The sequence below is a fragment of the Sorghum bicolor genome, chromosome 3, assembly GCF_000003195.3.
Source record: "Sorghum bicolor cultivar BTx623 chromosome 3, Sorghum_bicolor_NCBIv3, whole genome shotgun sequence".
Lineage (NCBI taxonomy): Eukaryota > Viridiplantae > Streptophyta > Magnoliopsida > Poales > Poaceae > Sorghum > Sorghum bicolor.
In genome coordinates, this window is record NC_012872.2 from 2,529,802 (window position 1) to 2,671,281 (window position 141,480).

The window sequence follows — 141,480 nt, forward strand, 5'->3', positions numbered from 1 at the left end:
CAGTCATTCAGCAGTATTTTTATTTTAGAATAAATCAGCCAACAGTACCGTCATAGTTTATCAACCAAACGAACAAGACGTCACAAGTCCATGGCTAGTTCAAATGCTATACGTATTTACAGCCCAAAACCACGATGGGTTTTTAGCACCTGAATATATATGTCCACACGCAAAACTTTTTTGGATCACTAATTCGATCATCATCGTGTGTTTATCATCCGGATTGAAGTGTTGTACATCGAAACTCAAATAAAAAAACGGGCAACCCTGACACGGCCAAAAGGTTTATCTAGAGATAAAAATAGGGCTGGTTTATTTTCTAAACTATGGTTTAGAAAATTCTATGAAGAAAAAATTGTAGTATCACATTACCACAATTTTTTGCACAAAGAAAAACAAGGGGGAAAAAAACTGGACCTGGACTTAATTAGTTCCACCGTTTTTGGCAGGTCACTGAGGGTCCTCGTTTTTAATTTTCTGTCAACATCGAAATGGCTGTTTTGGGCTAGAAGTACCTATGGGCCTAGTAACTCCACAGCGCAGAGCCTGGTGAGCCCGGATCTTCACAATTCATAGCCTCATAGGGAAATGTGCGACAGGCCGAACGAGACGTGCAGGTTTTTGGTGGAGCTTGGGCCGTTGGCCCATTTTTAAATGCTAATAATCCACCCACTTTTATTTGCAAGAGATTGTTCACAATTCTTGCTGTCCGTCGTCCCTCGTTCGTCCCAATGCAAAAACTTTTTGGATTTTGACACTATAGTATTTTTGTTTTTATTTGACAAACATTGTCTAATCATAGAGTAACTAGGCTTAAAAGATTCGTCTCGTGATTTACATGTAAATTGTACAATTAGTTATCTTTTTTATTTATATTCAATGTTCCATGCATGTGTCGCAAGATTTGATGTGACGAGGTTTTCGCTCCATGCATACATTGTACGGCTGTACAGTACTACAGTAGCTAAATGATATATCCATCCGTCCGTGCCGATTATTGGGACGGACTGCTGCGTGCACATGCGCGGCGGCGCTGGTATCAACGTGCTCCATCGGCCGTGTGCAGATGGCACCAACACGTGTGGTCCCTAATCGCCTCACGGCATGGATCACCTCGGATGATAGACTTTTTTCTATTCTATTCTATTCTCAAATCTCAATCAGCATCGATATCCCACCGTCGTGACCGACCATGATCTTCATATAATCCTGCAACAAACGAGACCACAGTGATCTGAGTACGTCGTAATAATCACATCAGATCACTTGACCTTATCGATCAGCCGCGCCGACGTCGTCGCCAGGCTCCCGTTAACCACGCAATCACGTCGCTTTTGGCGTTTGGCGCCGGTGGTACACGTAACACGCCGCCAATTACTCGCGCGCCTCGCACATGCCTTGCCTTCCCTAGCCCTTGTTTCCAACTTTTTTTTTTGTTTTGCAAAATAGATATTGTATCGATTTCGTTTTTATTTGATAAATATTATCTAATTATAGACTAACTAAGTTTAAAAAATTCGTCTCACAAATTACAAATAAACTATATAATTAGTAATTTTTTATCTATATTTAATGTTTTATGCATGTGACAAGATTTGATGTGAAAATTTTTAGAAACCTCTGTCTGTCATCTCAAATTCTCAATCATTTCATTAGCTGTCTACGTGCTGCTGCATGTTTCGCCCATCATCTCCCACAGACACAGGACCAGGACGGCGGCCCGGCCCTCCATACGACTCGAGTGGCCGGCCTGTGCCGTGCGGCCGCCGTCGCGCGCCGTACCTGCAGCGGCTCCCCTGCTGCCGTCCTAGTCCGATCGACGTAACAGTCGCACAGGTGGTCCCTTGCTTCCGCCTTCCGGTTCCAGGTCCTGCCATCTACCGGCCGGCCGGCCGGCCATCGCCCGACGCTGACGTGCATGCGGCGCCAGCAGACCTCATAAATTCGCCCGCGGGCCGCCCCGTCGTGGTCATGCCATCGTCGATCGGCGCCGAGCCGGACGGCTCTGGAGGTGCAGGCTTCGGGCGGTGGTCGACTCGCTTTCGCCGCCGTCGGTGATCACCGCGCCGTCTCGTCTGCTGCTATGCCTGTGTGCAGTGTCTGTGTCTGGTGGTTGGGCGTCAGACGCGCACGTCGCCTGCGCATCTGGGAACGAACCCGACGGCCGGCGCGCGGCGGACACACAGCAGAGCAGATCGACCGAAACGCATTGCATGCAGTTGCAGATCAGCAGGTTCATGCATGCATCACAGGCGTCGGCATCGTCGGCGTCGGCGTCGCGTTCCGCTGTGCTGTGCTGTGCATCCACCGGTGCGGCCGGCCTGCGGCGAGGCGTTGTGCCCATCAATAACTACCGGCAGGGCAGACGCGCGAGCGTACACACACCGCCAGGAAACGACCTCTCGATCGCTTGGATGTTTCTTCCTCTGTTTAAATTTCTCTCCTTTCCTCAGTGGACACTAGCTAGCTAGCTACCTGCAGGAGCACACGCCACACACATCCATCGTCGTCGCGGAAAAAAATTACTAATTACATACGTCACAAGAGCAGAGATCAAGACTGAAAGAGTCACCACATGCATGCACTTAATTAAGTTTTGATGTTGATGAAAATTATCACCTCTACATACTACAATGAATAAATCTCTTCCATAAAAAAAACAATGAATAAATCTCTCTCCTGATTGACCATTTACTAACAAGCTAGATACATCAAATCTAGGGTTTGCTTGATTCCTCGGGCCGGGTAGGACACTGAAGGGGACCCTTCTGACCACTTCCACTAGCTATACTTGGTTCACACGTTAAACTTAACAACATATGACTTTCTATCCCTTTTTTTTTGTCTTTTGATTGTATTGAATGAAACCTCACCTTTACATTTGTAAACTGTCATATTCTATTGCATGGACTCATGCTCTACATGAATCTCAATAGAGTACACCAAAATTAACCATGCCACAATTTTAAATAAATCAGAAAAAAAATTACGTGCACTTCTTCTCTCTTAACTAATTATTTTCATGCTTGTGTTCTGGCCTTTGCAGCGCTGTCCATTCATAGTTTTCTTTCTGTATGTCCCTCCTTTTGTCCATGCTAGAGGCGTGGTGGTTGGCTTCTGCTTATTAATTTGATCATCTGATTGCCATTGTTGTGACCACACGGGGGCATGGGGCATGGGGCATGCGGTTTAAAACTTTAAACTATCATTCCCTGTACGTGCAAGTGGCCTCAAATTTAAAACAAATCTACAAGCCCATGTTGTAACTAAAATAAGGTTGGACATGCCTAATTAAATTTAATAAAAAATATAGAGAATAGTAAGTTGTATGCATGCGTTACATATGCTTGTTACACTAGAAGTGTGGTTCATCGTGTTATTTTCAGTTAGTGCGGCATCGGCTTTACATGTTTTGCTTGATGGTGGATAAAATAGCATTTCTTAGTAAATAGTATATAGTTGTCTCAGGATTTGAACAGGTTAGTCACGACATTAATTAAATAGTTGCATGGCGTTTGTGTCATATAATGTGGCATATGAACAATAACTTAGGTAACTTGTAAGATTAGTTAAATTAAGTGTGCTAGCATATACAAGAAAATGTTAAACAAAATATATGTATATAATATAGAGTGGCATGCGTAAAACAAATCATATATAACACGTGACATAGGAATCACACAACGGACAGCGAGGATGCAAAAAAGCCACACGAGATGTGCCATAAACAAATGAGGATGAAAAATGTCAGCTTTGAATGTAGATTTTGTTGGAGTTCACACACTGATATCAACAAGGTTTCATGGGATGAAATTCATCTTCTCTTTTCTCTTAATTTCTTTGCTATGTTGTTGTCACTAATACAACGCTACAATAAATAAACATGAATGAACAAATAAAAAAAATATTATCCTTATTTTTATAAGGCACAACCTGACTTGACACGATCTGCAGATTACACTCTGACCATTTTTTAGTTTATATTACAATATTACTGTTTATAAATTTGTGACAATCAGATAATAGATTTGATTACAAATCTGACCAAATCATATTTGTATATTACATAAGAGTTAAATAAAGTGTTATTATCCAAAGATTTTATAGCGTTTATTAAAATTTTGATACGGCTGTGGCGTGACAAGGGACATGCATGGGTCATGTCTCCATGTGTCATGACATGAATGAATGATGAGCAGGACTGCAGGAGCACCCCCCAGCCCTGGTGGCGTGTGGGGCCCACCGGCCAGCGGAAGCCTTCCACCCCAATTTTTTACAATTTGGTCCTTTTTTTAAAAAAAATTCACAATTGGACCCCTAGAAAACTTAAATGCAGAAATGGACCAGGGGGTCGGCGCCATGCATCATGGCGCCGAGGTTTCACGTCTCGGCGCCATGGATCACGGCGCCGAGGTCCTGGCACTGCCTTTTCACGTGGATCTGACGTGGCAGGGAGCTCGGCGCCATAGATCACGGCGCCGAGCTCGGCGCCACAGATCACGGCGCCGAGCTCCCTGCTACAAATCGGCCGACGCCCTTCGCTACCCTTGGACACAGTTCATATTTTCATCTCCCCTCTCGGCTCTTTCTCTCCAAAAACCGAGCACGAATTTGGATTCAATATTTGGACCATCAAAAGTTTGATTTGTTCCATAGATCTTGAAGAGCCAGGTATACTCTTTGACATATTAGTTTTTGACTCATTGATTTGACCTATATTACACGTATGTTGTAGACTTAGATAAACCATTTATAGTTTTTTGAATGGATGATTAATATTTTTCTTATGCAATCGTAGAATGCCACGTCGTGGAAAAAGTAGCAAACCAAGGTAACCTTTCGACATGTTTCGATAAATTTAATTCCTTATTATTTATCATTTGGTAAATTGTAGTTTTCGGTTCAATCGTTATTTGCTATGACTTCTTAGAATTGAATTATTTGAACTGTAGCTATGGCCGGACGACCGGTAGTCCGTACATCCACAAGCCGCTTCCTAGCGGTGTTCCAGTACCTATGTGCTTTTGTGGTGATCCTTGCAAGGTAGAAATTTCGGAAGACGAGGAAACCTATCGGCAGAGGTATTGGATGTGTTCGAATTTTGCCTGGGAGCCTACGCCAAAACAACGCCGCAGTAACTTTATTGTAAGTTATTTTTTCTATTGTGCACTTATTAATTTGTGTCCTACGAAGCATGATTTTAATTTTTGAACAAATATATTTGTTGCAGACCCCTCCACCATTGTGTGATTTTGAGCAGTGGATCGACACTGAGGTTAAGGAGTCCGACAAGCGGCTTCTACAAGGCCTAAAGGAGTGGGATGCAGAGCGTGCAGAGATATTAGAGAAGAGACGTAGAGAGGAGGCTCAAAAGAGGGAGCACAAGGAAGAGGAGGAAAGAAGACGTGTTGCTGCGGCTCGGGAGGAGAGGGAAAAGAAGCTTGAGCGTGTGCGCCGAGCGAAGGCAGCGATTGATGAGAATCCAGATGCCCAGAGGAAGGGAAAGTGGCCTCGTTGCACTCAGTAGTTACATTACCTTCTTGTTCTTTGTTTGGTTCATGGACAATATTGTTTTGTGTTGGACTTTTCAATTTGTTGTTATGTAATGCACTTTAGCACTTTTAATTTGGTTTCATTATTAGTAGACAATATTTTTATTTGAGTATTGCATAGGCAATGAAATGAGGATAATTAGTTGAAATAGAAGTTAACGAACTAGTATATTGCATAACTAGTAGCACACATCACATTGAATGGCATGTCAAAACATGCACCAAACAAGGGTGCAGAGGTCCGAGACTAAACCTAACATGCCTTAGGTAATTCAAGCTATTAACAAGCACAGGGAATGGCATGTGAGAACATATACCACACAAAGGTACATAGTTCTTTCGACTAACCCTAACATGCCTTAGGTGATTAAACCAAACAACAAACATATGGATGTGGCCTGTGAATTAGTTCAGTTCTACCTAGTAGTGTGGCCACATAGCAAACTGTGTTGCCCCTTCTCCATAGTATCCTCCCGTTGTTGTTGGTGGTGGTGGGGGTGGTGGTGAAGGAGGGCCCTTGTTCTTGTGATTAGGGCATGTGCAGTATGGATCATTGCATATTGTGTTTTGGGAGCCAGTAGCATTGCTGTTGTCGTCCTCTTCGTCGTCCTTGTAACCACAGCTAACTTCCGTTTCTAAATCAAAGATACGGTCCTGCAGGTAGTAGATGTACTCTGCATGGGGATGAATAGGTCTAGGATCGATCCATCTGGTGAAGCCACAGTTCTCTTTTGACAAGGATGACTGCAATAAGTATTTAGCTTTAGCACAAGAGAGTATCTTATTGAAGGTTGAATTAGTAATATGACTTACCCATGCTCGTGGACATTTGAAGAAACGACGCCCTCCATCTATCCCCTCTGTGTACATCTGCACCAAACAATCCTCACCATGCATACATTTTGGCCACTCTTCTTTTCGGTCATCATATGCCCTCAGTGGTGCCTCTTTAGTAAAATCATGTTTGCTCTCAAGGGGGAACCTATCATAAATTGCTTCCTCAAAGTCTTTAGGACCAAGAGGACCCTCCCAAAGAAAGGGATTACCCTTCATCGCCGCCTTTCCCTTTCCCTTCCCTCTAGACGACCCTCCAGACATTTTTACTTGAACTGAACAATCTCAAGTGAGTAGCAACGCTCTCACCACTGCGTATATATATAGGAACCCAATAGTTGGTAGCCGTTGTAGTATATAATAAATGCACCTGAAAAGCCTAGATTCTATTACTGAAAAGCCTAGTTGAAAACTGAAAAGTCTATTTGGATTGTCATCTGAAAAGGCTAGATTCGTTCACTGTTTCGGATGTGATGATTCAATGAAAAGCCATATTGGTTCACTGTTTCTGAAAAGCCTACACTGCGAAAACCAATAGGAATGGACCACAGAATATGTGCACTACATTGAATAATTCATGGAAAAAATTTGCAAGAGTTTCCCCTATTTTTGGTACATCCACAGTTATAAATAGACATCACAGTACAATACAAACATTGATTCATCCTAATATCACACACAAGCACATACGCCATCAGGAATGATAGTTCAGATAGTCCACAGAGACCATACAGTCCCATATAGTACAAATAGTCCACAAAGTTCACAGTGTCGATACATGCAAAATAACAGAAGTTATGCCATCAATTCTAAGCTGCTACCATGGTGTTAGCACAGAAGTCATCCTCACTGCCTCCTAGTCTTACCCTTACCCTTGTGGCCAAGAGCATCGGTGCCTGGAGTGTACCTACAAGGCGAACGACGTCGCCTTCTTGCAACCTGCGTAGGCTGAGTAGAAGGAGCATCAGGAAGCTGAGATAACCCAAGCTCGTCATAGTCACGCTCCTCGGCCACCCCCTCTTCGTCCTCATCATCATCGCTTTGAAAAGTGTCCATAGTTGGCCGAGACGAGCTCTGTCCTCCAGATCCTATAAACATTGTTCAAATTATGTGTGCACTTAATTCATTATCTCATACCATGAAAATTGCTCAGTTCAAATAAACAACAAATTTAATAAAATTATACCTCCCAAAGAAGATGTACCATGCACAACAGGTGTGTTGCATTGTCGTTCCTGTGGCACATGCACATTCATCGCAGCACTAGTACCGCAACCGCACCGAGCTGCAGCACGCCTAAGCCTACGTGCTAGTCTCTATTATGCAAAGATTAAAATTCATATTGTTAGATATATGATAAATGAGGGTCGTAATACTTGTTCTTAGATAAATTGGATGTCAAGTACTTACTCCAAGAAAGTTGTTTAGTGTGTGCTCGTCCACACCTATTCTTGGAAACCGTTCGATGTCAAGTACAGATTGCTTTATTGCGTTGCCCTATAAGATAAGACATGTAATAGTTTATATAGGTGCAATTTATAAAGTGGAAAGGACAACAATCGTACAATTGTATAGTGGAAAGGACATGTACCACTCGGTCCAAGACAGGTGCTGCCTCGATAAGTGTCCCTTGTCGTGCTGCTAGGTCATAGGAAGTGTCCTCATCCTCAGATGATTCAAGGTACGCATAATCTGCTTGGGTCCACTGAATTTTCAACCTTGTTCGTGTAACACCTAGGTACCAAGTAAGGTATGCACGAAAATTGTAGTTGGTATGTGGTTGCTCATTTTCGTAGAGCTTGTCATGAAACTGGTCCCACACCTCTATGTACTGACGATGCAACGTTTCAAACTCAACTGTCTTCTTAAGCTGGGCAAGTCATTAAAGATCATGCCCTTCTGTATTTGCACACTGTCACTAGGCTCAGGAGCCTCCAGCAGCTCATCATCTCTTCCCTCTGCATAAGCATTTTGAGAATGACTGAGGTCACTAAACTCGTGAACTAGTGGATCACGATCAGGACAAAAACGTCTGATAAGCTCCATTTCTTGTTCACTTAAAGGTGCAACTGGGCGGTCATCATCAGAATCAACAGCTCTAGCTGTGCCATAGGGCTCCTCATCATCCTCAATATTAACATCCAAACTATTAGATGCTATAAAAACTGCGTCAACATTCAATGTTGGAGGCACAGGATGACAACAATCATTACTTGGATTGTCACCTACAACAAAACCACAAATATGGATACAATTGAGACAAATAAATCGAACGAAGGAGGGCTAACAAAATAAATAATGCAACTACGCCACTTACATGGAATTGTCTGGGTCATAGGGGTCTGTAGGCAGCCAACCTCATTGGGACCGGATTGAGCATCAGGAACGACAACCACATCTTCCACACCCACATCCTGAATGGGTATCACAGAAGCTGAGGGTGCCGGATTGTCCACTAGAGGGCCAATGGGTGGTTGCCAATTAAGAGGAGAATCCACTAGAGGACCTGGCTCCTTGGACAAGTTGCGCACAACCAAATCCAAACATTTAAACTCACTCTTCATGACAGTTTTGACATATTTGTCCCATTGAACCTCGGATACAATTGGAACCAACCGCCTAAAAATTGTCCCTGACCCGCCATGGTGAATGACCCCCTCAACTAAGATTTCTTCTTCATTCGAATTACATTTAAGCTGATCACGAGCACTACCCATCAATTCAGAAAACAAGGGCCGCTCATCGAACATCAAAGGGACCGTTTCCATTCCAACAAAATCAACATTGCCAAACTGATCTTTCTCCACACTTCCTCCATGATATAAGGTTACTAAATTGTCCATCTAATTGATATACAAAACAACCATATTACTAGGCATATAACTAATACAACTACAACTATAGTACACATACGAATTATTATGTATATGTATATCTATTTTAATAATAATCTACCTACCCAACTATATAACTATATTATCTAATTTAATAATAACTACCTACCCAACTATATAACTATATTACCGAACTACATTTATTACATATAGTACCTAGCTAAATTAACTAAATTAACACCAAAACTATAATTAAGTACAAAAATGCTAGATGAATCACCGAACTAAACTTGTTCCCGGATAAAACTAATAACTAACTAAATTAGAATTTAATAATACCTAACTAAAATTAAATTCACAAACAACCTAAATTACAAAACGAATAACAACTACAAACTACAAATTTAAAAATTACCTAGCAGCAAATGTCCCAGGGAGGCAACGCTGCCTGCCCACCCCCGCGGCAGGGGAACCGCGCCGCCCCGACCCACCACCCAGGCCCAGGCCGGCCACGGGCCACCACACCGGGAAGGGTGCCCGGCCGGCGGCGCGCCCTGAGGCGCGGACAGCGCGTGGGCCCGGGACGAGAGCGCGGACAGCAGCGCGTCGGGCGTGGGCAGCGCGTGGGCGCGGACAGCAGCGCGTCGGGGGAGCAGCGCGTCGGAGCCGAGGGAGCAGCGGAGCAGCGCGTGGGCCCGGCCGGGAATCGCGCGGCGCGACGGCAAGCAGGGGAAGGAGAGGCACGGGCGGCGCGACGGCGAGCAGGGCGAGGCAGCGTCGGGGAGCAGGGAGGAAGAAGGGAAAGGAGGAAGAGAGAAAGGAAATCGCGAGCCACGGCTGGTTTTGGATTCAAAAGGTCGGCGCCGTGATCTGTGGCGCCGAGCTCGGCGCCGTGATCTGTGGCGCCGAGCTCGGCGCCGAGATCTGCGGCGCCGAGGTATTTTTTTTTTTGCCACGTTTTGCCACGCGAGCGGCCACGCAGACGCTACGCTGGGCACGGCCAGGGACCTCGGCGCCGTGATCCATGGCGCCGAGACGTCAAACCTCGGCGCCATGATGCATGGCGCCGACCCCTGGGTCCATTTCTGCATTTAAGTTTTCCAGAGGTCCAATTGTGAATTTTTTTCAAAAAAAGACCAAATTGTAAAAAATTGGGGCCTTCCACGACTGCTGCCTCCCACCGTCCCACGAAAGAAGAGGAGACGACGACGAATGGAATGGAATGGGCAGAGAGAGGCCAGAGATCGCAAGCAACCGACTCCGGCCCTCCAGTCCAGAGGTCAGGTCCAGGGGCGGGGGCGCGGGCAGGGCACCAGCAAGGCCGAATCCCAGGAAGAAACCAACCAGCCCAGCCGCGCGCCACCGTCTCCTTCCTCAGTCTTCCCTCCCCCTCCTATAAATACGCGCCACCGCGTAAACAGCCAAGAAAAAGTAAAAGGGAGGAGGAAAAAAAAGAGAAGGAAGCAGAGCCAACAGGGAAGGGAAGGGGTCCAGGGCCGGCGGGGCGACGATGGAGAGGACCGGCGGTGGCGGTGGCGGCCGCGGGGACGAGATGATGATGACCTCGGGCGCGACGGGCCGGATCGTGCCGGTGTTCCGCTCCGTGCTGTCGCGGCGCGCGCTGCTCCGCGTCGCCGTCGCGCTGCACTCGCTCTTCCTCTGGCTGCTTCTCCTCGCCCGAGGCCTCCGCCTGCGCCGGGCGGGGTCCGAGACCTCCGCGTCGGCGTTGGAGGCGGGAGCGGGGGGCGGGTCCTGGAACGCAAGGCGGCGGCGGCGGCTGCAGGCCGCGGAGGAGGAGGACGTGCGCCGCCGCAGGGCGCTCGCGGAGGAGGTGCCGATGGAAGAGGTGGACCGGGGCACCAGGTGGGCAACGTTCCTCGTCACCGGGGCCAGGAGGAACGCGCTCTTCTGCCGCCTCTGGGCGCCGGCCGCCGACGAGATGAGGTGAGCGCGCCGCTGGCGTTTGCGATTAATTGTGGCTTGGCTTCCTTGGAGGTTCCGGCGGTGCGAAGTGTCCGCTACTTTTTTTTTTAAAAAAAAAGGGTAAAAACCGTTTGTTTGTTTGTGGACATTTCGTTTTCATTGTAGGCATTTCTGAATTGTCACTGCTACTTTGTGGCTGTGATTTCACCATAACTGGCCACATTCGCGTAAATCATTTTTTGCATTATTTAAGTCGTGTGTTTTTATTAGATTTTTTTTAAAAAAAAATCCTCTTGTCGAAAACTTGTTTGGAATTCTGCTTTGTGGACGATGATCTCCGAGAAACTCGAAACTTTCAATGATTCTTCTTGAAAAAAAACAACTACTTTTGTTCAACACAGCCCTTGTTTTTCGGCCTTTGATGGCGATTGGTTATTGCAGGCCTCGATTTTTTGTTTTCGATCTGTCCATATATTCATAAATACTAGTAGCAATGATCCATGAACACCTGTCTAGGGTTTTGATCACTCGAGAAGAGTGTTTTTAATTACACGACACCAGATGCCATTAGCCAACCCAACCCTGTAAACCCTGTAGGCTGTAGCCTCGCAAAGTCAGAACAAAAGACGTGCCGTGCAATTCACGTCGAGCACTGAGTACATCCGCTTTGCACAACCTCAGTGCTCTTGCATTCATCGCACCGCCTGGGGGATTGCATTGAAGATCATCACCACGCGATCTTTGTCTTCAAATCATTGGTTCTTCTGTTTCGGTCGGTTGCCATTGGTTTGCTGGATACGAGGTCAAATGGATTGGCTGTCACCCTTCTGCACATGGGTTGTCATTTTAGAAACCGAGCTGTTTGACTATTCCTGTCACGGATTGTTATTCCCAGCAGAGCATATGGGCTAAACTTAACTATGTTGGATGCAGATGATTATTTCTGTGTGAATATTGAAAACAAAATTGTATAAATTTAGATAGATGGCCAACTAAAGTGCAATGGATTAGCATAAAGCAGTACCCTGTCTGCAACTTTTGTTCCGTTCATATCTCTCGAGTGTCCATGAGGGGGAAAAATAATTTTTAAGTGCTAGTGGCTCAGAACGACCTTTTAAGATAAGGGGTAGAATTCTTCTCTGTTCTTAATACCCAGAAATCTGGGTGATGCAATCCTTTATCCGCATCATCTGCTGGACTTGTTCTTGTGATGGTTCCATGACTAGTTATCCGCGTATCATGGTAGTCAAAAGTCCACCAAACGAAAATTGAAAAAAGAGAGAGCAGGAAACCTGTTTAGGTAATCCACCACTCCTACTGCTTCTGATTAAATGTAAGTTAGGCAGTGGTGTACACCTTCTCAAAATGTGGTTCTGTACAAGTCTTTATCCTCTTTATTGTACAATGGAAATACTGTGTACAATTTGGACCTTTGAATATGCATTTGTGCTCTAATTCAAATCTCTGCTTTGACACTGTTATGCAATTGCTTCCCTGTGAAAAACTCACTGATTATTTTGCTCTTACTCCAGGGGCATTTTGGTCATTATACATGGGCTGAATGAGCACAGGTTTGGAAATTCTGTTATGCTCTCCTCCCAGTCATTATTTTTTTGAGGAATGCGCAACAACTTGTTGATGTATTTCTATGCACTTGATCCTGCGTTTCCAGTGGAAGGTACTTGCACTTTGCTGAGCAGCTGACAGCATGTGGTTTTGGAGTGTACGCAATGGATTGGATAGGTAAGGGCACCGTTTCTGGTTTTCTGAACTTGCATATGTTTTCTGAAATATGTATATATAGTTTGGTGCAAGAATTGTGCTGCATTTAGAAAGGAAAAATGGAATGTTGATCTTACCTAATTATTTGCCCGTCCTGTTTCCCTAAACGAGGATTCACAGAACAATTTGTGAACTTTTAGTTTTTCATTTTATCCCGTGAAAGTGTAAATTATCTTGTGGATCATGTAATCAAACTAACAGTATACTTAATGTCTGTTAGCTAAAGTCTTTGATGCTTTTTTTTTCCAAGAGGCTAACTCTTGTTTCTATGCATGACAGGGCATGGTGGAAGTGATGGCCTGCACGGCTATGTGCCTTCACTAGATTACGTTATCGAAGACATTGTGAGTTTCTACTTCTGACGACTAGTTCTTCTTACCGTTCCCGATGTAATGCTTGATCGACATTTGTCATCTGGAAACAGGAAGTGCTTCTTGACAAAATTATGATGGAGAATCCAGGGGTCCCTTGTTTCCTCCTCGGTCACTCCACTGGAGGGGCCGTAGTCCTGAAGGTATGCAGTGTGAAGCTAGATACTTTTTTACCTATTGAGGCCAGATTTAGACACTGACCCTACTTCTCTGGGCCTGTGAACAACGGATACCCTGACGGGGCAGAGAAATGGTGCAAAACGTTAACAAAGTAGCCTGGTTGAAACTTGAAAAATGGTTTGGCTGCATAAGCTCATTTTACATGCCTGATGGCTATTCTCTTCATTGTGCTCATCGCTGGCTTACAACTTTGCATTGCAGGCATCTCTGTACCCTCATATCAGAGAGAAACTGGAAGGCATCGTTCTGACATCACCCGCGCTGCGTGTGAAGCCTGCTCATCCTATTGTTGGGGTAACGCAACTACTCCTGTTTCCTGCTTACCATGAACTGACGATGATTAAGTCCGTATGACATGGGCTTCTGTTGAACAAGTTGGCCATTGCCCCAAAAGGAAAAAAATGAGCATACATCATTGAAGAATTAAAAAAGTTGATTTAAAAAACGCGAGCCGCGGGGGAATGACGTCCCCACCGGTTTTTCATTAAGAAGATGAACTTCTCACGCAGTTCGCGAAAAACCCCCGAACCCCGGCCTCACCCATATACAGCGGCACCTGCATCCCCGTGAGACGGGACGGCCACAGACCTGCACTTTGGTGTGAGACAGGCAAGGGGATTTTATTACCCTCAGGCCTGAAATTCGTTCGCCCCCATGGGGGATCGAACTCAGGACCTGAGGGGTGCCGCCGGAACCCTCTAACCAGTTCGGCTAGAGGACCTTTGGGCTCATTCTCATTTCATTTCCATGAAGCCTTTTGCGAAACAGCCACCGCTGCAGTTTATTGATTGATGAGGCCGAACCTAATAACTGATAGCTGCAGTTTATTTGATTGAGGCCGAACATAATAACTGGTGAGGCTTTTCTCTGATCATGTTCACAATGCAGGCTGTGGCGCCCATCTTCTCTCTGGTGGCACCCAAGTTCCAGTTCAAAGGCGCCAACAAGAGGGGCATCCCTGTCTCCCGCGACCCTGCGGCGCTGCTGGCCAAGTACTCGGACCCACTGGTGTACACGGGGCCGATCAGGGTGCGGACGGGGCACGAGATCCTTCGCATGTCCTCGTACCTGCTGCACAGCCTGAAGAAGGTGACCGTCCCGTTCATGGTGCTGCACGGCACCGCTGACCGGGTGACGGACCCGCTGGCGTCGCGGGAGCTCTACGGCGCGGCGGCGTCCATGCACAAGGAGCTGCGGCTGTACGACGGATTCTTGCACGACTTGCTCTTCGAGCCCGAGCGCGACGAGGTCGGCGCCGAGATCATCGGCTGGATGGACGGGATGCTCCGGCTCCGGCGGCAGACCGGATGAATGGCCGGCCGCAAGGGAGCAAGGGCAAAGGTGGGGTTGTGTTGTGTCTCGGTTCTTGATGGTGTCTCTTCAAGGTAGTATCTATAGATTTGTGTACGGAGATGGATACATTTGTGTTCTGTAACTACAGTACGTGTCTATCTATCTAAATAACAGCGCGAAGAGGAGTATGGATTGTTTGTTTTGGTGTCATTTCTTGTCCGATTTTGTGGTCACATTGGGTTTATCATTATGGGCAGATATGAACTCTGGCTTACAGGTAGTTGAGGGACTGAGACAGGATACCATCCCATTCAGAGCCTGAATCGCAGACAGTTAGAATTCCCGTTCCAAATTGATTGGAACAGCCAACGCTGCACGATCCGAAGTGGTATGGTTGGGTGGCCGTTGCACGATCCAGACTTCCAGAGGTACACATCGTCCATTCCCAGGGCGAACATTTCGCTTCGCCGTACCACCTCTACCTCACCAAGCCCGATATCATCGTCCGCCTGACCAGGAGACACAGACGGTGACCAGATAACTCCTTCAGTCCCTACATAATTGCGCTTTTGGTTTCCTGTCGTAAATTTAATTGAATTTACAGAAAAGATGTATAATATTTTTATCTCCAATGAATTTATTATAAAAACAGATTTAAAGATCTATCTAATGATATTAATTTTGTCCCCCTAATGTTCATATTTTTTATATATATTTAGTTTAGTCAAAGTAGTTTCTTGGAAATAAAAAACGGCAGTTATTTAGGGATAGAACGACAATTATTTAGGGATGAAGGGAGTATATGGTATGATTAGAAAAATAGTATCATTTTCGCATTTTTTTTAAAAAGTATCATTTTCACTTTTTCCAAAAAAAATAGTATCATTTTTGCTTTTTCCAGGGGTCAAGAAGCTTACTGTCCCTGTCATAGAAAGAACACAATTCTCACACATCAAGAAAAATCAGGAAAAGAATAGTATGTAACAAAAGAAAACATATAAACCTACTCATTTTATTCTTCGACAAATGCTTACACTTATAAACTATGTGCTTTATTACATACCACTTCCTCTGTCCATTTTTATACGTCGTTCTCGCTTCTCGAAAAATCAAACATATTGAACTTTTACTAAATATATAAAATAAAATATTAATATTTATAGTACATAATTATTATCATTAGATAGATCATTAAATTTACTTTCATAATAAATTTATTTGAAAATATAAATGTTTTATTTTTTAAAAAATATAGTTAAACTTGAGAAAGTTTGATTCACACGAACTAATGGTGACACTTAAAATAGGAACGGAAGGAGTATATGTTATCTATATAACATGTCCTTTTAGAATACCAATTATATCTACTCATAAACTAGAGTTGTATTCGGGCCTTATTTAGCTTACCTAAAAACCAAAAACTTTTCAAGATTTCCCGTCACATCGAATCAAATCACGAGACGAATCTTTTAAGCCTAGTTACTCCATAATTGGACAATATTATCAAATAAAAATGAAAATATTACAGTGTCAAAATTCAAAAACTTTTTCGATCTAAAACAAGGCCTAGTTTTAGCTAGAATTGCATTCTTTTTAGCACGAACGGAGCATACAACACGGTACTAATTCTTAGAAAGTTTGGTTTACTCCAGATCTAAAGTGCCATTCTCTTCTCGGACGGAAGCAGTACTTACAAATCGATTTTTACTGTCAAACAGGGTGACACAGTGACACACTTAATCACACAGGAGTACTCCAAAAAATCTCATCGACGATACGTTTCAAAGCCGCAGCATCTGAGACGACGCCGGCGTGAGAGGTGCCAGCAAGCTTGATAGACTTGTAGTACTCCTGCCTCGTGTCACCGCCGATCACCGTGTCGAGCGCCACTATGCTCGCCAAGGGTAACAATCCGTCGCCGTCGCCGTACACCACCTGCGGCGTCTCACTGAAGTTGCCGTCCCAGTAAACCAGCTGCTTCGTCGTGGGCACGCCGACGCCGTTGATGCAGGTCGTCGGCACCACCGGCGCCCGGAAGCCGAGCTGAACGGGCAGCGCCCGCGTCTCGTACAGCGTCACCCCGAGCGGGGGCACCCCGATCGCCGCCAGGAACTCCGACATGTCGCTCGCCGTGTAGTTCCTGTCCCGCGTGACGACCAGCGGCGGCGTGCCGGGGCCGAACACCACCGGCGACGGCAGCGCCGTGAACGCGCTGGCGGCGCTCAGCGCGACGCCTGGCGTGGAGGCGAGCTGGCTCATGACCGACAGGAACCCGCCGGCGCCCGTGGACGCCATGACATAGCGCCTGACGTACCTCCGGCGCCACGGCAGCGGGCTCCGTTTCAGGAACTCCAGCGCCAAGTAGCCGCCCTGGCTGTGCGACACGACGACGACCGGCCTGCCGCCGTTCACCCTGCTCGCGCGCTCCACGAGCGCCCTGAACCGCCGGGTGAACCGTGAGAAGGCTCGGCAAGGCTGCCCCGGCGCGGCGGGAGCTTGCCGGAAGTCGTACGGCGCGCCGAACAGCGTCTCGCCGTCGCGGTACCCGGCCTGCTGCAGCGCCTCGACGAGCCTTCCCATGCAAAAGGTCTCTACATATTATATGGCCATCAACATACGCGTCTCCATGACTGCAGGTAGGTACTAGGTAGGTAGGTAGGACGTCGGAGGAGATCGACGACGGTGACCGAGCTTAGCTTACGGCTTTACTTGTTGGCTTCAGTGTCGGCGAGGAAGCTGGTGGTGGAGCCGAAGCGCCCGAGAACACGGGTCTGCACGCCCGGCACGTCGCGGAAGTCGCGGGCGGCGGGGTCGTAGACGAGGCGGAGCTGGTCGGCGAGGCACGGCGCGACGCCGGGGTCGTCCATCGCCGTGGCGTTCCTCCACAGCCGGAACCACCGGCCGCGCTCGTTGCTGCCAGCGCCGCATTGAGGCGACTCCGGCGGCGGTCGGTACTCGCCCGTGAGGCGCGCCTCGAGCTGGCTGCAGGGGTTGCCCGGCAGCAGCACGACAGGGTACACGCCAGGGCGGTGGTCCAAGGTGGTGACGCCGGCGTTGGGGAGCGGCGACGTGGCGCAGCGCAAGAGGAGGACGGAAGCGAGGAAGAGCAGCAGCAGCAGCAGCAGCCGGTGGAGGTGTGTAGGTGTAGCCATGGCGATGGGCAGCGCGCGGCGCGGCTGCCTTGCCTGCTACTGCTACTGCTACTGCTAGCGCCTAGCAAAAAGCAAACTTGTACTATGCTGCAGTAGGAAAGATACGACTATACTGCATTTGGAAGACTATTTGCGTGGACAGGATTAGTGGCGTGTATGATTCGTTAGGGCAGTATTAATAGTTTCTATCTCTATTAAATATACTGTTAACTCAGCAAAAAGGTGATGTGGCAAGGCCTTGTTTAATTCCGAAAAGTGAAAAGTTTTCGGTACCGTAGCACTTTCGTTTGTTTGTGACAAATATTATCCAATCATGGACTAACTAGGATCAAAAGATTTATCTCGTGATTTACAGCTAAACTGTGTAATTAGTTTTTTATTTTCGTCTATATTTAATGTTTCATGCATGTGCCAAAAGATTCGATGTGACGGAAAATCTTGAAAACTTTTTGTTTTCAGGGTAAACTAAACAAGGCCTTGATGAGAAAAGAGAAAGAGAAGAAAATATGATAAAACCGTTTCTTATAAAAGAAACCACGTCTACTCTTGAAACGAGGCACGGAGAAATCACATTTTCTGTTGGAAGAAACTACGACACAATAACCACACTCGTCGTCCATCCAGGCCGCGCCGCCGTACTCCGTGCCGTCGCTCTAGCCGCGCCGCCGTGCAGGTTGTGCCTGGTCCGCGCAAGCCACGCTCCCGCGCCGTCGCTCCAGGAACACTCGCTATGTTTTGGAAGAAGCATTTTGCCCGCAAAGGCTCCTCCATGGAGAGCACTGAGCTCAGGCGGTGCTCAGGATGAAGACGATGGAGTTGGGATAGAGAAAGAATAAAAAAAAACGGTCATATTTATTATGCCAAGAAACTTGCACTAGGTGAGATGATTTGTACGTATAGTTTGTTGCTGTTGCTGATGTGGCCGCTATAGAAACCGTGCGTAGTTTCTAAATTTGGGACTGCACTTAATCTGCCATTTATCAACAATAGTTGTTGCTACCATGTACTATCACGTCCGCTTCACTTTCAGTATTTCAGAGCGAGCAGTGACAAAGCTATAGGAAGTTGAAGGATGGTGCACTTGTACCATATAGATCCATAGGCTTGTGTCATAGAAGATGCATGCATGGCGAAATTCAAATCAAAATAACTAATTTTCATGAACACCACAAGACGGCGAATGAAGTACGTAGGGATATCCATCGATAGCTAAATATTAGGAGTGATTTATGTCATGTCATTAGGGCATAAAATTAACAGATTTCACAACAGCCACTCAGAAACACACATATTGAGTGGTCCAACTATTTCCAGCTAGGCAAACTAGCAGAGTAACTGATGATACGACTACAACAGTGGGCAGCAGGTTAAGCTAGATAGTTAGGAACGAGCACCTGCACCTGGCTGTCTCCCATTAGTGGATATACGGGACCTGGTACTGAACTGGGTAGCCATTACCGTAATAAGGTCCGTGGGCAGGTTGCATGGTGTAAGACGCTGAGCTCACCATTGGTGGAAGATGAGCCTCAGCACCATACACAAACTGCCTCTCGTAAGGATTGGAGGGATGCCTCTCTGGGGTTGCTGCTGCTGGGTAGAAGCTCTTGTCAGCAAAGCCTGTAGCACGGTGTGCAAAGGCCGATCCATTGGCACGAGGCCGCTTGGACTGTGGCTTTGCTGCTTCAACAGCCCTCCTCTTGTCTGCCTTTGCTTTCTCTAGCTGCAAAACCCTTTTCTGAAGTGGATCCACAGGGTACTGCTCCTCAAGCTTGTGCTCTTCAATGCACTTAATGACAGATTTCAGTGCAGACAACTCGCGTTCATTCATCTCATTCTGAAAACACAAGTGGCCATTAACAGTTAAATATATGTCACACACTTAAACAGAGGCAAACGCTCACAACCACACATAAAAGATAATAAAAAAGTAACACGAACTGCCACAGCTAATTATGGTACTCCCTCCCAAGATAAGTGCACATTTCACATCTCGATCATCGAGGAGTCAAACTCTTCTAAAGTTTGACCAAGTATAGAAAATATTTGTATCTCCAAATAAGTTTATTATAGAGGTACATTCCACAATCAATTTAATGACACTTTTACACATCATGGATATTAGTACTTTTTTATATATATTTGGTCAAAGTTAGAAAAGTTTGACTCCTCGATAGATGTGCACTTATTTTGGGACAGAGTACCAGATTAAAACTGCAAGAGCAGCTAGCAATTATTAATCTATTGAAAGCAATAAGCACTTAGCAATCTTGGATATTACTTCTCTACAACCTAACTGAAGCTCTGTCACAGCAAGGTTCAATACCAAATCATTTCAGAGTTAATTAATCAACTTATAACTAAAGTAAGACGTAGAATTGGAGAAAACAGTTGAAATGGTCAAATGCGTGAATCAAAATATGCAGCAGTGGTCCATGCCTACAACAGGGCGACCCTCTGTCGCCACTCCTATTTTTTTGGCCATTGATCCACTTGTAACCATTTTTGGAACATGCCAGCTAGCAAGAGGTACTAACAAAACTCAGGGGGGCACAGGCAAGGCTGTGAACCTCCCTTTACGCTGATCATGCAGCTGTCATCTTATCACCAACAGCAGGTGATGTTGCTGCGCTCAAGGAAATCCTTCACCACTTTGACCAGGTGACCGGCCTAGTGACCAACCTTAACAAGAGTTTGGTCACGCCGCCAACACTCACGGTGCAACTAGTCAGCACAACACGACAATGAAGCGATTGGCTGAGCCAGACCGGGTTGGAGTCACGGCACCATCTTCTTAAGACAAAAATCAGGGGGGTGAGTCTTTGATAACAGTTTGGTCACGCCGATCAGATGTAGTAACATCGACATTTGGGCAGCTCATGTAGACTGCAAATGTTATGACGGCATCATGTACAGGCGCCGGAAACGCGTCTGTGGCTGAGTGCATGCCGGCATTAGAGGGCCATGGGCCTAGGGATTTATCTCATTTAAGTTATTTCCTATTTCCCCCCATAGAAATAGGATCTAGATTAGTTTGTTAAGAGGGGATAAATATCCCAAACTATGGTGGAGTTAATTAAGCAAGACAACTACTGTTGCAGGGCTTTCCCTACGCCATCTCTCTCTCTTGCCCAGCCCTAAGCCCTCACGGCACCCCCACACCACCGGGGGTTTAAGCCCGGCCGCAGATCAACCACCGCTACTCCCTCTGCAATTGTCAACACGCCCACACTGGCAAGGGAGACTCCTCAACCATGCTGGACATAATACTCTTGTGAAATCTATCCTCTCCTCTCAGCCTATCTACTTTCTAACTAAGTGCTCTCAAGTCTCAACCCTCCCAAGTCGCTCAAGGAACTGTACTGTAAAATACGGGGCTTCCTATGGATTGGGGCTCATCACATTTCAGGTGGCAAATGCAGGTAAATTGGAATCATTGTAACCGTCCTACCAAGCTCAGAGGGTGCGAGTATCCTCGACCTCTACAGGTTTGCAAGACCACTTTGCCTACACTAGTTGTGGCATGCTTGTCGCTCTAAAAGCAAACTCTGGGTAGGATGGATGTACCCTTTTGATGAAACTGATCAGCAACTCTAAAATGCAGCAACAAAGAACAGACTTGGGGATGGCGCCAAGGCTCTTTTTTGGCATTCCAGCAGGTGCGCATCACCAAAAGGGAGCTCCGGCCATTTTTTTTTTCAGCACGCAAAAGGAACAAAACGATACAACAGGCACTGCAGGACAATTTATGGGTGCAGTACATAAACATTCTAGCAAGCAAAATGCCTCAACAGTTGTCACAATTCGTCGCCCTTTGGGATTGTCTTCAGCATGTACACCTCAATGTGAGCGCAGCTGATCATATCTAGAGGGCGCTCAACACCAATGGTGAATATTCGACAAAATCAGCTTACATGGTGTAACTTCATGGATCGATACACTGAGTTAGAGATGAATCAGTGGTACGCTTGCTTGCACATTGTCAATACAGGCAACAAGTTTGGTCTGCATTGAGGACTTGGACCAAGGGACAGTTCCCTCACCCTTTGGGCTGGGCTTGTTAAAGTCATTTGGTTGTTGGCAATCCCGGTGGCATGGGAGAACTGGAAGGAACGCAGTGCTAGAACTTTTCAGCAACACCATTCCACTCAGGAAAGCTTGATTGCGAAAAACGAGGGGGAAGCAAGGACATTGTGCCGCCAATAGGCTCAAGGAGATTATCTGGAGCAGTCCTGTAGTGGGACTTTAACCCCCCTCCCCCTCCTTTTTGAACCTCTATTCCATGTTTAAACTAACTCTTCTTTACTTATATATGCCAGGCAGAACTCCTGCTGATCGTTTCACCCCAAAAAAAATGCAGCAGAGACTTCTTACGACTAACCAAAACATAAAAAGTACTAGTATTCAGGAGTGATATCAAGTTGTGGTCGCAACATCAGAGCCCTCCACTGGTCCGCGGTCACTTTGGCATAATAAGACTATAAAAGGTATGTAAGATGAGAAACAAACTGAGATAACCTTAACATGCTTTCATCATTTTATGCTGGTGTTTCAAGATTTAAATGATTCCAAAATTGTGTGGAGCTAGTTTCAACTTACAACATTTAAAGGAGGAAATAAACACATCATTCCCTTTAAAAAATATTGAAAAACATTCCCAAAAGCAAGCAACTATTCTAGCCTGTTTCTTGATAAAATAATTAACCGCAGCATCATAAATTACTCAAAAAGAAGGCTGAGCAGGGGGGAAATTATAGTATGATAGTCCACTATGCCAATGGGCAAAATACCTTATTAGACTCCTCAGATAGGAAGGAACCTTCCTAACAAAATTCACAGGTTTTGAAGCTGATGGTTTGGTTATGTACAGGGGCACTTTTTTAAATTCTACTACAGAAAAAACATTAGAAATTTAAAACTACAATGACTAAAATGTACCTGTGCCCCAGGAGAACCTTTGACATTCCTGGCATGTGACACTTTCTTAACATCCCTCAGATATGCTTTAAGCAGTTGCACTGGCTCAAACTGTTCAGTAAGCTCAAACACATAAGCCAAATTAATTGCATCAATAGGTCTTCCACTTTCCACCAGAACTTCAATGACACCTGGATTTCAAGAAACTGAATTAGTAAAACCACTTATGTTGAAAGAGAAAACCTTGTAATATGTGAAAACTAAATAGAAGGGTAAAATTACAGAGGAAAATGGAAAAAATAAAAAAGCAGCAGAGCAGGGAAAAGGCTAACATGAAAAAACAATGGTGGAAACATTGTTAGGTTTGCAACTGAAAAAGATACAAGACGACAACATACTCTGCAATACAAACTTTTCTTGTCATACTAGAAAGGAATATTTCACATTTGTAGAGAACTATGATGCACCCGCACTTCACTTTGCCACCATATCGGTGTCCAATGCTGCATTGGACACAGATACGCTGCCCACACATATCTACGGACTTCGAATAATTAAAGCCCAGAAATAAATAATTTTATTAACAGACACTTCAGCAACATGGCCAGCTTGATAAGCAACCCCTCCTTCCTGGACAACCCTGATCCCTACACCTCATTACACTCGGCCCCACACTCAACCGCACCTGCAGGTAGACACCACGGCATCTCTGGTCTCTAGCTCGATTCAAGAACTCCCCCTCCTTGTATCGACACAAGACTGCTGCTCCTCCACAATTTGGCTTGGCCCCTTGATTCCTTGCAGATTCCTATTTATAGGACTGGTGAGGTCCTTTTCCTCCTCCCAAATCCCAATGTGTTTCTATCCCCCATTCTTCTCATTTGTCTTCTAGATCTTGAGTGCTTAATTATTTCTTTTCTTAATTGTTCGTTTTTTTTTTGCTAAGATAATCCAATATACAAAGTGATTGAATAGAGGGGCAGAATAATGGAAGGCTCAGCTCAGGGCTATTTTGTGGTGCCATGTTGAGGTTCAAGATAGGGTGATGAGGCAGGAGGAAATGTGAAGCAGTGTTATCAGATCGGATGACTAATCAAGAATCAAGATTAGTCATCCTTATCAAAACATAGGGCTCAATAAGGGTCTTCGATATGATTACCTCGACTAGAAAATTAGTGGTCCGACTAATTAGTCATCCGACTAGTTAGGCCAGCCCAAGAAAGTTGTACAGTGGAAATAAGTTGGCCCACCCTTAGCTGGCCCATTAGGTTTATAGTATATATATATGTATGCTGTGAAGAGGGGAGGACCAGCTGGCGCTGTTTTTCTTTACATTGTATCGGTTCTTTCTTTATCTATACAATTTTACAGAAAACAAAGTAGAAGGTTCTTCCTTTGATTAGTATGATACATACTGATTAGTAGTGCCTCTTAGCTGTACTAGTATGTGCTGGGCTCAAGAATCAGGAACGAACATGTATGTGCTGCACTAGTATCTAAACTATAGGTTACACAATGCCTTCATGGGGCCTAGAGTGCACATAAAGCGTCGCCTAGGTGTTGTGAGGACTGAGGAGGGTAGGACACGGTGCCTCGCCACAGCGCCTCAAAAACCATGTATTTAGTTATTTGCAGGCTTGTCTTTCAATGTTGTCAAGATTCATATACCTTTGTCCCCAGCATTAGCATTTCTGAATATATTCCTCCTGGATATAACAGGTTGAGGACTACCTTTCTTCAAAGGCAAAGGGCTCACATCAAAACCTTACTGGATATGACTAGCGCCTTGTTTAGTTCCGAAAAGATTTCGGATTTTGGTACTGTAGCACTTTCGTTTGTTTGTGACAAATATTATCCAATCATGTACTAACAAAGATCAAAAGATTCATCTCGCGATTTACAGCTAAACTGTGTAATTAGTTTTTGTTTTCGTCTATATTTAATACTTCATGCATGTGCCGCAAGATTCAATGTGACAGGGAATCTTGAAAACTTTTTGGTTTTCGGGGTGAACTAAACAAGGCCTAGGAGCACATGTTCCGAAAAGGGTATGACCATTTGTTCAAATGGATGGACTGACGCACAGATCAGCCACCCATCAATTTTCTTGAAACCAAGGTTCTTAAGGTGTCGCCTAGGCGTCCAGGCGACCCCCCAGCGCCTTGCAAAATGGTCGCCTAGGCGGGCGCCTAGGCGTCCAGGCGGTGGCGCATTGTCATGCCTCGCCTTTACACCTTGTAAGAACTATGCTTGAAACTTCTCAGGATGTAACTATGTTTTTGCAAGCTCTCAATTGTGAAGATGTAAGTCAAAGGACTACAAAGCTGAGAAGTTGATCACTATTCAAGTAGGTCCAAGAAATGAGGTCCAAGCCATCACCGACAATGCTGCCAATTCATAAATGTCACTGAAGTATCTCAACTCCTTGTGTTGTGCATACACTTAATCTTGCTCTGAAGAGTATTTGTGCTGCTAAAATGACATGGGCTAACGAAGAACAAATTTTCTTTGAAGAGTGTTGTCATGGACGTTGGGGTCGTGGATAACTGTACCGTGGCTACATAGGTCGTAGCCTTGATCACTAGGAATGGGGCCCTATTGTATTGGGGCAGGGTTTTACCCCTCAGCGCCCGATTGTTGAAGGGGGTGAGATAAGAAGAACAAGGTAGATTGCATATTGTCATTGTTTGCTTGATCATCCTTATTACAGGGAAACAAATAGGCTCTCGGCCTTTAAACTTAGGAGATGTGGTTTCCCTTATTTTTAGGCTTAGTTCAGCATGCAGCAGCACCTCAGCCACGCCCTTCAATCAGACGGGGTCCTTGGACTGTCCATGCAGCCATCCTCAGCTGATCCTCTGGATCAGCATGCACGGTGATTGCTTGGTCTTCAGGTGCCCATGCATGCAGCCCTCCAGGCACCCATAACACTGGCCCCACATGACAAGTGTTAATACATGGCATGATGCTAGCAATGTTTACTGAGTTTATCAGGCAAGTGACTTTCTATTTCCTATATTGGATAGGCGTGTTGGCACAAGAACCCTGCACCGAGGTGAGCAGCACCTGCTCTCCTCCCCTCTCCCTCTCCCCTGCTCCAAGGTAGAAGAAGAGCCCTGAGCTCCCACAGCACACACACAGCACACACACAGTTTCAGACTTGAACTGAAACTGGAACTGAATGAGTGGCAAATGAACTGCCTTCTTCCATTGCATTGGACTGGTTTATATACACCAATACATGTACCTTCTAAGGTACAAAGCTACCTACTACATACTGAAAACGGATCGGATACGGACGGATATTACTGATATCATATTTGTTTTCATATTTCTGGTCGGATTCGGATTCGAATACGGATAATATCAACCATGTCGGATAAGATATGATTAGATGTCGACATCATAAATATACAATTTAAATATTCGGATACGGATACGGTACCGGATGTTGAATAGTCGGACACGAATACGGACAGATCTAAACCCCTCTAAACGAATACGGTCTCGAATACGATCGGACAATATCCGTACCGTTTTCATCCCCTACTCCTAAGGTACATGGCTGAAATCAGCCCACAACTACTCTAGTACCAGCCATGCTGCTGGTGTACCTCTACTAGTACATAGTATGGCCTATTGCCTTATACTCTACAGGACCAAGGACTTGGACAGCCATGACATGAGCTGATCCAACTACTGCCCTCTGTCCTGGACAGGAAGAAGAGAGAAAGGGGGCAGCAGATTATGTCTTACAAATCTTCCCCTAATCTTTGCTGCCCTCATTTGACCTCAGCCATGCCAATCATGCCTCGAAGCTCCATGAACCTGAGGCGCCCGAGAGACTTGGTGAGAATGTCAGCAAGCTGTCGCCCGGTGTCGACGAACTCGATGACAAGCTGTCCTCCATCGACGCAGTCACGAAGGAAGTGAAACTTCACGTCGATGTGCTTGCTCCTGTCGTGGAGGACTGGGTTCTTGGCCAGCGCAATGGCTGGCTGGTTGTCCACCTTGAGTGCCGGCGGCTGCGCTTGAACCCCGGTGAGCTCTGTTAGCAGCCGTCGCATCCAAACCACCTGGCACGCCGCCGTGGCTGCCGCCACGTACTCCGCCTCACATGTGGACAAGGCCACCATCTTCTGCTTCAACGATTGCCAGGCAATTGGCGCACCGCCGAGGAAGATGAGCACGCCGGAAGTGCTCCGCCGCCCGTCAATGTCTCCTGCCATATCCGCATCGCTGAACACCGTGAGTCCCGGCGTTCCTTCCTTGGTCTCGGGTGGTGCTTCACTGAACACCTTCAGCTGAAGCCCACCGCGTTTGGGGAAGACAAGTCCCCACTCCGCCGTGCCTTGAACATAGCGCAGTAGTCGCTTGACTGCCGCCCAATGATCCTCCCGCGGATCCTCCATGAAACAGCTCACATAGCCCACCGCAAAAGCGATGTCTGGCCGTGTGTGAGTCAGCCAGCGCAAACCGCCGACGATACTCCGGTAGAGCGTGGCATCCACCTTCGCCGCAGTGCTCTGCTTTGAGAGCTTGATGCGCTCTTCCATGGGCGTGGCCACTGCCTTGCTGCCTGCCATCCCCGCCCGCTCGATCAGCTTCAGTGCATAAGCACGCTGTCCAAGCTTGATGGTGTCCTCTCCTTGCTTCACCTCGATGCCGAGGTAGTAGGACAGAGGACCCAGGTCACTCATCCGAAACCGAGCCGCCATCTGTTCCTTGAACTTGGCGATGTCTGTTGTGCGCGCTCCGGTGACAATGAGATCATCCACGTACACCCCGACGACGAGATGCTCCTTCCCCCGTCGGCGGGTGTACAGGGCGTGCTCCGTGGCGCACCGCTGAAACCCGAGCTCCGCCATGGTGGCGTCGAGCTTGGCGTTCCAGGCTCGCGGCGCCTGACGCAACCCGTAGAGGGCCTTCCGCAGGCGCAGAACCTTCTTCTCCGCCCCTTTGACGATGAACCCCGGCGCTTGCTTGACGTAGACGGTCTCAGCCAGGTCCCCGTTGAGGAACGCCGACTTCACGTCCAGATGGTGGACTTGCCAGTCCTTGGCCCCTGCGAGCGCGAGCAACAGCCGCACGGACTCCATGCGCGCGACGAGGGCGAACACTTCTTCGAAGTCGATGCCCTCGCGTTGCACGAATCCACGGGCCACGAGTCGCGCCTTGTGCTTCACCACTGCACCGCGCTCGTCCCGCTTCACCTTGAAGACCCACTTGAGCCCGATCGGCCGACAACCCGCTGGCGGATCGACCAAGTAAGGGGGCATGAGCTGATCCAACTACTGCCCTCTGTCCTGGACAGGAAGAAGAGAGAAAGGGGGCAGCAGATTATGTCTTACAAGGCGTGAACTGTAATGTACTTTTTTTGGAGGGGGGGAATGTGGGGAGGGGGGAGCTCTTGCCCCTCTCCCTTCCTAATACTCAATATAATTATATGCAGCTCTCATGTGTGTTCAAGGGGGAGTTACATGCTATTGCTAATACCAGATTTGCCTCAGCCGTGTTAACCATCTCCAAGAGTACCCAAATTTGTTTTCCCAAAACCATTGAGTTTTCCAAGTCGCCAAAAAGTATTGGGAGCACCAAAGAAACGTTTCTCCAACAGTTTCCAAAAAATCACTCCTCAAAGATAGAAGGTAATTTTACATTAGGAATTCGAACTATTTCTAAATCACCCCAACCACAACCACTTTTATACTTTCTTTCTCGCTTATACATTTGTATCAGGAATCCTGTCCTACTTATTCTTTCCCACATCCTTCCACCTTAGATAGGCGCGACAGATATGCGCGTGTATTTATCCATGTGACGGGTCAATTTTTCCAAGTGCCAAAAGATTGGGAGGTGGGATTGGGAGTTGTTGGAGATGTATTTTTTTCAATCTTGCCAAAAATCATGGATTGGGAGATTGTTTTGGGGACTCTTGGAGATGTATTATGCTGAAGTGGTTTTGTATGGTCACTAGGCTCTTTGCCAAATGGTGATTAGAGAAATGTGGGAGAGCTGCAATGATGATCAAGATGGGCCGACTAAATTTATGAGTATTTAGTATGGACTTTTGGCACAATGTGAATTACATTGTTAAATTCACTGTGCCAATATATGAAATGCTACAAGCAGCAGCAGACACTGACACACCGTGGCACGTGCCATCACTGATTTGTAAGATGTAGATACAATGATTGAGAATGTGAAAAAAGCTATCTACAATCATGACAGGACGGCAGTGAAGGGTCCCATTTTTACAATGTTGTTACAGCATATTGGTTGACCGATGGGCTGAAGGTAACACTCCACTCCACTGCTTGGCACATACTTTATGCTTCATCTCATAATGAAAACACCTTACCTCCGCCAGTTCACATGTCCCCTCATATGGGCTCTGCTGTGGGCTCATGGCCACACCAGGAATTGGAGGCTGGCGACTGCCTCCCACTCCCTACGGGTCTGTTTGGTTTGTGTTCTATTCCAAGCCTGGCTAGCTTTTTGAGCCAGGTCACACTTAACCAGGTTGACATAAGCCAATACCCACTTGTTTGGTTGGAGTGATTGCTGAAGCCTGGCTAAGTTTTGGTTTGTTTGGTTGCTGGCTTTGACTTGTATAGAATCACCCTATCCTAGCACTGGTAAGTTTACCCCATTGAGACATTTTGTCAAACACATTACCTTCGCCACTGCAACACTCCAGTATGGATCGAGGCACCACCGTTGAGGGCGGCGGCGCGACACGGTCGAGGGAGGCGGCACGGGTGACGGGTTGCCCTCAAGTCAGGCAAGTCCCAATCAGGCGCGGTCTAGGTCTCGAGGACGAGGATGCGAGGCGCTGGCGGCCTCATCCCTCCCGCGCGGGCACCGGCGGCGAGCGGAGGAGTGGCGCTGGTCGAGCGGGCCGGAGAGCTGGGCGCCGCGGTCAATGGGCCCGGAGAGGAAGAGCGGCCCCGAGGAACGCGGAGGAGTACTGCGGCAGCGGCATGCCGCCGGCGCCCGAGGAGTGGTAGATCGGCACGGGCATGGAGGAGTTGGCGGAGAGCGCGGCGCCGGAGATCGAGTGGCGGAAGGAGGACGAGTGGCCCGCGGCGGCGGCGGAGCTAGTGGCATAGCAGAAGGAGTGGCCGAGCGCGTCGTCCAGGCACGGCCCGTCGTCCGCGGGCGCCGGCGCCGGCCACGAGCACGCGGTGAGCAGCCGCAACGCGCCGCTGCCCAGGCACGGCCCGTCGTCCACGGCTTCGTCTCCGCCTCGCCTCTTCCCGCCCCACCCTCCTCTTCCGAGCACGCGGTGGCCGGCGTCGGTGTTGGTTGCGGGGTGACGAGAGAGGAGGTGAGTGGACGCGGCAGCGAGGGCTGGCTAAGCCTGGCTCCGTGAGAACGCCCGATTCGGGCGTTTCCAGGAAGCCACCGAATGCGTAGCTGGCGGGCTTGTGGAAGCCTGGCTACCAGGCCAAACAGGGAACCAAACAGACCTAAGTTGTATTATGGAAGCCTGGCTAGGGCCTAGTGCAGGCAACCAAACACACTCTACGTGGCTACGGCGCTACGCCGATGAAAAGGCGTCGCGTGTTTCCAGCACGGTTTGGCACACAGTCTATCATAGTTATTTGAATCAGCTACTAGTGTCTAAATTTTATAATTTGCTACTTTCTCTTGATTAACCCGAGAGATGGAGACGATATCTTTTGAAGAGGCAGAGAACACTCTTGGAAGACAGCTGAAAATATCTAGGAGATTACACTCTCCCACTGTCTAAATGTCTTCTATTTAAATTAAAATATGGGTTCGTACTGTAACTCAAGTTGAACCCCCATTCCTTACTGTTTGGCTGTTTGCTATTTGCTTGTTAATGGTTGTTTGAAGTTAAATTGCCTATTTAAACCCTAAGCTATCTCTGTTTGAACTTCAATAATGTGTAAATGTGTTAATGGTTACTACCCTGTATTGTTAGTTTGTTAAAAAAAATGTGCTGACTGCTCATCATGCTATTTCTTTGTCTAGGTGAATGGAGAAACTGCAAGGAGGTGAGGATTACAGGTACATTTACTTACTTAGCTTAGCTTTACAATATGCACGCACACATTAGTAATTATAAAATGCATTGCCTTGTGTCAGCAATTTTGGGAAAAATAGTGAATCGCCTTGTAATCAGTGCATCATGGATAAAGAACATCATCAAAAGCAACTGTACACCAATATGTGAAACAATAAACTAGAAATATTTAATTTTTGTGTATGAAATCTCAAATGTATAAAAGAATAGAAAGGACAAAGGACAAGTTGGCAGTAAAATCAGTGGAAGACTATTTGAATAAAGCATGGCTTCGTTTACCTAAGTACATATGATAGAGAAAGAACTGTGATTTAAGAAATTGAGATTCTTCGGTGTGGAATTCAGCAAAACAAAAGCTGTATAGCATAATGAAGTGACCTCAAACAAGACAAGCAAAACAATGGAACACCTTAAGCTCAACTAAAATTCTGAGTATAAATTATAAAGAGATCTGCTCTCAAAGAACAAGTAATCACAATTGTTTAAAATGTTGTAGATTAAGACAATATCTTGGCACACTTTATAAACAATAGGCACTTATAGCAAGAAAACGAAAAGCTAGTTTGGAAGTATGCAGTTTATGTGAAGTTTTTTACAGCAAAAGTTCTATTTGGATTTTAATCTTTTTTTTTATCCTTGACCGGTATTCAAAACATCCACTAACCAGAAAACAAGAAAGTCAAAACTACACAGAAATTAACACCCAAAGTAACATAAGTGTGAAACAATGTCCTATGAATATTTGTCAAGCATTTCAATACACTGAAAGAATACAGATCTTTCACAGATGTTCAATGTTGTTTGAGACAGATAAATCATTAGTCCACCAGAGCACTGACCTGGCATTTTCTGCGACAACCCAAGCAATCGACAAAGTTCAGGTGTCTGACGACGACGACTGACATATGGAAGCAATTTGCACAGGTCATCTTCGTTATATTCAGCAGAAATACCAAAGGTTGCCAGGAGTTGAAGAAATGCATGAGCTTCAAGACAGTTCCCATTACTAGCATCAATGTCAAGATTATCTAACTTGGACTTCCACTCAAATGCAATCTTCTTTGCTCGCTCTACGATATTAGTTGTAAGCATGTGCCCCTCCAAAGAGAAACAAGTTATATTATTAGTTTGCAGCTGTCCAAGTGACTCCATCAACATCAGGCAGGTCCTTCTAACACCCAGAAGGTCTCCATCCTTTTTGCCATCTAATACAAGATTATCTCCAGAATAGAAGTCTTCCAGGGAATCCAACACCAAGCCATAAGGATCAGATGTTTTCTTCAGTGCACTGGGAATTTCCTCGCGGATGGCTGCCAAGTTCTTCCTGTTGTCGGATATGAACTTATGAAGCCCCTTAACATTCATTTCCTCACAGAGTGAGGCAAGCTCAGAACGAGGCCTCACTGCAGCATTACCATCTTGCAAGTGCACACTCTCTTCAGAAGCCGGTTTAGGCCACTTGACACCAAGATTATCCAGTGCCTTGTTCATTGGATTGATGGCAGGAACAGGTAAGGAAAGCCTAGACTTGCTAAAGATCATAGCTAATGCAGCATCCCTCTTCTCCTGCAACCTCTCCAGAGAGGTCAGTTCCTTGGCCACAACAGCTGCCTCCCGCTGCTCCAGCATCAGATCTGATTTTGCGACAATCTCCTGGAACTCCTCCTCCTGCTCTTTTAGCTCGTCAAACTTTTTCTTGAGGGACTGTTCAAGGCCACGAAAGTGGTCTTCAAGCTGCTTCCACTTAAGGTTCATGGAGACAGCACTCTGGCTCTCAAGCTCAGCAAATGCCTCCTGAAGCTGCTGTATCTTGGAGCTTGTCGAGTCCATAAGGGCTGCGACGGACTCCATGTCAGGCATAGCAAATGCTCCTGCAACAAAGAATACAGCACATCCGAAAGAGGGTATAAATCCTAACAGAAGAAACACCCAAAACCTTACAAATCATATCAATTTCTTGATTAGGGTTCCAAAAAGCGGCACTGAGCGCACGCTTCAACGCTAAGCGGACAGGCAACGCCTCGCTTTGGGGCATAAGCGCTCCCAAAGCGGCGCGACCGCCTTGACAAGGGCGCGAGGCGCCGAGGCTGGAGGGGGAGCCGCTGACGACGCCGCCGAGCCTGGGACTGCCCCGCCGCCGTCGTTTGCGTCCGAGCGCGTGTGTGTGTGCCAAGGGGAGGGGGGGGGATGACGGAAGATGGAGCGCCGGCGCTGTGAGGAAGATCGGCCCCGTTGGGTTCAGAGCAACTAGCTCCACCGACGAATCTCCGCAAAACGCGCTGAGAGAGAGCTGCGAGAGATGGAGGAGCTGAAAAAAGTAGATCTCACCGGCTCCTTCTCCCTTCTCACGCGGGATGGACGCCGCTGCCCCTGGATCCACGCGCTGCGACTCTTCCTCCCTCCTCCTCACGCGCGTAGCCGTCGACGGAGAAGAAGCCCGGCGACCAGGAACGACGGAGAGAGGCGGGGCGGCGATGAGAGGCGGAACGGCGACGGAGGCAGGGCGGGAGAGGCGGAGCTAGGGAGGCGGATGCGCGCCGTCGCTCGGCGGCGCGACGGCTCCGAGCGGGAGCGGTGGGACGGCGGAGAAGAAAGTTCGTGGTGCTCGTGCCCGAGCCGCGGGATCCCGGTGTCCTCTCCCGAGAGCGATGGGTGGTGGGCTAAGGGAAAGAAGGGGTATTATAGACATTTCAGCTTTCTTATCTGCCCGAAGAAGTCGTTCCAAGGAACGTTTTACCCAAAAAAACAGTTCTCTCCTGCGAACGAACTAGAACCATACCGTAACTGTTTTTATTTTATTTTATTGATGAAGTCTAACATGAAGAAACGGCAGCGGATTATAGGTGTCTTTGGTTCCTTGCTAAATTTTAGCTACCTAAAATTATTTTAACTACTCTTAGATGACTAATGGAACTAAACTATTTTAGCTCCTTTTAGTCAATGTGTTTGGAACTTTAGCTACTAAAGTGACTAAAGTTTAGCTAGCTAAAATTTAGCAAGAGAAACCAAACAGGACCTATGTGTCTTCACTGGAGTAGTGAAAAGTGTAAAAGAACAATAAGAATGGAAAATAAGAGAAGGTGGATAGCATAACCCTTATTAGAATATCTGGGACAAAGAAACGAGTGTGCAGTAAGGATAAGATGAGCTCATATCCCACCAGTCTGTACCTAGTGGGAGAGGCAGGTTATGGCCCGGAAACAATCAATGGAGAGCCACACATGTGAGCTCCATTAGCGGGGAGAGTTGGTTCTACGACGAGACCAACCACGCATGTGTCATTGCTAGACCATGGTCCATGGGTGTAGAGTCGGTGGTCCACTCGCAGGGTCTAGAATCATTAGTCCTCACGTTAATAGGATCCAAATGGCTAGAAGAGGTGAATAACCTATGGAAGTTTTCTTCAAACAATTAGAACCATCTTTGTTAGCCAATAACATGGCGAGTTAGCAAATTGCTCTAGCTCTACTTCACCACAAGCAAGCCTTCTAACCAATGCTAGTCACTATAATCTCTAAGGTCAATTTCGCTCAAACAAAAAATCTAGCAACTACTACAGTAGAGAGCTAGCTAAAAAGCTAACTACAACTAGTTACAACTCAAAATGACAATAGAGCCCGATCCTCGGTGGGGATTTCAACTATTAGGGAACTAGAAGGACGATTTTGATTCCTCTGGGGGTCTCATGGGCAAAAAGGCTCCCTCGTAACGAAAAGCGGGGATGCAAACATTCCGAACTTTGTCTCCAATTCTCGCCAGGCTAAGACATTGTACCTAGAAAAATAATCAATCCTATTGATTCATCATCTTTTTTTCTTTGCTAAAAATTATACTAAAAACATCCCTTGCTGAGAGGCTCCCTATCCATCCACCCACAAAACTGTATCAAAAAAACAACATCCTTTAAAACAGACTGATCAGATTTATTCTAAATCTTCTCTCTCATTACTCACTGCAATCCAACGGGCAAGATCGCGTGTGTCAACCTCCTTCCCCCTATCATCTTCTACCCTGCTAATTCATCATCTCTTTCTTTGCTAAATCTACACCAAAAAATATCCCCCGCTGAGAAGCCCGGTCCATCCACCCACAAAACTATACCTAGAAAAATAACATCTTCAAAATGGATTGTCAAAAATTATTCTAAACCTCCTCTCTCATTACTCAATCAAATACAACTACTAAAATCGTGTGTCTCAACCTCCTCCACCCCTACTATCACCCACGCCCACGCCAAGGCAAGATCTACTCACACATTAATCAATTCCACGCTAGGCTAGGTCTCCCTTTCATTGACCTCGTGTTTCCTCCGTTGATCGGTCATGCTCTGTTTTCGATCGTCAACTCTGCTCGTATTGCCTGCTTTTGTCTCAAAAATCAGATCAGATAAATCGGGTCAAGCATTTTAGCATGGTACTTTTAGGGGGAGAAAGATGCAGCAAACGTTGATTTTGGTTTTAGAAGCATTAAAATTTGTCAAATAAATTGTAAATTTGCAATCATCCTACATTCTCTGCCTCTAATAGGTATAGGGATGCCCATGATTGTTTGGGGATGCATTTGCACCCCTCTAATGACACTTGAGTTTCGCTCCTGTTTCATAGTCCAATACAAGGGGAGCGGGGATACCAGTTCTAATAATAATACTGGATAATTAGATTAACCCAAAAACATATTCCCCCGAGCTAAATTATAGAACATTTTGATATTTTCTATATCCAAACCTTGCTAACTCTTGTTTCCTCCTCTTGTTGTGCTGCATATTAGGAGTAGCCCAAGAACAGCTCCAACTCTAATCAATCAAGCATGGGCTGATTGGGATGAGATTTAGACCCATTTCACGTTTGTAGATCGTGGTTCGTGTGAAAGCCCAAGTTTGGTTTTGGTAATTAATGACACCAAGTTGCTAATGCTATGTGTTTAAGTAATTTGAGTTAGGCATAGCAACACATGTGATGAAGGTGCATGATGGCATGGAAAGGTGGCCACATGATCACAAAGGGATGAAGCATGAAGTGGAGATCATGGTGATAGACGAGGAGCAAAGTTATCAAGGCAAAGGTATAAACATAGGGTTTTACTTTTGCCGGTCTAAGATGAGTAGAGAAGTGATTGACCGGGTTTAGGATAGATAGCCGACTATCAAGAGGGGAAATCACGGTCATCTCTCGAATCAAGTGCTACTAGGTCCATATCTTGAGCATATGCATTAGGATCTAGTAAAGTGCTAAGTTAACTCCTTTGGTGAAATTGTTTGTGAAAAGCTAACACACATGCACTTTGGTGGTGGACACTTGTTGGTGTTAGCACATTTACAAAGGAGGTGGAGTTCCTAGGGTGGCGGGATTCGGTGCTTTTGAGAAAAATAAGTGTATATTTTCTATTGCGCCGGTGGGAATTTTGGAGAAGTCGCGGGAGTGTTTCTCAGTGAGAGAACACTCACCGGACGTTGAGTGCGAAGGCACCGGACGCTGGCCTCAGAGTCCGGTGTGCTTGACCCTGCTAGGGTTGAGCACTGGACGCACTCTGAGAGCGTCCGGTGGTTAGCGTCCGGTGTGCGGGTGTTTTGCGACCCTCTCTGCGCATGGGTCCGGTGAGCACCGGACGCTACCGGTGCTTAGCGTCCGGTGACCCGCAGGTTTGCGGATCTCTCTGCGCATGAGTCCAGTGTGCACCGGACGCGTCCGGTGTGGACCTGCAGAGCGTCTGGTGATCCGCAGGTGACCGTTAGGATCTGACACGCAAGATTCAAGAAGGACACGTGGCTAACCCCAGTGCACCGAACGTTGGGGGTCGAGTGTCCGGTGATCACTTGGTAGCGTCCGGTGCCCCCGATTTCAGCCCAGTGAAAACAGCCAACGACTAGTTTCTTTGAGGGGCTTATAAATAGTTGGTGGCCGGCTTTAGGAGGTTCTCTCTTGCACATTTGATTACTTGAGACATACTTTGAGCTAGAGAACACTCCCTCCACTCATCTCCTTGCTTGATTGCCAATCCTAGTGAGATTGAGTGAGATTCAAGTGCATTGCTTTGAGAGTTGCATTTAGTGGCACTTGATTCTTGAGTTTGCTGCGGATTTCTTGTTACTCTTGGGTGTTTCCCGACGCCCTAGACGGCTTGGAGCAACGGTGGTGTTGAGCTCGTGATTGGAGATTGTTTCGAGCCCCACCAAGTGATTTGTGAGGGGTTCTTGAGCATTCCCCGCGGGAGATCGCAATTGGCTACTCTACTGGATTGCTCGTGGCTTGGAGGATCCCCATCTTGTGAGTGGATATGCGGCACCCGCTGAGGGTTTGGCTTTGGATTGCCAATTAGCTCGTGATCCATCAAGTGGGTGTATCGCCACAACGAGGACTAGCTTGCCGGGAAGCAAGTGAACCTCGGTAAAAAATCTTGTGTCATCTATTGCTGAGGATTCTCTTATAGTTGTGATTGATTGATTGCCTATATTTCTACTCTACAACGTTGGTATAACAATCACTCACCTCTCCTTTACTTTTGTGCATACCTTGCTAGTTGTGTAGCTTGTTTAGCTTAGTTCTCTTGTTGTTGTGCTTTAGTGTTTAGCCTTGTACTAGGTTGTATAGGTGGCTTGCGTAGCTTAGTTGAGCTAGTGCTAGAATTGCTTCGCCATTTGTTTTACTAACTCACTTGCTTAGTGAAGTTTGTAGAAATTTTGAATAGGCTATTCACACCCCTCTAGCCATTTGGACCTTTCATCGTGAAAGATCCGCCTAGTTGTAACAGGAATTGCAGGCTCGTGAAAGAATGACAAAATGGCCATCACGGTAGGATACATGGCAAAGCTAGCTAGACTGGATTGATGGACAGCCAGACAGGTATAAAAAATTCGTGCAATGGGTTGCATGGATATATGACCAATACAATCAAAGAAAGAAAAAACTGATTACGTCAAAGGTACAAAAATCCAACTATATACGAGATACAACTAGCTATACACACTTTTTTCTATGGTCTATCTTTCTAGTACATTATAATACAGTAGTGCTAAAAGGAGCTACCAAAATGGTTAAGAGGGTGTAGAAATTATAAGATTGATAAAAAGGGAAAAATATGTATATTTGATTTTTAACGATCATCTAACCATATTCGACTATCCGCACTCTTTGTGCGGACTGTCTTTCTAGATTATAATACAATACTAGTGCTAAAAGGAGGTACCATACTACCATATTGGCCGAGAAGGTGTAGAAATTACAAGATTAATAAAAAGAGGAAAAACATGTACTGTTTATTTTAATGATCAGCTAACCATATTCAAGTGTAGAAAGAGACGATAGTGTAAAATTCAAATAGCATTATAATTTGATTTTTTTGTAGTAATATAAAAGATAAGAAAACTATAGGCAACGCCATGGATTCATGGCAGTGCATTGATATGTCCATAAAAAATATTGGAGCACTTTGAATTGCCCCGCCATCTTCCCATCGTGCACTAAGCCTCGCTATCTCAAATTGGCATTTTGTTGTAGCCTAACATCGTTGATTCTCTCTTTCACTATGCTTCTGGTCAAAATGTTTTAGCATCACCACCAATATTGTCGAAAGGGAAAACTAGATAGAATGTATCGGTCACAATGATCACGGATCAAATTTGACATCTTTCACATGAATGACCAAGGACACTGAAACATGCTCAGATGGCCGAGACAAAATCTCAAAAACAATTCCTATTTTGATATTTTATAGCTAGGCTATTCAATAATCAATTCCTTCGTGGATATATGTAAGAACCTGAAAAGCAATGAAAAGGACATAGTTTGGATTTTTCTAGACACAAGTGCAAACAAATATGATCATCATAGCATAGTTCACAACTATGCAGAGTAACATAAGTAATAGTTTAAAAATCAACGTCTAACTGGTGTCGGCAATGGTTCCACAATTTTGTTTGGGAATGCTTACCTCAATGGATGTTGGGGGTGGTGATGGGCCGACTAGCAGCTCCTTGAGGCGATAGTGGCTCTATCAGACATTAGGAGTATTGTGATGAATATAAAGATATGTTAGGCAAAAGGCACGGATCTATGAGTAAGGTGCATGTTAGCATCACCATCGATGTGTCATCAAGAGGGAACAACTAAACATAGTGTGTCAATTAGAATGATCATGGAACAAATTTCACATCTTCCTAGATGACCAATGAAGGAAACACGTGTTTAGTTAGAAGATATTATATAAAATCATGAAAAACAAATTCTATTTTAATATCTTATACGCTATCTTTTCTAGAAAAATATATTATACGCTATTGATCGATCAACTCCTTGGTAGACATGTGTGAGAAACTCGAAAGCAACCAAAAAGGGTATAGTTTGGATTAATTTTTTATTTGCAAAAAAAACTATACACAATGGGAAACAAATATGGTCATGGCAGGGTTCACAACAATGCGATAGAGTAGCATAAGTAGGAGGCAAGAGGTCAACAATTTAGTGGTGGCAGTGATAGTTCCACAATTTTGTTTTGGAATGCTTAAGTCAATGGATATTGATAAGATGACGGCCGACTAACGACTGATTGAGCCAAGCGCAAGTAGACCTTAGCAATACCATGATGAATAAGTTATTTTAGAGAAGAAGACAAATGTAGATTTTGAATAAGGTAGTATGTAACTATTTAAAATTTAAATTTAAAAAGGCTTAGCCAACAGTTTTATTAAGCTCACCAAAGAACCGTAGTCACTTAGGTTTCGCTTCAACTAAAATTGCACGACCACTAATAGACCCGAGCATTTTGCAAGCCGGACCAACAAAAGTCTAGTTATCTCGGGCCAAAATAGTCCCACTTATGACCGTCTCACTAGGCGAGTTAGACCAAACCTAGGCTTGGTGGGCCGCTTGCAGAGTTTATAGTGTATAACAACTAAAATAAATATTTCAGACCGAGCTTGGGCCAAGGCAGCGTGATCTGTGCCTAGGCCTTATCCACTAAGGTCTATGGGCGTGCCAAAACTTAGCATGCTTGGGCTGGGCCAAAATTTGCTTAGGTCTAGCCACTAGAAAGGAGTGGAATAAAAAGGAGGGATCTTTGAACCAAGGATTAAGTTGATGGTGTATGGAATTTATATGAATATAGGGCCTTGTTTAGTTCGTGAATTTTTTTGTGTCCGGCTACTGTAACACTTTCGTTTGTATTTGACAATTATTATTCAATTATAGACTAACTAGGCTCAAAAAATTTGTCTCGCAAATTACTGACAAATTATACAATTAGTTATTTTTATCTACATGTAATGCTCTATGAATGCATCTAAAGATTCGATGCGATGAAAAGTATTGAAAATTTTTGAAAACTAAACAAGGGCTAGATGTATTTGGAGAGCATATAGAGAGAACAGTTACACTCAAACAAACAAACTTTAAAAAAAATCTTGTAATAGGCCAAAAAGCTATAGTGAAAATAAACTAGCTATGCGTGGTATTTGCCCGGATCACCTTGCTAGTTACCTGTGCTATTGGCGCATGTCACCTTGCTAGTTAGAACATATGACGATAGTTGTATAAAACTATATACAACCTCTAAAGTGTACGTATATCGTCAAAGTGACCGTGCAACAAGCTATATGTTTTTGTTGCAACACATGATTATGATCACGTTTGGTTTCCCTTTTTAGTCAATATAAATCTCAAGTTTCATCCAATCCAATAGATAAAAAAAAACAAACAGGGTGGAGGTATGATTTAGTACTATCTAAAGCGAAGTTCTTACGAGTCAATTGACTGTCAAACGGGTGACAGAGTTGATCTCTGATACACTTTCTCACATCGGATTGCTCCAAAGAATCTCATCGACGACACGCTTCAAGGCCGCAGCATCTGAGACAACGCCGGCGTGAGACGCGGCAAGCTTGATAGACTTGTAGTACTCCTGCCTCGGGTCACCGCCGATCACCGTGTCGAGGGCCAGTATGCTCGCCGACGGTAACAAGCCGTCGCCGTCGCCGTACACCACCTCCGGCGTCTCGCTGAAGTTGCCGTCCCAGTACACCAGTTGCCTCATCGTGGACACGCCGATGCCGTTGATGCAAGTCGTCGGCACCACCGGCGCTCGGAAGCCGAGCTGCACCGGGAGCGCCCGCGTCTCGTACAGCGTCACCCCGAGCGGGGGCACCCCGATCGCCGTCAAAAACTCCGACATGTCGCCCGCCGTGTAGTTCCTCTCCCGCGTGACGACCAGCGGCGGCGTGCCGGCGCCGAACACCGTCGGCGACGGCAGCGCCACGAGCGCGTCGGGGGCTTCCACCGCTTGGTCGGGCGCGGACACGAGGTTCCGCATGCCGAGCAGGAACCCGCCGGCGCCCGTGGACGCCATGACGTAGTGCTTGACGAACTTGCGGCGCCACGACGGCGGGCTCCGGTTCAGGAACTCCAGCGCGAAGTAGCCGCCCTGGCTGTGCGACACGAGGACGACGGGCCTGCCACCGTTCTCCCTGCTCGCGCGCTCCACGAGCTTCCTCAGCCGCCGGGTGAACCGCGCGAAGGCGCGGCACGGCTGCCCCGGCGCGGCCGGAGCTTGCCGGAAGTCGTACGGCGCGCCGAAGAGCGTCTCGCCGTCGCGGTACCCGGCCTGCTGCAGCGCCTCGACGAGCGTCCCCAAGCAGAGGTCTCTGTATATGGCCATGTACATACACGTTCATGACTGGAGGGAGGGAGGACGTCGGCGGGAGATCGACGGCGGTGGCCGGGCGCAGCGTACTACTTACTTGTTGGCTTGGGTGTCGGCGAGGAAGTCAGCGGTGGAGCCGAAGCCAATGACGCGGGTCTCCACGCCCGGCACGTTGCGGAAGTCGCGGGCGGCGGGGTCGTAGACGACGCGGAACTGGTCGACGATGCACGGCTTGACGGCGGGGTCGTCCATGGCCGTGGCGTTCCTCCACAGCCGGAACCACCGGCCGCGCTCCCGCGCGCCGCACTGCGGCGACTCCGGCGGTGGTTCGTACGCGTCCGTGAGGCGCGCCTCCAGCTGGCTGCAGGTGTTCCCCGGCACCAGCACGACAGGGTACACGGCGGCGCTGGGACTGGGCGTAGTCGGCGGCGGCGGGGGCGGGCCGCGGCGGAAGAGGAGGAGCGAAGGGAGGAAGAGCAGCAGCAGGCGGTGGAGGTGTGAGGCCATGGCAGGCAGCGAACGAACGCCACAGATATGCTGCGGGGGTAGCTATGGATGGTTGGGCGTCTTGACACGATGCGGGTTGGGTTCGTGGAAAATCGGAGTGCCGGCTTACCGCGACATGAAAGAGATGATTCTTGTGCATCCGTCGCATTTGCGTGGACAGGAGTAACGACACGTATGATTCCGCAACCTTGTCATTTGTCGGGTTCAGAGTCTGACGCTATTCGATGCCACCGTGCGAAGTCATGAAAATAATACAATTAAAATCCTAAAACCTTGTTTAATCTTAGAAATTCATAAAAAATTAAAGTAGCTAGGAAAATTATGAAACTAGTTTTATATATGATCAATGATCAAACTAGACTTAGGATTTTTAGTTGCATTATTTTCATGTAAAAATATATTTAAATAATTTGTATGTTCTATTAGTTTTTAGATATTTCTTATAAAAATATTTCTAGTCTGATTTACCTCAACTTTGAACTTACTCCCACCGTCCCAAAACGACTGTCTTTCTCGCTTCCTCAAAAACAACTTTAATTAAATATATATTTAAAATATTAATATTTATGATACATAATTAGTATCATCGGAAAGATATTTGAATCTAATTTTTTAACAAAGTTATTTAGAGATATAAATGTTGCGCGTATTTTCTATAAATCTAGTCAAACTTACGACACAAAAACCTAAAACGATAATTATTTTGGGACAAAGGGAGTAGTTCGATTTATCTCTTCTCATTTGGTGTCACATCAGCAAAACCGCTCGGGTGTAAAAGTGATCAGTTTTCAAAAGTTGAAGAAGGTTAAAAAAGTGGTTTTATAGATTAAAGAGGAAAATCAAACGACCACGTTAGTTGGTGGAGATAAATTTGATTTGTTCAATCGTTTTGTGTGTGTGTGTGTGTGACTTTCTTCACTCGTGTTTTGCCCAGCGACAGGATCAGGCCGGGCCCTCCGTAAAGGCCGAAAGCACTAGGAGCAGACAGCCCAATAACAGCTCCGTTCATCCAGCATGGGCCAATTAGGCTAGATATAGGACAGGCGGAACAATGTGCCCGTCCGGCCCGTCGAAGATCCGCCCAGTCCTGACATACAGAAAATTCAGGCCCGAGAAAGAACGACCACCTGTGGCCTGTGCTGTGGCCTGTGGGTGCCCATTTTTTTTGCTCCAAAAAAGAAAAGGAAAAAAAAACAAACAAACTGTGGCTGCCCAACCCATGGTACGGTGATGGTGGTGGCCAAGCCGACGAACTCCTCGTAGATCGGTGGTGGCCGGCATAAACTCTATCCGCAGCACGACGAGACGGACTGAGACGTGCGTGCGGCGCGCGCACCATGGAACAAAGCTGAAGGCGCCGGCGGCGGTGGGCAGCTGGACTGGACGTACCGGCTGGATGCATGTGTGATCTGCTGCTACCACCAGGCAGCACGCGCGCATGTGGTTTTTTGGCAGGACGGGACGGGGGAACGGGTCCGACGGCGACGGCGACGGCCGACGGGGACACTCCACTTGCTGTTGCCGTCGCGTCGGTTGATCTGGCCGGCCCGGGCCGCCAGCACCAGCAGCGGCACGATGCAGGAACGAGTGCCGGCAGGGCAGCAAACTGACCAAGATTCCCGGTGAGAAAGACCTCGCTATATTCGTGATGCAATTTTGATCTCACAAGTCAGAGTGTCAGACAGGGAGACACGGTCGCTTTCATTTGCTTGCTATGCTCCGGTGAATGAACGGTGAAAAAAGGCCATGCATTCAGTTCCATGTCTGACTGTCTGTTATCCATACGAGGAGTCACCAGCAGTCATTTTTCTCCCGTTAAAAGCATGTTTGGATCCCGTGAAAAGGCATGATTGAAAAATACCATTCGTTGATTTGTTGTGAGAAAAAAAAACACTGCTGAATGACTTACAAATTCAACTGATAACCTCAAGTGAACATTGTCTAAGTTTTAGCCACTAAAATTTTAAACACTTTAGTTGTTGAGGCTTATCTGGAGTGATATCTAAAATTTAGCTAACCTCGTGAGAATACAATTATTTCATTGGATCACACAAGTAAATACTAAATTAAAAGGGTGTAAAGTTTAGCGGTTAATCTTTTACTATATCCATCCAAACTTTAAACTATATGGAATCTAAGCAGGATCTAATAAGTACACCGGTGATTATTAACCCACTCGTTACATTTATTCCAGGCAAGGTACAACAATACGTACTACCACAGCACACGTACAGTACTTACCTAGACACAGTAGATAGGAGTATATACGGTAATAAAAGGCAGAAGAGGGTGAGAAGAAAGCAGTAGCGATCGGTCGTACTCGTACGCGGTTATACTACATGCATACAATAATCTATGCAGGGATTATCGCGGCGGCACACACAACCAGCTAAAAAATCACGGCGACGAGATCAAAGTAAACACGATGGGCAGCGCGCGACAGGTCGGGTGAGAGAGCTAGCGTGAGCAGCAGACAGCACCAACAAGCCGTCTGATGGATCGTCGAATCAGACGGCGGCGATGGAGCTGTCGAGCTTGACGACGACGAGCTCACCGGCGGCCTCCAGCCCCGCGGCGACCACAGCAGGGGCGGCGGCGCCGGCACCGGCGCGCGCAGCCAGGACGTGGTCACGCACGCGCGCCGCCATGCCGTCGAGTCCGGCCTGCAGGCGCGCGACGAGCGCCTCCCTGGGCGTGCCGCGCACGGGCTCGCACTCGAACTCCCACCGCAGCTCGCACCCGACGCCCGCGGCGGCCGGGACGACGCGGAGCGTGGCGAAGAAGAGGCCGAAGCCCATGTTGTTGTCGTTCATCTCGTACCGGAAGAACCGGCGCTCGTCGTCGTGCTCCAGCAGCGTCTCGTGCGCCCAGTCGGCGGGGTCGCTGCCGGCGCCGGCGGTGGTGGTGCCCTCGCAGTAGCGGACGCAGCCGGGCGCGCGCGGGGTGCCGGACGCCAGCCGGCACACGGCCACGCGCGGGTGCCACCGGTGGAACGCCAGGAAGTCCGACAGCAGCGCCCACGCCTCGTCCGCCGTCGCCTCGGCCACCGCCGACGCCACCTTGCCTTCCCACTCCCACACCCTACTAGCGACCGGCGGTGCCGCTCCGCCGGCTGAGGGCTCAGGTGCCATTGTCATGGGTTGGGGGGCTGCTGGCCCTGGCCGGCTGTGGGTGGTGGTGTGCGGTGAGGCGTGCAAGTACGATCGAGCCAGCACGGACGTGTCGGGCCGTGTGGGGTGGGGGGTGAGTACGTACGTGATGGAAGCGGTGTTGGGGGCTACGCAATATATAGACGACGACGGACGCGCGGGCCTCAAGATTATACAAAAATGCCTATAAAATGATGATGTGGATTATACTTATTTGTCTTGCTGATATGAACATTATAGTTACCGTATATGTTATTAGATTTTAATTGTATATGTGGTAGTGCATTGCATGTTAAGATAAATAGTTATTGAAGTTTTACTTAGTGGATTTTACTTGAATATGATAGTACATCGCTTAGGTGGATAGCTTGCATACTTAAAGAAATAGTTAGTGGGATTTAGAATTATAAGACTTATATAGATATTGAGTAGTTATGACTCTAAATAGATATGGTGTGAGCAATATTTTTTTATAGGTCTGATTTTTAAAACTATTTAAATTATCAAAAATAAAAAAATTATATTCTTTTTAGATCGAGATAGTGTGATATTTGTCGTGCTCGATCCTCAAGGCATGCATGCATGGGACCGATCCCGACTTTTGTATGTGGGTCGTGACAGTCGAATATATATAGGACGTTGTACGGTGCATGCGCACGTACTAGGATTTGCATTTGTACGTCTGGCGCCATGGTATGGTCGTGGTATGGATGAAGCTAGCAGAGCTGGCGAATGAAGCGAGGGAGGCCGGAGGACGGGCGCCGGCAGCACACAGCTAGCCGACCGGCCGACCGAGCCCACGCGGCGCGGTGAGCTCATCGGCGCAGCGCAGCAGAGGCAGGCACAGTAGCCAGTAGGCACCAGCCACCACGGCCGGTGTGGGTGGGGCGCGTCGGATCCGAAATCCGATCGATCAGCTAGCGCGCTAGCGGCACCCAGCATTCCAGCAGAGCGGGGAGCCTGCCCGAGCCGGCCAGCGCGACAGGTCGATCGGGCCTGGCATGGCGGCGTGGCGACGCGCGACGCCCGGCCCCTGGCTTTTGGCCGGTTCCGGGTGCCAAGTTGGGCAACCGCGCGGCCAGGCCGGCCGGCAGCGCGTCCGTCCGTCCGTCCACCGGTCGTCGTCGTCGTCGTACGCGCCGCGCTGCCGCTGCGAGAAACTCGCTCGATCGGGGGGGGTCCCCGGCCCGGCACGCACCCGGCCGCGCGCGCGTCTCTGTCACTGCTGGCTCGCCGCACGTCGCGGAGCCTGGCATCATCCGAGCATCAGTCACGACGGGGCGGCACTGGCTGGATGATTAACGGCGGGCGGGGACCTCCTGAACCGCAGGGACGACGTGGTGGTGCCATTGCGATCGATAATAATGCGTCGCCATGAATGGAGCATGGTCCAGGAAGCAAGCCTATCTCTTCGCGGTTGGTCCGATCCGTGACCTTGGAGTGGAGGATCGGAGGCCCCCCCTCTCTCGATCTCTCTCGCTCGGGATCTCGCTCGCGACACGTCCAGGCCGGGCTTTCGTCGCTGCCTGCCGGTGCCGACTGCCGCCGCCGCGCTGCGCTGGTGGCCCGGCTGGCATGCGTAGGCAGGTCGGTACGGGGGAACGCGGCCGGCCGTGGCCCACTCTAGCTCGATCCGCCGCCGTTCGTCGTCGCGCCCGGCCGGCGCCTCTGGAGCCTCGGCCGGTATGCTGCTGTTGTCAAGTGCACCACGTACGTACTGCGTGCTGCTGGCAATGGCGTCCGTCCATCATACCAGGAATCGATCCGCCTTGGTTCAACGGTTCTAGCGCTACTACGGCCACAGGTACGAACAGGAGTCATATATACGCGTTCCGTGCCCCTGGCAATGCCCCGGCCCGCCGGCCCCCCTGCCCGTTGCTGACATGCATCCTCACAGCGTGCTCATGCATGACCTCATCGCCGCCGTACAAGTCCTGGTGCCACTGCCCACTGCCCACTGGAGGTAAAAACAGCGTCGCAGCAGTCACTGCATGCGCTGCCACTTGCCATACTACTGACGGCCGCGGCCCCTCTTTAATTTTGGATTTTTCAACACTGGAAATCTGGAATATCTACATGAAATGAATTTTACCACGAGGTTTGAGCTACGTATATATGCATATATAGTTTTCCTCTAAATAAAATGACGAGCAAAAAAAAAAGGAAATTTGATGGCGTGTGCAGCGAGCGAGATCCGATCCAATAATCCAAGCAGCAGCGGTAGCAGCTTTCGTTCTCAGACGGGGTAACGTCGCAACTGAAAACCTTCAATTCCGCGACGCTTACAGGCGGCGTTTTCGCGGCCACTGCAGAGACGGTGGCGACGCTCATCGGTTTGTGCTTCCCTTTCGGCACGGATGAGACGAAGACGATGGCCAACAATGCTCACAGCCAGCCCATTCGGCCGGCCGGGCGGGGGGCTTTAATTAATTTACTGAAACTAATTAAAGCCTTTGTTTGCCACTTCACTAAGGCCTTGTTTAGTTCCCAAAAAATTTTGCAAAATTTTTCAGATTTTCCGTCACATCGAATCTTTAGACGCATGCATGGAGTATTAAATATAGACGAAAATAAAAACTAATTGCATAGTTTGGTCGGAATTGATGAGATGAATCTTTTAAGCCTAGTTAGTACATAATTGGATAATATTTGTCACAAACAAACGAAAGTACTACAGTATCTATTTTGCAAAAATTTTTGGAACTAAACAAGGCCTAACTTGTTATTGGATGCGTGACAGCGAGTGGACAGTCCTCTCGTTGCAACGTCCCTCTCTCTGCTGAAAATAACAGCCACCATGTATATGATGTATACGTTAATACGTACACGCACGTGATGGCTAAACTGAAAAACAGAAGATCGAAAGTCTATTTTATTTATACAGAGTTATCCACGAGTCGTCAGAGCCGTTTCGATGGTACGGCGGCGTACGAAGGCAAAGCCGGCCATATTTGGATGCTCCTAGTACGTGTTTGCTACTCCGCGGCGTGCGTGGGAGTCGGAGCGGGAGCAGCGCCAAATACGGCAGGGTACGGCAAGGAACATATTCTGCACGTGTGTCTATTTCCGTGAAATCCATGGGTTTTAGACATCGGTTTCCGATCCAACAAGTGGCAAGGTTAAAAGCAAATTAGAGGAGAGTAGTATATATATATATATATATGCGTCATGTTACAGGCGTGATCACTAGGGAGTGTACATTTTGCGTCCCCTAGTTTCAACATAACTTTGCCCCTGCTACATGTAAAAACAAGTTATACGTCGTGTCGTGGATCGGCAACTAACTCAGGCTGTGTGCGTGCTTGTCAACGCATGGGTAGATCGATGCAAAGCCTATGGTTCGGCCGGGCCGGCTTCCCGTTCCCATTTCATTTCCCTCTCCTTTTCGGTTTCGGTCGATGATGTGTGCGATGCGTGATGTGGCGCATTGAAGCCTTGATGGGCGCCCCCGGTACTGGCTGTCTGCAGTTGCCGATTACGCGCAATAAATCACGCAACGCTTCCACCGTCCCGTCCGCCAGTAGCCAGTACTCCCTCTCTTAGAAAGCTTTAATATAACTCATAAACTTCTTTTAAGTTTAATAACCAAGGCCTTGTTTACGCCTTGTTTAGATATGAAATTTTTTGGATTTCGCTACTGTAGCATTTTCGTTTGTTTTTAGTAAATATTGTCCAATCATAAACTAACTAGGGTCAAAAGATTCATCTCGTGATTTACAGGCAAACTGTGTGATTAGTTGTTGTTTTCGTCTATATTTAATGCTTTATGCATTTGCCACAAGATTCGATGCGATAGAGAATCTTAAAAACCTTTTGGTTTTCAGGGTGAACTAAACAAGGCCTTAGATCCCCACCCAAAAACTTTTCATCTATCACATCGAATCTTTGGACACATGTATGAAGCATTAAATATAGACGAAAATAAAAACTAACTGCACAGTTTGGTTGTAAATCGCGAGACGAATCTTTTAAGCCTAGTTAGCCCATGATTAGCCATAACTGCTACAGTAACCCACAGTTTCTAGGCGATTTATGTAATTTGTTTTTTTATTAGTCTATGTTTAGTACTTTAAATATGTGGCAACATATTTGATGTGACACCCAAAAAGTTTCGTCTTAGGCCTTGTTTAGTTGGCAAAAATTTTGGATTTTGGGTGCTGTAACACTTTCATTTTTATTTGACAAATATTGTCCAATCATAGACTAACTAGGCTTAAAAGATTCATCTTGTAAATTACAAGTAAATTGTATAATTAGTTTTTGTTTTCGTCTAAATTTAATACTCTATGCATGTGCTGCAAGCTTCGATATTACTAAAAATCTTAAAAAATTTTGATAACTAAACAAGGCCCCCAACTCTAAAATTTCCGTCAAAGGCCTTGTTTAGATGTGAAAAGTTTTTGGATTTCGCTACTGTAGCATTTTTGTTTGTTTATGGTAAATATTATCCAATCATGCACTAATTATGATCAAAAGATTCATCTCGCGATTTACAGGTAAACTGTGCAATTAGTTTTTATTTTCATCTATATTTAATGCTCCATATATGTGCCAAAGTTTTAAAAGGCTACTAGCCTACCGCATAGACAGTGGGCAACAATGTCTGCTGCTTCTCGATCTAGCTAGACCTTGTTTAGTTCTCAAAAATAAATTTTTAAGTATCATATTGGATATGTTGACATATATTTGAAATATTAAATATAGACTAATTTAAAAATAAATTACATATCTCGTCTAAAAACTACGAGATAAATTTATTAAGCTCAATCAATCCATCATTGACACATGTTGGTTACTGTAGCAATTATGTATAATCACAGACTAATTATGCCTAAAGGATTTGTCTCAAGATTTACAACCAAACCGTGCAATTAGTTTTTATTTTTAGTTATATTTAATGCTCTATGTATACGTCGAAATATTTGATGGGATTGGTGAAAAGTTTTTGGTGGGAAACTAAACAAGGCCCTTGTGAGAATTGAGGCTTTGTTTAGATCAAAAAGTTTTTTGATTTTGACACTGGAGCATTGTCGTTTGTATTAGGTAATTATTGTCCTATCATAAAGTAACTAGACTTAAAAAATTCGTCTCGTAAATTATAGACAAAGTATGCAATTAGTTATTTTTTATCTATATTTCTCAGGCCAGGAGAAAACAAGGGTGTCATAGGCTTAAGCCGGCTACTCCCCATGGTGGAATAAACGGGCCAGCAACGGTCCAAGAGGAGGCGTCGGGCGCCTCTGACCGCAACCCTAATGGGTGGCCGTGTCGCCTATGTTGTCAATCATTATCTAGTTATATCTTAGTTGAGTTTTAGTAGATTTGAAAAGAGTTGGTTAGTTAGAGAATTATAATTTTGTTAGGAAAGTAGAATTCAAATCCTATAAAGATCTCTTTTATGTAACCGTTTAGATCAAGAATAAAATAGTCGAAAAGACTTTTATATCTTTGTAGCCGCCGCTCCGCGTCATGCTTGTTACAAGGGGCCTCGCTGCTTGCTGGTCATGGCATTTGTGGAGGACACAAACAGGATGATCCTGCCTATGATAGTTTGTCTGTAATTTGTAAGACGAATTTTTTGAGTCTAGTTAGTTTATCATTAAATAATAATTATCAAATACAAACAAAAGTAATAATAAAATAGCCAGAGCTAAATTTTTTCACCAGAACTAGGACCCAACACACATCCGGCTGAGGTCTGGAGTGTCCTCATCAGTCGGTAGTATGTGCCTGCCTGCCTGCCAGTCACCACACAGTGGATGGATGGATGTCACAGTGCGAGTGTTGGGTGTGACTCACGCAGGCACTGCTGAGGACTGGTCACAGAAAACCGAGTGGCGGAGGACACTGTAGACAGGATGAGGATCAGACCGGGGCCGAGGAGGCACGCACTGTGCTGGATTCAAGTGCTTGCTGCCTTGCCTTGCTCCAGGGACAACAAGACCTCCTGTCAGGATTCACGCGGCGGGGCCTGCAGCTGCAGTGCTTGCAACTGGCAGAGTTGGTTGGGCCGTCGGCAGCCCATCGACGCCTACACCCCAAGCCCATGACAGCATTCCTCAAGGCCCTGGCTGGTCAGCCTAGTGCGGAAGGAACATTGGGCCAGGCCTAGGCCCATGTATCACAATCCTGCCATTTTCTACGCCAAAATGTGCCCATCTAGTTTCTCAAAAAAAAAAAAAAAACTAGGAGTGCTCATCCTTTCCTTTAGAAAAAAAAAGATAGAGAAAAAAAAATGCCAATGCGATACCGCAGCCGCGGTGCACGTACGAACGGCGCGCCGCTTTCCGCCGGCCTGGCCCTGCGCTGCGCTTTCTCTCCCTGCCGGCCCCGGGGCGCCCCCCCCCCCTTTTTTTTTTTCCGGAGCTCCAACTCGGAAACACACACGTGAAGATGGACCGGGGAGCCGCGTCCGCGAGATCTGAAACCGCCTTCCTCCATTAATTATTCATGGTAGCCGCGGTCCACGAGAGGGGGACCTTTCCAGCCATGGCGATCGGCATGGCATGGCGACCTTTGCACGTCGACGTCGTCGTCTCTCCCTCTCTCTCCATAGCTTTAGCTCTTCTTGTTGGTGTGGTGTGCCGTCGTCGCCTAGCCTAGCTAGCCTGCTCTCCTTTCTAGTCCAGTCCCCGGCGAGGCGAGGACCACCGGCGGCTGATTTGACTCGGCGAGATTTCGCTGCGGCTGCAGGACGCCACGCACGTTTCCTTCGCATCTTTATGGGCCTTGTTTAGTTCCAAATTTTTTTTGCAAAATCGACACTGTAGCACTTTCGTTTGTATTTGACAAAAATTGTCAAATTATGGACTAATTAGGCTCAAAAGATTTGTCTCGTCAATTTCGACCAAACTGTGCAATTAGTTTTTATTTTCATCTATATTTAATACTCCATGCATGCGTCTAAAGATTCAATGTGACGGAGAATCTGAAAAATTTTGCAAAATTTTTTGGAACTAAACAAGGCCATGATATCCTTGCTCTTTTTTCCCTATCTCTCTGCTCTACAGCTGCGCGCGCGCGCGCGCACCAACAGAGTCAGAGTGGCGCCGCCGTTGCAGGCTCGCCGGCCGGCCCTCCGGCCCCTCCGTATGTGCTCGGTGCGGGGGTGACGTTGCCGGCCGCCAGCGCCACGGCGGTGGGGCTCCCTCCCTCCAGGCTGCCCGCCGTACGGTCGCCGGCCGCAGTGTGCCTACCCTACCACCAGGCTTCTGTTCCGTAACTCCAACCGTACTTTGTTCAGCCTCCCACCGTATTCTCACCAGGATCCATCTTTTTTCAATAATGCTACGTTTTTTATGGGACTCAAAAGATCAACGATTTCGTGTCCAACCCTATTTCCCCAGTCTTTTATTCTCTTTTCGGCCAGCCAAACAGAATGCAGGACTGTGATAGTGTGATCTGAGCTAAATGACAGATCAATCAAAAAAAGAACACTCAGGACATGAGTTAGGACTCTGGAGATGGTTCCCTCTGCATCATATCATATGAATTGCAAATTAATGGTTCTCTCGAAAGCGAGATAGGGACCAAAGTGCGTGCAATGCACTACGGGCAGAGCACTATGATATTACTCACACTTGGGCCTTGTTTAGTTCCGAAAAGTGAAAAGTTTTCGGTACTGTGTCACTTTCGTTTGTTTGTGACAAATATTATCCAATCATAGACTAACTAGGATCAAAAGATTCGTCTCGTGATTTACAGCTAAACTGTGTAATTAGTTTTTGTTTTCGTCTATATTTAATGTTTCATGCATGTGCTACAAGATTCGATGTGACGGAGAATCTTGAAAACTTTTTGGTTTTCAGGATGAACTAAACAAGGCCTTGCACATACAAAAAACAAAGTGTAGCTTGCAAAGACGGCTAGCCAGCATGCTGGTTACAGATACATATATAGATAGGTAAATATATCTTTATTTACCAAAGAGGAACCTAAAGCTCGCAAGTGTATTGGATAGGGTGATTGCACAGGCACGCTAGCGTATCACCCTCCTTTGTCTGTCACCTTGATCTGCTAGTTAGTTTATTCCGAGACGCAGTGCCGACTGATCTGACGAACGATCACTTTGATTGATTACTCCATCGGCCATGCAATTGCTAGCTACTAGCTTAACTGCTCGTTGATGTCTCCGCGTGTGGAAACAAAACAGAGATCAGTTGCTGATCCGGCCGCCTAACCAGCTGCACTGCATGCATGCTCCAGCAGAGCATGCTTAGCAGTGAAGCTACCAGCTGTTTATTTCAGCATGCTCTCTCTCTCCTCCTCTTCCTCTGTGATGAGAGAGATCAGAACAGAAAAAAGTTTGACAAAATCATGGAGAGCTGGCTCTGTTTGGAGTTTTCCATGGAATAGCAAGCGTGGACGGTTGACAGTCCAAGGGAAAATGGCGGGCGGCTCCATCGCTGTTTCATGGCGCGCCTTTTGGAAAGGGGCGCAGATGATAGTGGCTTACAGTTTGACAATTCAGGCCTCTTTCAATAATTGCATGCAGCAGGACTCCTTTCAGTCTAGTACGCCGGCCGGCGTCGCAGTTTCTTCTTCTTAATTACTAGTAGTACCACCAAGCAAAGCATGTGTAAACGTGGCTTAGCACCTGGTAAACTCTGAAACGTGTGATCTCATAAAAAAAGGGTTGGAAAAAAAAGATCTGAGCTGCTGAAGTCTGAAGAACTATCCTACTCCTGTAAAAGGAACTTCTGAAGAATACAAGTCTTAGCTACCCGTCCCTGATGCATGCCTGATATTGGGTTCAGATCAGGAGGATGCATGACCATCGTTTGTTTGACTAATAATGTTTTCCTTTTTGTTTGAAAATAATAATAATGTTTTCCTTTTGTCCCTCTTTTTTTTTCCTGTCCCTAATTTCAGTTAATCATTAGACTAGATTTTCGGGAGCATGCAAGGTCTGCTTATTCAAATGCTTTAATTATTTCAGTCTTTCAAAAAATGGAAGAAGTTGGTGTATACATAATAAAATGTTTGTAGCAATCTGTATATATTGTGTACCAGCAAGCAGTACAAGTACAAGTTGTACAACACACCCCAGCAGCCAGCAGGTAGCGAGATATCGATATAAAAAAAAAGAATTTAAAAGAGCACATCGAGCAGCAAGGAAAAGCTAGCAAATGAGCCCGGTTTGGCGAGATCAGGGCCCAAAGTGCCCTAAAGTCCTACTAATTCCTAAACTAGGATTGCTTTTGTTTGTCTTGATGGATATGGATGGAATGGAACTGCTTTTTTCCCCTCTCTACAGTTGCACCATGAGAGCTGAGAGGGGACACATGTTGGGGAGCACCAGCGCCCACTTGCCCACCCAGGCCTGCTAGACAGTTAGCCCCACATCTCATCTAGTTTTGATTCTCATCACTAATATCCTCTAAATCTTTCTGCGTGACACACAAAACTGGCGCTTGTATGGACAAAACTCAATGGGTTTGGTAGATAAATTTATGGTGTCTTTATTTGAGTTGGACTCAAGGCAGAGTTTTGCTTCTTTTTTTTAAGTAGATTTTAGTTAGCTAGTTTGATTAAGCTGAAGATGAATTTTGTTCGCTCCACCAGGTGTGTGTAGTACTCCCTCTATCCCACTCTGTTCAAAATTATAAATTATTTTAGCTGTTTAGCTACATATGTTTCCTTATATATCTTTTTTTTCGCGAACGGGTTGAACCCGTATTTCATTAAGAGGTAAAGAAATAAGGTACAAGGACTCAAAGTAGGTGGCGAGGGGCTATCAAACCAAGGTCGACGAACCCCTAAACTATTGTCAAAACCTGAAAAGACAATTACATGGAGTCCAAATGGCGCGACCAAAGTTCCTTATATATCTAAAGATAATGTATATAGGTGCATAACAAAAGCAATGCTACATTGTACTTATTTAAATATATTTTCAGTAGGGTTCCCCTTTTGTTTCATAACAAAATAAAAGTTATGTATTTTAAAGAGTTCAAATAACTTATAATTTAGAACGAAGAGAGTACTAACTAGTAATAAGTAACTAGTAGTAAGAGAGGCTTGTTTTAGTTTGGGACCTGTTATGATGAATACATGATGAGTAGGCTCCAAAAGGGCACTCACGAGGCATGCATGCATTCCTTAGCATCCACTCCAAACAGTGGGCTCCGGGCTCCGGCCCTAAATCAGCCAGAAAAGTCGGTGATGAATCCCCTAAACCCGCAGCTGGGGAACAAAAAAGATTAGGGAAAGAAAGGAAGAAACAACACAAGAAGCACAGTACTAGTCCCCTTCTTGTTCTTGTATCTTCGAGCTCCGAGCTCATGAGTGCCGGGCCACAGCTGCTTTACCCAAAGCCACCATTGTTGCCCATAGCTGTATGCAACTATTACAAGCAAAAAAGGGATGGAAAAAGAACACGACGACCAAAGGGGAAGTAGCACTGAACAGAACAGAACGTACATAGCAAACCAATTCCTCACTTGCATGCCAAGGCATTTCTGGGCCAATCTCTTTTCTTCCTTTCGACAGGAAATGAAATGAGAAACGGAAAAAGGCTTGAGATGATGATGTTGTGTTGTGTTTTCATTGTTCCTCTCTGAATTTTTTTCAAGGCAGGCAATGCAGAAAACCGAAGGTTACATATGGGTGTTGCAGGGAAGCAACGTGAAACCGGGTTCTTGAAACAGGGACGGACGCGCGGCCGGCAACGGCAAGAGGTTTCTCTATTGCTCACACAGAAATCAGAGCCAAAAGGCTTCAGAACAGCCGCAGCCGGCTGCCGCTGCCGCTGTACCAGCTAGCACAAATAATATGCAGCTGCCAGGTACATTGCTCATACATGTGTTCTTTTTTTCTCCTCATCCCAACAATTCTTCTCCTTTCCAGTTTCCTACTGAATTTCCTAATGCTAACACCTGTGTTCAAAATAAAGTATTATGAACACATGCATGGAAACTTCCGTATAGCAGGTGCGTACGACGAACTTTTTCTACGATCCAAACAAAGCCTGCAGGTCTTATCGGCTTGTACAGTTGTACATGCTACAGGCTTGCTTCTTTATTTCTTTATTTATATATAATGTAATCAGTTTGCAGGTACTTTTGTCCATGCCGCAGCATCCGTAGCAGGCTTGCTTCTTTATTTCTTTATTTATATATAAGGTATTTCTCTGACGATGTCAAAAAGAAGAGGAAAACAAATATAATTCGCTGATCTGATAGATGATGCCCGTATCCCGGTGGTAATTTCGCAGCGTATTAAAGCACGCAGGCGCCTTTTTGCTTGGTGCTGTTTCGAGCTGGCCACGCGATGCAGGTGTGTGCCTGCTGTGCTAAGGTTTTGTTCAGCCAATTTCACAAAAAAAAGAGGTTTCGTTCAGCCAGCCGCTTTATTTTACTCGCTGGGTTAACTTTTAATTTGTAGTGCCAGTTCGACCATAGTTAATTAACTCATTCACCAATTGTTCAGTTCTTTTCTCTTCAATACTATAGGAGGCAATGCAGCCTTTCCTCTTCAATCTTCAGGCGCCACACAGTTTTTTTTCCCCAGAGCAGATGATCAGCTATCTGCTTCCTTCCTTCAGCATTTGACCTGTGTGTGTTGCTGAGTGCCTGATCGTGGGTTTGCACGACTTCGTTAGTACTAATTTGCAGCCGCAGCATTAAACTTGACATGCATTGCACTGTCATTAATAATCCAGCATGATTGTGTGACGTGATCCACTCACACTCACCTGCTACTGACTCTTGTTAAATCTGCATGCAGTAGGGATATATACATCTATTCAGCACGGTATGTAGCTGATGACACTCTGAAACTAAGACGTGTACTTCTTTGAAGAATCGTCAAACGCACGAATATAGCTAGGGAGCAAATATATACAGCTCTATATATCAAGTGATGTAAGGAAAATGATCTGAGATTCAGTTCATTAATCTCAACTACACACACTAGCTCATTACTAAATAGTACTCCCTCCATCCCAAATTGTAAGTCATTCCAAGAATCTTGTAGAGTCAAAGCATTTGCACGTTTGACCAAATTTATAGAGAGAAATACTAAGATTTGTAACGTAAAATGACTATACTATGAAAATATAATTGAGGAAGAATCTAATGATACTTAGTTGGTATCATAATAATTATTATTTTATCATATAAATTTGGTCAAATTTAGAAAAATTTGACTCTCCAAGATTTTTAAAATGACTTACAATTTGGAATGGAGGGGGTAACATGCTTGCCAATTTGTTTTATAGAATGACGTCGCGCGATGATGATCTAGCATGCATTTGGGGCGAAGAACTTGGCAGCAAACTCGATGATGTACATCGTAGTAGTAATAATATCGGAGTAATTTTGACGCAGGCTCTTCCGACAGACGAAGAAGCTCAGCAGTTTGGTGAAGCCCTATTGTTTTTTTAGAATTACACAGTACAAAATAGTCACTCACAACACACGCGCACACTCACCCCTATGAGCACACTTACGCAAATCTTACCTCTATAAGAGCAACTCCAACTCACCTCCTAAACAAGTCCCTATTCTAAATCTAGGGACTTGATAAAAAAATCAACTCCAACCCACCTTCTAATTGGGCTCCCATTTTCCATGCCCTCCTAAATTATAGTTTCAGCCTCTCACATCTAGAACCCCCTATCCTACTTGTTTAGGAGGTGGGTTGGAGTTGGGTCTTAATTTGAACACATACTTTTTTTTTATCATAGCATGTAAATAAAAATTTAAGGGCTTAATTTAGGGACTTGGGCTGGAGTTGCTCTACGCATTTTTATCTAGCTATATACTCTCTCCATTCAAAATTATAAGTTATTCTAACTTTTTTTTAGAAAATCAAAGTATCTCAAGTTTTTGACCATATTTATATAATAAAATAAAAATATTTATGATACTCAATAAGTATGATTAGTATTTTTAAGTAGTAATAAAATACTATCACTAGTGATAGCACATGAGAATCTCACTAGAAGGCATTAAAAAGTATGACACATTTGTACTATTTTTGTAATGTTAAAATACTAAAAGAAGCCTATATATCTCACTAGGAGAAGTCCAAAATTTTAGTTGTGTGTATCATCTTATTAAACTGTGGGTTATACAGTATTATACAAGGAAATGGAAGTCATATAGCATGCCGGACTGCCGGTACGGTGCATAAACGATATTTATTTATTACCAGAGAATGATTCTAGCTAGGGACTAGATATTCTGATTGAACCATGCATATGCTTCCTGCTTGAGCATGCCTGTGCCTCTGCCTGCAAAGATGGATATATAGGTCGAACTCGCAACTTGCAAAAGGGGTGGATGAGGCACCACGATACTAGTATATACCTACCGTCTTTCTTTGGAAGCTTCCTGGAAGGCGACTTAATCACTTGTTAATAGCCGTACCACCACACATTACCTGGTATCGATCATCAGCTACCTAGCGTAGTGAAATTAATGATTAACCATCTACTATACCACTTTAATAAACGCTTTATAAACGCTTTAGTTTCCCTTGTGGCACGCGTAACAAATAAATCTATATACTACTCGATCGAAATGCTGCTCCTAGTATTAGCCACAACTTTTAACTTCTCGAAATGCTGCAAAAGCTAGCTAGCGCCTTTTGTTCGGGGCCGGCCGGCCCAGCCGGGAAAATACTATAGAGGATTAGAGAGAGAGAGAGAGAGTGCTGCTTTTGCACGTACGATCGAGCGCGTGCAAATCGACAAACACGTCTCAATTAACCCGTGGAGGGATGGAGATCATCATCACCATCGTCGATAGGTAGCAACACGACGCCTCCTCCTCCTCCACTTCCCTACTTTCTTAGCCACGAAGAAGGAAGGAAGAAAAAACAAAAAGCGTCCGTTACAATTCCCGCCCGCCCGGCTAATGGCGGTTCAACAAGCAGCGAGCAAAACGGCGTCACCGCCCGACTTGCTTTGGTCACTTTATTTTTGCACCGGTAGGTTCCTCCTGAATCCATTTTTTTTTTTGTGTGCACGGACACGTACGTATATATCGTGTCGTCAATCAATTTACGACAGGAACTTACGAATCACGGCTCCATCATAGGGCACTCGTATATCGTTTGTATTATTATACTCTCTTTTTTAATTATAATAATATATAATTTTTTTGTGTATTCGAGAAAAAAAAAAAACTAGTCGAGTCACCGCTCCCATCTTTCCTGTACCGAACTTTTATCTCGCGCGCAGACAGACGCAACGGCAGTTGCCCACGCACACACACCACCATGGTCCCGCCCGCTCACGTACGCCCGCCCTGCCAAACCGGCCGGCGCACCACCAACGCCCTCCCCCTCTCTCTCTCTCTTTGCTTAATTCTTAAGTCCCCTCTGCCAGTGGGCTCCACCCCCGGCCCGGAACGCACCCGCGTCCGCCTTTAAATACCACCACAGCCTCCTCATCCCATTCGTTCCATTCCATGATTTCCATCTCATCCCACCCCACCCCACCACCCACACCAAAGCAAAGCAAAGCAGAGCAGAGCAGAGCCCTCCCATCTCTTTCCCTCTTTCTTCCTCTGATCTCCAAAGCGATCGAAGGGTAGGTCACGTGAGAAGATCGATCCATCATCCATTGCTAGCTGACTGACTCGATCCATCCATCGCTCCTCAGTGATCGATCGACGACACAACGACCCCAGACAGACACAACCAGATCATGGCGGTGGAGCCCGACAGCGGCAGCCGGGCGGTCGTCCAGCCCGCCGCTGCGGCCCGCGGCGGCGGCGGTAGCATGGAGCCCGGGCTCGGGAAGCGCCTCATGACGGTGCTCCGCGCCGTCTACCACATGCTGCGCCGGGGCCTCTGCCGCAAGCGCCTCATGATGGACCTCCACCTCCTGCTCGGCAGGGGCAAGCTCGCCGGCAAGGCGCTCCGCGACCTCCTCGCCGCCGCGCACCACTCCCACTCCCACCACCACAACCACATGGTCGTCCCGTCCTCCTCCACGTCCCGCGCCGGCCGCCGGGCTCCATCATCAGCCTCCGCGCTCCCCGCCACCGCCACCGCCACCCCGGGCGGCCTCTCGTTCGTCGGCCCGTACGACCCCCGGGACGTCGAGTTCAGCTGCACCACCACGCCGTCCTACTCCTTCGGCCACGGCGCCGCCGGTCACCTGGCCCCGGCACGTGCGCTGTTCCCCTTCAAGATCCGCGGCCGCGGCAGCAGCGCCGCCCGGGCCGGGTGCGACGGGCTCGACTTCGCGCAGGTGGCGCGCGCGCTCGAGAAGATGCACGCCGACGACGAGGCCTCCGCCGGATCCGGCGCTGACGACCAGGCGGCGTCGCCGTCGCCGTCGGTCGCGGGGGCCACGCCGTCGCCTATGCTGGCGCTCAGCCTCGGCCGCAGCCCCGCCGGGGCCCGCCGCCTGCGCGTCACCGACTCGCCCTTCCCCGTCGACCCACCGGAGGGCCTCGACGCCCGCGCCGACTCCACCTTCGACGCCTTCATCAGCAAGTTCTACGAGACCCTCCGCCTGCAGCAGGCCGACGCCACCCCCGACAACCGCGCGCGCCGCCGCGGCTAGCTGGCTGGCTGGCCAGCACGTACCGACGACGAACGCCTGGCTGCCGCGCCGTGCATGGGCGCGGATTCCCAAGCACGGGGGGACCTATATAAATAATATATACTCCTGCTACTGTCAATCACTGTCATGCGGGCCCGGGAGTTTTACTGCTGGCCTGCATGTGTAATTTCTTCTTCTTTTTTTTTTTTACTTTCCTCGTCCGTGATAATCGATCTCGAATATATAGGGTCGGTCGGTGAGGAGACGAGATCATCAGTTGAGATAAAAACAAGGGAGGGCTACCTATATGGCTGATGCTGCAGCAGCATAGCTAGCCCAAACCTGTGTGTATCTGTCAATGTCATATACTATCTGTCTTGATATGCATATGATCAGATGAAATGGTATAAAAGTTTTGAACATTTCAGTCAACATATATATGTTACTATATATGGGTGAACAATGGTCACGAGCTATTTTTATTCTAAATTTTTTTATTAGTAGGGGGGAGTGTGCCGGCTGGATAATTAATTTGTTTTAAAAACTCACAGTGATTGTTTATGTTCTCTATATTTTCTATGACGTACGTATGTCTTACTTGCCCCATCTATCCGACCACTATGAGTCTATGACATGGAATCAGATCGATGCATCAGCGTCATACGTCTACTGCGAAATGTATGTAGAGAGACATATATATACACATGCACTTTTGTTGCAGGAAGATGCCATCTCCATGTTAACTCAGCTGATCATGTTTGTTGTGGTGAAACATGTCTATGTTTTAAGTGTGGGTGCTTGTGTAAATTTATAATAACTTAACTATGTTATTCTCTCAAGAGCAAGTGAAATGCTTGTCAATAATGAGATGTCGTTCGTAGTGATTTCGTCAATTTTAAGATCTATCGGTAATTTTTTAGAGGTGTTTAGAGTAGGATCCAATAGTGTATGTACGTTTATAGAGATGAATATGTGTTTAGCTCAACTCCGATCAATCATGTCACATCCTAGCTACATAATCTCGTTACATCAAGGATCGCTGAATATCTGAATGCATGAGCGAGCATTACATTTTTTTTTCTCTTTTCCTTTTTGATTTCCTGTCCACTCGAAAGGGACTGTGCCAATCTCCTTGGTGCTAGACGTGACAACATTTCCACGGACATTATTATATTCTACTCTTTTTTATAGATATAAAAAGGGAGAATATGTTGATTCAGGAAAAAAAAAGGAGAATATATCTGCGTAGATCGATGCATCATCAATTCATCATATATATCCACAAGAACGTACGTAAGAGGACACATGGTGTACGACCAAGAGAATATCTATGTTATCCTATCTGGAATAATTTCTTTTGGGCCCCGCGTGAGGTGTGTAATGTAACTGCAACATACAGTATATTCAGCTACGGATGGGGTCGTTATTGTTCGTTGTTAGTTCCAGTTCCCTGGCCCAGCTTTAGGTACGTCCACGTATGTAAATTAGTACAGTACTGTACGTAGTGAGTAAACGATAGAGCTGAATATATGTATTTAATTTATATTATCTTATATATATACACGTAGACTGCCAATTGCCATGGTGGAAGTGGAAATATTATGTTAGGGTGGACACGTAAGCCAAGGCGAAATTGAGACTTGAGAGCGTCATCTGCAACTAACTCGTGCCAGTTGCCGACACGTCATGGCCCAAAGCCGGATAGAGTATGATACATATATTAGGACTAGGAGATGTCATCCAATGCAAATATATACAAGAAAAATGTATTGTACTCCTTCCATAAAAAAATGTATATCTCGTTTCGAATAATTGTATATCTAGTTTTGCATTGAGTCATACTTTAGATTTGACCAAATATACAATAAAAATTTCACTACCTTTTCCAAAAAAAAATCGACTTCTAAAGTCTTTTAACTTAAAATTTTGTAAGTTTTAAATAAATTTATAAAAAAGAATAGCAACATATATAGCATAAAATTAGTATCATTAGATAAAATATATCTTTTCATGTAGTATACTCATTACAAAAGTTTAACTTAGAACAACTCTAGTAATTGATTTATTTTTGGTAATAAATATCAATCAAAGTAATTGTGTCATACAACTTTTTTTTATAATGTAAACTTAATTGGAAATGTGAACGCTGAATTATTTTGTATTTGTTGTTTTTCAAAAACACGACTCTACGTGTATTTTATTAAGCAGAAGAAGCAAGTTTACATTCCTAGGTCATGCACGTACGCGAGATGCCAAAGATGAGAAGGAACTTATTAACCGACAAACCGAAAAGAAAGAAACTAAAACAAGCCCCTGGGGCGCTCGTTAACGGCTACATTGCAAAGGATTTGGTGACTAAGCTGAAGCAACACTTGTATAAAATTAATTAGTTTGTAACTCTTTTTGCGCACAAAAATTATTAGTTTATAACTTAGAAAAGTTTTGAATTTTCTCAGAAGCAAGATGTGCGATTATTTTGGAACCGAGGCATCACTAGTCTGATTATTTTGGGGTTTTCGAAACTATATCACTTTCGTTTTTATTTGATAAATACTGTCTAATTATGGAGTAATTAAAAAAATTTATCTCCTAATTTACAGATAAATTGTGGAATTAGTTTTTATTTTTATCTATATTTTATGCTCCATACATGTATCGTAAGATTCGATGTGACGAGAAATCTAGAAAAGTTTTTGATTTTTTGGCTGAACTAAACAAGGCCTTGGAACCGATCGAGGATTCGAGGCATCACTAGTCTGACTCTGACCACAGTTTGGCCCCGTGACAGGTTAGCGGTCCATAGGTATGGCATCACTACTCTGTTTAGTTCTTAAAAAATTTTAATATTTTTTGTCACATTAAATCTTTAGATATATATATAGAGTATTAAATATAAATAAAAAATAATTAATTGTATAATTTGATTATATTTTATGAGATATTTTTTTTAAAACCTAGTTAATCAATCAATAATTGGATAATGATTGTTAAATACAAACAAAAATACTATACTAGTCGGGCCTTGTTTAGTTCGCAAAATTTTTCAAGATTCCTCGTCACATCGAATCTTGCGGCAAATGCATGAAGCATTAAATATAGACGAAAATAAAAATTAATTACACAGTTTGCCTGTAAATCGTAAGACAAATCTTTTGATCCTAGTTAGTCTATGATTGAACAATATTTGTCATAAACAAACGAAAATGCTACAGTAGCGAAATAAAAAAATTTTACGAACTGAACCGGGCCTCAAAGCCAAAAAAAAAAATTCGCGAACCAAGGAAGTTTTTGCTTACTGCACGTGCACGGGCGGTCTGGTGGAGCACTGGGCTGCCTGCCAGGTTACTTGAACTGCCAGGGAGGCGACGAAGGCAAAGCACGATTGGTGCATGGTGCAGAAGCGAACAAACACACGGGGGCTCTAGGGACTAGGGAGAGGGCCCTGACGTGGATGGCCCACCAGCCGCACTCGCTGTCCGTCCTGACCCCACCACCATCAGCAGCGGCATGCCGATTACCTCCCATGCTAAGCAAACGCGCGCCACGGATGCCTTTTTTCGCGGTGGCCCGCCCGCGCGGGACTGGAACGCCGCGCCCGCGCGCACTGCGGCTTGGCTGCTCTCGTCCTCGGTCCTCCTCGTCCAGTCGACCGTGGCCGTCGTTCCATCACGCAACGCAACGCAAGCGAGCGCGGCAGGCAAAGGGGGCGGCGACGCCTTTTTTTTTTTTTTTTTTTTTTGCTTTCCTCGCGTGTCCTCACCTGCCGTGTAGCGTAGCCCCCACCTCCAGAGAAACGACAGACAGACAGACAGACCACACAACGAGATCCTACTCCGTACTACTTCCCGTGGTGGTGTTTTGTGAAATTAAGCCCAAACTCTTCCGTTGCGTCTAATAAATCCATTCAGATGGCCATGAGGACCCTTTATTTTTCTCTTTGTTAAGCGAAATGGGCATGGTTAGGTCCACCTAGGCCTTATTTAGTTACACCCAAAATTCAAAAAATAAAAAATAAAAAACTAATTGTATAGTTTATTTGTAATTTGTGAGACGAATATTTAGAGTCTAATTAGTTCATGGTTGGACAATAATTACCAAATACAAACGAAACTGGTATAGTACCCATAAACTTTTCACCTCAGAGACTAAACAAGGCTCTAGCATCTAAAGAAATACGGAGTACTCTCTCCGTCTCTAAATAACCATCGTTTACGTTTTTTGAGAAACAGCTTTAATTATACATATATATATATATATTAAAAAATATTAATATTTATGGTATATAATTAGTATCACTAAAAAATATTTAAATCTAGTTTTTAATAAATTTATTTAAAAATATAAATATTACATCTGTTTTATATAAATCGAGTCAAATTTGTAGAACGTATACAACAGTAACAATTAAATAGTCGTCTCAAACTACAGTTAGGGATCACAACAGACGGAAACGGGTGGACAATCACCTTCTCCATTTATGCTTGCGCATTTTGTTGCGGGACAGTGGGAGCGGGAGCGCAAAAGGCAAAAATAGGGAAAGGAACAGAGTAAACAGAGGTATACGGAGAGGAACAAACTATGGTATTCAATGAAAACGGGCCAAAAAAGAAGAAGAAGAAAACGGGCCGGATCCAGGAATTCAAGGTCAGGGCTGAATTACATGTTCAAATGTTCAGCCGACAGTCCATTTCTGAATGCATACAGCAATCAAGTGGTGGTGTTTTTTATTTTTCTTTTTATGTTTTTGAAAAAAAAAAAGTCATACCATGTGGTCTGGCCTTTGGCTGGCCGCCGACGGCTGCAGAACAGAGCTGCTGCAGCCAGCGCCCCGAGGCATCCACAGCTCGCAGGCCGCGGCGACACCAAAGCAAATCAGCAATAGGTAGTCTACAGCCCTCTGACCAGATCACCACAATAATCACACAAGTGTCTAATAATTACCAACCACAAATAAGTTACAAGTATCATAGACGAGTCCGAGTGTGCTACTGCTAGAACTACTTCTGTATATGCGACTGCAGCTAAATGAATAGAATTGCTATTGTCGTACTAGGAACCGCCACTGGCTCTGGCTAGGCTTGCAATAATGCTTCAACACAGAGCGGTTCAAGCAGCAATTGCCACGGAGAGACTTTTGTTCTGGCCTACATTACACGAGTACGAGTATCCGATATAATACGTATCAGATATCTGGCCTACATTACACGAGTACGAGTATCCGATATAATACGTATCAGATACGCAGATACACACTTTCTCAAAAAAAAAACCACTTAAATGGTGTATTCGAGTATCCGTATCCACATCTCCGACGAGTATCGGATACGGATAAGTCAGAGTATCCGTGTAACATAGCTTCTGGCCTAGGGCCATTGCGATACCTTGTATATTTGTCATTTTTTGAAGAAAAAAAAACATAGATTACGCTTTTAGTGTATTCTACTCCTAAGGAATTGAAGAAATGTATCTCTTCGTTAATATGTAGCCCTTATTACAAAACCCTATCTTAATTCTTTTCTTTCTAATTGGCACTCTGTTGTAGCATCATGAGGATGGTTTCCTCTCTTTCCATCATTCTTCATCTCACGTTGAGCTCTTCACAATGTCTGATTCCATCAATACTTTATCTCACATTTACTGTACACTGAGCTATTCGCAATGTCTGTTCCCATCAGTCCTTTTTCTCGTTTACTGTACATTAAACTATTCACAATGTATACATGGGGTTGGAGCCAACAATTATGATGCCTTGTAGTAAACCTGGTGAAATATGAAAGTATGCCAGAAAAAAGTAATGTCAATTTAGTAGACTATTCTTGCATCACAAATCACAAAAGAAAAAAAAAAGGCACAGGACTACTGGCAAGTCAAAACATGAATTTTGAGGGGGCAGAATTGTTAAGAATATATTACTGAACATACAATCTACAAACCAAACTCTGGATGAGGACCATACAAAAGGAGCCACACTAAAACTAGGAAATGAAGTGAAAAGAAAAATGCTATAATTAACAGATAGATGTTCAGATGTCAACAAGCTTGCTAATGTGAAAATGCTATAATTAACAGATAGATGTTCAGAGAACGATTGTTTTACCTTGATATCCCTGCTGGATAATCCAACTATCAGCCTTTCATCCCAGGGCAGTATCGAAGTTATAATTGAGTCACAAGTAATGGAAGCCACGTCTCGGAGTTCTACCTCTGACTCATCATCCAGTAACTCCTATGGAGTTAACCAAAGGGAAAGAAACGGAAATACCAATTACATGTAAGCAAGACCTTTTCATGGAAGATTATATATCCACAAAGCAAACATACCTGAATATTTATGACTTTATCCCATCCACCAGTATAAAGCCATTTGTCACTCAATTTAACAGCATAAACAGCACCATTTTGAAGCTTTTCTGATTTGACAAGCATGTCGTTCTTCCAGATCTGATTTTGGAAAGAGGGAAACAAAACACTTGAGACTTAGAAAAGAACGCCATCAGGATTTAGGGGAAAAGAGTATGCCACAATTTTTGGGATAGCAAAGTCTAAGGTTCATGAAGAAGCAAAGTTTAAGCTTCAAATTTAGGTCAACCTTAAAATAGCCATTCTCATATGATGAAGCGACAAAATTGGCTTCTGCTGAAATTGATAATACAGGGGCTATGGTTCCTGCTGTATCATCTTCCAGTACAGACAATGGTGTATGATCAGTGAGCCACCATAAACGAATGGTACCATCCCAACTTCCACTGTAAAGAATACCACTGGCCACTACAAGGCAAGACACAGTTGATTTATGACCTGTCATAGTGCAGCGAAGTGAATAATCCTGCCAGAGTAGCATATACTGAATTAACTTCATAGAACATGGTCGAATTATGTTGAATTGACAGCAAACTCAGTAAAGATTATATGAAAGCAAAAATGGGCATAGTGGTTTTTTGTATTATATAAAAGTCAATGACCGAAGGGGAGATGAGCAATCATTATGAAAACACATTCCAGTACAAAGCGTTAATGAAGCAAAGCTTAGTACCTCTAGTGACCAAGCCTTGATAGATTTGTCTCTGCTACCAGTGTAAAGATAACCAGTTCCAGAGACAGCCAAGCAGTTAACCCCTCGATAGAGCCAATCATCATGTTCGTACCATTTATTCAAAGGTTCTTCCTTCAGAGTAGAATCTACATGCCAGACGAAAATTCCGCTACCACTGTCTCCACTTATACAAAGAGAGTGGCTATCATTGTCAGCAGCAACAATTGCCGTGATTTTGTGTTCATGACCCTTCAAACACTGTACATGAGAGAAGTCCTATGGAACAAATAAAACCAATAAAAATCAAGAGGAGCCACACTAAAACTTGGAAATGAAGTGAAATGAAATATAGTTATGAATGTGCACTGTGATTTCTCATGGCAGGAACAAGTTGTGTTATTTCAAGAATGATAACCAATTGAAAATTTATCAAGAGAGAATAGTAATAGGTTCATACCTGCAGTGACCACACATTGATAGTTTTATCATAAGAAGAGCTAAACAAGAATCCACCTGCAGTGAAAGGAAGAATGAAAATAAGTTCTTGAGCCAGCATTACATAACCCTGTGAACAAAACTACAAAAGAAACTGACTAACAGAGTAGAAAATGTTTTAAATATAGCCATTAGCAGTGTTTGGATTTTTACCTCCTACGTCTAATCCTGTTACACAATCACGGTGGGCAAGCAGTGTTGATGACTTAAACACTCCGGCAGACTGGGGGCTATCGATTCCTGACAAATCATTTCCCCTATTGTTTAAGAAACCATCATGACTTCCATGATCCTGATTCAATCTGTTGTCATCAGCTCCTCGAGACAGTTGTGTTTTATCATCTGACTCAACAGCACCAGAGTCAGTAAACATGGAGGATAACTCCCCAAGGAGTAAACATCTAAAACTCTTCTGAGCTGCAACATCATCACCAGGAGCTAAAGTAACATCATCAGATTTCGTCAACAAGCCTCTAATACATTTCCAAACATCAGCAATCTCTGGACGACATTTTGGATCATATCTCAAGCACGATGCTATAACTGCAGCCAATGGTTCAAGTATAGTACCAAGCAATGAGGCATCAAGCCTTGTAACCACTTCCTTCTCCCAATCATCATACAGTCCTTCAGAGTTCCAACCTGCCACAAGCTGCTCATCCCTAGTAAGTAGTGCCACAAACACACAGCCCAACGACCAGATATCCGAGCTACAGCCAACCAAACCATCAAAATCACGATCCTTAACTCGCGATATGTCATCTAGCACCACCCTCACCTCTGGAGCGATGAAAGCTCGAATACTGTTTGAGCTAGGCTCTGCTTGGACTCCCCGGCACAATGCCAACGCCTGATTCAAATCAAGCAGGCAGTGCCCAAAGCGATCGATGCAGAAGCAGTCCAGCCCGAGGCACCCCAACACCAGCCCCTCGCTGTGCAACCCCATGATCACTTCACATGCCTCCATTACAAGGAATCCGGTCTGCATCACCGTCTCCTCTCTACTGATAATCTCCTCTTCCAACAATAGGGAAACCGTACGTGGGTGCCGTTCAGAGACCATCCACAGTGGTGGCGCGTCAGGGGACATCCAGACCCCGTAGAGCCTGCATACCAGACGCGCCAACCGCGCGGAAGAGGCGATCAGACCGGCCAGCTCGTCCTTGGCCGCGTCGCTGAGCGCGTCGATCGCGGCGAGGACTCGCGCCGCGTGGCTGGGCCGGTAGACTTCGGCTTCCTGCTTCGCCGGGGGGACTGCTTGGGTCTCTATGGGGAGGAGGCTCACGGGGCGGCCCCGCGCGCAGAACCATGGCGCGCCGAGGTCGAAGTCGAGGGATCCGAATGCGAGGTGGACGGGGCTTGGCTCGGAGCGGAGCGGGGAAGCGGACTCAGGGAGGACGGCGTGGCGGAAGCGGGAAAGGAGTCGCGAGTGGGCGGCGTGGAGCGGGAGCTGGCGGGGACGGGGAGGCGGTGCGGTGGCGGGGGTGGCGGTGAGAGCGTGGGATGGCGAGGGGAGAAGCGCGAGGAGGGCGAGGTTTTTGGGGAGTGAGGAGGGGCCGAGCGTGCGGGCGAACGGGACGCACTGGGAGCACAGGGGGCAGCGGAGGGAGGAGGCGCCTGCGGCGGCGGCGGAGGCGGGCGGGAGGGCGGTGATGCAAGGCCCGCAGAGGGAGTGGCCGCACGGGAGGACGCGCGGCACAACGGAGGCGGCGTCGAATGGGGAGAGGCACACCGGGCACTCGGGGGTTTCTGCTTCTGCATCCACCGGTGGCGCTGTGGTCGCCATGATCGTCGTCTCCTCGAATCGGCGAGGCTGGGAGCCGCGCGGCGGCCGGCAAGGGATGGGAGGGGTGAATTTGCAGTGCCCACCGCGGCGGCGAATTGGACTTCGGAGAATCGGAGGAGAACGGCGGGTCCGGAATATACCGTTGCTAGTGCTAGGCTGCTAGCACTAGCGGTGCCCACCGCGCCCGCGCGGCGGCCGGCGGGTACATAAATAAAATATTAATTAATAAATATGAGTAATTAACAAGATGTCTTTTTTGGAATATTTCTCATATTTTGTTGAACAAAACAGCAGTCAAACAAAGACTTTCGTGTTTTTTTTTTTGGATCGGGTAAGACTTTCTGTTATTGCATATGTAAAAAAAAAACGTTCCAGTTTGTCTGCAGATATAAAGAAAATTGCATAATGGCTTGCAGATCGTTGTTACATATGCAACCGGAGCTAATTGACAGCATCAGTTATATTATGCCATTAAGTTGAAAAAAATATAATTATCCCGATTAACAATAGTATAATTGTCACAGTTGATACGACTGTGCCTCACAGTCTATATTTTTTTGTAACAATTCAACTTTATGACGTCAATATACAATCTAAAATACAACATTTTTGTGGTCACAATGTCTTCTAATTTGCAAAATAGGATCCTAGTAATTTCCCCACAATCTATATAGAATTTCAACTCTCTTCTTTCAAATTGTAAATTACTCTGAGTTTTTTTAGATATAAGTCGTACTATTTTAACAAATAAATGATGTTTTTATTTCACAACAAATTAATAAATAGTATTTTTAGCTATAGCTTATTTGCAAACCTAGATTTATCAGTTAGGCACAACTGGATCGGTGTGAAAAAAATAAAGAGAGCATCACCACACGTATGTTGAACATTAGAAATCACAACTTTAAAAATTTTTGCTTCTCTTTTTTTGCGAGACCCAATTACAGACGTAAATGTTCACATACAAAAATACATACTCACCTCTATGAACACACGCACATACACTCTACCTCTATGAGCATCTCTGAAGAACCGAGTTGGACCGGCAAATCTCGAGATTGACGAAGTCACCACAGCCGCCTCGTTGTCGACGGGCACGTCGTCTACCACTAAAAGTATAGCGCTATTAGATCCTGAAATAAATATAGAAAAATGCGAGCACCCGTGTCAAGTCGGAGACTTCAACCCGAGTGGATAGGTTCCCACTACAAAGAATCCAACCAACTCATCTATGATCAGTTTGCAATTCTTTGTTTCTTTTGGGTGACATTTTAATGTTAGGATTGAATTTTAAGTTGGGACAATTATGTGTTTTGTCAGTTGTAAAAATAGTCTGATTTCCTCGGCTACAAGGGATGAAGCTGAATTTTATTTATCCATTATATAAGAAAAATCTAGAACGTATCAGTTTGAGGCCATTGCAATGTGCAAGTGTGTTATTAGGGAGAGCCTCAACCGAGACCTAAAGGTTTATTTAGCCAAACTAAATAAGACCTTAGTTATCGATGAAAAATGCTTCACGAACAACCGCTCGAGTATGACTATATATGTAAATGTAATGTAAGCCGTATGTCTGCTATATTTATAAGGGCTTTTTTATTTATTTAGAGGCTGCTTAGTTGGTCACCACCATTTGCCACTTGACAGTTTCGACAAACAACGTGAAAAGAAATGAATTACTATTTGATTATCATCTATATTCTACAGTTCAACGCGCCATTAAAAAAAATCAGTTCATATCAGTTATAGTTTTCTCATCACGATTGTGGCACCAATTTTCGCCGCCTCAACTGTGGCACCACCGCACTTACGGCTTGGCAAGATGTGGTGTGCAATCAAGCATGCTCTTAAACTATCTTAGCGGTCAAAGAGCATAAGATTATAAGTGGTGAACTATTTTCAATTTAAGGCCTTGTTTGGATATATGTGTTGGAGTATAATGGAATGAAATTTACTTTAATTTCAATCAAATCTTGAGATAAATATATGTGTATCTAATCAAGGTCTAAATTTATCTTAGCAGTGAAGCTGTCTAGGTTGTAAGCCGTAGAAGACGTGGAAGGAAGAGAAAATGCTGTACTATTGTGTTTCGTCAATCAAGGCTTTGTTTAGTTACCAAAATATTTTGCAAAAATTTTCAGATTTCATGTCACATCGAATCTTTAGATGTATGCATGAAGTATTAAATATAGACGAAAATAAAAACTAATTGCACAGTTTGGTCGGAATTGACGAGACGAATCTTAAGACTAATTAGTTCATGATTAGACAATATTTGTCAAATACAAACGAAAGTGCTATGATGTCGATTTCCTAAAAATTTTTGGAACTAAACAAGGCTCAACGAAAACTTTTTGCACCCGAAACAAGAGCCCAGACTTGCGGGTGTGCTTGAGAGGGTTAAGCAAGAGACTCGTTGAGACTGATGTTCGGTCTCCGCAGATCCGACGGCAGCAAATAAACCTCATTCAGATCGGAGGCTAGGCTAGGCTACGCTAGGCTACGCTAGTTGGTCTGGTGCGGCTGCACAGCACCAACCTGCAGTTTCGCTGGGATCTCAATTCTCATCTGGGAGAGGGCGGGCGAGATCCATCTCATCTCCGCTCCCTCCGCTTCCTCGTCCGGCCTCTTCCTCCGATCCACCGTCCCCCCCACCCGCCAGGGCCGCCGCCGCTGCCGAGAGCGAGCGGAGGTCTCCCTCCTCGGACGAGGGAGGAAGATGCTCACCAAGTTCGAGACCAAGAGCAACCGGGTCAAGGGCCTCGCCTTCCACCCGCGCCGCCCATGGATCCTGTCCAGCCTCCACAGCGGCGTCATCCAGATGTGGGACTACCGCATGGGCACCCTCCTCAACCGCTTCGACGAGCACGACGGGCCCGTCAGAGGCGTCCACTTCCACGCCACGCAGCCGCTCTTCGTGTCCGGAGGTACTACTCTTCTCCACTTGGGTGCTCCAGTCCACTGGATCGTCCCTTCGCCTCACCTGGATCGTCACTTCACCTCATCTTACCACGTAGATCGTCGGTCGGTCTTTTCTGCGTGTCTTTTCCAGCTTCGGATGTTATGTTTTTCAAGTACCTATATTAATTCCTAATAAAATTCCTAAGTTTCAATGTCAATCATGACACCCGGATCTTTGGACTCAGTTCAACTTATTTTGATCCCGCGTTCAGCCTAACGTGAAGTTAATGTTCGAATCACTTGTCATAGGACAGTTGAAACAGTTTTTTCTATAAAATGTGTATCTAGAACCCAGCTACATTGAATCGGTTGGAATCAATCAAGTCCACCAACATTGGGATCTCGGCCTTTGGAAGTCTCCAGCGTTGTGATTCAGCTGACTTCTGATTCTGTTTTGTGTTTTGTATGAGAATTCTGAGAATGAACTCGGGGACCTTTAGGTCGTTTTCTGTGGCGGGCAAACGCTTTGAGATGCTTTATTCTCAATAAAGCAGGGGAAACCTCTTTTTCTAAAACAAAATGTGTATCTAGAATTAATGATTGATGCTATTTTGAGCTGTGTACATCTGAAGAAAATGCATGTGATCTCAGTTTTGAGGTTTTTGCTGTATGTGATTTCGGTGAGGTTTCTGTTTTCCATCTACTAGGGAAGTTGCTCTGTGGTGGCAATCTAGCTAGTTCAGATGAGGGCTGTGTGGTTAAACATGTACAACTCTGGAGCGTTAGCTTCCTCTTTACTGTGGTGGCAATGTAGTTAGGTTTTTTGACATGTCACGATTGAACTTACGAATCTACTAAGGTCCTAGTTGCTGTGATGGAATGCAGGTGATGATTATAAGATTAAGGTCTGGAACTACAAGACTCAACGCTGCCTCTTCACACTTCATGGGCACCTTGATTACATTCGCACTGTGCAATTCCACCATGAGTGCCCATGGATCGTAAGTGCTAGCGACGATCAGACAATCCGGATCTGGAATTGGCAGTCACGCACATGTGTGGCCGTGCTAACTGGGCATAACCACTATGTCATGTGTGCCTCCTTCCATCCTAAAGAGGATCTGGTTGTATCGGCCTCGCTTGATCAGACTGTACGTGTCTGGGATATTGGGGCCCTGAGGAAGAAGTCAGCATCACCTGCAGATGACATCCTCCGTCTCACTCAGATGAACACGGATCTATTTGGAGGCATTGATGCTGTAGTCAAATATGTCTTGGAAGGCCATGACCGTGGGGTCAACTGGGCCTCATTTCATCCCAGTTTGCCTCTCATTGTTTCTGGGGCGGATGACCGGCAGGTGAAGATATGGAGAATGAATGGTAATAGTCTTATCACTAGATGGCCTGCACTTTGCATGATTTTGGTACTATTCTTTTGTGTAGCTGAGCCATAACTATTCAAGCACTCCCTCAGTCCCAAAATAGTTGGCACTTTAGCTATGAATCTGGACAAACATTTGTCCAAATTCATAGCTAAAGTGCCAACTATTTTGCGACAGAGGGAGTACGTTGTATGTATGTTTTTTATTCTTCTACATGATATAGTAATATGGGAACATATCCTGTGCAACCCAGCTTCGTGTGCAACCTATGCAACCACCAATTAAGGCCACAGGATCTAGATCCAATGTCTGAGGTTTTTTTTCATTTAAACCCTCCCATCTGGACACACACGAGTTAGATTTAAACCCACGGGTGGAGGGGTTTAAGTGAAAAAACCTCAGACGTTAGATCTAGATCCTGTGGCCTTAATTGGTGGTTGCATAGGTTGCACACGAAGCTGGGTTGCATATGATACGTTGCCTAGTAATATATGTTTTCTAATCATGGATCTTTTCTTCCATTCTGTTCAGCAAATCCTGCATCTACAGAACTTTATACCACTTAATGCTTAGTATGCATATTGCTGGATAATGTATCTTTCTTGTAAATACAAGAGGCATGACACTAATTTTTATGCTTTGGATTTGGATTTCCTATATTTTAACATCGCATGTAAAATGGCTCTTGGTGGTGAAGTTTAGTGCACACAATTTTGCTGCTCTTTAGTACCTTACATGTATGAAAGAAAAACTGTATTCATTCTTACAAAGGAAATATTTGAAATGCAATAATTTGTATCTGCTCTTTATGGACAGATACCAAGGCTTGGGAAGTTGATACATTGAGGGGCCACATGAATAATGTTTCTTGTGTGTTGTTCCATGCGAAGCAAGACATCATCGTGTCTAACTCAGAAGACAAAAGCATTCGCATCTGGGATGCCACAAAGAGAACTGGCATTCAGACATTTAGGCGGGAACATGACCGTTTCTGGATCCTTGCTGCTCACCCTGAAATGAACCTTCTTGCTGCTGGTCATGACAGTGGCATGATTGTGTTCAAATTAGAGAGGGAACGCCCAGCCTTCTGTGTTAGTGGTGACACAGTTTTCTATGTGAAGGATCGGTTTCTCAGGTTCTTTGAATACTCCACACAGAAGGAAGTTCAGTTGGCTCCAATAAGAAGACCTGGATCAGTCAGCTTGAACCAGTCGCCCAGGACACTATCGTATAGTCCGACCGAAAATGCTGTCTTGATTTGCTCTGATGCTGATGGGGGTTCATATGAACTCTACATTGTTCCCAAGGATTCTGCTGGCAGGTCTGATTACTTGCAAGAGGCAAAGAAGGGAGCTGGTGGTTCTGCTGTTTTTGTGGCGCGCAACAGGTTTGCGGTCCTTGAGAGGAGTAGCAATCAAGTTTTGGTGAAGAATCTGAAGAATGAAATCATGAAGAAAAGCCCCCTTCCTATTGCGACGGATGCAATATATTATGCTGGGACAGGTAACTTGCTATGCAAGGCTGAAGACCGGGTGGCCATCTTTGATCTTCAGCAAAGGCTAGTTCTCGGAGAGCTACAGACACCTGCTGTCAAATATGTTGTTTGGTCCAGTGATATGGAATCTGTTGCACTCCTGAGCAAGCATGCTGTGGTTATAGCTAGCAAGAAGCTTGTCCATCAATGCACACTGCATGAGACCACCCGTGTGAAAAGTGGTGCCTGGGATGAGAATGGTGTGTTCATCTACACTACACTGAACCATATGAAGTACTGCCTTCCTAATGGAGACAGTGGGATCATAAAAACCCTTGATGTTCCTATTTACGTGACAAGGGTTATTGGGAACAACATTTTCTGCCTAGATCGTGATGGAAAGAACAAGCTGATTGCAGTTGATGCATCAGAGTACATTTTTAAGCTAGCCCTTCTCAGAAAACGCTATGATCATGTTATGAGTATGATTAAGAACTCCCAGCTGTGTGGGCAGGCTGTGATTTCTTATTTACAACAGAAAGGTTTTCCGGAAGTTGCTCTGCACTTTGTGAAGGATGAGAAAACCAGATTTAACTTAGCTCTTGAGAGTGGTAACATTCAAATTGCAGTTGCTTCTGCAAAGGAGATTGATGACAAGGATCACTGGTACAGGTTGGGAATTGAGGCCCTGAGGCAAGGAAATGTTGGTATTGTGGAATATGCATACCAACGAACAAAAAATTTTGAGAGGCTTGCTTTTCTGTATCTCATTACTGGTTACTTGGACAAGGTGGGCTTCATGTGCAAAATTGCTGGACAAAATAATAATTTGATGGGACAATTCCACAATGCATTGTATCTTGGGGATGCTAAGAAGAGAATTGAGATCTTGGAAAATGCTGGGCAGCTACCTCTTGCTTATGTTCTTGCTGTCACTCATGGGCTCACTGAAATTGCTGAGAGGATTGCTGCTGAATTAGGCGAGAATGTTCCTTGTCTGCCTGAAGGAAAATCACACTCGCTACTGATTCCCCCTGCACCTCTCACAGCCTGCGGTGATTGGCCATTGCTGAGGGTAATGCGTGGTATTTTCGAAGGTGGACTGGATGCTACTGGAAGGGCAGAGCTTGAAGAAGATGATGAAGCTTCTGGTGCTGACTGGGGTGATGAAGACTTGGATATTGTTGATGCAAGTGAAGTGGTGGCAAATGGTGGTGATTATTTTGATGCGGAGGAGGGTGAACCAAATGAGGAGGATGGTGAGGAAGGTGGCTGGGACTTGGAAGATCTGGAACTTCCACCTGATACAGAGACTCCAAAATCTGCTGGCAATGCTCGCTCTGCTGTATTTGTCGCTCCAACAGCAGGCATCCCTGTCAGCCAAATCTGGACACAAAAATCTTCTCTGGCTGGGGAGCATGCGGCTGCAGGGAACTTTGACACAGCAATGAGGTTGCTTAGCCGGCAGTTGGGCATCAAGAACTTTGCTCCGCTGAAGCCCTTGTTTCTTGATCTGCATATGGGCAGTCATTCATATCTCCGCGCACTTGCTGCTGCTCCGGTTATATCTGTTGCTGTAGAGAAAGGTTGGAACGAGTCCGCAAGTCCTAATGTAAGAGGCCCTCCTGCACTTATTTTCAGTTTCTCACAAATGGAAGACAGACTCAAGGCCGCCTACAAAGCTACAACTGAGGGCAAGTTCCCAGAAGCACTGAGGCAGTTCCTTAACATCTTACATACCATCCCTGTAATCGTCGTAGATTCACGGAGAGAAGTTGATGAAGTGAAGGAATTAATCGAGATAGTGAGGGAGTATATTCTTGGTCTGAAGATGGAACTCAAGAGAAAGGAATTGAGGGATGATGTGACCCGCCAACAGGAGTTGGCTGCTTACTTCACAAACTGCAAGCTTCAGAGAATTCATATGAGGCTTGTGCTTGCAAGCGCCATGGCTCTTTGCTTCAAGCAGAAAAACTACGCTACTGCGAAACACTTTGCAAGGATGCTTCTTGAGAACAGCCCTCAAGAGGCCCAAGCAAGGAAGGCTCGACAGGTGCTGCAAGCTTGCCAGGATAAGGATGATTCTCACCAACTGAACTATGACTTCAGAAATCCATTTGTTGTTTGTGGCGCTACATATGTTCCTATCTACCGCGGCCAAAAGGATATTTCTTGCCCATATTGTGGATCCCGGTTTGTTCCTTCCATCGAAGGGCAGCTTTGTACCATATGCGAGCTTGCCATAGTTGGGGCAGATGCTTCAGGTCTGCTCTGCTCCCCTACGCAGCTGAAGTAAACGGTAGGTCTCCTATATTCCCTATATTCTTTCTACTGTCTTTTAGTTCTAAGACTATCATATATTTTACCTGGAAGTTCAGTGATTTTAAGGAATAAATATATAAATGGTTTTACTGAATTGTTCTTTTTTCGTTTTTGTTTGCCTAAAGTCGGCTGTTATCACTTGCCATATGCTTAAGGACTGTTAATTGACCCATGAAAGTTATGCTGAGTATGAGATGTTCCTTTCACACTTCAGAATTCCCTTTGGTTGTCTTGGGCTTGCATTCAATTTATAATCTTTGCTTGATACGTGGCTTTTATGTGATACTAGATTAAACTTTATGTAATTGCATGGATGCAAACGTAACCGAATTCATGTATATTGGATGAACCATTGCATTGTTTTGTTGGGACTTAAAGAATTTGTTGATGAACATCAGGTGGCAAGCAGTAGATCTCTTCAATGTTCTTTTACTACCTTGAAGTATGAATGCAAAGTTTCTTAATTGACAGCATATTTAAATTGTCTGCTAGCCCTGTTTGGTTAAGCTCGATTCTTCTACTACCTGGCTTAATAATTGTCATTAGGTGAGAGAATGCGGTTGAATGACTTTTTGACGCTGATTGCAGATGTTAGCTTACCTCCTGCTGTCCGCATCTTCAGTAGTACCATCTTGCAATGATGTTTGGATGTCTCGATCTGGAGGGGATCAATCAATTCACCAAACTTATCTTCGCTTCAGCTCTTCAGCCTCCATGGCATTCCTAATTTTGGTCTGGAGGGGATCAATTCATCTTGTTCTTATCTCAACTCAATTATCGTAGCTATGTTTTGTATACTTATTGATGTACGATAGCTGATGTGAATGCTGGGTCACCGAACCCAATTTTCTTATGGCATATGCCATCTTGATCTCTACAATTTCAGTATATTGCACAGTAGATTGTACTCAAGTTGGCATTTTAAAATTGAAGTGATTGTACCAAGGATTGGGACTAGTGTTTTAACACTGAATTTGTGAATGATACACAACTTTTTATCACTGAATTGGTGGGTAACAAATTGGAATGTCAATATGTTTTGTCCAGTTAATATAATGGCCAAGTCATTCGTGGGTTTGCTTCATTTTGCAGTGCCACTGCTGACCTGTCAGCTGGCATTTCATTTAGTCGCTTTAACTGATTGACGTCGAGTATGCGATACCATTTGTCCATTTCTTGCATAGGTGAATTAACAATTGCTGAGATATTATAATGGCTGTGGCTTTTCTGGTTTTGTGCCAATGAAACGCGTCTATTTCAAAGCCAAGTCACACAGGTATGTGGTACATGGATATAGTTCCACCGCCTCAAGGATAAGAGCATAATTCCACGTAGAGAACAGAACAGACAGCAGATAAGTGCTGCATAATTCCACGTAGAGAATAGACAGCAGGTAAGTGCATAGTATACTGTATACAACATATGACAAAGATAGTAGACAACGAATGTTGCACCCAAGTGACTTCAAGTACCTATCGATGAAACAACTAGAAATGTTCTAAATGACAAGTCAAAATAGTCAACATGACACTCTAATTAATTCAGTTTCCATACTTGCCATTTGCTCATTCCACATCCTCTTGAACCATTTCAGCGTAATTTCATTCATTAGTTGGAAGGACCATATGAAAATATCTCTTTGGCCCTGCTTCACCAATGACTCATGGCATTGTATGCTCATGGAGGACCACAAGCAAGAACACGACCCATACATTGTTTAGCCTTAATCATAGCTTGTTTCCTTGAAGTATAAGAAATGGCTTGTTCAGTTAATTACCTTTGTGATCGACTTACTCTTCAATAACAAGTGAGGTCCTAGACTTGGGCTTCTTGGCTTTTTGTAGGACAACCTGAGGTCTTTCTTTGTATTTGCAAGGGGAGTGTGAACTCCTCAATCTAAACTCCATCGTTTATGGCATCATGAACCTCATCGTCCCTCCTCTAGCCACATTACCAAGATCAATGGGGATTTCTTGCACTGGGGCTTCATGTGTGCTCATCCTCGTAGGATTCATCCTTAGTGGTGCCACATCCTCATTTTGAAGCGCTTGGTTACTTTATGCATTCTAAAATTTCCTAATATTTTTCACAAGACGGAAAGTGAGAATAAGTACTGCCAACTAAAAGATATATTTGAATGAATTTGTGGCGACACTCACCACCCTTGGCTTCCCGTCACTCATTTCCCAAGACAATCACACCCTTTGAAATTGTCACATACATCTAGCTAGTTCCAGTCTGATTCTTCAATATCTGTCATTCTGTTAAAACAATATTCAACATGTTCTTAAGTTGAACGTTGCACATAAGTCAAGGCTTTGTTTACTTCCACCCCAAAACCCAAATTTTTTCAAGATTCTCCGTCACATCAAATTTTTAGACGCATGCATGGAGTATTAAATATAGACGAAAATAAAACTAATTGCACCATTTGGTCGAAATTGATGAGACGAATCTTTTGAGTCTAATTAGTCTATAGTTAGACAATAATTACCACAAACAAACGAAAGTGCTACAGTGTCGCGAAATTTTTTCCTTCGGGAATTAAACAAGGCCCAAATCAGTGAGCTAGAAAAATCTATATGAAACCTCTTGTAACATATAGAGTTGAAATGAGTGTTCGGTCGAATCCCTTTGCTAATTTGTTCGGCAAACACGACCGAGCCGTTGCTCGGATGGCAGGCGTGTCGCTAGTTATGACGCAGCGTGAGCGCCGCTCGAGCTCGTGCTCACCCGGGTTTTCCTCGAATAGCTTCAGTTGCCTCGCAATCACATGGATGCGCCACAATCGTCATATGTTTCAGCCGTGTTCTCTTAGCTCTCTCTATATAAGTTGTAGACGATCTAGCTTAAGCTCTAGAGTGTGAGTGTGTTGGGTGTGTGTGGTATGAGTTTAGGGTGTGAGTTCAGATACTACAACTTATATTTGAAGGGTGAGGCAAAAAAATGTTCGGCAAATAACTTATGGACAAGCCTTGTGTTGTCATTTCATGAACGAATTGAAATAATGTCATCAATGGATAAAGTCATAAGAACTACCGGTATTTGAAGCTGCCTATGTATAGCCTTAGAAGTTTACTACTGCCAATGTTATTTACATAACTTTATATGTATTTGAAACTGCCTATTATCAAAACTACGTCTAGGAATATATTTGTCTAGCTTAATCAATTGCACATTTACATAGCTAAGAAATATATTATGATGTTAACTATGTATTATTCATACACGAAACCAAAGATTTGTTTGGGTCACCTTTAGATTATAGAAATATATTGTGATATCGGTTGAATTATAATAATTCAACCAACAGATTATTATTACGATTAAAAAAAATTACATGTGGGACATTTTTTTTTCTTTTTTCTCTTACCTCCATCTTAGCTAGCTTTGTCAACAGGGCGTTGAAGACGTTGTGACCAAATTGCTTGGGATTATTTACTCCTGGCTAGTGCTTGCCATTTTAAGACAGTTTTCTGTTAGGTTACAACCTAATTACCTATGTGTAACAACTACCAGTTTGAACACAAACAACTTCCCTCTTTCTCGCACTCATATGTTGGCGCGCGCACACAAACACATAATATGGAGAAGCTCAAGCTCCTTCCAACGTGACATGTATTTTTGTTCACTCTTGTGTTGTTATTATTATCATAGTACTCTTTTAATGGGAGAGGTTTATTAAAACCACTATTATTATAATACTAACTATTACTTTCTCCATTCCAATTATAAGACATTTTGCTTTTTTTAGATATATAGATTTTGCTATGCACTTAGATATCCACTATATCTAAATACATAATTAGTAATGTATCTAAAAAACCAAAACATCTAGTAGAACTAGAATTGTGGGTTATTTTATTGTCTTTTACTTGAAAGTATTTTTATATTGTTTTGGACTAATCTATATCTATATCTATTTTTTCTATCTTTATCTGTATCTGTAACTTTATCTCCATCCGTATACTACTAAAAAATTATAAAAAAGATTGAAAGCACGATGACGACTCAAGACAAGTCATGGACTTTGTAGGCGTAAATCTTACCAGAAGACGTAAACCTTGCAACCTACGTAAGCTCTTGGGTCAGGCGGAATCACAGAAAGCCCGAAACAGCGCGTGGAATAGTAGTAGTCGAGAATTATTTTTTTTTTCTATATTCCCCGTGCTGCTGTCTCTCTGCGCCGTGCCTCCTCCTTTGCTCTCGTCCTCGACCACGGTCCCCGTCGCCGCCCTGCCGCCGACCGCCTCATCTGCCGCCGGGAGCCAACCCTAGCCCAGCGCGCCCGCGTCTCTGCAGGTATCCACTCGCCGCCCGGCCCGATCTCCTCTCCGGACGCGGGCCGGCCATGGGGCTGAGTCCGTGACGGATGCCAGCGCCTCGTGGTTACGCGCGCCGAGGCCGTAGAGGGCGGCAGCAGCGGAATCCGGTAGCCGGACCGCGAACCACGTGGTGTCTGGTGCTGTAGCAGTAGCAGCAGCAGTCGCAGCGACAGCAGCGGGAGGTGGGGGCGGGGCCAAGGGATGGACGAGTTCGACAGCGGCGGCCGGAGCGGGGACAGGCCGGGCGCCGCCGCGGCCGGAGGCGACGACGGGGCTGCTCCACCGTTGCCCCATACGGTAAGCTCCAGATGCCTCCTGATCTCTCCCTTCGTAGTTTAGATGCTTATTATGGATTTTTCGGGCCCCTTAGTGTTCTGTTGCTTGATTAAACGCTGACGACTGTGAACTGCGGCCGGATTCGGTTCGATTGATAACCCAAATATGGTGAGATGGTATGTTTGTTGCACAATGAGTTCGTTAGTGGTTGTTGCTACGCAAATTAGCACCTATGAGAAGTTTTGAGAACCTAAAAGGGAAGCAAACATAGTTGGGAAGACAACAAATGTATATATGTACAATCTCTCCAACTGGTTTTGTCCTAGATGGGACAATTCTGAAGCTAGGGTAGGATTCTAGTTTCTAAACTTCCCTAGAGATCTGACTGTTGAGCTATGGTGTCTCATGAGAATTGCAATTTGAACTGCTGGATTTGGCGCGGAATTTTGAAGTGGCTACGTGTCGCTATATCTGGTGTCTAGCCAATTGCAGTAGTTGTGGGAGACGTTACTCATGCGGATCCAATTGCAGTAGTTGTGGGAGACGTTACTCATGCGGATCCAATTGCAGTAGTTGTGGGAGACGTTACTCATCCGGATGGAATTTAATGAATCCGTTATTTTGGAAGTGGATATGTATGACACACGGACCTTTTTGTCGCTGCTTGTTTCTTTTAGTTTGTCTTGAGTGGCGCGAATTCTGCTTCATCATGTCCCAATATGTCATTATTTTAATAGCGTCCGCTCGCCGCTTTCTATGGACATATATGGACTGTGGAGTTTACCATTGATCATGACTCTGAAGGAGAAGATTGGTTATTAACTAGTGGACTTTGGTGGATAGTAAGGTCCCAAAAATAAATGTTCCTTATTCTTTGTAGTTTCAGAACCTTTTCCATGCCGTACAGGCATGGCTGAATGGCCATGCCCGTCAGATGTGCTGATCCTGCTGTATAGGTGTTGGTAGTGAGTGAAATTTGATCATTTATCTTTTTGATTTTTGTTTCTTTGCGCTCTTTCTTCTATGTCTAGCTGGGCCTCACACAGCTCTGTAGTCTGTAAAACTAGAGTGGTTAAATGAACATTCTAGATTGCCATGCACGCCGATGTTAGCAGCATTTATAGTTTTATTTATGCAACATCAATAATGTATGTTTCCACATGCCATTTGGCATTGATTGATTTAACATTTTGTAAAACAAGAACAGAGAAATGGCTATGTGTTGGGATCATATTGTTTGCAGGATAAGCTTCTGAAATTTTGTTACTGTACACTACTATCACAATATATAAGCAATTTGCACATGTTTTAGGAGACTTGGTTCCCCAGTCTCAAATGCTGTTTCCTCTGCCTTGTTCTGTGATGGATCTGGATCTTTGTTACATTTACCAATCCTCATTTTCAGAGGTAGACAGGTAGTAGCCCTTGAATTGGGTGCTCTGCTGTTGTGATTCTTTCACCCTGTTCTCAGTGGATTTTCTTTTGATTCGTGCCAGAAATATACCATCCTTTGAAATTACTGCATTTCAAACCAGACATCATGCTGGGCTAAATGAGTTTATTGTGTGCGTGCGAGGCACACTGCAGCAGTTCTTGTAGGCACCGATTAAATATATTAGTAGGATTCCGATGATCAATCTAAGATATTCTCAATTGTTTACATGTACATATTCATTAGATATTGCATCATGCTATATAATGTTACCTGGATTTGAATTTGGGGTAGATTATTCAGTTATTGGTGTGTTTTGTTTGTGGCTGCATGATTTGTTCTGCTATCTGCTCATTTGCTCTGGATGCTCACACACGTGCTTGAAACAGGTACAAATTGGGAATTCACCAACCTATAGACTTGAAAGGAAGCTTGGAAAGGGAGGATTTGGACAAGTATATGTTGGTCGACGTATTTCAGCTCCTCGTCTCAGTGACCGTAACCCTGGTTCAAATGCTTTAGAGGTCATTATATCTCCATAAATGCTTCGTAGTGTTGGAACTGGACAAGCGTAGTTCCATCAATTTTCATGCTTCTATATTTGTCAGGTTGCACTGAAATTTGAACATCAAACCAGCAAAGGTTGCAACTATGGAGCTCCTTATGAGTGGCAAGTTTACAAGTAAGTACTGAGTTGTTAATGTCCTTTCGATCTGTGTAATCCTTTATGGTTCTAGTTATTTCTTGGGGTACATTTAACTTGTCTTATGTGTCCCTTTGGCAGCACTCTCAGTGGAAACCATGGTGTCCCACGAGTACACTACAAAGGAAAGCAGGGAGAGTTTTACATCATGGTATTGGGCAATGAACCTTCTTATATTTGTTTCACTACAGTTATGCACATAGTGACATAGAATTGGATACTCAGATGGTATTGGTGCAAATCTTCTTTTGGCCCTCTTTCCTTGATAACTTTTAACAAACTTGATTCTTGTTAATCCTATTTGGTTTGCATGTAGGTTATGGATATGTTGGGACCAAGCCTATGGGATGTTTGGAATAATAATTCCCACTCGTGGGTATCTGCACATTCTTTGCAATTCAACTCTACTGTTTCTATTTGACTTTTTGAATCATTCCCGATCTTGTCTTTTACAGGATGTCTGTTGAGATGGTTGCTTGCATAGGTATAGAGGCAATCTCCATACTGGAAAAGATGCACTCTAAAGGGTGATTTGCTTTCTGTTGTTGAGATGAAACTTTGTTTCTTATATGGTTGTTTTAAAACTGGACCCATAAGATGTGTATATAACACAGGTATGTCCATGGTGATGTGAAGCCTGAGAACTTTTTGCTTGGTCCTCCTGGTACCCCAGAAGAGAAGAAGCTTTTTCTCGTTGACCTTGGATTGGGTAAGTTGTAAACTTGTAATCGGATTCAACTTTTGTATTACGTCTATTTGGCGTCAGATATTTATGTTGTTTCTTTTTAATATATTATTTTGTACTATCGCAGCAACTAAATGGAAGGATGCTGGTACGGGGCACCACGTTGAATATGACCAGAGACCTGATATTTTTAGGTTCGGTTGGAAATATTAGTATGATGTGCTTTACCACTCACATTATTTCATTGCAATGCTTTTGATATCTATGTTTGTTTCATAAACAGGGGAACTGTTCGCTATGCTAGTGTGCATGCCCACTTGGGAAGGACTGGGAGCAGGAGAGATGATCTTGAATCCCTCGCATACACGCTTATTTTTCTTCTCCGTGGCCGCCTCCCTTGGCAAGGATACCAGGTTAGTTTGGTACTTTAGTTGATGTTCTGGTCACCTTTATTGTTACTCCTACTTTTTTGTTTTTAATTTAAGTACTCATAATTTTTTTATATGTTATTCCACTCTTCAATCAATTTAGGGAGAGAACAAAGGTTTTCTTGTCTGCAAGAAAAAGATGGCGACATCTCCGGAGTCTTTGTGTGGAATTTGTCCGCAACCTTTCCGGAATTTTGTTGAGTATGTCGTGAACTTGAAATTTGATGAAGAACCAAATTATGCGAAGTGCATCTCTCTTTTTGATGGCATTGTTGGCCCAAATCCAGACATAAGACCGATAAACACAGATGGTGCTCAAAAGGTACATTGATCCTCTGAACTGTGATCTCTTTATGTTCATTAGCTCTAAGGACTTGCAGCCATGCAGTCTCTGCTGAGTAGTTCATGATTCCATAAGCTACAGAGCAATATATGTTAAAAATCATTATTCGTCAAGAATCCCTATTGTCTGTTCACTACATTGGTATAATCCTGTGATTTAAACTTTAGGACCTTATTAGGGGGAATCTGATATATCATACATATAAAATCAATTTTGATCTCATGTCCATAGTGCAATACTATCTATGGCTTATGTGATGATGACAACACAGTATTGTTATTATGGGCCGTATGACGGCATTTGCCTTTTAGAGTAAACAGCAATCCCTTTTGGTGCCTAACATGTCATGCAGTGGAAAAGATAGTGAATTGGCAAAAGTACAATAGTTTATCCCGCATTTTCAATTTCGATTGCATGTTATAAATCATATCCTTTTGCATTCATGTAACGAAAGTTATCTGCCTAATAACTATGCTCGGATTTCTGCCAGCTAATATATCAGGTAGGCCAGAAGAGAGGCCGCTTAATAGTGGACGAAAATGATGATGAGCAACCTAAGAAAAAAATCAGAATGGGGATGCCGGCAACTCAGTGGATTAGTGTCTACAATGCCCGTCGACCTATGAAACAGAGGTCTGCATGATGCATGTATCCGCATAATGGCAGTAACATGAATTTTCCATTATCTTACCACATTTGTTTATCAGGTACCACTACAATGTAGCGGATAATAGATTGCTGCAGCATATTCAAAAGGGAAACGAAGATGGCTTGTTTATTAGTTCAGTTGCCTCCAGCTCGAATCTGTGGGCTTTAATTATGGATGCTGGCACTGGTTTTACATCTCAAGTATACGAACTTTCTAATTACTTTCTTCACAAGGTAAGCAATCATCTCTGTCGACTTCAAAGATCTGTAAGGGTTCTTCCGCTTTTTTGTTAATATAATGATGTGCAACTCTCCTGCTTGTTTGAGAGAAAAAACCTTCAAAGATTTACTGTTCACTGATTATGATTATACGTTAACACTTTACTGATTATACATCCTCAATGATGTCTCGTTGTCTTTTGCATAGTGGTGTTTTATGTTGCTACAGTTTCTAACTTGCTTGTACTGTGTTAGGAATGGATAATGGAGCAGTGGGAGAGAAATTTCTATATCACTGCACTGGCTGGTGCGAATAATGGAAGCTCTTTGGTGATTATGTCAAGAGGTAATTAATGTCAATGTTTGAGCTTGATGCCTGAACTGCAGAACATACTTGGTGACAGGAAAATCATTGCATATTATCTAGTGTCAAGATTCATCTCACAAATCTCCTGTAGAAACAGTGGCTCATAAATATTAGAGGGGGCCACCAGTGCTAAAATAGCTCTAGCAATGTTTAAACATGATTAAGTATAAAACTTCAAAGCAATTTGGAAAATTAGGGAGGGACGTGGCCCTTTTGACCTCAATGAAGCTCCGCCAGTGTGTAGAAATATGGCAACACATCCATCCCTCAACTTTTTAACACCTTTGTTTTCTGATCGTGGCTTTCAAGGCGTCGCCTAAGGGATGAGGCGTGCTGGGATTCTGGGCTTCCTGGCCGCCATGACCCAAGAAAAAAAACAGAGGGAGGGAGAAGATGGGAAGAACTTTTCTGATCGGCTTATCGTTTCTAATCGGTCTGGTACCGATTAGGACGATTAATCGACCTCTGATCGGTCTAATCGTCCATATAATCAGCCAGCATATAGCAGGACTATATCATATATGTATACAGTTGCAGTTGCAGCAGAAGGGGGAGGAGGAAGCAGCAAGCAGCAGCGGGCTGCTTGGATTGGAACTGGAAGGGAGGGAGGAGGGAGTGTGATGCACGCAGGCTCAGCAGCTCAGCAAATGCACGAGCAGCAAGCTCAACAGCTGATGGCTGGAGTTGGGAGTGAGGACTGAGGAGAGAGTGGCGGTGAGGTATATAAGAGAAACCATAATGGGCCTGGCCCAAATAAATATAGCTCAGGCCAAAAGCTGTCCATCTGCCAATTTAGCTCTGATCGGCCAAGAGGCCTGATTGGGCGATTAATCGACGATTAATCGGACGATCAGGTTTTTGATCGCTCTGATCAAATCGGAGGCCCTAATCGAGTGCTAAGTACCGATAAGGATGATTAATCGTGATTAGTCGTGATTAATGAGACGATCAGAAAACATTGCTGTGCAAGAATGGTTGGGGTGCTGGCCAGCAAAGGCCAAGAACTTTCAGCCTCTGGTCAGCTGTGGTATGGTCGATCTGGAAGGGGGCGGCAGCAGCAGTCGATCTGAGAGCACAGAGCAGTGATGAAAGGGAAGGGAAGAGGCAGGGAGAAGTTGTGGGCGTCAGATGCGTTTCTGGATATCCAAGAGGCACGAATGCATGGAGAGAGCGCACTGTGCACGGGAGGGGCTGAGGGGGTAGCGGTGGCTCTCGATGGTGAATTGGGGAACCGCGGGTAGGTCAAGCAACGACAGAGGTATATGGGCTGTTTAGTGGGCTGGGCCAATCTCCTTCTTACCCTCTTCTCCTTCCTTCTTGACGGTAACTGATAGGCTATAGGAATTTGTAATAGGCATATCGGCGTTTTGGTTTGATGCTGTCCAAAGTGGGAATGGGAACCCTTGGATATTTGTTGTTGCTATTTGGTATATAAATAAACACAAGTAATGACTCTGGTTCTCCATTCTCCAGGAACACAATATGCCCAGCAGTCCTACAAAGTAAGCGATACATTTCCCTTCAAATGGATAAACAAAAAGTGGAAGGAGGGCTTCTATGTCACTGCTATGGCAACAGCTGGAAGCCGATGGGCAGTTGTCATGTCCCGCAATGCTGGTTTCACTTCTCAGGTATGTGTAACTGTGCCCTTGGTCTTAAGTGTCCACAACCTTACAGTGGAATGAAATTGACTGGTAGATCTGCTGAAGTTAATCTGGAAAGAATTTAAGATTCTATGAATATGCGAATTGAGAATTACAAAGGTTCCATTACTGAAGCATAATACTGAACATACCAATTTCTTTTGTAGGTAGTGGAGCTTGATTTCTTATATCCGAGTGAGGGCATCCACATGCGTTGGGACAATGGCTATCGCATCACGGCAACAGCTGCCACATGGGACCAGGCGGCCTTTATCTTGAGCATACCAAGGAGAAAGCCTACTGATGAAACACAGGAGACCCTGAGAACATCTGCTTTTCCTAGCCAGCATGTGAAGGTAGCTTGACCTTTCTCACTCCTTTTTCGATGTGAATTTTGTGAGCTCCAGATAAGGGGTTTTGTATTTATTCCAACCTCCTGATCAATCTATTTGCAGGACAAATGGTCCAAGAACCTGTACCTAGCTTCCATCTGTTATGGAAGATCGGTGTCCTAAAGCCTGTTTTCTCGATTTGGTTTGGTTGCCGAGAGGTATATTAATATCAAAGACAGGTGGTTTTATGATATGAGATGGGGTGTTTTGAAGCTCAAAACTCTGCTAACCTACTTACCTGCAACTAACAAAAGGTAACCTATATATGAAAAAAAAAGAAAGCAAAGTCTGCTGTGTTTCGCTAATCGATACCATGGAGCAAAGAACATTCTGGTCTGTTTTGTGTTGTTGGGATGTGTATAAATTATCCAAAGTATTAGGTTATGTTGTAAAGAATGTAGAAGTGTACCTGCTGAACCGTTGCCATGTATATAAAGCTGAATTTTTACAAGGTTGTTTCATTGTTTGCTCTGGGCTCCCCCAACGTTTTGAGACTGCCGTTCATGCTGTTGCGATGACCTTGAGTGGTATAGGTTGTTATTATTATGTGCTGAATTGGGCAGGACTTGACTTTTAGTAACTATTTAGAAGATTACAAGATTTTTGGAGAAGCCACCTTGAGAAGTCGTTTTTGGGACGACTATCAGAAGTGGGGTGCTGGAATGACGACTTTCCATTTTCATTAACCCTGAAACAACTTTTCATAAAACATATTTTTCTTCGGCAAAAATAAAATAATTTTCCTGGTGTACAATTTTACCTAAAGTTGTTTCACATAGGAATGATTTTTTTTTGGAAATGTATCACCGGTAGATAATATTTTAATACTTTTTAAATTTAGCAGATACACGGTACATTTTTGTAGTTTTCATCATACAAAAGTGTATCAAAAAATTCGATGAGTACCTAAAATGCAGTTACTGGCCATTGGACATGAGGACACTACCACCTTGCCTATTGGACTAGCAAAGCAATGCTCCCCAGTTGTCACATAGCTTACCAAACTTGCATGAAGTTCATACCAGACGGAAATTGCTACCTGGGGGCTCTCCAGTTGTCACATAGCTTACCAAACTTGCATGAAGTTCGTAACTCGTAACTCGTTGTAACTTAGGATGTGCTACTGTGCGTGTTGGATGCCAGATGAGATGATTTCAGCTGCACTGCTAAGGCATAGCACATCTAGTCCAGTCTTTTATCTGCAATTTCGTCTAATATGGGATGGTCTGTTTCTACTCCAGTAAGGGCCTGTTTAGATTGGGAAGAAAAATTTTTTGAGTGTCACATCGGATATGTCTGAAGGATGTCGGGAGAGTTTTAGAAACTAATAAAAAAACAAATTACATAGCTCGTCAGGAAACTGCAAGACAAATTTATTAAGCATAATTAATCTGTCATTAGCATATGTGGGTTACTGTAGCACTTAAGGCTAATCATGGAGTAACTAGGCTTAAAAGATTTGTCTCACGATTCTCAACTAAACTGTGTAATTAGTTTATTTTTTTATCTATATTTAATATTCCATGCATGTGTCCAAAAATTCGATGGGATGGATGAAAAATTTTTGGGTGGGGAACTAAACAGGGCCTAAGTGGATTTTTTGATAAGGCTTCTCACTTGGAGCACATAAAACTTAAAAATCTGTAGCAGACCCCTGATTAAGAGTCTCTTTTTTTGAAGGGATCAAATCCAAAGAAATCTCATTCAAAGTTACCTGAGGCGCAGTAGTGGCCATTAACTAGCTATATGAGGATTGAGGACACTTCTGCCTTGCTACGTACTCCGCACTACTGAGCTAGCATTACTGAAGCTGTCACTTACTCACATGTAGGATGATATAAGTTTATCTACACCATTGGTTCATGAAATTTATTTCTTCAGTAACCTAGCACTCTGCTGTCGGACAGTCCAAGTATCTGCTAATATTATTACTACAAATATCAATAATGTAAATAATGATTTTGTCAACGAAATGCAAGTTAGCCTGGGCCCTAGTTCCAAATGTGTCATGCTGACGAATGTGCAGTGATGTGTAGATTTTTGTTTTATCAGCCCCCATGCTAGCACCAGTGGTGGAACCAGAACTGATTAAGGGGGGCTGGGCACGCCCTGTTTGCTTGAGCTTATTTGTCAAATCTATCAACCATTCAGTAATGTTTTTCTGTCACAATAAATCAGCGAATAGTACTTTTAGCCATGACTTTTCAGAATTATATATCCAACTAGGATTGTGAACCAAAATCATTTGCATTTGTTGCACGTGTTTCCTTGTGTAGCAAAAAGAACAACTTCGAGCAAACACACATTCTTACCAAAGGGGGTGTAGGATAAAAGGAAGAAAAATGTAAGCAGTATAAGGAAAAATTCATAGATGCCAAATCGACAAGGGAACTAGCTCAGTGAAAATGGAAATCAAATCTGTTTCTGGCCAGGGCGCCAGGCTCGAGTGATTGCTTGTTTGGTTCGCTCGAGCTTATCAGCCAAATCAACTAGTTATTCAGCAGAGTTTTTCTCTTATAACTGTTGGGTTGATCTCTATCTCTGACCCAGCCCAACGGCTGGAGCCAGATCCCCTTTGACCAAGCCCTGATCGGGGGCACTCAACCACCCATTGGAGTGGTGGGGCCCCTGGCGCGCTGCACTATAAGTATAGAAGGTGGGGGCCGCAAGCACGATAGAGGAGTTCGCGACTGAACGACTGACCCCACTCGACTCAAACCCTAGAGCCATCCGATCCGGCCTGTGCAGCAGCGTCGGGAAGTGCCACCACGCCGCCGTCCTCCTACGAAGTGCGGACCCGATGGCCGACGTGATCTACACCGCCATGGACGCAGCGATGGTCTAATCCTATCCTCTAAACCTCTCTGTTTTCTCTCTGTGTAGTAGATCTAGTGCATACAAGTGCAGTTGCACTACCTATGTTCATTTGCTATATTTATTGTACTCAAATCCCGATCTATTCTACTGCTAGATGATCCTAAATTTCTATCAATAACAAATCAATAAAACAAACCGCTTGACGCAAGCAACCAATCATTGGCTGAGTAAAGCCTGCCCTGTGAATGCATGCAAACCAAACAATGCTGTCTGGAGTGCCTGCATGTGCCCAACCTGTTTGCATTCACCCTGGCTCTAATGCCCAACCTGGCCGTACATGCTCGCGAACCAACCAGACCCCTAGTATCTTGATTGGGAGTTTGATCTTCAACCGATTTGATATATTGATCATTGTTATTATTCATATTGGTGCTTTCACCGCTACAGCTGCCAGATGATACTTTCCAATTCTGCTCAATTCTTGGGAGTGCAATAATATAATAAATCTTTGAGGTTTTTCATGTGTACTTTATATTATTGCTTTGCAATGGGATGCTGGTAGGGCGCCCGGAAGGGCACTTCCTTTTCTAGTTAAATTAAGAACAAAGGGGATCTCGATAATTTAAAACAACTGGGATTTGGCTTGTATACAAACCCAATTAAATAGATCAAAGCTAGGAGTGGAATTGGGATTGTTTTACCTTCTGGTTTCCTACACCCTTTGTCTTTGTAGCCACAGAAGCCTTTGAAACCAGTGGCTGGGTTTAAGGATGGCGGGCGCCGCCGTCATGTTTGTCAACTCAATTGAAACCTATTGTTTAGTGTATTTGATGATTTCTCGGAGGAGAACGACGACGTCAGTCTCGGTTCGAATGGGGAGATCAAACGATCGGGGGTTAGGGCGTCAGGTTGAGGAGATGAATGATTGGGCAGATGGAACGTCGGTCAATGATAGGTAAAGCCAGAAGGGCAAAAGGGTCAGTTTGGCAAACAAATTCATGTATTTAGATGAGAAAGAAGACTTAGTACAACAAATGTCATGGAAAATGAGAGGATAACATTTCAAGGGTTATTTTACGAAGACAATATTTGGAGTCCTATATTTACGTTCTAACCATAGCCTCAAAACATGAGGAGTAGGTGTCTGATTCTTTGTTCATGATAGGCAAAGATTTTTTTACCTATATTTTACATATATTACAAGCAAACTATACAATTAGTTATTTTTTACCTATATTTAATATGTGCATAAGATTTGATGTGACGGAGAATTTTGAATTTTTTTTAGATTTTAGGTGAAGTAAGACCCCGTTTAGTTGCATGTGTTAAACTTTACAACCTGTCACATCAAATATTTAGACACATACATGAAGTACTCAATATAGACTATTTCCGAAACTAAAAACACAGTTTAAGTGTAATTTGCGAGAGAAATCTTTTAAACCTAATTAGGCCTTGTTTAGTTCACCCTAAAAACCCAAAATTTTTCATATTTCCCGTCACATCGAATCTTGCAGCACATGCATGATATATTAAATATAGATGAAAATAAAAACTAATTACACAGTTTGTCTGTAAATCACGAGACGAATCTTTTAAGTCTAGTTACTCTATAATTGGACAATGTTTGTCAAATAAAAACAAAAATGCTATAGTGTCATTTTTCCAAAATTTTTTGGAACTAAACATGGCCTTAGTTTATAATTAGACTTTAATTATCAAATAAAACAAAATGCTACAGTACATTAAACTTTAATACCCAACGCCAAAGCTGCAGCATGCTACGCTGCTGCAATAGCATCCGTGGAGTGCACCCGAGTTGTCTTGTCGAGACCCGTGGCGGTGCGATCTTGCCCGGACCCCGCCGTTCCAAAATTCCAAAGCGCCCTCCTCGTCAGGCGCCAGGCGACGCCACTCGGATCACCCTCCCGCCCTCTCCCTAGTCCCCACTGCTCTGCGCCCATCGCATTTGTTGATGCCCTTCCACGGCATAGCCGGACGGCCAAAAGCTTCCATCGCAAGCCTTCCTCTCCTGCCGCCGCCGCCGCCGCCGTGTCGTGGCGCTCAGCTAAACCCTAAACCCTAAAGTTCTCTCTGCTTAGAGGAATACAGTCCTCGCCGGGGTGCCCGATGCCCTTGCTCCCGGAGCTGTCCGCGGAGTTTGCGCGCCTCGAGGCGTAGCTCGGGCAGACCTCTAACACCGTGGTGCCCACGGTGCTCCGGGCGGTCCACTCTTACTATGAGAGCAGCTCGAGCAGTCTACCGGTAACTGATGGGTTCGGGGCTAGGACCGTGAGCCCAACCTTTAGAGCTAATCATTTTTCCTAAGTTACAGATCTGTTTTGCCGACTTCTTTTGCCTATATTGTTCCATTGGCTAGAGGTTGTTCACCTTGAAGACCTGATGCGGTTATGAGTACGATCGGGCATGGATGGTACTCGGTCCTCCGGATTTTTAAGGGCCGTCGGGGGCGTACCGGACACCGAGCGACGTGCGGTGCTCTTCTGACTGCTAGACCCTACCTTCGGCTAAACCGATTCCAGGGTTGGCAGTCCGTTAAGCAGAAAAAGATAACTCTTCCCGAGGCACCTGCCAGCGTCTCCGGGCTTCCTAACGTCGCCGTCAACCGCCACATCTCGGCTCAGGAAATCTTAACCCGATTTGCTTTCGGGCAACACACGAGATCACGTTGTCTGTCGGGGTTACCCTATCCCTTGGGATCGGCTTACCCATGTGCAAGTGTCGTTCACATGGAACCTTTCTTCTCTTCGGTCTTCAAAGTTCTCATTTAAAAATTTGCTACTATCACCAAGATCTGCACCAACGCCGCTCCGCTCAGGCTCGCGCCCGTGCCCTCCTACTCGGGCATGGCGCTTGCTGAGATGGCCGGGTAGCAGAGTTGTGATTGTGATGTCTACAGGTTTGTGCGTATACTACGCTGGTAGGAGATTGCCGATCAATGTGTATGCATTTTGCAGCTAATCTGATGATAACACTAATGTAACAAGACAGAGAATGTAATGGATGATCGTGAAGCAGTCGGAATCGGACGGTAGAGGTTGTTTGGCTCCCAAACGTGTTATTGTGGTACCAGTAAGGCCTTGTTTAGTTGCAAAAAAATTTATAAAATAGAAATAGTACCACTTTCGTTTGTATTTGACAAATATTATCCAATCATGTACTAACTAGACTTAAAAAATTCGTCTCGTCAATTTCGACCAAACTGTGCAATTAGTTTTTATTTTCGTCTATATTTAATACTTCATGGATGTGCCTAAAGATTTGATGTGATGGAGAATCTGAAAAATTTTGTAAATTTTTTTGGAACTAAACAAGGCCTAAGATGGTTTTGATATCACAAGCTAGGATCTTTTTTTCTCTGTTTCTTTAATCTTCATCAAAGTACATGCTCTTTCTATTTGTTTCGCTAAAATTTGACTTATACTAAAATACTATGAAAAAAACATTATTCATTCACTGAAAAAATACTACGGAAGTAGTGCAGAACAGTACCATTGTTATATTAAAAATATATTTATTTCTATCAAGACTATTTCTACATGTAATGATTGTACTTTAAAAACGGAGAGTACATTTATTTTGAGATAAATTTCAAATGCTAAAAGTATACTTATTTTGGATAAGTTTTTTCCCCTTTTTTCTATAACTAGTACCCGTGCTAACGCTACGGTTTTATCTCGGAGATGTATATAAAAACATTCAATGATTTTATTTTATAGTTTAATTTTTACACAATTATATTTCAGTATGTATACCATCTAGAAACACTTTTGCATAAAGAATAAAAAGTAAGCTAAGTCCTCAACCATATAATGTCCGTGCTAACGCTACGGTTTAATTTTGGGATGCTTCTAAAAACAAAAATTATAGTTTGGAAATATTTTTTCATGCACTACTATTATTATTTGTCGTGTTATGAGCATCTATGTTACATTTTGTCTAACTCTTTAGTCATGTATTGGACATCTTCAGGAATGTTGTCGAAACATTCGTTTGCTTTGCTCGCCAAAATGTCCGCTAAAAATTCCATCCTCAGCGAAGTTGAGTGCTGTGCATGGCAAATGATAATTAGTTATTATTATTTTTGTAGTGTAAGATATGTATTGTTATAGGCTATATATGCTTACGCTACTGATTTGTGGCAATTTTTTGCCGTCCCACAACTTCATGAAGTTGTATACAAGAAAGCCTCCCAATTTCCTGGACAAGAGTAGTTGTTATTGATGTGCACAATGAATAAAATAACTATTTAACTGACAAATGTGTAATGTATTACAAGTGATTACCAGTATTTATTATTATCTGCAACCTTTGTTACAAGTGGATATTCTCGCTTCCATTTATAAATATTGCCGGTCCACTTTACATTTGTCAGTCCCATGGCGAGACCGAGTCTTCTAGCAATAATGTGTAATGTAGGTATATATACCATTTTTTGATTATAACCCTCCAAACATGTCTCATCTTCAAGGGGTCCATAATATGCACGATTTTGTTTTGCATATCCAATATAAATAAAATGTAAGTTCCATCCTTATAATATGGTAGTAGAATCTAAAAACAAACATAGAAACTATTAGTTGTAAACAGAATGAATTAATTTTGTAAATCAATACACATAACATAACTTACATGGCTACAATCTCTAATTTTGTACTCCACGTTTGGCCAACACTCTAGTACTTTTCTTAATTTTTCATGGTATACCTTATCAATCTTACCACAACATCGCTGATCTCGTCCGAACCTAGTTATTTCCTGATGATTTTGCAAAAAAAATCAAACATTCTTAAGTAATTACACAACTAAATATTGTAAGTATTTGATAAATTATAAATTTTTATTTCAACTTACAACAGATCTGAGGTCCATGAAGTGATATTTTTATTTCTTCAGCATCATATCTTGGTTGCACACAGCTATCCGAATAGCCATATTAAAGCATTCATGATTCATCTCTCGATCCTCATTTAAAATATTTTTAATCTTCCTAAGACTTAAAGAAATTGGGTACGGTTTTGTACTCCGCACCCAGTCTTTGCTAAATAAACAATAACAAAGATTAAATTAATTTTATAGGAAATCTAAGACAGACAACAGAAATATTTAGAATGACTTACTCAAAAGTTTCGTCACTTCCAATGAAATGGATGATTGTGTAAATTGTTGATAATAGATCTTCTCTACTTTTCCACTTTAATGTACGTGTTAACTTGATGTCACCTGACATTAAAATATCCAGATCATCTAGCTCTGTGACGTCATCATCCTCAATATTGTTAGTCTCATATTGATCTCCATCATCCGGTAAGCCTCTTGCTTCATTTAATGGGGAGTTATACAAGATAGCAGGTAGTTTATACCTGAAGTTACTTATATCTTTCTGAAATTATGAGCAAGTTCTCATATTAACCAATAAAAAAGCAATGACTATGTTTAGATATTTTTTTAAACAATTACCTGGCTGATTTGGTCAGATAAAGCAGTTCCTGTCCAATATTCTATGTAATTAATGAGCCATAAACCACAGCTACAACTGTCCATATTCCAAAACAATTTTTAAAAAATATATGAGATACAAATATGAGATATAGACATATTGTAGCTGGTTAGGACATGATAGAAAAATATTTTACCCATCTCGCGGCGTCGACATTGAGTAGGTGAGGAGGTAACATCTTTTGATTTTTCAAAGGATCGCGGTTGTCCACAATAGAATAATCAGAATGCACAAATTTAGAGAGAAACAAATAATAACGCAGGCATAAATTTAGAGAGATAAATAAAAATTAATGCAGATAGAGAGTCGATGTTTTCGAAATCTGTAAATTTCAGTTCAAGCCAAGTAATATTTATAATATTTTTTTTTACAGTAGTAGAAGAAGTATAATATATATTTTTTCAGTAGTAGAAGAAGCACAGTGGAATGCACAAGTGGACCTGGTTCTTCACGAGGCGTTCAGAGACAAAGGAGGTCGACGGTGATGACGAAGCCGACGTGATGCAGTCGATGCCTTGAAATCCCAAGCGCGGCGATCGTTGGAGCCCTTTCTGCACTGTAATATCTTGTATGCATTCACTGGTTTATGAATTTACTGACGGCTTAATCGTTCAGCATCTGCACCAAGTACTTGCAGCATCTCCCTGTGTGGCACGTGTTCCTGGTGATAGCCTGAGAAGTATTGGTTACTCAGGAAAGAAAAGAAAAAAAAAGAACGGAGATGCCGTGGTGGTTAAACCCTAACTTGTATGATCAACGATTTTGAGAACCCAAATTAGAGTTTGTGCGGACTGGACGAAGCAGAACATCAAACGAAAGGAAGATGGACCTCGGAGTTTCATAGGCCACTACAGGGCGGCGATTGTCGTCTTCGTTTGCGCCGTGCCTTGAAATCCCAAGCGCGGCGGTCCTCCACGGCTGGGATCGGCAATAATGGAGGTTGCGGCTTTGCTCCACGTCCGGGATCGGCAAGATGCGGCACCAGCCCGAGGCGGTTCTCCACGTCCGGGATCGGCACCAGCTCGACGCGGACCGAGTTGCGATACGGATACGGAGTTTTCCACGGATACGGAGATGACGGAGTTGACGCGAGGCCGAGGGCGGAGAGTAGAGATGTAAGGTCGTGATCATACTTTTAATCTGGGCCATCTAATCTGTAGGATATCTGCCGTGGGTCGTTGATCTTGCAGGTAGGATTTGACTGGAGAAGATTTCAATTATAGTAGAGATAGAGGGCTTCCTCCTGGCCCATTCGCAGACTTAACCTTGATTAGTCCGCTATTTCTGTACCGTTCTTGAGTACCATTGATCTACGTTTGTGTTTATTTGTTGCAGGAGCTGCTAGTTCCCTTTATTTCTTTTCGAAGCTTCCATCGCTCATGCCATGCATGTGGTTGGCCGGTGTGCCACAAAAATGTTTTTTCCTCATTCTTTTATTGTTCGCCGTTCAAAAAAGCATACATCTCAACACTTTAAAGAATCAGCCAATTGCGAATTTGATTAGATTTATAAAAAAATATCAACATTTATAACTATAAGAGTAAAGTCCACCGCCGGTCACAAATCGATTGATTTAAGTCCTCAAACTTGTTCGTCTATGTCATCCCGGTCCCTTACTTAAAAATCACCCATTTAGGTCTTCAAATTTGTTCATTTGCGTCATCCCGGTCCCTAAACTTGGTTTTGAGTGTCATCTGGGTGAAAACAAAGCGATCTAAAAATTTTATATCAAAAAATAATTCATAACTTTTTTATATGAACTCGGATAAAGACAAACTTTATATCAAAGTTGTAGCTCTCAACGCGATCTACAACATTTTAGTTGATTTTTTTTATTTAAGTTGTTTAGTATCACAAAATTTAATTTTAAATTTTAAATTTCAAAATTTATAAACTTACAAAACATATTTTGGGAGCCTAAATGATTTTAATTTAAAAACTTTTCAACTACAAAGTTATAGATCGCGTTGCTTACTATAATTTTGATATAAAATTTATTTTCAGTTGAGTTAATATGAAAAAGTTAGGAGTTATTTTTCGACGCAGTGTTTTTAGATTCGTCGTATTTTGATCCAGATGAGACTTAATAATAAGTTTAGGGACCGAAATGACACAATTAAATAAGTTTGAGGACATGGGAGATTTCCAAGTTTAGAAAATAGGATGACACAGCCGAACAAGTTTAGGTATCTAAACCGTCGTTTCGCAAGTTTAGTGATCGGAATGACACACCTGAACAAGTTTATGGACCGATGATGGACTTTACTCTAACTGTAAATAAGTTTAATATGAAAATATAAGCTCTTTTACAATGTTTGGAAGAGATGCCTTGAGGTTCTTAGTAAATATATTTACTATGAAAATATGAGCTCTTTCAAGGTGCTTGGAAGAGATATTTCGAGGAACTTTCATTTTTTTTTTATTTTTTGACAATTTAAAGGGTGTTTCGTTCTATCTACTAAAGTTTTATTGGCAGAGGCTAATTTGCTAGACGAATCTATTAAATCTAATTAATCTATGATTTAATAATATGATGACATAGTAAACATATATTAATAATAGATTAATTAGTTTTAATAGATTTATCTTGTAAATTATTCTTTATCTATATAATTAGTTTATTTTTGTTCTCCTAATTAATACCAAACGTTCAATGTCACCGGATCGAGACACCGCCTTAGGCCTAGTTGTATCCTAAAGTTAAAAACTTTTCAAGATTTTTTATCATATCTAATATTGCGGCACATGCATTAAATATTAAATATAGATAAAAAAATAATTACACACAGTTCATTTATAATTTACGAGACGAATCTTTTAATCTTAATTAGTTTATTCTTAATAATAATGTTAAATAAGGCCTTGTTCAGTTGGCGAAATGAAAAAATTTTGGACACTGTGTCACTTTCGTTTGTTTATGGCAAACATCGTTCAATTATAAATTAACTAGGCTTAAAAGATTAGTCTCACAAATTACAGACAAACTGCGTAATTAGTTATTATTTTTATCTATATTTAATATTCTGTGCATGTGCCGCAATATTTGATGTGACGGAAAATCTTGAAAACTTTTTAGGTTTTTGGGTGAACTAAGGCCTTGTTTAGTTTGCAAAAATTTTTGTTTTTGGCTACTCTAGCATTTCGTTTTTATTTGACAAACATTGTCCAATCACGGAGTAACTAAGTTCAAAAGATTCATCTCACAAATTACAGGTAAACTGTGCAGTTAGTTTTTATTTTTTGTCTATATTTAATACTCAATGCATGCAACCAAAGATTCGATGTGACGGGGAATCTTGAAAATTTTTGCGAACTAAACAAACCCAAAATTTTTTCAAGATTCCCCGTCACATCAAATCTTTATACGCATGCATGAAATATTAAATATAGACAAAAATAAAAACTAATTACACAGTTTGGTCGAAATTGACGAGACAGATCTTTTGAGTCTAGTTAGTCCATAGTTAGATAATAATTACCACAAACAAACGAAAGTGCTACAGTGTCGCGAAATATTTTACTTCAGAACTAAGAGGATGTTTGGTTGCTAGACATAATCTACCATAACTAAGACCTTGTTTACATCCGAAAAGATTTTGGATTTTGACACTATAGCAGTTTCGTTTTTATTTGATAAACATTGCCCAATCATGGAGTAACTAGGCTTTAAAAGATTCATCTTACGATTTACAGACAAACTGTGCAATTAGTTTTTGTTTTCATTTAGGTCTTGTTTAGTTCCAAAATTTTTTGGGAAATCGATACTGTAGCACTTTCGTTTGTATTTGACAAATATTGTCCAATCATGGTCTAACTAGGCTCAAAAGATTCGTTTCGTCAATTCCGACTAAACTGTGTAATTAGTTTTTTTTCGTTTATATTTAATACTTCATGCATACGTCTAAAGATTCGATGTGACGGAGAATCTGAAAAATTTTGTAAATTTTTTTGAGAACTAAACAAGGCCTTATATTAAATGCTCTATACATGTGCCGCAAGATTCAATGTGACATGGAATCTTAAAAAGTTTTTGGTTTTTGGGTAAACTAAACAAGGCCTAACTTTAGGCAAGTGTGGAAAGCCACAAAAAATGTGGCTAGCAAATTGGTTGCCATACTTTATCATGCCTAAAGGAATTTTGCCACACTTTTTTAACTCTGACATGTGGAGTCTAAAAAAAATCATGCCTAAGCTTAGTTGTTAACCTGCTAACTTAGTCAAACTTGTCTAAGGTAAAGTGTGACAAATTATAGCTAACAACCAAACAACCTCTAAACAAAGCCTAAATAGTCCTTGTTTAGTTCACCCAAAAAGCAAAAAGTTTTCAAGATTCCCCGTCATATCGAATCTTGCGGCACATGCATGAAGCATTAAATATAGACGAAACCAAAAACTAATTACACAGTTTAGCTGTAAATCACGAGACGAATCTTTTGATCCTAGTAATCCATAATTGGATAGTATTTGTCACAAATAAACGCAAGTGCTGCTACAGTACCGAAATTCAAAATCTTTTCGAAACTAAACAAGGCCTAAGACTTAAGTACCCAATTTTTTTATCCAGGAATATTTTCTGAAAAACTGGTGGAGAGGGTAGCAGTAGCACTGTGCCATATTGCTGCACGTGGAGTGGGACAGACTTGTCGAGACCCATACCTGATGCCGTGGCGGTGCGGTCTTGCCCGGACCCCCGCCGTTCCCAAATTCCAAAGCAACCCGGTAGCCCGCCACGCGCCGTCCTCGTCAGGCGCCAGTCGGATCACCCCCCTTTCCCCTGCTTCCTCCTCCCACTGCTCTGCGCCCGTCGGCCGTCGCATTTGTTTGTTGATCCCCTCCCACGTCCCACTCCCCTTCCACGACGGCACAGCCGGACACGGCCGAAAGCTTCCATCGCAAGCCTTCCTCTCCTGCCGCCGCCGCCGCGTCGCGGCGCTCAGCTCTAAACCCTAAACCCTAAACCTCTCCCTGCTCAGAGGAATGCAGTCCTCGCCGGGGTGCCCGGCGCCCCTGCTCCCGGAGCTGTCCGCGGAGCTCGCGCGCCTCGAGGCGCAGCTCGGGCAGACCGCCGACGGGTGGGCGCGCGCCCGCCTCGCGGAACTCGGCGACGCCGCGGCGTCCAGGGTGCTCCGGGCGGTCGCCGAGACCGGGGCCCGGGTGCGGAGCCTGTCCGCCTTCATCAACCACCTCGCCAAGCAGGAGGCCATGCAGCGCAACGCCGTGGGGATCCCCACCGCCGAGAGCGCCGCCTGCTGCAACGGCCCCTTCACCCGCGCTTTACAAGGTGTTTTTCGAAACCAATGCTGCCATGCTGGGCTATGCGGTCACTTGTGGAAACTGCATTTTCTTTTTGTGCTTTTCCCCCTTGCCAGCAACGCTTGTTTTGGTGCTTTTCTCTGTGTGTGTGTGTGTGTTTTTAAAAAAATTCTGGAAATACTCGGTGTTTACTTCACTTTGCTTTGGACATGTCTACTCGTAATTCTCGAGTTTCCTTTCTGACGCCCAGATAGGCTGCATCATGTGTGCTGTGCGGTCATTGCTATAACTGCATTTTCTTCATCCTTTTAATGTCTACTCTTTTTTTTTTCTTTCTCAACTACCCTTTCAGTATCTGATCGTAAGAGGTACCTCAGAGGCTCAGATAATATTTGCTCTTGTAGTTTACAGGCATGTTTCCCGTCATATTGTTTCTCTTCTTCCTAATCATCAAGTTATCTGTCATGCAGAGGATTCCATATCAGGACCGTTCTACCAAGAGGGCGTCCAAATGGAAGTTCAGAGTCAGGGCCCCAACGGTGAAATGGCATTTGCCCGTTCAAACCACGCAAGGATGGAGCCTGGGAGCCCTCTGCGTCAGATGCCTTTCAGGTCGCAGTATCACGAGAGGCCTGTCATGACAAATGCTTGTGTTGTTCCAGACCGTGTTGAAATGAAGGTTGAGAGCCCACCGGGTTTGGGATCTCCTGGCTTGCAGAATCAGCTCCCAAACTCAGCTGTGGCTTCTCCGATAGCAAGTCCTGGAGGAATGGGCGTTGGGTGTCTCGGTAATCACATGGCTGATAGTCCTGCTCGGGTTCTCACCCCAAGCCCTGTTCGCAATATTACAAGGCGTATCCAACAAATGGATGGCCCATCAGGAAGGTTAGGGGTTGCAATGCCACCTTCTGTTGCAGCTGGGCATGCTTTGAGGGCAACACCAAGCCCTCTGATGTTAGCACTGGGGGAGTTAGAGTTTGTTCGGATATTCCTCATATATGTGTATCATGGAGAGTAAGTCTTGATCGGCTTTATGCTTTTCTCCTCCTACATGATTGGAACAAATAAATTACTGCTTTGAACTTCACTACAAAGTCTTGATCGCCTGATCCATTTATCTAATGGAATAATGGACCAACAGAAAACTATTTTTTTTTCTTTAGCTTAATTGCTGCCATGCTTTGTTCTATTCATATGCTATCTTTGTTAGGCTCTAATCCATCTTGCCTCTTTATATTCCTATAGCCAGAATTGCTGCCATGCTTTGTTCTATTCTTATGCTATCTTTGTTAGGCTCTAATCCATCTTGCCTCCTTATATTCCTATAGCCAGAAGATAGAACAAGTACTGGAGGATGTAAGTTATATAAGGCATTTGAATTCACTGCCCATGGATTATTTCGAGTCAGAAATCTGGAACAAATTTGGAATAAAGTATATACCAGCATCGGATAGAAGAAAGGTCATATACCACACTTAAACTTTTATTGCTTTACTCATTTTTTTCTATGATGTTAATCACTGGCTGCAACTGTACACATAATTATCCAGTTTTTAGTTTCTTACATATTCCCAAGTGTAATGATCTTTATTATCTGGAACTGGTTAGATATATGCAGCCAAGCATAATCATCCAATATTTTTCAACAAAAATAGTTCTTTAAATTTGGTATTTAATTAGTTTAACTGTAAAGACATCATACTAGCATGGTCATGCCAGACTGCATCTTCCTATTATTTTGAAAAGAATGCTATTTTAGTATCTTCTAGAAAGTTTACACACCTTTTGGATGTCTTCATGGATAAGAAAAGAAAACAGTGTTGGTTTATTTGAAGAAGCATGATCAATAATGTTTCTGCACTATGACTATGCCTGAGTCAAAAGCTGCAAGTGGTTTGTGCATCTCCAAGAAATCATTGTAGACTCATTCCGTATCAGCGTTGATGACTATTAAAGAATGCTAGCATTCAATATATTTGTAATTCTGAGTCATCACCTGTGCAAATTCAGCTGATGCCTGCTAGCAGATAACTTCAATATATATTTGTAACTCTGAGTCACCATCTGTGTAAATTCAGTAATCTTATATTTGTTGTTGGTTTTCATTCCCTTCAAGAGGATGCTAGCAGATAACTCAGGAAAGTTTTTGCCAACTTATACTGTAGAACCTTGATTGGGACCCAAACAAGACAAGACTCTATTATTGTATTATTGAGAAAAGGGGTGATAACATAGCAACCATTTTTAAGGTTTGTAGTTTCTTATCTCTTCTACTAATGTCTGATGGTCTTTTATCCTGCCATGTATTTAATTTTTTTCCTTTGACCTGTCTGTTCCTTTTTCCTTTTCTATGCATGGCTCACCTAAACATGGTAACTGATAGAAATTCCTTTCCCCAGGATCCAAGTTGTGTAGGAGCTTCTACCATTCTGTATGCCCCTTTTTATATACCCCCACCCCTCCCCCCAACCCCCCAAAACACACACACACACACACATGTTTCTATCTTGGACTTCATACATCTAACTTTGGGGGCACAGAGAAATTTTCATTGTAACATCACTTGTGAAATTTTAAACACCAAAAAAGGGAAGTACGTTATCATGATCTATTCATGTGTTTGTCATTTACTACCTACCCTTGTTTGGCTTGTCATACAACACACAAATTTCATAGTGATATCTTCCAGGTTATTTGCCAAAAAAAAATTCTTGAACAACACACCGTCACCATGCACCTTTCACAAAGGGGAAACCTGGCCCTGAACCTGCATACATACCTGAACCATGGAGGGGTATACACAGTATTGAGTATTGGAATTGGCATGTGCAACTGTACACAAATTTTGTGATTCAAGTTAGTTGGATTTTTTATTGTCATAACTCATGACTTCTCTTTGATCATCCTCAGTAGTCAACCAGGTATAATTTAACCTTGTCGATCAATTTTTGAACCATTTGTCATCATGTCCATGCATTACAAAGATTGGATGGCTACTTTTGTGTCTCATTTATAGTCTGATGTTTGAATATTGTGAACTCTCAATCTAATATTTTTATTCTACTAGTCCCATATCCACTGTTGCTTTGATATGTGCACTCTCTCTCACTACTGTTTGGAAAGGTGTTATCCTTGGTATTGCGAGCAGACACAGCTGACAAAATCATTTTTCTTCATTCCTTTTTTTTTCTTTCATGTTTCTACAATGCATTGAGATGATGTATCAGTTTGTTTATAAATTTACAATATTTGATTTAATTCAGGGTCCATATGTGGAGAATACAAGGACTCATCTCCAGAAAATTGTTGGCGATGACAATGTTCTTATTGTGAAGTTTGCAGATATACCTGATCTTGAAAATAATACAGACAACTTGGGTATCTACTGTCAATATTACAGCCAGGTTGCTGATGATGGTATCGTTTTGGGCTTACGGCGGTATCGCTTTTTCAGTAAGTTTGCTTTTCTTGTAAATTGTAATATAATATTGGTATAGACCAATTTACAATGCAAACTTCTTAATTTTGATAGTTTTAATCGCTGTTATTGGCACACTAAAATCAATTCACATTTGTTAAATGAGGTATTCCAGAACACACTTTGCTTGATAGACTCATAAAAAGGTGGTCTACTGCTTTGTGTACTACTACAGCTATTGATAATTATATTGAGTTGCATGCACCGACCAGTTCAACCCAAAAGCTTAAGCTGATGGGGAGAGGTGGGCAATTCACTTATATTACAACACTCCCCCTCACGTGGAGGCTCCCTCAGGCCTCAAACGTGGAATAGGAGCGAGCAGCAATTATTTTATTTAATTGCGCTAACCAGGATTCGAACTCGAGACCTCTGGCTTTGATACCATATTGAGTTGCATGCACCGACCAGTTCAACCCAAAAGCTTCAGCTGATGGGGAGAGGTGGGCAATTCACTTATATTACAACAAATTAGAGAAGAGCAGTAACTAGAAATCAACAGCCAATTGCAGTGTACATGCGTATAGGATGACTCAGTCTTGTGGGCTATTATGGGTGGCCCATCAAGTATTGGTTAGGCCATGGCCTCTTTTCTCTTTTCTAACAATAATACACACCACATAGTAAGGGTCTTAGCTAGAACCATCATATTAAACCTCGTTAGACCAATGTTTACATCTGTTGGGAATATCTAAATCTAAACATCACGTTAGATGGTTTATGCTAGCTGGGAACTGGGGACTATAAATCCTGTGGCAAGTAGAAACTGGTAAACCTTGACTCTGTTAGCTTGTCAGTTTTGTCTATACTTCCTTACCAGGAAATCTATAATCTAATAAAAGTTCACATGGGAGTCAAGATGGCTATGTGCACTATGCTACTAATGATAAAGCATACATTAACTTTGTCTTCCTTGTTACTCTCACCAGACCTAAACCAAAGCAAGATTAAGCTGTGGCATAGCTCTTGTCAGGGGTGGGGAGCTACTTATACTCATTGTGGGGTGCACCCATGCCAAAATGTAAAAAACAGTAATTAGGGCTAATTTTTCACCATGTATGCACCACCATGGCACAAATCCATGCACCCGTAAAGCAAGGGAATGGAATTATAAGAAGTTTGTATGAGTAAGGAATGGAATTATAAGAAGTTTGTAAAAAAATTCCAAGGAAATATGTCTCAATGAGGGTCCTTAAATTTTGGAATAAACTACTTGACTGTTTAGATAACAAGAGGACAATGCACTAGTTTACTAGGTATCCATCGCTTTGTGTACAGAAAGTGCTAACTGCTAAGCATTTTTCCTTCTCCTAGAAGTGGTGTCTCATGTTTCTAGCTGCATGTTGACTGTATGATTTGTCTTTACTGGTCTGCTATTTTCCCAGTTCATAAAGATGGAGGGAAGACAGAGAAGCTAAAAGAGGAAAAGAAGAAAGAGAAAAACAAAAAATTGAGCCCTTCTGTTAGGTGCTATTTTGTTCGCATGGAGTCTGGATGGGAAAGGGATTACCCTTACAAACTCGCTGACTATACAGTCAATCAGGCTCGCAGACTCTTTATGCACATAAACAATGCTCCTACTGTGGCCAAGTATTTGTCCAGGTTAACCATTTTATGCTGTTTTATTTCACCTCCGTATTAAGCAATCATGAATACAAAGACATCTATTCCAAATATATAGCGATGTCTTGTGGTACTTGATAGTCTATTATGTAAACTTGGTGCATGAAATTAAATCTACTACTTTTGCTGTATCCATTGGAGCTTGGGTTGTTGATATAATAACCAAAAAGTGGTGTTGTGTTATGGGAACACAAAGTTTGATTAGACTTGGTGATACTTTTACAATTTGTGCACATCGATGGCCTTTTCTGTTTCCATGTCCCTCTTCCTCTAATGGGTAGTCTTGTGCGTAAACATAAGATTTCAGCACCAAAACAAATACTTCTTAATTTTGTGTTTGAAAGGTACCCAAATAAGTGGGGTACTCTGTAGGACCTTGACACCTGGCACCCTTGTCATGGTACAGCTTATTTTACTTGTTTCCTCTAAACCCAAATCCATTACTATGCTGCACCTTCTCATGGCCTTGCTACTGCAGACAGAATGTTACAACACCCACAACATGGCTCTGCCTTTTGTCCTAGTTTAAGTCTGCACTAGCACCCAGCTATCCTGTTCATTTAGTAAAGTTTTACTTATACTGTTCTGGAGGGAATGATGCAGGTTTGCTTTGATCTTATCCAAAACTATTAAATTGGATGTTGACTTCTCAAAGGTTAATGTTAAAATAATCGACGATGAACCTTGCAGGGTACATACTCCTTCCTCTCTGATATTTTTGCTGCATACCGGATGCCATTTTTTATTTGGTTCAATTTTCAGGAAGAATCTGGAGAAATTGCTGTTCAAGATGGTAAAGACTTGATTCATACTGATGGGACTGGCTTAATATCAGTAGATTTAGCTAGAAACTGCCCCAGCAGTATCTTCAAGGGAAACTTTCTGAAGGTATGTGACCTGCTATTTCTAGCTAATGCCAGTTTTTCAGTTAACCATTAAAGTTCATTAAGTATTCTGTACTTAATATTTACCTTTTATGCCTTGCACAGGATGCTGTGGATTCAAAGGGGCATCAACATCTCACCACTAAACATGTATTTCTTGGACTAGATGATACGACAGTTTACTCTGATATTTCTCACAAGCTCTATTGCTTAACTGATCGATTCTTGTTTTTTTTTTAAATACTCTAGCCTCTTTTAATTCAGTTCCGGATGTTCCATAATGGATATGCTGTAAAGGGAACTCTTCTAGCTGATAAAAGGGTATGTGTTTGTCACCCTGTATGGCTTGAGCCATAATTTAGAATGCTTGTTATTGTTTAATTAACCTGTTCATCAGGAATAGTTGCTTTGGACACTATCTTCCATTTCAAATCTTGGTATATATCAGACCTGCTGTTTATGTCTTTGTGTAACTTGAAAATGCAATGCTTCTGTCTCTACAATATATCATGGCAACATTACAACATTATGGATATTTAAGTATCCTGGTTATTAGAGTTTGTATATATGAAAAGTCAACCCCCCTCCTCTCATGGGTGAGAGGTGATTTCCCTAATTCAGCCAATTTTCTCAACATGTCTTTGCCTACTTAGTCCTTAGTTCCTTACAGCAAAATCTGTAATGGACAAACCTCATGTGTTACAGCTTCCTGCTAACACAATTCATATAAGACCATCAATGATAAAAATACACGGCGATGAAAATTCATTTGGAGAGAAGTCATTTAACTCTTTGGAAGTAATTACTACAAGGTAAGCCTTATCTGTTGGTTTAGGTATTATGATATTACTTATATCTGAGTAAATTTGAACTAATGCAAAAAGATCCTTAAAGAAAACTCCCTCATGCACCTTTTCAGCTACCGGCCTAAAAGGGCATTTACATCAAGGTTCTTAATTTCACTACTTCACTATGGTCGGGTTCGAGAAGAGTTTTTTCTGGACCTTCTAAGGAATGCACTGGAAGATGTCAATAATGCCCGCCATAGACCGAGAAATTCACTGGAAGGTTAGTTCGAGATTTATAGTCATGTGCTAATGCTACAATTATAGAAGTTGTACTGTGTTGAGTGTCTGGTGCAATTGTTGTGTTCCAACTATTTTTCCGTTTTTAAGTTTACATTTGGTCATTTAACTAGTAACTCTTAGGCCTTGGTTATTATATTCTCTTAACATGATCCGCTTTTGCAGTTGCATTTAACCATGCGGACCTGGATGATTCAATGTCAGCGCGAATGATTCTTTCTGGAATTCAACCAGAAGATGAGGCGTATTTGCAATCTCAGCTAGCTCTAATGGCTAAGGTAGAAAGAAAAGGACTTAAAGAAGGAAGGATCCCAATTGATGATACTTATTATCTGATGGGCACAACAGATCCCACTGGGACTCTGAAACGGGACCAAGTTTGTATTATACTGTATGCCAGCAATTTCTGCCATATCTCTTGAACTGAATGGTCTTTCATTTATATCTTTCTGGTTCCCCATGTTTTGTTTAGACATTCCAATTTTAGAAAGAACAGTCTTTGTGAGACGAACCTTTCTTACTTTCCTTGGATCTATTTGCATACTTTACAGTTTGTTTTAGTAGGAACATGAGAATGTAAAAGATTTTAGGACTTAAGAAATGAGGATCAGGGTGAATTCTGTGTAGTGTGTCGGTGCACACACACCATCCTTTCTATTAGCAAGCTTGCAAGTAGAGCCATTCAAGCATTTGTAATAACAGACACACGCTAAATGCTAACAAACACACTTTTTTGCCTTCGATATTTCTTACTTTCTTAGCATTGTGACTGTCCTCTGCCTTGAAAGAGGAAAACATCTTGCAAGAGAAGCAGATGTTTTGTAATATAATCTGATTTTATTAGATTGGTCTGAAGTTCTCAATAGGGTTTCATGACAATTTAATATGCTAGGCTAATGCAATCAGCAAGGTAACTAGGTTGACAATATGGTTTCTTGTGACTTATGCATGTTCTCGGATATGGCATATTATCAGGGTATAACACAAAAACTTGTGCATATGATTATTGTTACTATTTCTTGTACCTTTCTTTTTCTTTTCTTTTTTTACATTTTGTCCTCTATTTCTGTCTCTCGATTTTTTTTCTGTGTATTTCACTTGTTAGGTTTATATCCTGACCAAACCTTCTTTTGACTAGAAAGCTTTGTTGTTATGAAATATTTGGGTCTTCTCTCGTGTTTCATAAAATATCTGGGGCTTCTAGAGTTTTAGTTTTTTTATGAACTTAGTTAAGGTTCTACCAACTTTTTGAATCAGTCCAAAAGACTAATTGTGAGCTCTTTTTCTTACTCAATTTATATCATTAAACAGTGACAACGGCCAACTTTCTGGAAAGGTTCTTGTCTATAAACATCCTGGATTACACTTTGGCGATATACATATATTGACTGCAACATATATTGATGGTTTGGAGAAGATTGTGGGAAATTCCAAATATGCCATATTCTTTCCCACCTGTGGACCACGATCATTGGCAGATGAAATGGCCAACAGCGATTTTGATGGCGACTTATACTGGGTCTCAAGAAACCCACAGGTTGTGTATTGTTTATCAAGAACTGTTCATGCATAGTTTACCTTGCTTGCCATTAGTATTATATTATGTGTTTGTTCTGTTCCTTGGCTATGAAAGATGGTTCTTATTCATTGCTAAATTCATGTTAGTAGTTACCACTAATTGCTTGTTTAAATCACAGCTTAGCCATTTGTATAGTAAGGTGCACTTTAGGCTAGAATTTTACTGCACTTTTGCAAAACTCCATGCCTGATGAGTAGCCTAATATGATCCCAGTGAAGGTAAAAGTATGTAACCTAGGACGAGCGACCTAGCAAAGAGCTTATGAAATGCGGATGCCCCTGCCAAGCACCAGAGGGCACCCTCATTGGCAACCTTATGCCATAGCACTTCTATACTGTTCGTTTAGCAACCATACGTTTTCTTATTTTTGTACTATTCATTTAGCAACCATATGTTTTGATGTAGCCGTATATTCTGCTCTGTCGTTTTGTTTCCTCTGAGAAGAATTGTCACTTTACTGCAAATTTGACCTTTCTAGTTGTTGGAGGGCTTCACCAAACAACGCAAGCCATGGGTTCGGAGAATACAACCAACAAAGACTGAACTAAAGAAGCCTCAGGATTATACTGGACCCAAGCTGGAAAGTCTCTTATTCCATGAATTTTTGAGAGCTAGATTTACACCCAGGTATTAACTGACAAGGCTGGTTTCCTCTGTATCCTTGTAGTTCCATTGATGTGCTTATTTGCCACTAAGAAGGCTGGAGAATGTCTTGACACTAAAAAAGTACCATACATGCTATGAACGCATAAGTCATGATTTTAATGCCCAATGGATCCAAGAGAAATAACCCTTATTTTAAAATATCCCCCACCACCTTATGGATTGTATTAGGTAACAATTATATAATCGTCAAGTTTGGCGGGAATAACCTATGGAGTGCAAGTTTTATTCTCATATTGTTTAGAAAAATTGTGATAACATAAAAATTGGTTTAGGTGCTTTAATCTTCTATTGGCTTTATATTAGAAAAGAATTTTAGATAAGAAAATTCTTTTCTAATATATTAGAAAAGCCACATGCCCACATCAGAGTCAGAAAAGAAGTGGTAATCCTTAGTTTGCTTCACTGTAAAAGTTAGTCTTAACATCTTTTGTTTTCTGCCTTTCAGTTATGTGCTAGGTGCAGCTTCCAATTGTTGGCTGGCGCTTATGGATCGGCTCTTGACAGGCGGCGTTCCAAAGAGTGAACGGCAAGCGATAAAGAAGAAGATGCTTGATTTGGTTGACATTTACTATTTGGCTTTGGATGCTCCAAAGGAAGGGAACAAGGTAACTTACCATCCTGGGCTCATAAATTCGGTGTTGGACCATCCTCATGTTGTGTATCATGTTTCGATGTGAGAATCATTTGACTGAAGAGAATGAGAGATGTATACGTCTGACAGAGACAATCCAGATGAAATAATACATGAACTCAGAGAAGAAATAGATGAACAGTGGGTTTGGATTATGCTTAATTATTTTTTATATATTTTGTGAAAAAGCTATGTAAGAGAATAATTTTGTACCATGCTTTAATGTCAAGGTTTTTATCTTATTTTGCCAATCTGGCTTCCAAATAGATCACTGTTCCTGGAGAGCTGAAGGTCAAGAAATACCCACACTTCATGGAACGCGATGAAAAGAAATCTTACACATCGACGTCTGTGCTGGGCAAAATCTATGATGAAGTAATGTTGAAGGAGTCTGAAATTGATCCTGAAATCAGTAAGTTCCTGATATGTAGGTCTCATCCCCCTCGTTTCCGTTGACAGCAGAAAAGGTAATTGATTACAATACCCTTTGTTTTTTTTCTTCTCTTTTTATTATTCAGAGATAGTGCCCCTGTCGTGCTTCACTGAGGTAAAAGTATCTGAAGATTACAAGGGCCGTTGGAGGTCTCTTTATTATCAGTACCTGCGAGAGAGCACTGACCTTTGTAAGCTGGAGGACAAGGCAGAAAAGAACAACAATTACCGACAACTCTACCAAGAGTACAAGCGGGTTAGTAACCCTGCCCTTTTTTGTCACATTGAAGTTTCGAACGGCTGTCCTAAGAACTAGGGGATATTGCAGAAACTGTACGAGGCCGAGGAGTTTGAACAGAGCCCAAGGGAGCAGTTGGATCTCCTCAACGAGGCCTGCGCGGTGTACCAGGTGGTGTACGAGTACGCGATGTCTCGGAACGACATCGCCAAGTGCGGCTTCGCGTGGAAGGTGGCTGGCCGCGCGCTGTGCCGGCTGTACACTCTGAAGCGCGGCGGCGACACCGCGCTCTGCTCCTTCTCGGTTCTCGAGGATGCTTTCAAGAGGAACCGCGCGTAGCGAGCTACTGCGTTAGTATTTTGCAGTTCGAGTGCCGTTTGTATGAAAGAAAAAAAGGCTGATGTCGTAACAGCAGTGGTAGTGGTGGCAGTACTATATTATTAGGAGATGCACAAGGTGCAAACATGTTCGGCATGGTTCACCAGAGCCTAGTAGTGGATGATGTGAACCGTCATGTCACTATATATGGTACTCGGTACTCCTATATGTATCAGTATCACTGGGGTACAAAGATGCTGATGGTGTATGCATGACTGTGTATGGTACTTATATCAGTTCTTTTTTTGGTGGTAAACGTACTTATTTCAGTTATAGATGTAGCAGAGTTGTATTTCTCTGTCTTATCAGAAGTAGTATATATCAGTTATACATGGCCACCGCTTACCTGCTGATGTCGAACTCGATCTTGAGGTTACGTTCTTGTACTCGTCGCCCGTGGTAGCGAGGTGATCGCGTAGCCGATCGATCGAGTAGGCACGCCGCGTAGTTGAAGAAGGTGGCGCCGACGAGAGCCAGCAGGGGCCCTTGACGATGCTGCTGGCGATCTTGAAGCGCGCGTGCTGCGCGTAGGTGCTTGGCGCCGCCGCTGCAAAGTACGGTAGAACATATATACACCGCGCTGTCCACGAGCCTTGGGCAGGGAGAGTGCACCGTTAGAGCAAGGTCAATAAATAGAGGTAAGTGCTTGACTATAAGCCAAGTGATTAGAGCTAAATTATACAATAAGTTGTCTCATACTCGTCTCTAAAACACCTTCTCTTTCCTATTGTATCTCACAATACTTGTTATTTAGGCCCACCACTGCCTATGCATTCATGCTCAGCTTGGTGCTTACATAAGAGCTAAGGTATCATCTCTCTCCTCTCTTCTCTCCTCTACATCAGCATTAGCTTGGCTATAAACCTATTATTGTACCTGCTCTTATTGTTAACAAGACCACGCATCGGCGCCCGCGCGGAGGCCACACTCCATATGCATGTTATTTTTCGAGAGTTTTTTTTATTGGTATTTTCCGAGAGTTAAGTACAAGGAGATGGCTCTTTAAATAGATACTCGTGGTTTTTTCTTCATTGTAATTTAATAAACTAAATAAACAATTCTTTCTTTTATTTTTTATTTAGTTTATTTAGTTACACTAGAAAAAATCACGAGTACCCGTTTGGAGCACTGCCCCCATCCTTACCGAGAGTGTACCGTTGTTCGTTGAGGACTAAACTTTTTCATGCCATCTATTCTCGGTCAGTTAGGCCTCGTTTAGTTGAACCTAAAATTCAAAAACTTTTCAAGATTTTCCGTCACATCGAATCTTGCGGTACATACATCGAGCATTAAATATAGATTAAAAAATAACTAATTGCATAGTTTATTTGTAATTTATGAGATGAATCTTTTGAGTCTAGTTAGTTCATAGTTGAATAATAATTATCAAATACAAACGAAAGTATTGCAGTTCCCAAATCTAAAAAGTTTTGGATCTAAACAATGCCTACATAAAAAAGAACACTTTATATTTTTTTCTTGAGGAACGCCACACTCTTTATTGGTTGAGTTGGTCATATAAATTACAAACGCCCTTAGGCGGAGTAAGCAACCGGACATGTCTGATTGGTACAAAAGACGAAATGAAAAAAGAAAAGTTCCCATCGAATTGGTGCAATGAGAGTGCCAGATTTTGCATGGTGAATTCAAACGGGCCCAAGTTGGCCCATTTCATCCACCAAATTAGCAGCTCAATTATTTATCCTCCCCCCAAGGATCGTGCATGGACCATTCTTCTTCTTCGATGCAAAAGAAAAGTCTCTATCATATATCTTATATGGCAACGTATTATATAAAACTCAGCTTCTTGTGCAACCTATGCAACCACTAATTAAGGTCACATGATCTAGATCCAACGTCTGAGATTTTTTTCATTTAAACTCCTCCACCTGTGAGTTTAAATCTAATCCGTGTGTAATCATAAATCCTACAAGAACTATATCTCGAAATACAAGTAATGTCTACCTCATCAGTCAACTATCAGATGTAATTACAGTGCACTAATATATCTACAATATACACACGTCAAAGAGACATATATTTTCTTTTCAATATCCAGGTGCCACGTTATCCACTAAAAATATTTTATAATAGTTTATTTGTCTCTTCATCATATAAGTAGTTATGTTGTCTAATTTTATTTCAATCATCCGCAATTCCTGCAGCTCGCACATGATACGTTTCTAGTATAATTAATTATAGTTTTGCAAATATAAAAAATAATTTCTGAAATTAATTAAGAAAACATGCACACAAGTGTCCAATCAAAGAGCAGAAAGTTTGATTTTACACTAACCTCACTTTCATATTATTGATGTGTGCGGTTAGTTTCTGCGTCGTCAACGTCAACGCACAAAGTGCAGGATATCTCTTCTTTGGATTCCATTCTCCTAAGCCGGGGCACGAGTTGCTTTCCAACATTATATGCAATAATCAACAGCTAGTTCAAAAGTATCCTGGTCGGATTCGATGGATGATACGTATGATTACCTCTGAAATCACACACTCATGTGAATGGCCAGTCTTTTTTTTTTCCGAAACATATAGTACAAACATGAACGTGTCCTTGCTCTACGCACACATCTAATTATAAAAGACTGATCCAGGACACCTCGCTATCGACGTACATATGCATTACCTACCGCCGAAAAAATATTTAGTCATTAATCTAGCAAAGCAAGTATCAGCACAGGGATCAAGGAACCTAATCGGATTGAAGCAACTCTAAAAGTCTCCATCCAACAGTTTCTTCAACTATGTCCAAGACTCCAATGCAAATATTTTCATTTATTTTCATTCTCTATTCCTGATTTCTCGCTTTTAGAAATTAAAGAACGAAGCTGGCTCTCTAGAACTAAAGAGTAAGGGTACAAAGCATAGGGATATGAGCTATTTTTATTAGAATGGCTCTTCAAATAAGGATTTAGAGAGCGAATTTAAGAAAGACCGTTGGGTTGCTATTACTTAAAGTGATGAGCTAGGTTGCATTGTTCCACGTCCACACACACCGATGGATTGCCCTTTGTCCAGCAGTATGTACTAGCAGTAGCCATCGTTTGCGATCCGACACCGATCTCAGCTCTCTCAGCATCGATCCTGGCAAGATCTCCCACGATAGAAAAGGACAGATCACAGATGGACGATCTCGATGGAACTTGTCGGCTGTGGCGTGCATGCATGGCCATCTAGCTACAGTATCTTTGAATGAACTGATGCTGCTGCAAGTGCATGCGTCAACTCTGAAGTTAGGAGATACTCACTCGGTTCCATTGAAAATGTAGTTTTTGACTTTCACATTTCTTGTTTGACCGTTCATTTTATTTAATTTTTTTAATAAAAATAGCAAAATAAATAAATCATAATTAAAGTGTTTTTATTGACAAAACAAGTTAAAATAAATAAATAATATTTAAATAAGACAAATGATCAAATAAAAAGTCTGAAAATAAAAAAAACACTTTGGAAGGAGTACGAGTACTCTGTAAGCTCATAGCTAGAGACTTGGGAATTCGCAAAAAAAAAAAAAAAAAAAGCTAGAGACTTGGGACTGGCAAAATGCAAAGACTACGGTGCTGCTGCGTTCATGCAAAAGACTACGGTGCTGCTGCGTTCAAGGAACCTTCGTTCGTTCTGTCAAAAAAAAAAAAAAAACCTTCGTTCAGCTGCCGTCCCGAGAAGACGTGGCCTAGCCCTAGCAGAGCTAGCTAGCTAGTATAGTGAGCTCGATGAGAAAGCCAGGATTCAGATGGATACGAGCGAATCTTGGACGAAAAGCTATTAGGAGGACCGCACGACAGTGACAGAGGGAGTTGTGATGACCCGTGAGTTTTTGCCATTCTTAAGGCCTTGTTTACTTTCAAAAAATTTTGCAAAATAAAAATAATAGCACTTTCGTTTGTATTTGACAAATATTATTCAATTATGGACTAACTAAGCTCAAAAGATTTGTCTCGTCAATTTTGATCAAACTGTGTAATTAGTTTTTATTTATATTTATATTTAATACTTCATGCATACGTCTAAAGATTCGATGTGGCGGGGAATCTGAAAAATTTTGCAAAATTTTTGAGGAACTAAACAAGGCCTCATTTTACTAGATTAATGCCCGTACGTTGTTACGGGTTTTAAAATCCACATACTCTATGTTTTTTTATTGTTATTTTATTTTTTCTGTCTATATTCTTCATTTTTTATTTCTTTTCAGTTTTTTTCGATTTTATTTTATTTTTTGTCCTTTCCTTATTCTTTTCTTGTTTTAATTTTACCTTTTATTTTCTTTTTTTGTTTTATTTTTATTGTTCTTCCTTGCTTCTATTTGTTTTTATTTTTTCTTTTCAGATTTTCTATGTTTCTTCATTCTTATTTTATATTTTATTTCTTTTTAATCTTATTTTTATCCTAATTTAAATTATTCATTATTTTTATTTGCTCTATGCACTTTTTATCATTTGTTAATTATGTCTGTTTTTATATTTTTTTTCTTAGTAATTTTATTTTTTATTTTTATTTTCTATATATATGTGATATATATGTAGTATATATTTAGTGTTCTATATTGTGTTATGTCATGTTTACGTAATATATATGTGATGTTCTATGATGTTTTTTACGGTGTTCACTTAGTATACATGTAATCTATAATAGATGTGATGTTCTATAATATATTTAATGATGTTCTACGATGTATTTAGTGATGTTAATGTTCTATAAATATATTTACGATATTTAAAAAGTAACCCTTTGATATTATTTGAAAATTTTCTCTATTTTGTGTTTTTACGTTTTTTCTTATGCTTTTTACTCTAGATTTTTTTTATCTATGTCATGTATTTATGTATTTTTATGTATATTGTAATATCAGTTTCATAAACCTAAAACCAAAATACTATTCTTTTAAATCGATAACATTTTTTTTACAAAGACAGAACATTGTCTGTTGAACCTAGAATATTGTTTCTACTTAATAAAACAAAATATTTTATCTTTATAAGATAAATATTCATTAATAAAATTTTATCTAAATATATCCATGTGTGATCTTGTTTTGAAGGATTTGTTATAAAAAATTTAATGGTACAATCAGAATTTAATTTATATCTCTAGTTTAGGAGTTATGACTTTTTTTAATTCACTAAAACAATTTTGCATGCATAAGTGAGTGGGGCCTAGGTTGATGGCATAGCGTGTCATCGCGCAGTAAAAAAGACCACCAAAGGGATGAAAATTGTGGATGGGTCCTCTCCATAATTTTTAGTTGTAGAGATAAATATTAATTAATAAAACTTTATCTAAATATATCCATGTGTGATCTTGTTTTGAAGAATTTGTTATGAGAAATTTAATGGTGCAATCAAAATTTAATTTATATCTTCGGTTTAAAAGTTATGACTTTTTTAAATTCGCTAAAATAATTTTGCATGCATGGGTTAGTGGGGCCTAGGTTGATGGGATAGCCTATCATGACTAAAAGGGATGAGAGTTGTGGCTTCACTATGGGTGTGGTGGGTGGAGCTTCCCATATAGCAAGGTATGGCGCTGGCCATACCTCAATTTCCCAGCAACTTTACCTGCTAAATCACCCTCTACCATGAACACTTTGAAGGTGTCGCGAGCTGCTACTCTTAAGTGCTCTGAAGAAGAAGAACATGACGTCTGAAACTCTGAATGTATATATGTTGATAGCTGAACTGGTATATGTGCCCTTCCTGCTGCACTGAGAGGTTGCGACTCGTCGCCCTGCGCCGTCATGGCATCGTGCCTTCCTAAGTTTCAATCGATCTATCCCTAATCTCTCTGTGGATCTGTGACCAGCAGCGCATTGGTCCTGTGCACGTGTAAGCATACGCGACTACGCCAATTCGTCAGCCAACAAACGATCATGGTAAGGATAATCTAATTCTCTAATTTGATCAATTGTTTATTTTATTTCTTGTGTACTTAATGACTCTGATGAGTTTGAAGAGGCTATATGGCTGCAATTGAAGAGGAGGAGATGGAAATATGATGGTAGTTGGACAGGTAGAAATGGAGATTGAAAGTGATGTGGAGCCGAGATCGAAGAGATGGAACCCATGCATAAGCTAAATGTATTATAGCCTAGTTTTAGATCTTACCCTACCTAAGTAGCTATATACTTATCTAGTTCGGCACCTCGCCATACCTTAATTTAATTCCTTCCTCCGCCACTGGGTGTGGTAGATGAGTCATTTCCATATCTTTTAGTTATAGAGATATACACTGGCTCGAAAAAAAATTATATGTGCACTGACATACTGTATAGATATTGTGTGTGTCGTCGTCATGGATAGTCGCTTGTAGTGTACAGAAGTCGTTCTATGATGATATATATGGGATAGATATACGCGAGCACCATCTCTATCCAGGATCCTGTATGATCATGAAGGCAAAACCCGCGCTAGCTAGGCTATAGATATATAGATTCTCAACTTTAGTATGCAGCTAGCTAGCAGCATCTGTTCCATGACCCAGTTTATGCGTGCGTACGCGCGTCTACCCGTGCGCGGTGTTCTTGCAGGAAAAATGAAGAGATCTGCTGCATTGTTAACTTTAATTCGTCATGCATGGTTCAGATCGCAGCAAGTCAGTGTCGATCGTCGTCGTCTCGATATCGTCTGACGTATATGTTCACTTGAACTTATCAACGCTGTTTTTTAACTATAGAACAATATTTTTCTTTCATAATAAATCAACAACAATAATATATCATATATCAGCAGCAACAGCAGCCGTAACCTTTTTTCAGCTGGCAAAGTATTATCCGAGAAAGAAACAGTGTAACATCCGATTTTAAGATTAAAATCAGATATGCACCATATGTGAGTTTTAGAAGACAAACCTCACATATAGCTACAAATAAGGGGTAATATTAAAGGACAACGCATAAATTATATAATAACCTTAGGCAGCAAACCACGGAAGCTCTAAACTTCGGGTGTCAACTTCACTCTACGGGATCCAACTGACTGGTTGATCACAAGCCCAATACTTCTTCTGAGGTGTGGGGGAGATAGCAAGAGTGAGTCCAAGACGAACTCCGCAAGTATAACAACTAGATAGTATAGATCCCACGGTCTCATGATCCATGTGACATAAATAATATAGAGCATTAAACAATAAACAATGAGTATCTTAACACAACAAGATTCATCACCCATAATGTAAGAATCCCCAAGGCCGCTCGTGACTGCGAGCACGGCTAGTATACCAGTTTTTAACACTCTGCAGAGGTTGTACATCTTTACCCATGAGTCATGATTTACCCTTTCGTCCGAGGTGATCAGCCACGTAACCCACTACCAAGGTAGGTCGGCAGGGATCACTATGAAGTCTTTCAAAGGTTCGTCTAACAAGTTAGGGCCGCTTGGTTTCGGTAGTCAGTCCGTGTGATTCTACCCCGCAGAGAATCCACGGTCTGCTATCCCCCATTTGCGCCACACGGGTAACCTCTAACAAGCTAGAAAAATTACTCATACTTGACTAAAGCCAGAGCCATCATAGCCCTCATGGTTGCACTTTCATCCCGGTTATCACTTACGAATAAATCCTCAAGTTGCTAAAAAGTCATTATTATCATTTGTTGCTTTATATTAATCTAGTTACAATATCATGGTCATAGAATTAAAACCCAAATGCTATACTTGCCTTAATCCAATTGCTCCTGCTGGTCCTGCTGATCTTACTTGCTTCCAAGGCTCTAATCTTGATCACCGAAGTAATGCCCACTGTCAATTCTCGATCATCGATCATCAACACACAAACAATCGGAGACAGACATACACGAAGCAAACAAGATTACAATTAGAACAGTACACCAGCAGTAAATAAATGTAAATAAAAGTTTTCTAAAATCATCTACGCGCTGCTACGATCACGTCAACGAGAAATTCACGGAAAACGAAGTTACGACGCGAAATTTACACATTAAACGAGACCGCAAAGGCTATCTACAGACTTGTATTTATCTAGGAAACCTAACAGTGGTAAACCTAGACAACAATGATACCAACGCGAAGCTTATAAAATTATGAAACTAACGCAACTTGAACGGATCGAATCGGAGTTAAAACGGAGATGTTATGATTTTTCTAAGATTTTATATAGAAAAGTAATTAATTAAATAGGGTCATAAAATTAAAAAGTTTCAAATTGTTAAACCAAGTTTACTAACACGTAGATCTCGTGATTACGAATCTAACGCAATTTGAACGGGTCAAATCGGAGTTAAAACGAATATTTTATGAGCTAAATGAAATCAGTGGCAAAACTGTAATATCTAAAAACGTATTTTGAATCTGAGTAAACGATTTTACGCTTTCAAAAACCGAAAATGTATTTTTTAGATGACGCTTTAGACTGCGGGTTGATTAACCAAAAGTCGGGGGTCTCTTTAACAAAAAGACCCGCGAAGGGGTACGGGACGATTCTGGCCATTGGATCGGCGATGGTCGGCCAAGATTAGACAAAAGGGGAGAGAGAGGGGGCTGGCGGCCGGAGGGGAGGAGGGAGGCGGCGGCGCGCCATGAACGGCGGCGAGAAGGTCACCTGCGTCGGCGGTTACGGCGCTACGGTGTGAGGTTTTCAACTCCGAAAGCACCGGGAGAGAGAGATGGACGACGCGAACCTACCCCTGCCCACTGCGCGGCAGGGGAGCGCCCGCAAGGCATGCTCCATGGCCGGCGGCCATGGAGCTCGCCGGAGCACGCGGCTAGAGCGCTAGAGGGCACCAATTCACGCGAAAATTGGTCAAAAAGAGCGCAGGAAAGAAGATGAGCTCACCAGCGCTACCAATTTCAGCGGGGACGGCTCGGTTTTCGAGTTGAGCGTGGATGTCGCCGGCGGCGTCCTTCGCTACGGCTGCTGCGCGCTCCAAGGCGAAGGCAGGGGCAGGGAGAGAGGGGAATGGAGAGAGGATGGGGCTCGGGCTCGCACGCAACTCAAATCGCCAAGGCGTGGGGGCTAGCGAGTGGAGAACGTGGGAGCGGGCGGCTCAGGCAGTTTCGGCTGCAAAGGGAGAGAGGGGAGGAGGCAGTTGGAGGAAGAAGGTGGAGCTGACGGGTGGGCCAGCACTGTCAGCGAAAGAGGGAGAAGGGAGAGAGGAGGTGGGCTGGCGGTTGCTGCAGGCATGCTGGGCCTCGGCCCAAGAGGAAGGAGAGGGGGCGTGGGCCGAGAGTAGGCCAGGCCGAAAAGAGAGAGAGGGAGAGGGAATAGGGTTTTTTCTTTTAATTTTTCAATAAATTTTCAAAGCTCATTTTTCAAAAGGAATTTGAATTCAAAACTCTTTGTAAATTCTACACATCACATAAATAAATGTGTTGCCGCATGAATGCATCAAAAAGTTTTCTAAACTTATATTGAATTTTAATTTCCCAAAAATTATTATTTTTCCTATATTTTGATGCTCACAAAATTGACTCAATAAATTAAATTTAACTATTTTAAAAACAAGAAAATTTTAGGGTGTTACAAACAGTTCCGTAGCTGAGTCGTTGTCGTCGTTGTCACTCAGATCCGCATGCGTACGGCTGGGGGACATGTCTGCATACTGGTCATGCTACAAATCCATAGCAATATCTATCCCGTGTGCAGTGGCGTCAGGATCCTGCATGCATATGCTCCTGAGTCATATATAATGCATACACATATCATGACAAAAACATTTTTCTTAGACCTTGTTTAGTTCAAAAATAAATTATAATTTTTTTAGATTTCTCGTCACATCGAATCTTACGACACATGTATGAAGCATTAAATATAGATAAAAAAATAATTAATTAGATAGTTTACCTGTAATTTACGAGACGAATTTTTTGAGCCTAGTTAGTCCATGATTGGACAATATTTGTCAAATACAAACGAAAGTACTACATTGTCTATTTTGTATAAAATTTTAGAACTAAACAAGGCTGTGTTATGCACCGTGCGTGCATGATATTATATATATATATATATATATATATATATATATATATATATATATATATATACAAATTTAACAAAAAATATAGAGAGAAATATAAAGATTTATGTCATAAAATAGGTACACTATAAAAATATAACTAACAAAGAATCTAATGATGATACTTGGTTGGTACAAAAAATGTTATTATTTTGCTATATATATTTGGTCAAACTTGAAAAACTTTGACTCTCCAAGATTATTGATATGAATTATAATTTGTGACCGAGGGAGTATTAACTAATGCTCTCTTTACTTGTTGGTATGACGTTGACAGGAAAATTCCTAGCCACTAGGTCTAGAATTCTATCTCTGTCACAAGGAACAGGGAAATTCGTGCCTATCGCCAGAAAAGAAAATAATTTTATTGGTTTCATAATCATTTATTTAAATATATAAATATTAATACTATTTTGGGTATAGTTAGCCAAATTTAAAAGATTTGATTACTTAGAAAGTGAGGTATGCACTTATTTTGGAATAGAAGAGTGTATATATTGTGTACAAAATCATCGAGACCGTGGTGCATGGTCGGTGCCGGACTGTGCAGTGCCTGTCTGCACATATATGGCCCAGTGCAGGCCATCAGAGAGCTAGGTAATCAATCGAAGTGCCTGACCCACTGACCCGCCCGGGGACGGAGCACAGAGAGAGAGATGCCGTTCTGCATTTCTCGGCCGGCCACTACCTTTGCGTCGATCACCACCAGTAAAAACGTGATTACCGTCCATGTGTGCATGACGACAATTTCATTTGCATGGCGTTCGTGATCCATTACGAGGCCGTGTTTTGTATATAAAGTTTTTGCACTCTCACCGTGTGGTATTGCACAGAATATACTCTCTTCATACATGTAAAAGAAGTCGTTTTGTATAAGGTTTGAGTAAAACATTAAAAATATAAATTATGAATAACTTTTAAACTATTGAGTTATAAAAATATGAAAACTATATGAATAGATTTGTTTTGAAAAATACTTTCATAAAAATATACATATACTGCTTTGTGATAAATATTTTTATAAAAACAAGAAGTCAAAGTTAATTTTTGAAAACCATATCGTGATTTTAAATGATTTTTCTATAGGTACCAAGAGATTATATATATATATATATTCACCGAAGCAGAAGCTAAGCTGCGGCAACAGAAATTTCGTGACTTGTAAAGTGGCCATGCATGAGTCACGTACAGCTCAATCGACCCCGAGACGTACAGTCACATGCATGTGACTTGTGACATGCCTTAGCTTTGTTGTGTGCATGAAAGCGCCGCGTGCCTGCCCATTCCTGTAAGTTTATTTGTTGCATCGAGTATATGTATATATCGTCGTCGTTCGATCGATCCCAAAAGAGGAGGTCACAAAAGCAGTCCTACACTACCCGGCGACTCATGCATGCATACACAAGGACATGCACATGCATACACAAGGCCAGACTGCTAGCTGGGGATCTTTAGCATATATACCATGCATGCATCGTGCATGCATGTCGACTCACTTGTATGCTCACTTAGGCCTTGTTTAGTTCACCCTGAAAACCAAAAAGTTTTCAAGATTCTCCGTCACATCGAATCTTGTGACACATGCATTAAACATTAAATATATACGAAAACAAAAACTAATTATACAGTTTAGCTGTAAATCACGAGACGAATTTTTTGATCCTAGTTAGTCTATAATTGGATAATATTTGTCATAAATAAACGAAAGTGCTGCAGTACCGAATTTTTTTCATTTTTCAGAACTAAACAAAGCCTTAGTCATGATCGAGTGGCTCTACCGTTTCGTCCTCACATCCTGCGCTGCATGCACCTGCTTGTCGTTTCCTCGGGAAGTCGTCGTCTCGTCTGCAGCTACCATACGACCTACGGCTGCCTATTGATACAGCTTTTCTCCACACACACACACACACACACACTGGCCACAAGATCACGGTAGGTACAGCGTATATCCCTTCTCCTTTATTTCTCGTCAAGAGTTCGTGAATGGCTGGCTGGCTGCGGCTAGCTGATCACCTGACCTGACCACATTGCAATGCAATTTCATGCATGCATGCATGCATGTGTGTACGTGTCTAATCAACATCGATCACCTAGCTAGCAAGAGCTAGCTAGCACTGCACGACACCAATATCTTCGATCCGTCTTTGTCTGCAGATCTCATGTACGTATTTCTCATCGGTCCGGTCGTCCTACGTCATCGCCGGGGATATATAGGCCACCCACGGCTCCCCACTGCTGCGTGTACAATACATGCATATATATACATCGTCAAAACGAGAGAGCCGGCCCGGCTAGTTAATTAGCTAGAGCTCCATCATCAAGTGGATCGATCGGTCGTCATGACGACGGCTAGAGCCACGACCACCATGGTCGCGCTCTGCTTCCTCCTCAGCTACGTCTTCTCGGCCCTCACCGTCGACCCGCACCCGCCCACGCTCGCCGCCTCAGCGGCGCCGCCTCCGACCGCGTCGTCGTCGTCCGTCGTCATCGACGACATCATCCGAGTCCTCGCCGACATTAATACCACCGCAGCGCGCATCCGCACGGACGCCGAGGCCACGGCGCGCGCGTCCACCGACTTCGGCACCAACGTGACCGTGGACGCAGCGCGGCGCCCGGCGGCCGTGTTCTACCCGTCGTGCGCGGCCGACATCGCCGCGCTGCTGCGGGCGTCCAGCGCCAGCGCCACGCCGTTCCCGGTCTCCGCCAGGGGCCGCGGCCACTCCACCCGGGGCCAGGCCACGGCCCCCGGCGGCGTCGTCATCGACATGGCGTCGCTCGCCGTCGCAGCAGGGCGCCACCACAGGCTCGCCGTGTCGGTGGACGGGCGCTACATCGACGCCGGCGGCGAGCAGCTGTGGGTGGACGTGCTGCACGCCGCGCTGGCGCACGGCCTCACGCCGCGGTCCTGGACGGACTACCTCCACCTCACCGTCGGCGGCACGCTCTCCAACGCCGGCATCAGCGGGCAGGCGTTCCGACACGGCCCGCAGATATCCAACGTCCTCGAGCTCGACGTCGTCACGGGAACAGGTGACATGGTCACGTGCTCCAAGCACAAGGACGCTGACCTCTTCGACGCCGTGCTGGGAGGGCTGGGGCAGTTCGGGATCATAACGCGCGCGCGGATCCCGCTGGCGCCGGCGCCGGCCAGGGCGCGCTGGGTGCGGCTCCTCTACACCGCCGCCGCGGACCTCACGGCCGACCAGGAGCGGCTCATCGACGACGGCGGCGCGCTGGCCGGGCTCATGGACTACGTCGAGGGCTCCGTCCTCACCGACTTCCAGGGCCAGGGCCTCATCGGCAGCTGGCGCTCGCAGCCGCCGTCGTCCTTCTACTCGACGGCCGACGCCGCGCGCATCGCCGCGCTTGCCAAGGAGGCCGCCGGCGTCCTGTACTGCCTCGAGGGCGCGCTGTACTACGGCGGCGCCAGCGACACGACCGCCGCAGACGTTGACAAGGTAACACGATCGATGACCGCCGCCGGCGGCCGGTTTATTTCTACGTGCATACGCCAGCCACATGATCGATTTCGATCGGTTAATGATAAGAGTTTGGGTCGTGGTTGATCTGGATTATTGTCGTCTTCAACTTTTGGCGTGTGAGGAATGCATGTCTGGCTACAACTACAACGGTGCAAGCTAAGCTGTGGGGCAGCATCGGCGGTCGTGCAGCGTCAACATCGTACTTGCATGCCCTGCCGTTGTCAGTCCCTTGTCGTGCATATCATTCCAAAGCTACTCCTACATAGTTTCAATTTTATAAGACTTGCATGCATCCATTTGAAGAGTCAAAGCCTCAACAGATTTTTGAAAAAAGGCCTCGACAGTTAGCCTCGCTAATATAACTCTTGTTATATATGGTTATTATATATGGTTTTGTTGCTACAAACATTTTAGTACTAAGGTAAGTTAGTACAAAAATCTACTCTTGCTGCTTTAGAGACCCGATGAGTCAAAGCACACCTTGGTCTTGTTTACTTCCCAGAAAATTTTACAAAATTTTTCACATTTCCCGTCACATCGAATCTTTAGACGCATACATGAAGTATTAAATATAGACGAAAATAAAAACTTATTGCACAGTTTGGTCGAAATTGACGAGACGAATCTTTTGAGTCTAGTTAGTTCATGATTGGACAATATTTATCAAATATAAACGAAAGTGCTACAGTGTCCATTTTCCAAAAATTTTCGGAACTAAACAAGGCCCTTGTTTACTTCCAAAATGCAAAATAGCAAAAAATTTGCATTTTGCACCAAATATTTTGGAACTAAACAAGGCACACAAGGAAATGAAACACACACACACACGCACACTTTAGGCCTTATTTGGATTTAAACTATTTTTTAAATATTTGATAAGTACTTTGATTTTACAAAAATTTTTGGTTTTAACTGCTAAGTGTTTTGCTCCAACAAGCATTTTAGTTTATAGAACTATGGCTTTACCAAAATCATAGTCCTTTTGGACTTTCAGAAATCACACCCACAATCTGTTTTTTCGAAACCACATTTTGTATGACTATACTCTCTATATATAACAGTTTGTTGGTATCATCCAAACAGCTCCGTAATTTTTATTGAATGATATTAAGTAGACATTATTCACCCACACATTTCGTAAGCTAATAAAGGATCACCGCCGGTAGGGGCAGGCATGTGGAGTTCGGGTACACACTTCACCAAAAAAAGGAAGTACACACCTAACTTTCCATTTTTGCTCTTGTAGAAAATAAATGTAGTTGTACGTTTGTATAATGAGTGTTTAGGCCAGAGCAATAATTTCACAAAACCCTTTTCTTTGAAATGTTTGTACAAGCTTTTAGTTGGCCAATTTGAATAATCTCCTATATGAATCTTAAATTAAACTCCTAGCTTCTGATTTTTCTTTTGAGAAACAGTTGTCCTATATACTATATACGGACCTGCTTAATTAGACATACTGAATATTTTGGAGTTTTTAGATGGCTAGTAGTGAAAAATCTTATATTGCCTCTATGATAAAAAAAACATTATGTAGTTTATTTTATCAAGCTGCCATACAATACATATCATTTCGTGAACACAAAACAAAGAAATAAGAAATACTTTTGACAGCAAGTTGTTGAAAATTCAATGTAATTTAGACTGCTAAGACCTTAAATAATCATTGATGGTATATTTGCAGTTAATTGGCTATAATGTTTTTTATAATACTATTCCAGTTGGATAACAAGACTAAGTCATGAACACTATAGTGTAGCTAGTTAGCTAGAGAAAAATGAGTCAAGTATAGTCATATGATAAGACTAGCTAGTGCCCCAAAAACAAAATTATATTTACAAATGTAGCAAGTATTAGTACTTGGCTATAGATATGAATCATTCACCTAAATAATGCAAGATGCCAAGATGTAAGGCCTTGTTTAGTTCCAACATTTTTTGCAAAATGGACACCATAGCACTTTCGTTTGTATTTGACAAATATTATCCAATCATGTACTAGCTAGGTTCAAAAATTCTCTCTCGCAAATTATAGGTGAACTGTGTAATTTATTTTTATTTTCGTTTATATTTAATGCTCCATACATGCGTCTAAAGATTCGATGAGACGGAAAATCTAAAAAGAACTAAAATACTGCACAGCTTGCATTCACATACTAGCAATAGCAAGCTATATAGGGCTTGTTCAGTTTGCAAAAAAATTTGGATTCGGGTACTGTAGCACTTTTCGTTTGTTTGTGGCAAATATTGTCCAATCATAGACTAACTAGGATTAAAAGATTCTTCTCGCGATTTACAGGTAAACTGTGTAATTAGTTTTTATTTTTATTTATATTTAATGCTTCATGCATGTGTTGTAAGATTCGATGTGACGAGGAATCTTGAAAATTTTTGGTAGTTTTTGTTAACTAAACAAGGCCTTAGATAGACATGTGAGTACTCTTCATCACTGTTATACCAAATACAGTACTGCACAGCTCGCATTCACATACTAGCAAGCTATAGCTAGACCGACATCAGCTCCACTGCCAACGACGGATCGATCTGTTTGCACCAACGACAGCAACAGCCGTACTACTAGCGTCTCTAGGTACACAAGCAGATGTGTCAGTTCAGTTGGGACGGCCAAGTTTTTCCACGAAAGTGACCGTGCAAGCAGTCGAGCACCACAATCTATCCGGCCATATATATCACCATCGATGATGGCAGTGCAAGTTGACGTGTACTCGCGCGCAGATCCCGGCATGGACACATGCAAAGCACAGTGTAGTGAACAATCGAATCTTTGCACACACAACAACGTGACACTAGCTTATCCATCTCGTCATGCATATCATCGATCAAAATTATAGCCAGTCTCATCTCATGATACATGCAGGGTGTGGAGGTGTTGGTGCAGGAGCTGCGGTACGCGCGGGGGTTCGCGTTCGTGCAGGACGTGTCGTACGTGCAGTTCCTAGACCGCGTGAGCGCCGGCGAGCGCAAGCTCCGCGGCGAGGGCCTCTGGGACGTGCCGCACCCGTGGCTCAACCTCTTCCTCCCGCGCTCCAGCATCCTCGACTTCGCCGCGGGCGTCTTCCACGGCGTCCTGCTCCGCGGCGGCGGCGGCGGCGGCCCCGTGCTCGTCTACCCCATGAACCGGGGCAAGTGGGACAGCGCCACGTCGGCGGTGCTCCCCCTCCCCGAGGACGATGAGGACGACGACGAGGTGTTCTATACGGTGGGGATCCTGCGGTCGGCGGTGGCGGACGGCGACATGCGGCGGATGGAGGAGCAGAACGCGGAGGTGGCGCGGTTCTGCGAGGCCGCCGGCATCCCGTGCACGCAGTACCTGGCCTACTACACGACGCAGGCGGAGTGGGCGGCGCGGCACTTCGGGACCCGCAGGTGGGACACCTTCCTCCGCCGTAAGAGGAAATACGACCCCATGGCAATCCTGTCGCGGGGCCAGAGGATTTTCTCGTACCCACTTGCCGGCCTGATGATATGATCATCGTCGATCGTGTTGCTGCATGAAATAATGCAAAGCAAGCTTCAAGGCATAATATGCATGGCTGTGTTTTGCATGTGCTGATGAGTAGTCAAGTGATACAGTTACTACGTACTACTAGCTGTCTACTAGATAATAATAGTAGTAATAGGCATGTGCATGCACGTCAAAAAGTTGATCGAGCAATGCATGCAAGCGCGTGACAAGAGTGTACGATTGAACAGTAGTGTTGTACTGTTGTCAATATATATATATATATATACACACGTGTAGCTACTCCGATTCCTTTTCCGGTCATCGTCCACCGATGCGGGCCGGTTCTCCACAGAAATTGCCCCCTTGTCTGGCTTATCGGGTTTAGTAGCAAATCCTCAGCCGTTAGACCATATATTCATATACTCCGTATACAACATCCTGCATCAGAGGCCCTCTTGAGCCTCTCCCAGTAGCCGCCGCCACCACCACCTCTTCCCTTCCTCCTCTTGATCTTGTGGCACCGCCGGCGCTGCAACTACCTTCTCCATCGAGCGGCCTGCGCAAGCATGCAAGATTCTCAGCCCCTACCGAGCAGCACCATGCCGGAGTTCGGCGTCGCCATGTCGTTCAAGATCCGGCGCCGCCTGCATCGTCCCCGATGGCAGATCCGGTGGCGCTAGCTCCTAGGTCCTGGCAGTGGGGTCCCCTCCCAATCAGCATCGTAGAGAGCGCGGTGCTTTGTGGTTGACGGCGGCCCCTTCCCAGTGAGCGCACGGCACCCTGACGCCGGCATGGCTTTCCTCCTTGTTGAAGCTCGTGGATTTGTTACTAGTCTTGGTCGGTTGGTCCTGTTCATCAATCTTGCATTTGCAGGGCATGTCCTGCTCTGGGGAATTTTTTTCTCTAATCTTCTTCATACACGGCGACAGCAAGTTCGATGTGTTTGTGACAGTTAGCGTAATGCAATGTGAGACAACATGTGTGTTTGGCCACGGAAGTTGTATCGATTAATCGATGTGATTTTGACATTGAGGTATGGCCGTATGGCAAGTATGAGTGCATTCCATATAATATAATTATCTGTTTCCTTTAATTTTCAGGTTATCTTTTAGAAAATAGTTAGTATCTCTGCATACGTTTTCAATAAGTGTATTATTGAATACTTCTTCACTAATTAGAGTATCAATTGATACTTGTTAGGATTAAAATAATGGTTTTCCAATATGTATATTGCAGGAAAAATCGTTACCGTGGCCTAATTGCTGGCTGCATACATCATGTTATGTATGAATAAATGAAGTTTCTCTTGGACTAATTTGTCACAAAAAATTTATAATTGTTTTGTGAATATGCCTGTCGGAAAGACTCACCATACTGTTGGGAGTATGTTTTGGACATACACTTTTTTTTAAGTTTTTCAGGGAGGGATTTTGTAATTAAATGTTTTGTATAGCCTGAAACATAGTATGTGTATACTATCTAGCTTGCAGAGTATATAGGTATGTAAGCACTCTGTTAAAAATTTGTCTCAAAAATTTGTACAAGTACTCCCTTTTAGATGGTCGCGCCACTTGCACTGCCCAATATACGGGCCTGGGTGTATTTATCAAAGTATTAAAATAGTATGTAGATATACTCCCTTATCACGTAAAGTATATATCATTTACTCAGTATGAATACATATATCCTTTTAAAAACTAGTACAAATACCCTTTTGTCACGTAAAGTATATGCATATACTCAGTATGAATGCATACGTCCTTTTATAAAACTAGTATATGTACAGATACAACATTTCAAAAAGTGTATAAATACTCTATTAAACAAAGTATAAATACATATAGCAATCACCACAAGAAGTATGCATGAATACTTTATTTAAAAAAACTCATATACGTACATATTAAAAAGGGGAACTACGGTCTTCGGCCAAGAAAGAATCCCGTAATTAGCGTCTCCTTTTTTAAAAATTTCCTGTAGATACACGCATGCTCCACATTCGGTTCCAAACCCGTTAGCTTCAGCACCAGCCCATTAACATAGGTTCGTGTGGACTACCTGCACCGTGTGCGTATACTCGCAGGTGCGAGTAGCTACTCACACGAGTAATATATATATATATATATGATGAGTATGAACATTGCGCATGAATAAATAAATTATATATACATGCATAGATAAATAAATGTGCACACACACATTAGGTCATATTAATTTGGTATATCTTACTGATGGGAGAAGTTTTTCTTTGTGCTTCAGACCACTTCTCTTTTTACTCGCTTGCCAGCAGTACACACGTCCTACGAAAGAATCTGCAGCGGTACACAGTGGACGGTTTGTCACTGTTCTATGGATATTGCTAGATCCCAGCTAGATCTCTGTTGTACTGCCTAGGAAAGAAACAGGCCGCGCACAGGTCCCTCGTCGAGCCCGCCACGTCGTCCCCACAGCCACATGCTCCAACGAGTGAGATCGATTCAGACGACACTGCACACGCAGCTGCACAGTTAGCTCGGCATGTGACACACGTACGACACTTCGAACATTTTCTAAATACACAAGCACTAAGGCCTTGTTTAGTTCTCAAAATTTTTCAAGATTCCCCGTCACATCGAATTTTACGACACATGCATGAAGCATTAAATATAGACGAAAACAAAAACTAATTACGCAGTTTACCTGTAAATCGCGAGACGAATCTTTTGATCCTAGTTAGTCTATGATTGGATAATATTTGCCATAAACAAACAAAAGTGCTACAGTAGCGAAATCCAAAATTTTTTACAAACTAAACAAGGCCTAAGACTTGTCAATTGTTTTCTAGGTGAAAAGTTTTTGGTTATCGTGATACTTTTGTTTGTATTTGACAATTACTATTTATCATAGATAAACCAGGCTTAAAAGATCCGTCTCATAAATTATTGTCAAACTATACAATTAATTATTTTTAATCTACATTTAATACTCTATATATGTGCCCGCAAGATTCAATGTGATGGTGAACATCCAAAATCCAAAAACTTTTTTCAAGATTCTCCATCACATCGAATCTTAGACACATGCACAATACATTAAATATAGATAAAAAATAACTAATTACACAATTTGCCTATAATTTACGAGATGAAGCTTTTGAGCCTAATTAGTCCATAGTTGGACAATAATTACCAAAAACAAACGAAAGTGCTATAATACTCAAAAAATTTTCATCCAGAAAACTAAACAAAAACAAAGCCTAAGAGCATCTCTAAGAGTTTTGCATTTGAGTAATTTGCCAAAAAGCTCCAAAAGAGGTATCCAACGATTTTGTATTTGGAGTTTGCAATTTGGGCAACTTGGTAAATGAGGGAGCAAACTTGGCAAAAATGCCAAGTTGTGGACGGCTTTGCAAACCTGATCGCGCGAGCAAAATCACGCGCGAGGAAAAGCGCGCGCCTCAAGACCTCCTATTTTTATTCTTTGCCAAGTCCAAATGCCAATTCCCTTGGAGATAGCCTATTTTTATCCTTTGTATTTTGTTATGTGAGTTTACAAATAACAACAAATGCCAAGTCAATTTGTCAAAGTCTCTAGAGATGCTCTAAGAGAAATAAATAGCGGACCAAAATAAACAAAAACAACTGAATTGCAGAACAATAATTTTTAACTAATATAGTGGAAGTTTTCTACTATAACAATAATCTATTACAAGTATCCGCTATAAAATGTTTTGCAAACCTATGCAATACTGAGTTGTACTAAAAGCTGTGTCTAGCTCCTCCATGCAAAGCGTATTTTTTTTTAAAAAAAAAAATTGAAAACTCTTTACCAAGAGCTTCGGTGCTCTGCTCTCTTTTTTTTAAAAAAAAAAATCGGAGGTTCTTTGTCGAGAGCCCTGTACGGCTCTCGGCAAAGATTGACGTTGCTGTCACTTTAGGACGTCACAGTGATGACTTACGCGCTCGGCAAAGCCTTTGCCGAGGGCAAAACCCCTTTTGCCAAGTGTGTCGGACCCTCGATAAAGACCTGGATCCAGTAGTGACTATCTAAAAAAACTAAGAGCGTAGGTGAGAAACTCTAAGTTGCATTAGAAAAAGCCATTAGCGATGCTAAAGTGTTGGATTAGCGTTTTGAAGCAGCTGATCCCAAGTCGTTGGCCCAATTCATCCATCACATTTGCAGCACAGTAATTTCCAGATCGCCCGAGGACCATGCATATTTGACCTTTCGTCTTCTTCGACGGATGAATTATTTATTTGGAAAAAACTGTTGTCTTCAACAGCCCTATCAAAAAAAAAGTTTGATTTTGACAGTAACCTCACTTTCATTGACGCTTGCGATCGATTAGTTTTTGCGTCATCAACGTCGTCAACTTCCCATAAGTGAAGGGTAGCTTCTGCTTTGACTTGGAGCGGGCACGGCCTCACGGGTTGCTTTCGCACACCATATGCAAACCGACAGGTAAATGAAAACATCGTCGTCATGGCCACATTCGATAGATTATGAAGTATGAATATACTACCTTCATCATCATAAAAAGATACAACAATGGATTACGTGCCACGAAAAGTAATTCACGTTTAACTAAATTTTTAGTGAATAGTATTTATATTTATAACTTTAAATTGATTTATTATACAAATATATTTTATACTTAATTTAATAATATTTATTTGGTATTATAAATATTGATATGTTCAAGCTATAATTTGTCGAACTTAAGGTACTAAAACGTGACGTGCTAAAATTACATTCTTTCTATAGGACAGAGGTAGTATGTCTCACGTCAGAAATTAATTGGTCGAAATCCTATTAGCTTGACTTAGGGCATTTGGATCCCAATTGCTAAAAATTAGCAATATGTTTAGATGCTAATTAGAAGGATAAAACATAAACTAATTTCAAAACTAATTATATTAGGGGTGACTAATTGACAAGAAGAATCTTACTGTAGCACTATATGAGCATATCATGCCCTAATTAGGACTAATAGATTCGTCGTCTTGTCAATTATTTAGTCACTAATTATGTAATTAGTTTTAAAATTAATTCAGGTTTGGTTCTTCTACTTTTTAGCAGCTGGGATCAAGCACTGGCCCTTAGTGTAACATCTTTCTAAAATGGAACAATATATATGCTTAATAAATACATAGAGTACTACAGTCATGATCGAACTAGTCGCTAGGTAAGAACATCACGCATATAGGATCAAGCTATAGCTAACGCGATGGCGATTGATGGAGCAAGCTAACGCGATAGATCGATGGATGGGGATGGATGAATTGTTCCAAACCGATGTACTGTATTTGGATTATATTGTCAGTTCAGCCGGCGCCATCGTTTGAGATCTGATACAGATCTCTCTGCATCCGATCCGATCCTGGCAAGGATGATGATAGATCTCCTAGGATACACACGTGGATGTCTGCCTGATGTCCGGACGATCAACGATGGAACCTGTCGGCTGTGGCGTGCATGCATGGCCGATCTGTCATCGTCTTTGAATGGACCGCATGGTGCAGGCTATGCAGCTGCGTCAACAAACACCAATTGGAATCATGCATTAGTGTGCAGTTCGTGTTAGGGATAGTCTCTCCGTCCGTGAAGAATGTAATTATAGGATAGTACGTGCGGATCAAAATAGTTCTAGATTAACTAAATTTGTATAATGTTTCTTATATTTTTTACTCTAAATAATATTTTTATAAAAATATATTATATAACAAATTCAATGGTAAATTTTTAGATTTTTTTAATATAGATTTAGTCAAAATTTGATTTATTTGATATTTTAATTAGTGAGAATTATATTTTTTTTATAGACGGAGGGAGTATATATACACTATACTGTGTGCCGTGCGTGGGCGAAAGTTCAATTCCATCGGGCTCTACTGAAACAGGCAGACACTATCTTTTCAGTTTTGACAGATGAAATCGACTTTTGACATGTCGGGGTCTGATTTTTGTTCCTAGCAGAGCGAACAAACTGGCGCAGGCACTATCTATCGCTCGCAGTCGTCGTTATCGGAGAGATCGAAGACGTGACCTAGCAGAGCGAGCTACTACAGGTCAGGACGATTCAGATGCCTACTGTACATGTGAATAATCTTTGACGGAAACGGAATATCGCCCCGGTCGCGGCTGGACAGTGACACTGTCACACTGAACCTTGTATATATGTACGTGTCTGGCCTTCTAGCTTAGACAACCGGCGGCCGGTGTGCAGAATTAAGAGAGGGACTTTTGTGAGATCGATGCTGCACTGTGACTATTGATCCAATCACTAGCTAGGCTTTACCGTACGTACAGGCGGGGATGGTGTCATGCGTGCATGGATGGTGTTTCGCTTCAACTTATCTGCTAAATTTGTTAGCCATTTAATAGTTTTTATAACAAATTAGCCAACAGCAATTTTTAATATAGCTTATCAGCTAAACAAACAAGACGGCGACTTCTGATTTCTTGTACTGTACGAGCTTATTTGACTAGATCAATGCTAGCTACATATTGTACGCAAAGTCTTCCCCACCTACATTGCTCAGAAAATGAACTTATGAACGGAGGACAACTTCTTCATGAAGAGAACGCCTAGTCTTCCTCCAACCATGAATGTGAACTGGCACTATAATACCAGTGTTCAACATATGATTTCGTGTTGGCTGATAAGTCATAAAAGAAAGTACAATTAGCTGATTTGTCGTAAGAGAAAAATCACTACAGGATTTAGGCGCTTTGTCGGGTGCAAAAAGCATCCAGCAAAGTCCCCAAAACACCCGGCAATGCCTTTGCCGGGTGCAGCACCCGGCAGAGAGCCTCCGGCAAAAACCGACCCGGCAAAGGAGTCTTTGTCGGGAGCTTTTTGTCGGGCACCGACAAAAGTCTTTGCTGGGAGCCAGGTGCCATATCAGAGGCACCCGACAAAGAATTTAGATTTTTTTTTTTGAATTTCTTTGCCAGCGGCCAGCACCACGGCAAAGGTTTTTCCAATTTTTTTTATTAAAAAAATCTTTGTCGGGTGCTCTAACCTGACACTTGGCAAAGCTGGGAAGCCTGAACATGCAAATTCCCAATTTTGGCGAGTGCTAGGGCCAGGACACCCAGCAAAGGCTCTAAAATTATTATTATTTTTTATTCTATAATCACAAACACAACATATAATAGATATATATCACATCTCTGATATCACAAACACAATATAGCACATATATATCGCATCCATCTCGTCACAAACTCAAATCCTATATATATATATATATATATAGGGAAATTCCTTTTTACACGTACGTGTAGTTACTCTCATCTTTAATAAACTACATTGTGTATGTATTCATACTTGTTTATCAGTTTGAGTATGTTTATATACTCATATTAAGATACTCTAGATCTTACCATGCGAAAATTTTTCAAAAAAAATATATTTTAAATATATTACTAAAATGCCACTACTATATTATATACAATAAGTATAACCATATACTCTATGTATGTATGCATACTTAACATACATATCACTCTAGATGGTCTAGTATGATCATATACTTTGTCTATATACATTTTGTCCGGTCATATACACCTTAAATCTAGAGATACATAGATGAGAGTAACTACACGCGCGTGTAAAAAGAACGTGCCATATATATATATATATATATATATATATATATATATATATATATATATATATATATATATATATATATATGTGTGTGTGTGTGTGTGTGTGTGTGAGAGTTACGTCCTTTAATGAGACTGTTGCATGTGCCAAGTGCAGTGCTAAGGCTATCTCCAACAGAGGATAGGCATTATAGAGACGCATTCCTCCGTTTGCGTCGTGTACAGGATATGGGTCACAGACTCAAATCCTTCGATCTCCAACAACATAGGCAAAGGCAAAGGGGAAGTCGACTCCCTCGCCGCCGAGCTCTTCCGCCTGGCCGCCAGCGTCGTCCTCAGGTGCCGGCTGGCGAACACCGCGTCGTGGTGCTTGAGCACCTCCATGGCCGCCTCGGCCGAGGACACCACCAATGTCGGCACGCCACCCAGCTGGAGCAGCATCACCAGGCCGTGCCGGCCGGACAGCTCCCGCACCACGCGGTGCAGGAGGCTGTCGTTGCGCCACGCGAGGAGGTGGAGGAGGCTACCGACCAGCGGCAGCTGCCATGGCCCCGGAGGCGGCGGCGGCTTCCCGGGCTGCGACAGTGACGAGCTTGATGAGGAGCACGAGGAGCAGGCCAAGCAGCAGCAGCGTGCCGTCGCAGGCCCGTCGCGGGCCTACCTCGCCGCCGCATCCGCCCACTCCTCCGCAGCGCCGTGGAGCCGGCTACGCCCCGCCCCAACACCTCCTTCAGGCCTACCACGACGGACGCAGCAGTTTTGAGTTCCCTCCCTCTCGCGACGCATATTTGCCTCTCGGATCTGCTCTCATGCAAATTGGGTCTCCTGACTGCGTTCTCTGTTGGAGGCAGTTTATGATTGGCAAAACTCCTATTCGTTACTCATTTTGCGTTTGCCTTCCATCGTTGGAGACAGTCTAATATGAGGGGGTGCAACACTTCTATACTATTTAGGATGTGTGAGCTTAACATGAGAGAGGAGCAAATTTGGATGTCTCGTTCTAATAAGGAAAATTATGAAGAAAACTTTGCCACCACATACCCTAAGACTAGCTTGCTATACAAACACATTTATAACCTTAGTTTCTCGCTTGGTAAGGCCATGCAACATTTGCCAAAGGAACCAAACACACTCTTAGACTCTGTCAGCACGATTCTAAATTTAGACTTCATTCAACACAACTCCAAATAGTTATGCTTTCTTACTAGAGTACGTGCAGAAGTGGCTTCTTACTAGGGTACACGGAGGTGTCAGAGTTGTGAAGCTAAAAATAATAGCTTTATTGGTGTTGGTTTTGGCCAATAAGAGTGGGAGAGGAATTGTCTGGCACAAAAAGTCTCTTCTCCTCCTTCCCCTCTTCCCCTTTTATAGGGGAAGTGGGAGACAGGAGGTTCGCTTTATTTCCCTTGGTGGGTTTGTGTTTATAAAAACGCCACTAAGAACTACAAATAGGTCCCTAAAGTGGGTTTGTATTTACAAAAATACCACTAATGCCTAAAAACACCACCAAATATTATTTTATGATCCCACACTATATATGTAATTTTGATAGTGAGGGTGCCCAACATATAACAAGCCCCAACAATTGGCTCCTATTTTATTTTAAGAAAAAGAGATAAAAGCAGCTCCTTACTATAATGTATAGAGGAGATGACTGGAGCTCCACCAAACCATGCCTTAATCTTGATATGCAATATTTACTTGGTAAATTTTGTTTTTTCTAAGGTAATATATATGGTTTTAGAAAATTTTATATAAAAATAGAGAGAGTTATTGCTTTCCATAAAAGTATAGATCTTATCTTCTTCTTCTTCTTCTTCTTCTTCTTCTTCTTCTTTTTTAAAAAATAGAGAGAGCTATCACTACTACAGAATGAGGCATTGGTCGATGTCCAAAATGGCCAAAAAACCTCGGCCTTTTTGTGGCCCGGTGTTAAAGGCCCCTTTAACACCGGTTCGTAACACGAACCGGTGCTAAAGGGTCCTGCCCAACGACTACTGACAGGTGCTGTCGGGGCAGGAATCCAGGTCCCCTTTAGCACCGGCCAGTGCCACGGGCCGAGGCAAAGCCTTTAGCACCGGTTTGGCACAAAAACCGGTGCTAAAGTGTGACCCTTTAGCACCAGTTTTTGCCCTGAACCGGTGCTAAAGCTCCGGTTTATAGGCCCGCCTTCTCCTCCCCTCTGCCCATTTGAAACCGAGAGCACCATTGTTGTTCTTGGAGCTTCTTCTTCCTTGTTCTTCATTTGTTCTTTATCTCTGACGCCCATCGTTGATCTTCTTCGACTCCGTCATCGTTTCTTCGTGCTTGGAGGTGACTAACTTTAGTCTTTCTTGTCTTTTTCATGTTATTTTTGGCTTGTGATGTTCCCATTATTTTTTGCTCAAATCCACTTTGTTATTTTGAATCATTCACATGAATTAGTATCCATATATACATATATATATATATATATATATATATATATATATATATATATATATATATATATATATCATATTTCATGGTTGACCAAATTAATTGGTTTGTTAATATCACTTGATTTATTATTTTTATTACTACATAATGTCCATTGTATAATTTAGAAGATTTGTTGAAGTAACTAGACAAATAAAGGATATTATTAGGTTCTTCTTTAATCATACGTGTTTACTAGTAAATGTGGAATTTATAATTATTTAAAAATTGAGTATGGATAGTAGATGGCAACCGTGACCGGGTCTTTGGTCTCTCAACGGGTTCAAAAGCGATACCGGCCAGAACTCCCTCTCATTACTTGTGGCAAGTGTGGGCAGAAGATTGTGAGGGTGTACAAAGTGTCGAAATAGGGAGTAAACAAGGGTCGTA

General features: G+C 43.3%; 13 protein-coding genes and 1 long non-coding RNA gene across 17 annotated transcripts; 7 read left to right on the top strand and 7 right to left on the bottom strand.

The window, feature by feature from the left end:
• On the top strand, positions 4,553–5,709 carry LOC110434120. The gene is made up of 4 exons (XM_021457861.1): positions 4,553–4,671; positions 4,799–4,831; positions 4,953–5,145; positions 5,231–5,709. Exons 2-4 carry the CDS (start codon positions 4,800–4,802, stop codon positions 5,525–5,527), a joined length of 522 nt encoding a protein of 173 aa, XP_021313536.1. The 5' UTR covers positions 4,553–4,671; position 4,799; the 3' UTR covers positions 5,528–5,709.
• Positions 6,961–10,275, bottom strand: LOC110433316. The gene is made up of 7 exons (XM_021455157.1): positions 10,205–10,275; positions 9,636–10,057; positions 8,391–8,611; positions 7,978–8,256; positions 7,797–7,883; positions 7,573–7,702; positions 6,961–7,474 (listed from the first exon to the last, which is right to left on the bottom strand). The coding sequence occupies exons 1-7, from the start codon at positions 10,273–10,275 to the stop codon at positions 7,233–7,235; spliced, it is 1,452 nt and encodes a 483-aa protein (XP_021310832.1). The 3' UTR covers positions 6,961–7,232.
• On the top strand, positions 10,513–14,979 carry LOC8080522 (monoacylglycerol lipase). Its single transcript, XM_002454953.2, has 7 exons — positions 10,513–11,164; positions 12,676–12,714; positions 12,816–12,886; positions 13,205–13,269; positions 13,350–13,439; positions 13,678–13,770; positions 14,365–14,979. Exons 1-7 carry the CDS (start codon positions 10,731–10,733, stop codon positions 14,785–14,787), a joined length of 1,215 nt encoding a protein of 404 aa, XP_002454998.1. The 5' UTR covers positions 10,513–10,730; the 3' UTR covers positions 14,788–14,979.
• On the bottom strand, positions 16,340–18,170 carry LOC8080523 (lecithin-cholesterol acyltransferase-like 1). Its single transcript, XM_002457128.2, has 2 exons — positions 17,479–18,170; positions 16,340–17,341 (listed from the first exon to the last, which is right to left on the bottom strand). The coding sequence occupies exons 1-2, from the start codon at positions 17,919–17,921 to the stop codon at positions 16,510–16,512; spliced, it is 1,275 nt and encodes a 424-aa protein (XP_002457173.1). The 5' UTR covers positions 17,922–18,170; the 3' UTR covers positions 16,340–16,509.
• LOC8084331 (FRIGIDA-like protein 3) lies at positions 19,065–33,553 on the bottom strand. Its single transcript, XM_002457129.2, has 4 exons — positions 33,217–33,553; positions 31,728–32,759; positions 22,857–23,026; positions 19,065–19,755 (listed from the first exon to the last, which is right to left on the bottom strand). The coding sequence occupies exons 2-4, from the start codon at positions 32,746–32,748 to the stop codon at positions 19,336–19,338; spliced, it is 1,611 nt and encodes a 536-aa protein (XP_002457174.1). The 5' UTR covers positions 32,749–32,759; positions 33,217–33,553; the 3' UTR covers positions 19,065–19,335.
• Positions 38,448–40,033, bottom strand: LOC110434207. The gene is made up of 2 exons (XR_002451678.1): positions 38,815–40,033; positions 38,448–38,643 (listed from the first exon to the last, which is right to left on the bottom strand). It is a non-coding gene; the product is annotated as an uncharacterized LOC110434207 (long non-coding RNA).
• Positions 40,476–42,124, bottom strand: LOC8084332 (lecithin-cholesterol acyltransferase-like 1). The gene is made up of 2 exons (XM_002457130.2): positions 41,615–42,124; positions 40,476–41,518 (listed from the first exon to the last, which is right to left on the bottom strand). Exons 1-2 carry the CDS (start codon positions 42,022–42,024, stop codon positions 40,672–40,674), a joined length of 1,257 nt encoding a protein of 418 aa, XP_002457175.1. The 5' UTR covers positions 42,025–42,124; the 3' UTR covers positions 40,476–40,671.
• Positions 44,138–45,394, bottom strand: LOC8084333 (lachrymatory-factor synthase). Its single transcript, XM_002457131.2, has one exon. It carries the CDS (start codon positions 45,159–45,161, stop codon positions 44,532–44,534), a length of 630 nt encoding a protein of 209 aa, XP_002457176.1. The 5' UTR covers positions 45,162–45,394; the 3' UTR covers positions 44,138–44,531.
• Positions 59,595–61,107, top strand: LOC8084334. The gene is made up of 2 exons (XM_021455650.1): positions 59,595–59,712; positions 59,785–61,107. The coding sequence occupies exon 2, from the start codon at positions 59,830–59,832 to the stop codon at positions 60,694–60,696; it is 867 nt and encodes a 288-aa protein (XP_021311325.1). The 5' UTR covers positions 59,595–59,712; positions 59,785–59,829; the 3' UTR covers positions 60,697–61,107.
• LOC8080524 lies at positions 65,935–70,169 on the bottom strand. Of its 3 annotated transcripts, XM_002457132.2 has the most exons (7): positions 68,357–70,163; positions 68,166–68,221; positions 67,709–67,984; positions 67,265–67,501; positions 66,997–67,116; positions 66,773–66,901; positions 65,935–66,435 (listed from the first exon to the last, which is right to left on the bottom strand). In XM_002457132.2, exons 1-7 carry the CDS (start codon positions 69,987–69,989, stop codon positions 66,415–66,417), a joined length of 2,472 nt encoding a protein of 823 aa, XP_002457177.1. In that variant the 5' UTR covers positions 69,990–70,163; the 3' UTR covers positions 65,935–66,414. The 3 variants fall into 3 exon arrangements, 2 of the variants coding, with proteins under 2 accessions (XP_002457177.1, XP_021313750.1); XR_002451696.1 differs by lacking the exons at positions 65,935–66,435; positions 66,773–66,901 and having other exon boundaries at positions 67,265–67,443; positions 68,357–70,169; XM_021458075.1 differs by lacking the exons at positions 65,935–66,435; positions 66,773–66,901; positions 66,997–67,116 and having other exon boundaries at positions 67,309–67,473; positions 68,357–70,169.
• LOC8084335 (coatomer subunit alpha-3) lies at positions 72,450–79,103 on the top strand. Its single transcript, XM_021455907.1, has 4 exons — positions 72,450–72,916; positions 73,776–74,270; positions 75,089–78,045; positions 78,657–79,103. The coding sequence occupies exons 1-3, from the start codon at positions 72,709–72,711 to the stop codon at positions 78,040–78,042; spliced, it is 3,657 nt and encodes a 1,218-aa protein (XP_021311582.1). The 5' UTR covers positions 72,450–72,708; the 3' UTR covers positions 78,043–78,045; positions 78,657–79,103.
• LOC8080525 (casein kinase 1-like protein HD16) lies at positions 82,205–89,996 on the top strand. Of its 2 annotated transcripts, XM_021457277.1 has the most exons (17): positions 82,215–82,520; positions 82,561–82,690; positions 84,491–84,625; positions 84,710–84,783; positions 84,886–84,955; positions 85,121–85,176; positions 85,260–85,331; positions 85,419–85,513; positions 85,617–85,683; positions 85,773–85,902; positions 86,021–86,239; positions 86,751–86,893; positions 86,968–87,142; positions 87,383–87,473; positions 88,968–89,125; positions 89,305–89,493; positions 89,593–89,996. In XM_021457277.1, the coding sequence occupies exons 1-17, from the start codon at positions 82,441–82,443 to the stop codon at positions 89,650–89,652; spliced, it is 1,944 nt and encodes a 647-aa protein (XP_021312952.1). In that variant the 5' UTR covers positions 82,215–82,440; the 3' UTR covers positions 89,653–89,996. The 2 variants fall into 2 exon arrangements, with proteins under 2 accessions (XP_002455001.1, XP_021312952.1); XM_002454956.2 differs by having other exon boundaries at positions 82,205–82,690; positions 89,593–89,995.
• On the top strand, positions 102,584–114,409 carry LOC8084336 (probable RNA-dependent RNA polymerase 3). The gene is made up of 19 exons (XM_002454957.2): positions 102,584–103,148; positions 103,591–104,134; positions 104,449–104,581; positions 105,286–105,369; positions 106,384–106,573; positions 107,984–108,200; positions 108,825–108,912; positions 108,984–109,109; positions 109,211–109,255; positions 109,355–109,426; positions 109,811–109,917; positions 110,025–110,173; positions 110,356–110,581; positions 111,502–111,727; positions 112,248–112,396; positions 112,881–113,040; positions 113,334–113,478; positions 113,585–113,754; positions 113,827–114,409. The coding sequence occupies exons 1-19, from the start codon at positions 102,845–102,847 to the stop codon at positions 114,073–114,075; spliced, it is 3,384 nt and encodes a 1,127-aa protein (XP_002455002.1). The 5' UTR covers positions 102,584–102,844; the 3' UTR covers positions 114,076–114,409.
• On the top strand, positions 126,328–131,290 carry LOC8081535 (cytokinin dehydrogenase 2). The gene is made up of 2 exons (XM_002454958.2): positions 126,328–127,551; positions 130,453–131,290. Exons 1-2 carry the CDS (start codon positions 126,430–126,432, stop codon positions 131,062–131,064), a joined length of 1,734 nt encoding a protein of 577 aa, XP_002455003.1. The 5' UTR covers positions 126,328–126,429; the 3' UTR covers positions 131,065–131,290.

Excerpts from the sequence above, each read along its gene's own strand:
- LOC110434120 (XM_021457861.1), top strand. The coding sequence starts at position 4,800 with ATGCCACGTCGTGGAAAAAGTAGCAAACCAAG. Across the intron at positions 4,832-4,952 it reads GGAAAAAGTAGCAAACCAAG|CTATGGCCGGACGACCGGTA; the intron begins GTAACCTTTCGA and ends TTTGAACTGTAG. Across the intron at positions 5,146-5,230 it reads AACGCCGCAGTAACTTTATT|ACCCCTCCACCATTGTGTGA; the intron begins GTAAGTTATTTT and ends TATTTGTTGCAG.
- LOC110433316 (XM_021455157.1), bottom strand. The coding sequence starts at position 10,275 with ATGGCGCCGAGGTTTGACGTCTCGGCGCCATGGATCACGGCGCCGAGG. Across the intron at positions 10,058-10,204 it reads CTGGCCGTGCCCAGCGTAGC|CCGTGGCTCGCGATTTCCTT; the intron begins GTCTGCGTGGCC and ends ATCCAAAACCAG. Across the intron at positions 8,612-9,635 it reads CCTGGGACATTTGCTGCTAG|GTGACAATCCAAGTAATGAT; the intron begins GTAATTTTTAAA and ends GTTTTGTTGTAG.
- LOC8080522 (XM_002454953.2), top strand. The coding sequence starts at position 10,731 with ATGGAGAGGACCGGCGGTGGCGGTGGCGGCCGCGGGGACGAGATGATG. Across the intron at positions 12,887-13,204 it reads GTACGCAATGGATTGGATAG|GGCATGGTGGAAGTGATGGC; the intron begins GTAAGGGCACCG and ends TATGCATGACAG. Across the intron at positions 13,440-13,677 it reads GAGGGGCCGTAGTCCTGAAG|GCATCTCTGTACCCTCATAT; the intron begins GTATGCAGTGTG and ends TTTGCATTGCAG.
- LOC8080523 (XM_002457128.2), bottom strand. The coding sequence starts at position 17,921 with ATGGCTACACCTACACACCTCCACCGGCTGCTGCTGCTGCTGCTGCTC. Across the intron at positions 17,342-17,478 it reads GCCGACACTGAAGCCAACAA|GCTCGTCGAGGCGCTGCAGC; the intron begins GTAAAGCCGTAA and ends TTGCATGGGAAG.
- LOC8084331 (XM_002457129.2), bottom strand. The coding sequence starts at position 32,748 with ATGCCTGACATGGAGTCCGTCGCAGCCCTTATGGACTCGACAAGCTCC. Across the intron at positions 23,027-31,727 it reads GTTGTCGCAGAAAATGCCAG|GTGTCATTGAAGTTCTGGTG; the intron begins GTCAGTGCTCTG and ends CTTGAAATCCAG. Across the intron at positions 19,756-22,856 it reads AAGGTTCTCCTGGGGCACAG|AATGAGATGAATGAACGCGA; the intron begins GTACATTTTAGT and ends TTGTGTTTTCAG.
- LOC8084332 (XM_002457130.2), bottom strand. The coding sequence starts at position 42,024 with ATGGCCTCACACCTCCACCGCCTGCTGCTGCTCTTCCTCCCTTCGCTC. Across the intron at positions 41,519-41,614 it reads GCCGACACCCAAGCCAACAA|AGACCTCTGCTTGGGGACGC; the intron begins GTAAGTAGTACG and ends GGCCATATACAG.
- LOC8084333 (XM_002457131.2), bottom strand. The coding sequence starts at position 45,161 with ATGACAATGGCACCTGAGCCCTCAGCCGGCGGAGCGGCACCGCCGGTC.
- LOC8084334 (XM_021455650.1), top strand. The coding sequence starts at position 59,830 with ATGGCGGTGGAGCCCGACAGCGGCAGCCGGGCGGTCGTCCAGCCCGCC.
- LOC8080524 (XM_002457132.2), bottom strand. The coding sequence starts at position 69,989 with ATGGCGACCACAGCGCCACCGGTGGATGCAGAAGCAGAAACCCCCGAG. Across the intron at positions 68,222-68,356 it reads AACAGGATTAGACGTAGGAG|GTGGATTCTTGTTTAGCTCT; the intron begins GTAAAAATCCAA and ends CTTTCACTGCAG. Across the intron at positions 67,985-68,165 it reads TCAATGTGTGGTCACTGCAG|GACTTCTCTCATGTACAGTG; the intron begins GTATGAACCTAT and ends TTTGTTCCATAG.
- LOC8084335 (XM_021455907.1), top strand. The coding sequence starts at position 72,709 with ATGCTCACCAAGTTCGAGACCAAGAGCAACCGGGTCAAGGGCCTCGCC. Across the intron at positions 72,917-73,775 it reads GCCGCTCTTCGTGTCCGGAG|GTGATGATTATAAGATTAAG; the intron begins GTACTACTCTTC and ends GATGGAATGCAG. Across the intron at positions 74,271-75,088 it reads GAAGATATGGAGAATGAATG|ATACCAAGGCTTGGGAAGTT; the intron begins GTAATAGTCTTA and ends CTTTATGGACAG.
- LOC8080525 (XM_021457277.1), top strand. The coding sequence starts at position 82,441 with ATGCCAGCGCCTCGTGGTTACGCGCGCCGAGGCCGTAGAGGGCGGCAG. Across the intron at positions 85,332-85,418 it reads GAAAAGATGCACTCTAAAGG|GTATGTCCATGGTGATGTGA; the intron begins GTGATTTGCTTT and ends TATATAACACAG. Across the intron at positions 89,494-89,592 it reads TTCCTAGCCAGCATGTGAAG|GACAAATGGTCCAAGAACCT; the intron begins GTAGCTTGACCT and ends ATCTATTTGCAG.
- LOC8084336 (XM_002454957.2), top strand. The coding sequence starts at position 102,845 with ATGCAGTCCTCGCCGGGGTGCCCGGCGCCCCTGCTCCCGGAGCTGTCC. Across the intron at positions 109,110-109,210 it reads TCAAGGGAAACTTTCTGAAG|GATGCTGTGGATTCAAAGGG; the intron begins GTATGTGACCTG and ends TGCCTTGCACAG. Across the intron at positions 113,479-113,584 it reads TGAAATTGATCCTGAAATCA|AGATAGTGCCCCTGTCGTGC; the intron begins GTAAGTTCCTGA and ends TTTATTATTCAG.
- LOC8081535 (XM_002454958.2), top strand. The coding sequence starts at position 126,430 with ATGACGACGGCTAGAGCCACGACCACCATGGTCGCGCTCTGCTTCCTC. Across the intron at positions 127,552-130,452 it reads CCGCCGCAGACGTTGACAAG|GGTGTGGAGGTGTTGGTGCA; the intron begins GTAACACGATCG and ends TGATACATGCAG.